Source organism: Magallana gigas, chromosome 7 (assembly GCF_963853765.1).
Source record: "Magallana gigas chromosome 7, xbMagGiga1.1, whole genome shotgun sequence".
NCBI classification, from domain to species: domain Eukaryota; kingdom Metazoa; phylum Mollusca; class Bivalvia; order Ostreida; family Ostreidae; genus Magallana; species Magallana gigas.
In genome coordinates this window covers 49,644,325-49,754,011 of record NC_088859.1, presented here as the reverse complement: position 1 = coordinate 49,754,011, position 109,687 = coordinate 49,644,325, and the positions used below count along the sequence as shown (strand labels likewise).

The 109,687-nt window shown below is 35.2% G+C and overlaps 7 protein-coding genes across 14 annotated transcripts; 4 read left to right on the top strand and 3 right to left on the bottom strand.

Moving 5' to 3' along the window:
• The first annotated feature begins 11,983 nt into the window (after positions 1–11,983).
• On the top strand, positions 11,984–14,337 carry LOC105346176 (peptidase inhibitor 15). The gene is made up of 6 exons (XM_011454662.4): positions 11,984–12,278; positions 12,536–12,760; positions 13,603–13,721; positions 13,827–13,927; positions 14,023–14,095; positions 14,223–14,337. Coding segments are annotated over exons 1-6 (672 nt in total). The 5' UTR covers positions 11,984–12,125; the 3' UTR covers positions 14,224–14,337.
• Positions 14,338–14,614: 277 nt separating this feature from the next.
• On the bottom strand, positions 14,615–30,292 carry LOC105346195 (uncharacterized). Of its 6 annotated transcripts, none has more exons than XM_020074490.3 (31): positions 30,068–30,292; positions 24,086–24,783; positions 23,766–23,860; positions 23,438–23,554; positions 23,118–23,233; positions 22,533–22,597; positions 22,124–22,275; positions 21,322–21,597; positions 20,874–21,224; positions 20,683–20,790; positions 20,551–20,580; positions 19,845–19,960; positions 19,449–19,646; positions 19,290–19,355; positions 19,039–19,147; positions 18,738–18,821; positions 18,558–18,621; positions 18,218–18,329; positions 17,825–17,880; positions 17,597–17,720; positions 17,386–17,492; positions 17,154–17,256; positions 16,922–17,063; positions 16,738–16,813; positions 16,540–16,606; positions 16,321–16,406; positions 15,994–16,120; positions 15,864–15,905; positions 15,699–15,755; positions 15,557–15,581; positions 14,615–15,463 (listed from the first exon to the last, which is right to left on the bottom strand). In XM_020074490.3, the coding sequence occupies exons 2-31, from the start codon at positions 24,736–24,738 to the stop codon at positions 14,967–14,969; spliced, it is 4,221 nt and encodes a 1,406-aa protein (XP_019930049.3). In that variant the 5' UTR covers positions 24,739–24,783; positions 30,068–30,292; the 3' UTR covers positions 14,615–14,966. The 6 variants fall into 6 exon arrangements, 5 of the variants coding, with proteins under 5 accessions (XP_019930049.3, XP_011452993.4, XP_019930048.3 ...); XM_011454691.4 differs by lacking the exon at positions 30,068–30,292 and adding an exon at positions 29,782–30,019; XM_020074489.3 differs by lacking the exon at positions 30,068–30,292 and adding an exon at positions 29,354–29,500.
• A 15,946-nt stretch (positions 30,293–46,238) lies between these two features.
• Positions 46,239–56,558, top strand: LOC105346174 (dexamethasone-induced Ras-related protein 1). Of its 2 annotated transcripts, XM_034455368.2 has the most exons (3): positions 46,239–46,422; positions 55,034–55,392; positions 55,855–56,558. In XM_034455368.2, the coding sequence occupies exons 2-3, from the start codon at positions 55,134–55,136 to the stop codon at positions 56,403–56,405; spliced, it is 810 nt and encodes a 269-aa protein (XP_034311259.2). In that variant the 5' UTR covers positions 46,239–46,422; positions 55,034–55,133; the 3' UTR covers positions 56,406–56,558. The 2 variants fall into 2 exon arrangements, with proteins under 2 accessions (XP_034311259.2, XP_011452961.4); XM_011454659.4 differs by lacking the exon at positions 46,239–46,422 and having other exon boundaries at positions 54,737–55,392.
• Positions 56,559–58,604: 2,046 nt separating this feature from the next.
• On the bottom strand, positions 58,605–79,644 carry LOC105346173 (cGMP-dependent protein kinase). 2 transcript variants are annotated; one of them, XM_066065988.1, is made up of 20 exons: positions 79,466–79,644; positions 79,167–79,282; positions 78,611–78,729; positions 77,417–77,537; positions 75,387–75,461; positions 73,282–73,370; positions 72,362–72,435; positions 68,274–68,350; positions 66,198–66,281; positions 65,928–65,998; positions 65,569–65,646; positions 65,234–65,294; positions 64,174–64,240; positions 63,888–64,015; positions 63,575–63,805; positions 63,068–63,109; positions 62,455–62,539; positions 62,166–62,317; positions 61,568–61,702; positions 58,605–59,452 (listed from the first exon to the last, which is right to left on the bottom strand). In XM_066065988.1, the coding sequence occupies exons 2-20, from the start codon at positions 79,221–79,223 to the stop codon at positions 59,270–59,272; spliced, it is 1,929 nt and encodes a 642-aa protein (XP_065922060.1). In that variant the 5' UTR covers positions 79,224–79,282; positions 79,466–79,644; the 3' UTR covers positions 58,605–59,269. The 2 variants fall into 2 exon arrangements, with proteins under 2 accessions (XP_065922060.1, XP_065922061.1); XM_066065989.1 differs by lacking the exon at positions 63,068–63,109 and having other exon boundaries at positions 79,167–79,642.
• Positions 79,645–84,293: 4,649 nt separating this feature from the next.
• On the top strand, positions 84,294–91,816 carry LOC105346193 (transcription factor E4F1). Its single transcript, XM_034455363.2, has 15 exons — positions 84,294–84,375; positions 84,660–84,887; positions 85,041–85,134; positions 85,844–86,135; positions 86,392–86,518; positions 87,464–87,542; positions 87,842–87,974; positions 88,429–88,596; positions 88,689–88,847; positions 88,948–89,015; positions 89,367–89,533; positions 89,816–90,033; positions 90,159–90,357; positions 90,502–90,638; positions 91,021–91,816. The coding sequence occupies exons 1-15, from the start codon at positions 84,330–84,332 to the stop codon at positions 91,624–91,626; spliced, it is 2,721 nt and encodes a 906-aa protein (XP_034311254.2). The 5' UTR covers positions 84,294–84,329; the 3' UTR covers positions 91,627–91,816.
• A 674-nt stretch (positions 91,817–92,490) lies between these two features.
• On the bottom strand, positions 92,491–96,105 carry LOC117684193 (SUMO-conjugating enzyme UBC9-B). The gene is made up of 7 exons (XM_034455365.2): positions 95,982–96,105; positions 94,620–94,691; positions 94,343–94,426; positions 93,776–93,848; positions 93,469–93,578; positions 93,256–93,335; positions 92,491–93,160 (listed from the first exon to the last, which is right to left on the bottom strand). The coding sequence occupies exons 2-7, from the start codon at positions 94,683–94,685 to the stop codon at positions 93,091–93,093; spliced, it is 483 nt and encodes a 160-aa protein (XP_034311256.1). The 5' UTR covers positions 94,686–94,691; positions 95,982–96,105; the 3' UTR covers positions 92,491–93,090.
• A 221-nt stretch (positions 96,106–96,326) lies between these two features.
• LOC105347771 (RAD50-interacting protein 1) lies at positions 96,327–109,298 on the top strand. The gene is made up of 14 exons (XM_034455364.2): positions 96,327–96,496; positions 98,322–98,563; positions 98,671–98,844; positions 99,756–99,887; positions 100,338–100,500; positions 100,613–100,726; positions 101,082–101,307; positions 103,952–104,089; positions 104,407–104,606; positions 104,710–104,787; positions 105,057–105,217; positions 106,926–107,097; positions 107,663–107,781; positions 108,258–109,298. Exons 1-14 carry the CDS (start codon positions 96,350–96,352, stop codon positions 108,442–108,444), a joined length of 2,253 nt encoding a protein of 750 aa, XP_034311255.2. The 5' UTR covers positions 96,327–96,349; the 3' UTR covers positions 108,445–109,298.
• Positions 109,299–109,687: the final 389 nt, after the last annotated feature.

Here is a 109,687-nt window from a genome sequence, read left to right as displayed (position 1 = left end):
TATCGAATCCCCCGCGCCCGTGGCTCCAAGCTTATCTCAGTAATGTCTGCGTCCGTCAGTGAGATATACAGGTCCAATGTTGAATTTTTTAATCCCCGAATATATAATAAAACTTTCCAAATCTCATCATATTACAAAAAGGATTTTGAATATACATGCATATGTGTCCCTCCATGGTCTCTTAGTCAAAGTTTGAAAAACAGAACAAAAGAAAACTTAGTTTATCCAGAACAGTTCTAAAAAATGTATCTCTTTTGTGATATAATGCAAAAATCCCTCTTATTGGTACAGTACAATGGTGTCTCCTAAGCCACTGATCTAACTTAGAAGTACTTTGATAGATGGTGGAAATGAAATCGTCGCTCGTGTGACAGGAGACCGTCTGCTCTCGACACCGACCAGTCTGGGGGCACGGTCCGCAAGATTCATTTCTTTGAAAAGCTTCTATCCGGATAAATCTGGTTGAAACCATGCCCACATCAGACCTTTTCTTCCAGTTTTAATTTTAGGAGAAATTTTTGAAACAATATTTTTGTCATGTTAGAGTTGACTATATCATATACGTGTAAATCATACATACATATAAAGATGTATATACATATTCAATGTATAAACATTATGCGAAAACTTTTGCTTTAAAATACCTGGTATTATTTATCATATTTGTAAACAAATGAAACATAACTCAATGCTTTTTGTTTTAATTTGAATATTATTCTTTCTTTAGAATGTAGCAGCCTTGCAAACCATTTCATATAGTTACATGTACATGAATGTACATGTACAGATGTGTAATTCTTCCAGTTGCATTGTGTAATTTTACCCTGCCCCGGTCACAGCTCACAGCTCTCCCGTCCTATCCTTACATATGAACACATTCCATATAGTTACACTTAACATTTACGACACATCCAACGTGTCATGGTAATGGCATTAGCATTCTCTTAGACACAGAAGAAACCGAAATGAATTTATTAAAAAGTGAAAATACGTCATCAAACTTTTCAATATATGGTCAATCGAGTAACCGAAAACAATCTACTTAGTACTTAATACTGGACAATTTGCGATAGGTAACTAATTACACAGGTGCTTGAGGACATGATCGACCCCCCCCCCTTCCACCCCCTGCCCCAAGTATACAGACCCCCGGAACTTTATTTATTCGTTTTTATTAAATTGTCCTTTTGTGACATATATCTAATCTAATTTATACATTTGTCTTTTACTAATTAACAATTTTTAATTGTCAATGAGTCCATGACTAATTAATTAGTCATGGACTCATTGACAATTAAAAATTGTTAATTAGTAAAAGACACATTCATTGCACAAAATTACCTAAAACAAACATTTTAAAAAATCAAACCCTCTACATATGTTTAGAGGGTCTGATTTTTTAAAAAATGTTTGTTTTAGGTAATTTTGGACAATGAATGAATTAATTAGATTAGAAATATGTCATAAAAGGATAATTTCTTTAAAAAAATAATAATAATAAAGTCCCGGGGGTCTATATACTTGCCAGTTGGGGGTGGAGGTGGAAGTGGAAGGGGGGGGGAGTGGTCGATCCTGTCCTCAAGCACCTGTGACTGATTACTGTTCTGTAGATCGGTAATCCGACACAACTTCTTCTGTTCCACGGATCGGTGCCAGGTCCGGCGCTGTTCCAATTAGATATGACCAGTCCGGCAGAAAATCACTACAAAACAATCGGAAATACTTAAAGTACATGTAATTGTACTTTGAGTAATTTCAAAACTTTCCAACTTGCAATTGGTTTTGATGTTAATAGGTGGGTTCTTCCCGGGTACGATTGTTTGGATAAGGGTCTGGTTGCTTTGGATACGGGTCAAGGAATTCAGTTCTGGAAACTATATCTGTAATTAAAACGGTCGCTCTTATTTTGTCTATATTTGCATTTTTGTGATAACTGCCATTAACACGATGATTTCCTTGTATTTGACATAATTAGTGCACTTTTTGAAAGACAATTACACTCCATCATAACTTCGAGCTCACAAGGGGCTCTGAACTTTTAATGTCTTATTTGGATGAAGCATTTATAGAAAGACGGATTACTTGTTTGAAACCGATTAAAGTTTGCAAACTCTTTCTTGTATTGATATTATTGTTATTTCTTAAATGTGTTAAAATGGCCTAACCAATGATTATGAATGAATGAAGAGATCGTTTTAATGATGCTGTAGCTTGTGTTATATCTATCAAACTGACTTTTATGGCTATTTTTCCTGCCGCACAAACTATTTATTTTCCGCGTCTTGTAAGTTAGATTGCACTTGAAGATTCTATCACATGTGGGGTAATCTCGTTAGGACTGTGATCTATAGGAGAACATGGCCATCGCGTCAGATCTAGGCCACAGAACCACGGGGTTTGACTTGTGTGAGGGGACGTGTGCGGTAGACCACACAGTGTCGGTGGTGTCGGGTTGTCAAGCAGTACAAGTGACCGCTAAACACCAATTATAAAACAAAAAAATGACTAAAAAATAAAAAATTGTGGAAATAAGAATGGTTTATCGCGTGTATACCCTTTGTTCACGTGCAAAATGCATGGACATAAATATTCAAATAGTTATGCAACTCTTTATGTAAAGAGTATACAAGCATTGAATTTTGAAAGCCGTTTTTCAATAACGATAAAATCACTCGTCCGTTGATTTGTCACTATCAACCGTAAAGTATGACATCCAATCTGTCTACACTCAACATCACACACATCGGAGAGTTCAAGTAGTTCCGGAGAATTATGACATTCATAAATAGAACCAAGTCGTATATCCTTATTGCTGTAGAAGCTCAATTTCTTTTTGCTTTAGTACTTAACTTTAACACTTTTTTACATAACTTCAGTTGTTCTTATTGTGTAATTGAACAAAATACATGTACATATATCTAGATTAAAAAAAGAACCAAGTGATCAAAATGAAAAATGCTCAAAATATTCCAATGAAACAAATGTTCTGAGAAAATGTGTCGAATCTTTTAGATGTAATCATGAATAATGATAACATGGGGAGTTTTGTCCTTTATTTGTTACATTAAATAAAAAATGGAAAGAAGATGGGGGAATAAGATAGCGCAAATGCCCATTTGGTTTAGTTTTAAAATACAATTTCAAATTAAATTTTTCCCAATCAAATCTGTTTTATTATTTATAATACATGTTTGCAAAAGCACTATTTCTAACTATATTCAGTTTTGAATATTTTAACAACCGAAAAAAAAATTACTGCTCAAGTTTTGGTGGTATCGAATCCACAACCCCAAATAGCCTCGTCATCTAATTAATCAATGTCTGTTGCTCTAACCACTGAGCCATTTCATACGTTCTTTAAATGTTATATGCGACTTTGGCCACGAATTTAGGGACATGTATCATTTTTGTAGAACGTTAAATTGTTCGGATACAAAATGATATAATTAGAGAGGTTTAGCAAACCAACGTGTACGCGTACGTGTACGTGTAGAACGGAAAATATGTGCATTACGTCATCAGTTTGTGTAATGACGAATTTCTACACGTATGTACCCGAATGAACATACGTGTAAATTGAAATGTACCCGTAAGGTCGAACTTGTAGCCTCTGTTTCCCTGTTGTCTATTAATTTTTAAAAATATGTTAACTTTTCTTAAGCCTGAATATTCAATGCGAATACTGATATCTACCAACATAAATTTTCATTAGCGTTTAATATGTTATTGGAGTTTTATTTCACGCATCTCTTCCTCCAAAACATGCAATGGCTCCGTTATCTTATTAATTTGCGATAAATAAAAATGTGCATATATAATAAATGATGTTTAATAAAATTAACACATGCAGAATTCCTACTTCTCGTTTATAACCAACATTCTCAGCTTAGTAGGAGAGGATATCCATAATTACATTAAAACATTTAAACGTACAAGTACACGTTACAACGGCTAAACAAGAAAAGTAATTGAGCTGGTACGGGTAGTTCTAACTTGTAACCTACACGTACAAGTACACGTACACGTTGGTCTGCTAAACCTCTCTATTATATCTAATGTAAAGGGTGGTCATCTCTCTATGAACTCAATTTGTTTTCTATTACCCCTTATTATGAGTATGCCAAAATATTGAGCACAAGCCCACTCTTTAAAAGAAAAGGCACCGATGTTCTGAAAAAGGACACTATATGGAGGTTTTGATACGCATACGCCAGTTTGAATCAACATATTCCCAGTATTGAATATATCTAAGGGTTACAAAACAATTTTTTGTTAAATATACATTGTTTTGAATGATTAGTTCAAAAAAAAATATTATATTTGTTGAAATTTGAATTTTTCAATATCTTATCCGTCCTTAAATAGTCATTTTACACGACTGATTTTTTAAGCGCTAAGCGCATGCGCTAGCACTTATTAGGGATGCACCAAATCTCATGATCTTTTTATAAGCGCCACCTAGTGATCATGCTGAGCGACGCTCGAATTCTAAAAATAGCAAGATTATGATATCCTTAAGTTTCTATCAAGATCCCAGGTTTTGCAAAAGAACGTCGAGTTGTGGGTTTACTTAATCGAGATCCGAACAAATGGCAAACTTTTACAATATCAGTGAAGTCTAGGGTGCATTGGCGATTACACATGCCACGCGACATTCCATGCTGCTATTATTAGATGCATGTTGGGTGACCGCTGTGCGATGTAAACAAAGGATGGCCAGTGGTGCGGATCTCGGAGTGTCAAAGCATGAGATATTCCCTTGTCTTGTTGCTATTCCAAAAGTTACATAGAAAAAAATTTAAGACCCTCAAAGGACGACAAATTTATCAACGTGATATTCTTAAAAACATTTGTTGTGTAACTTTGATCTTTTGATTCATGTCGTGATTTTTTCGTGCAATTTGTCGATTTTAAATTCAATGACAATTAGTCATATTTTACGGTCTCAATTGGTGAAAAGGTACGGTTAGTCTTGTTTTCATTCACTGAGCAAGTGTATTCAAAACTTGTCGTACACTGTATATATCAACAAGGTTAGCATTTAAAAAAGGAAATAAAGTCAGCCAGCGGAATATTAATTTTAGATCAAAATTGAATATACAACCTATAAAAATACAAGATATATAACGACCAGAACAATAATATTCTGCAGTTGTACATTGAGTTTGTACGCTTTACTTTTATAACTGTAGGGTAGAAGACAGGCGTGCAGCGGTACAATGTATGACTTCACACCTACTTTAGTTATTTATAATTATATAGACTTTTAAAATTCCAAAGATCGCTCTCTGAATTTTACACCACATATCCTCTCAAATTCGAGAAATTTATGTATGCAGACTCCGGAACCCAGGGACAGTCAGTTTCATAACTTCGAATTTCTTAAACAAGGACTGTCTAATTCATTCCCAGAATTCCAATGTACAAAAGCGGAATCGAATTTTCATCCCAACTTAGTTGTAAGTGGGCTGACTAATCAGTTGATATACATTACAAACTCCTCTCTTCAAATTGATTGAAATGGTATGGTCAGGATCTCATACATATGATGTATTTTCATGAAACTGTTTTTTCTTTTACTTTCTGTATAGTTATGATTTTAAAATATTAACAATGGTTTGAAAAAGTAGCATTGAGGCTGGCTTAGCGCTTTTCAGTACTTTGAGTACTTTGATTAAATAAATGTCTCTAAACCCTTAACATACTTTTCTGAATAAGACTTTTTACCAATAACGAAATCATTTAGTTTAGATCATCGGCGGCAGTTTTACAGCATACAATTAACGTATGCCATTGAGGGAGTCAGTAAGTTTCCAGTTCCCCAAGAGCAAGTCTATTTCCACCAGCTTTGCCTCGGGAAATAGACTTACTCTCGGGGAACTGGAAACTTGCTGACTCCCTCAATGGTATAAGGGAATCTGCGAAATATATCGAGTTTTTCTTATATAGTGAAAAATAAGTAGAGGTATAATGATTTTATATACCGGTAGAGTTTAAATATAAGAGCTACATTTGTTAGTAAGATGTTTATATACTTTATATATAGTGTTCATGATCCATTCTTTAGAAGAAGTCAGTTTCCTTTCCTTTCACATATCAAATAGGCATTTGTGAATGTTCAACCCATATTGTGACTGTTGTATCAACAGAAAAATCTTCATTCTAGCTGCTTGTTTCAATATAAATTGAAAACAAAATATTTGTTAGTTTTTATAAATATTAATAGTTGATTTCAAAATCAATTTTAAATATAATTTCCTCGACTATATATAAACCCCTAAGCCATGGTTGGTCCCTTTTTTGACTCAAAAGGTTCATCGAATAAAGCATTTTGAAACTTTTTTACACTAGCTTATTTCCATTTATGAAATAAATTTACCAAACATGTATATACACTGTAAACAGCGTGTTGTCTTGATAATTTCTTACCCCTTTGCCGTGGGTTGCTATAATGAACTTAAAACCAATATGTGGACCTAAATTTGACCCCTGGGGTCATGGTTTGACCAAAATTACCGTCAACATTATATAAATAAGGGAGTTTAAAAAATTGAATATGTAAGGATGGCTGTTTTGTTTTAGAAGAAAATATTTATAAGATAATGCACCCAATTGTATTCCTTCTTAAATATCCTACATATGTACCTTGGAAGGAGGCATGGCACTTCATTCATTTGAACAAACCTGGAAGGATTTTTTGTGTCAGGTTTGGTGGCCTAGTGGTCCATGAAAAGTGTACGACAACAACAGTGACAGAAAATGGACAAAATTTTCAATTGACCAAAAACTACGCACTTAAACAATGTAACACAAACATGCATTCTGAGAGTATTGCATAAGCAATACACGTCCCCTACCAGTTTGTTGAAATTGTGAAACAATGCACTGTTATGCAGAATATCGAACCCAAACATTAAAAAATTGGAATATAAAAAATTCATTTTCTCGAAAATATGTCAACCAGACGCTACAAAAGTGTAAACTTGATCTGTTGTTTGACATTTTGAAGCTGTTCAGCAAATTTCATATTATTCCTCAAACGCATAAAGAAAAAAAGTGTGGAAAACTGAAGTGGGACAGACAGACGGACGGACGGACGGACGGACTGACGGACGCAGAGGAAAGCTATAGTCCCCTCCGGTGAAAACCGGTAGGGGACTAATAATAGCATGTAGCTATGGTCATAATGAGAGGTTATACATTTTGTTTATTTGAAGGACTGAGATATGAACAGCCTTAAAATCTTGATTTGTGATTCACATCGGATAGAAACCAACATAAATTAGATTAAGATCTATCATTTTAATTCACTTATGACACTTCCATAAATGGCGGAAAGGACAATATTATCGGGGAAAAGAAAGCAAGTACATCAATCTTGTGAGCTGAAAACAATCTACAAATACTCTTGGATTTCCTGAACAGTATAAACAACTTTAACTACCAACTGGATTCATTTGTTTATAAACGCATTGACCTATATGATAATGAAAATGCTTTAATGTTATTTAAAGGGAGATTGTGAATGTGTTTCAAAATATCTCGAATAGATTATAACATATTTATTCAGTTTGATTTGCATGAGTTTAAATTTTTAACAGATATAAAAACGGCTGCCATTTATTAAATAACATTGTACAGTTTATACATGTACATATATTAAACTCTTTATATTGACATGTGAACATAAACACCATCATTATTTTTTATTTAGTTGATTACTTGAGAAACAAAAAGGCAAAATCCAGCGTTTATTTCACAGCACTTGTGTACATTGTATCGGCAAACCGGAATAGATTGTGTGACGTCAAAATAATTGATTTGTTTGGGTTTTCAATACAAAAGAGTTCTATATCACGCCAGCCTCCAGTAAATTGCGATTTTTCTAACATCAAACGAGCATAAAAGCTTAATTATGTATTTTGTCTTCAAAACAATATGACCAACTGTTATCAATTAAACCACTTTATTAATTCCCATATAAACGTTTTATGATTTTCCTCTCTTTGAATAAAAACGGTTGTAAGAGATAAAAAGAGGCTTAGGGGCCACATCATTCACCCGAGCAACAAAAGCTGTAACTCTAATTTAATCATCATTACCGCATCAAATGAAAAAAATCTTGACAATTAGGTACAGTAGATCTAGCACAAAAAGTTTAAAAATCTGCCGATTTTTATCCTTATAATTGTATGGTAAATACCAAGCTCCTTTGTTGTATTAGTATTTGTGAGAAGAATTTAATCTTGCTATTTAAAAAATACCCCGTTGTAGTCACACATTTCTCCAGGGAACCTGTGCTTTCACACAAGTTTCAGCATTTTGGCTGAACGCTTATCCAAAAGATTTTTAAAGATTTTTCTCTATATCTTCCTATGTGTAAATTTGACATCACCCATTGTGGCCCCACCCCACCCCGGGGATCATGATTTGAATAAACCTGAATCTACACTACCTGAGGATGCTTTCACATAAGTAAGAGCTTTCTGGCCAAATGGTGTTTGAGATAGAGATTTTTTTAAAAAAAATTTCTAAATATTCTTATGTTAAACTACATCCCCTGTCCCCAGTTGTGGTCCCACCCTCATCCGGAGATCACGATTTGAACAAATTTGATTTAACACTAGCTAAGAATACTTCCCCACAAGTTTGAGCTTTTCTGACCAAATGGTTTTTGAGAAGATTTTTGAAAAATACTAACAATTTTTCGATATTTCTAAATTAACCCCCCTCCCCCATTTAAAGAGAGCGTTGCCCTTCATTTGAACAAATCTGAATTCCCTTTACCCAGTGATGCTTTGTGCCAAGTTTTGGTTGAAATCGGCCCAGTGGTTTTGGGGAAGAAGATGATAATGTGAAAAGTTTACAACGACGACATATCGACTACGACGACAGACAATGGATAAATCTTGATCAGAAAAGCTCATTGAGCCTTCGGCTCAGGTGAGCTAAATCTGAATCATTATTCCGACATGGCTAACACACTTCATATGTCAGCAGATAACATTCAGTCATTTGTCCGGGAAATGTTGTTACAGTTATATGAATGGTAATAATAGTTTTTAAAACCGAGGGAGAACTACATTTAGAAATGTATCTATATGTAAGCAAATGTTTATAACTTCACATAAATTTTCTGCACTTACAGCACATTGGGGTATTTCCTGGATGTATTTTTACAATAATTGTTACCATGATTTGTACCATACGTCCACCATTCAATTAGCGACAACACTTTCTACTAATTGTAATGTAGAAAACGAACTTAACCTAAACCAACAATGCCTGCACTCTCCAAAAAAGCGACGGCTGACGTCAGTGAACTTTTAGGGTGACAAGTGCTGCCCCCTAGATGGTGTCAAGGAGCGCGTGGACGGTCTCTCCTTGCTTCCAGTAGTCAAAGAAGAATGGGAGTCACACTGCTGACCATGCCGATTCTTACTGCTTTAATTTTATATTAACTCTGAAGAATTAAATACGTCTTTTGATAAAGGTAAAAGAGATGATTGCAGCAAACAAAAAAAATCTTCAACGTTATACGAATATCACAATGTTAAAATGAATAGTTTATAATTTATAATAAAACATTTAAAGTTGTGTATTTTAATTGATATTTTCGTTTGTTTGCTTGCTTGATTTTTGTTTCTTAAGACATGGAATAAGCATAAATGATTCCAGATTCTTTCCCATTTGTAGTAATAGAATTTATAGAGATACATATTTAAATTAATAAAACAAAATGGCTTAGATCATTTGTGTAATTCTTTGGGTCAATTTCAACTGCCAACATTACGGTAGTACGTTACTAGCGCATCACTATATGGTTGGTTTTTTTTTCATCATTTTTTGAATTGAACTTTCACTTTCAAATTTACATATCAGAGTAATCATACCGCATTACATATAAGTATATAATTTCAGTGTAAACATACACATTTGTGGTATTTCTTATTATTCATTCGATATCTAAATAAAATATACATACATGTAGATGTACATATAAATTTCTTGAAAATTTATGGTGTATTTTTAAAAAGTAGTGTTTTATGTAAAAATGCTTTAGATATAGGCGGAAAAGATACAAAAACGACAGGGACATTAGGAAAGAGCACAAACACTGAAATATATATATATAACTCTCCAATAGGTATCTAACTCTAACTCTAACAATTGCAATTTTTTAGATGCAAATTTTATAAACAGTCTTTTGGATATGGTTATAGATTTCTTATTGATGTTTATCAATTGATAGTTTTTGACTCAGTAAAACTTTCTTTGCTTTATAAAATAACTTAATTTTGGTCATGTATTTCAATAATGCTATTTAACTACAACTATCATCATCGCGTCATCATTTCTGTTTTGTTTTTTTTGTGTTTGTTTTTTTTTTCTTATTCAAAAACAACTTTTTGTCTTGGAGAATACAATGCCAATGATTCCGGGGCATTCCTGGCATTTTCTACTGAATGACTGACACATTTACATCAGCCGATCGAACTCTAACAGAATGGTCGGGTTCCAGGGCTCCTCTCTCGGTGGCTGACCGGGATGTTTCTCAAAGCCTGTCTCTCTAATTAACACGGGATCCAGATCCAGCGGGCATGTCGAGGCCTCCCTTAGTCATGTCTATAGAACCACGGACCCTCGTAGCCCGACATGCTCTTCCTGGCATTGCGGTGTTACAGGGTTCTGGCATATGTCCCCAACAGTTGTTGACAACTCAAACCTATCGGAACATACATCGAGGTGTGCGATGGTCCTCTGTAGGTACAAACATCTATTCTTCCTAAAACTTTTTGAAATGATTTCTCGGTTAATCAATTAATTAGTCCGGGAAACATCTGACAACCAATCACTACATTTATTGAGACAATCGGTCTATGATTGATAGAGTCCCGCCTCGTACATCTTCTCTCCCTATAAAAAGACCTCTGCCTCCATACAAAAAAACCAAACGACATCCGTCACACAAACCAACTGTAAGTATCCAAAATTGTTCTTCAAGTAAAAAATAACAAAAACTTTTTATTTTGCAATCGATTCTCTGAAATCATAAATCCAATCAAAATCAAATAGTTAAATGTTGCCACTTTCACACATTGAAGTCGACAATAAATTAAGGCTGCAAAACTAAAAAGGAAATAATTCCGAAATTAAAACAGACATAAGAAAAATTAACTTTATTCTTTAATTAAGGAATAAGAATTCATTCTTTGAGTAATCTGAGATGATATTCTAAAAATGATTCTTTATTACTTATATCTATATAATTTTCAGCAATTATACGATTACATATCAGAATATTAATTATGCAAACTCTGTTTGCGCCCCGACAATATGTTATTTGAATTTATTGGACAGTACAATACCAAATTGATTCGTAGTACGTGTTATCACAGACAAAGACACTGGGTTATGTAAATATTTCATAATATGGAAAATGGTCCTTTTTGTATTAAAATGTACAAAGAATTGGAATAAGCATTGAATGAAAAAAAGGATAATTTTGCCTACAACAACCACCATAGATATTTTGCTATAATGTATGGGCTTAGAAATGGTTGATTCTATTCTTCGGTTTAAGTGATAGTACTGTTGTGATGTTATGACTGCGGCGAAGATTGCCGATGCAATGTCAAGTGAATTTACCAGTGTCTGGAGATGTTAACACTGCCGTCTGACAGAGGACCCCTCGGTCCAAGTCTTGGAGTCTTCAAAGTAAGGTGACATATCGCCCTATGTAAACACAGCTCAGAACACAGCTTCCAGGAGTAAAATTTCGAAACTCATTTTGCAAACTTGGTAGGCATGGCGTTGGACATTGGCGCGCGACAGACGTTGTCGCCTGGCGACATGAGGGTCTGACGGGGGTCTAAGCTCAACCCCGGGGGCTTCATATGATTCCGGAAGCCATTGTGTGTCATAACAGTGTGTGTACAAGAAAACAAATGATATACACAAACCATAACTTGTTACTTGACACGAAGTATCGCTTACAGACACGTGGGCCTTACTACTCCAAACGCCAGTTACTTAATAACGGCCAGGACTGTCCGTAGAACCATTGTTCGCTCAGTCTTCGATAGGTCTACACGCTGTCTCTTTTATTGCAGGATCTGGACAAAATGAACTCCTCTCTGTTAGTGCTGCTGTGTGCCTTGATTCAGTTTCTGGGACTGGACGCCGTGTACGTCAACATTCAGCGTTACCGTGGCTACATCCAGCGAACACACAACAACCTCAGGGCTCTAGAGGGGGCCGCCGACATGAAGTACATGGTAAGAATCCCCAAAAAATTAAAAATCGCCATCAAATCCGGAGGTCTTTCAAATAATAGGCGACCATTGATAACATTAACTCTTAGAGATGCCAAAAAGAGTAAAAAAAAAATTGCTAAATTCATTCAATAACATGTTTTAAACAGTCAATTAAATATTGTGACAAATGTTCATACAGAGGGTATATGTTTCCAGTGCTAAATTTCAATGATGCGCACTGAACCAATGTAACTCTGATGTAATTTATACCTTACCAGACCACGGACTATGGTTTGGAGAATCTCTCCCAGAGATGGGCAGACAGATGCGTCTTTGAACATCAGATGAGGGGTTACGGAGAAAACCTGGCTTTTATCTCCAGCACGGGCCCCACCCCAGATCCTGGTTACGTCATCAGGGAATCCATCCGTCAATGGTACAATGAGCGCCCCCTGTATCGGTTCGGTACCGGTTCCTGTGGCGCAGCATGTCACTACACTCAGGTAAAATCTCTAAGACTTAGGTATTTCAATTAATTTTGCAAGAAGAGCCCCTCATAATATGAAAAAATGAATCGCACAATAGATTAATAAGCAACCTTAGATATTATGCTCTGTGAGGTAATTTAATTCGCAAAAGTGGTAAGAATAATTATAAAACTCGGACTTGTAAAATTCGTTGGTAAACAGGTGATGGAAATGGTTTCCCTCACACATAGTCGGGGGTAATATTTAAGTGTGTAGATATTTTGGCGGTAGTTCCTTGTTTCCCGGTGTCCCGTGTCTTTACACGGCTGTTAATGTGTTCCGTTGTCTTTCGGTGCTGTTTCCCTGTATTTATAACCTGGTAACATAATTTATGACAAGGAAATACACCGAGGGTCCGCTTAGCATGTAACCTACACGGACCATTACTGCCCGGGCTCCGATAAGGTGACTTAAGGGCGACAGAGTCACCTGTTTTTATTTTTTTGTTTACTTATCAATCCAGCGAATAATTTTTCTATGTAATTTTTGACAGATTCGGTGAACCATCGATCTCTTTGTTTTTCTCTCGAGGAAAACATTCTTCAAACGAAAAAAAGTTATCGATAGTAAAAAATGTTAAAAACGACGCTTCATGAATTATTTGATTTTATCTGATAAAACATTATTGGTGTGTCCCGCTCACACTCATACGTCACATTAATTTTTCGCCGTCATGTTGTTATTATAAACATGATAAGCCGGTCTAGGTTTCGATACTCAAGGAATCCTCAAACACCGTTATGATTTTACATCATTTGACTATTTAACCATTTGTATATTGTTTCACATTTTCAGAGACGTTTTATGTTTATTTGTAGATGATTTGGGCGCGAACATCCCGGGTAGGTTGTGCCATGAGTTATTGCGCTGCTCTCTCTGACGGTAGAGGGCGCGTCTACAGAAACGCGCAGTACTTCGTCTGCTTCTACTCACCCCAGTAAGTATAAAGGCATTTACTAAGACCATGTCGAATTTTGAAATCAATAATAAATCATGATCTTCAAACAAACAATTTTAATGACTGAATACAATTGTTTTGCAGGGGTAACTTTATTGGTCAGACTCCTTACACCCCCGGCCCAGCTTGCTCCCGCTGTCCAATGGGAAACACATGCACGCGAGAGGGACTCTGCTTCGGACCTGGTCAGTGATTACATTTCATTGTTATGATAATAATAATAATAATAATAATACTGATTTGTGACAGACTGATCATGATTTTGTCTCGTATATTTCAGATGTTATGGGCAGGCGTAGACGAAGAAGCGTTGCAGCCACGTATAAATCCACCATGACGAAGTCCGAGGCTTGGTAAGTAAACAGCCTCCAAAACTAAATATTAAAATTAGTTTATAAAAAATCAGTTCTACCAATAACACAGTGACTTTTGATATGAGCCAAGTGGAAATATAATAGCTTACTTTTCTGTTTTTCACAGATGACAATCACGTATGCTGTCGTGTTTCTTGAAGCTGTGTCAATATAACGATATAATTAATGGTGCTGTTTAATGTATACCTATCCATTCAATAATAAACAAACCTGTACCTCTGTATTGTCTTCTGAGCTATCAATTCACGATTATAACCGAAATAAAATCAGAATTTACTGTTTACAATTATTAAAACCAGTTTTTTTAGCGATGGGATATGTGGCCATAGTTATGTGTCCTCTATATTTTCTGAAATCATCGTCTTCTAAATAAATGAATCATGCATACCTTGATATTAAATAAATGGAACATTCAATGTTATAATCAAAAGTCGTAACCCTTCGCTTAGGAGTGTCAGACATAGGAGTGTCAGACATAAGATCACTAAAACTACGAAATTCTAGGTTCTATAGTACAGATTGCACATATTTATTTGGATTTCTGTAACATATCACATTTGTTTAAAAAATAAATATAAAGATGTAAAGACTACGGCGAGGAGACATAACAAAATAGAGCACAAGGAAAATACAAGTAAACGTCTCCAAACGATAAACCAGTGTATAGCAAAACAGTCAAAACCTCATACAATTCATAAAGCACTTCACATTGGTAACGATTTTTGCATAACTATGTTGTTTTTTTTTCTCTCGCGTTGAAAGACCCAGAAGAGAGAGTGAGACACGGGGACTTCTTAGTGAGACTACTAGAGTATATATTACATATGTATACAAAATGGATGGAATGGAATTATAACAACTGTTTGTGCTGCTGCACTTCTCTATCAGCAGTGGAATGAATTAAAGCAGTCAGTTCTTCTTGAGGTTCACTCCGGGAATTCTGTCCGGATAGGTTCACTCTGTTATATCCGTTCTTCCGGACCGAATGGTTTGGCGCACTAACACCAAGTCTTTCCACTTCCCTTCCGATAATCCTTGTATCGTTTTGATTAAGGATTGGCACCCTTTCTGAGACAAAGGCGACCTCTTTGCTGCCGTTTGCCCGTATAAATAGTAGCGGGCCAGTAGTTTGACTAGGTTTATCAACAATTTTCGTCTCTGCGCACGAGACTGTCGCACTATTTGCTTCTGTATTGTTTAACGGAAGCTCGTGAGCAGCAGAACTTCCAAGAAGTGACGACAGATGGCGCTTTCTCTCAGCAGTATATTTGGCTCTATTGACTTCTGCATAATACTTGTTTGCTTTCTCTTGTTCTCGCGTTGGGTGATTAAAATAACTACAACAACCTGTGTAATTGAAAGAACATTGTTAGAAGGAATCTGCAAGTGCAGTTAATCTAATTCAAACAAGCACAGGGAGCAACAACCAGTATTCGTTACCTTTACAGCTCTGTTCCGCTTCATCCTGAAAAGAATCCAAATCATTACACTTTGACAGAAACAAACAAGATAAGCACCTTTTGTGATGTCTTTTTTTTCTTTAGCCAAAAAGTGATATGCTACGTATGTGAATAAAATTTACCGAGTTCTCTGTAGAGTTGTCGGACTTGGGGGAGGAACACCGGAATAATTTGACGACCTGTAAAACAAAATGTAAGACTCGTAACACACTACACGTGCATACCCTGCACTGATTAACGCTGACTGGTTACACGGTCTGTTCTTTACACAGTAATTTACTAGTTACCTGAGTGTCCATTATTATTCTGCTTACAAACAATGATATCACCTGCAATGCAAATGACAAAATGATCAAATTAACCCTTACAAATTATTACGCATTATTTAAGAATTTCAGTGCAGTTTGACAAACGTACTATTGCAATCCTACAGGTAATCAAGAGAATGAGTTGTATGGAGGCAGGGTCGGGCGTTAGATCCATGGATAAGAAAGCATCCATTGCCACCAACATGAGTAGAACGCCCGTCTTAATACAGCGACATCTGAAAGGGTTCAAACATGTACAAACAATACTAGTACGTTATGAAAACTCAATATATGGTAAAGCAAAAAAAAAATCGACGTTTATTTTTTACACCTTTCGTATTAAGCATTTTGTTTAACACTTCGAACAAATATTTCACAGATGTAAATTGTTACATCTACATGTGGCAACAGATATTTGGATACGGTAACTGCTTACAAGAGTTGTCTCCTGTTGGCCGCGGTCGTGATGTCTGCTTTGATTGTTTTGGACTTGACAGACAACACACTGAACACAAACATCACCTGCAACGAGTCAATGCCCCGACTAATTATACAGTTCTAGCACTGGATCATATTCTCTCCAAACCAGCGGAAAGAAAAATCACATTGATTTTAAGTAACTTTAAGAAGAATTTCAAATTCCGATAATACCTACAAAAGTTATGATGGCGACTTCAATGGCAAAGAAGTAAAACGTCCATTGGCTTCTCCTAAGCCAACACCTAAGGTTCACAAAAATAGGTCATGTTTCAAGTAAAGGTATTTAGTGAATGCATGTCTTGAGCATTAATTAGTATTTCTAAATTTAACAAGATAAAGACCATGTGAGGTTGACAGTAAGCTGTGTACATACATGAAGGAATGGCTGTCGGACTTGTCAAACATCTGAGACGCTACCACGAAAAACGATGTCAAAATCAGCGGGCATCCTGTGAAGATTGCAAAAATTGGAGTGTGAAATGTGTCAGCATCAATGGGCCTTCATGGAGAGCCGGTCAGTGATCACGTGACAGAGATAAATCATGATCAAAACTTACCCCAACCAAACATCAGGTACTTGCTGACCAGTCCCCCCGCTTTACTGGGAGAAATGAACTGATGAACGCTGACCAGCAGTAAAAATGATAAAGCTGCCGAGTACAGGAAGAACAAGGCGTACCTCCCTATTGTACAGATAATCTGAAACAGACAGCACAACTTTTTATTACGAAGATAATGTTATTATTTTCAGACTTTGACTTTAATATTTGATGCAATATGTTAATGTACCTCAGTTTTCCAATGATAAAGACACACGATAACGACACAATTCAAGGCGATTAACACACAGATGAAATTCACATAGATAACCGACTCCTCTCCCGGTAATCTCCTATACAGAAAAAATATTCCATCAGTATCAGGGAATTCAAACGGCAAATTGCTGACAGTGTATACGATAATTATTATGACTGTTGTAAACCATTAAAATAGTAAATGCTATTCCTAATTACGTGACTACCTGCAGGCGACCACAAGAATGATGAGAATGAGAGCAAGACCGGATATAGCGACGGCAGCGCCCACTAGGAGCAGTTCAAAGTTGTTTTGGACGGCGGGGAAGACAATCTGTCAAAAAGCATGGAAATATATTAAAAACATATTATGGAATAAGTAAAAGAATGACCATGAAATACATCACCATTATATGCATATCATGTTGTTTAGTTTACCGTTTCATTTTGCTGGATGCCAACCACTTGTAGCATGACAGGAAGTGAACACTGACACGTGATGTAGGAGTTGTCATGTGACACAAAATGACAACTGTCGTTTTTCCATGCATGTTTTATGAATCTGTTATTACAAATGAAGCATTTGTTAAAATAAAACTTCACAGTCTTCTTCATATTCATTACAAAATCTTCACCTTTTTGAATAATAATTAGACAATTGTGTACCTGGAATCCTTTTCAAGGGATAAACAATGGAATGTTGAATAATCTCTCACATTAACCTGTTAATGAAATGAAAAATTAATGTCATTCGTTCCAGAGCAAAGATCGACAACTCTAATATCGATCAATGCTTTAAGAATATTTTTATGTAGATATCCTTATTTATGGTTGGATAGATTGAAAATGTTTAAAAGTTGATAATCAATACATAATAAATTGCCTTATAATATATAAGGAAATAAAATAAAATTGTATGATATATATAATATTATATAATATGTAATACATTGCCATTCCTCAAACATACATGTAGCATTCTTTCTTTCCGATATCACATTATTTTAACTTTAAAAGAATATGGAATTTGCTGTTACTGCGGACAATAATGTTACATACTGATGACAGCAGTGGAATGCTTATTCGTCCAATCAAATTATCCGTTACAAAGGAATCGCTGGGGAACATGCTGACATCCAGCATTTCGGACACAGACCGCAGGTTGTGATCCCTGTGTACACAAGAAATCAGGTGTGTTTGTGCTTTTATAACAGAATCCTGAGTGTTATGCTTTCTCAGCTTCATATATTTAATATCATACAGTATTAAAAAATTACCAAGATATCATTTGATCTGACAATTCTATCACAATGGAAGTAATAAATTTATATTGATATGGTAGTTATTAATACAAGTCGCACGTCAGCACTATTGGATATACAATAATCGTGACTTTTACCTTTGTATTTTCATGGGAAACAAGTCGATTAAATTCCGCAGAGAAAATAAAACCACCGGGTAAGCTGAAATAAAATCACCGATAGACGTCATTAGCCAAAAATTCACACTCTCGTCAAAAGTTGTATCTACACTCAGCACGTCTCATTTTATCAAAGGCAGAAGAAAAACTAAAACCTACCGTTGGTGTCTGGAACAAGAGCCCTTTCGTCATTCTGTCTCAACAGCGTTACACGATGGCTGGAGCTGCTCCCAAACTCCACATCTGTTAATAGAGATCAATTGGTCATCTAAATAAGCTACGGGTGAAACCTACCTTCATTTTGCAACTTAAACGGGAAGTTTTCTCTCTCAATGTTTTCATGTGAATGTAACATTTACAAACTCTTGAATAAATTTGGTGCGGATTACGTAGATGTTTTGTTCTAGAGCCCCTGCATGAATACTAAAAAGCCTGCGAGTAAACGTTAGTAAATGGTTACCTATATTGTCCGACAGAATTTCCGTATCAGGTGAAAAGTCCAGGTAACTGGTCAGGTTACTACTCAGGGCGTCCAGTATACCTATCATGTTGTCCCCAAAGCTCACCGCCTGAAAAAAAATAGCCCACAATAACCTCTCACACAAACGTCCTCCGGATATTTTGACTTATTTACGCATATCGAACTAATTTAACTAATTTCTTTCATGAACTTATAGGTGTATTAAAAAAATCAACCGTATTTTTACGGACCTTTTTTTCCTCCACAGTGGCGTTAGAGATGGCTGTGAGAAGTTGGTCCAACAAATAAACGACATTCTGCAGGAAATATCACAGATATAAACCAAAATGACTTTAAAATCCAAACAAAAATACATGTATACCGATATAACAAATTTTTATCGGACGCACCACGAATGAGATCTTGGAGCCACCATAGTAGAGGGAGGGGGACTTGACCAGATGTTGGAGGATTTTCAGGAGAACATTAGCGGCAATCTCTACGTCACCCGAGTACATCCGGTTGTCTGGACTGGCGGCGTACTGGAAGAGCTGGTCGAACACGTGCTGGAGGGAAGATGATCTATATCCGTTACGGAGGATCTCCATCTACAACAGACATCACAAGGATCCTCCAATGACACGCTTTACATGCTTACTTTCTTTTACTCCAGTTTTGGCATGCGCTGCATATCATATTATAAAATATGACTTGTGCAGCTTCACATTAGTTCATATACTTTTATCTTCTCTTTGTACAAAGCACTTGATGGAATAAAGAGCATAGGATGAGTCGAAAGGGCTTACCTCGTCATATATCTGGACCAAACTGACAGACTGACACATTGAAAAATTGGGCTCCTCCCAGGAACAAAATCTTCCCTGTCCGCCATTTCTACACCGGCACTTCCTAGTGACAAAACCTGCCAAAATTCACCGGACACAACCGGTTTATACATCGTTTGCAGGTATATTACAGGTTACAAGGATTATATCGGTATCATCGCTGTATAAACCTTTTTCCTAGATCTATATACGAGTACATGTAAATTATCATGCTGGATATATGGTTAGTATTGTAACTTTTACTATGAAAGAATCTAGGGGAAATCGATCAACGCTATATTATTATTACAATTTTCATAAGAGTGCAGGAAAGTTTTAACAATAGTTATGTACAATGATTCGGGCTGTAAGACAGATGTACGAATGGTAAATGCCTCACAAAGAAGAAAATACAAATTCAAAGTAACGCATACAGATAGTACAGATATGGTTCAGTCTATGTTGTTTGCAATGGTGCTAGTTATACACAGAACACGGCATATTGCACCATTAACGTCAACATTCGACATCTTATTGTTGTTAGATGGAATGGTGTGAAGAAACGGTGATTACACACGGTGATTATACCCGCCAAACCGAAATACTGAAATACCAGATGAGAAGTACACACAACAACTCTCTAGCTACAGAGAGTAGTGTTCTCAAGAAATCTCACAGAGACACTCACCAGTATCTATAGGGATGTAGTTTTGAAAATCTGTACAAATAGGGACAATCGTCAGATAAACCTTGTATATTTTGTTGTAAATTCTGATGAATGGGAAAACATAAAGCGCTGTAAATAATTTTGATTTCTTACCCCCTGCTTCTGCTGGACATCGTTCCTTCCGGTAATGGCCGCCTGCCATTTCCGCCCACAAAATACTCTTATACCACTGCTGATGGCAGGTATCGTTAACATGGTTAGCTGTAATAAATTATCATGAAAGCAGCGAGGGCGAAATTGAAATGCATTAAACGAGAACTTTCTGGTTCGGATAGTTTCAGTACCTGGCTGTACATATATATCCGCTGTGACATTCTGGGCGCCTGCAGCGTTGGTCACTTTACAAGTAAATATCGCCCTTTTCAGCAGGCGACGGACGTAGAGCTGTGATCCAGCAGGCTGTAGTGTTTCCGGTATCATATCGGAGCGCCCTCTTTTGATGAGCAAGTTGTTCACGTACCATTCATACTGCAAGGCATCTTGATCAAAAGACAGGCATCGGATTCTAATCGATCCACCGTAAGGGACATAGTCCGCCATCGGATCTATATCAACCATCGGTGTTGTAATGACGTCAACCAAGTCAGACTTATTCTGAGCAATTCCAAAATCTCTGGCTTCACAGGTGTATTCACCTGGAATTAGATATATTAAAATCATGTACATGTCTACAAGTACCGATGGCATGTTTATTCCAGGGGATCGTTCAGTTGTCTGATTCAGTTTTCATACCTCTATCCGACGCCTTGACGTTCCCGTAATACAGCACTGAGCGAAGAGTCCCGTCCAGTTTGGAGTTGATGATGGTCTGGAAACCTTTCCTGACAGCCACGCCCATGTCGATCAGCATTCCGTCCTTGAACCACCGGAAGCTGGTGTTCTCAGAGCCTCGCACAATACAGGAAATGGTCAGGAATTTGCCCTCGATGGTGTAGCTGATGTAGTCGTCGCCCCAGAAGGAGTCGTGCTGTCCTTCCTCTGTGGTGACCACCTCCATCAGGTACAGAACTAAACGCGCCCAATATAAACTATTATAGAACTAAATGCATAATACATGTATATAAACATACTATGACATATCTAAATGCACCCAAAATATACTATTACAGAATTAAATGCATCAAATATATAATTTTACAAAACAAATCACGCTCAGTACATACTGTGTACTATTAAATAACTAAACCCAATCAAAAGTAATTAAAACTAAACGCATCTCATCAGAATAATCACAGAACTAAACGCACCCAGTCGAAATCGTTACTAAACGTTCCTAATCATCACTATAACAAACGCACCCAATATCAACTATAACCGATCAAAACTCTCACAAAACGAAACGTTTACGCGTCCAATCAATTTCATTTCCAAAACGTACACAATCTAACAGTAAGAAAATTAAACGCACGCAATCAAACAATTACATAATAACTAAAAGCATCAAATCATAACAAAACTTAACGAATGCAATGAAACAATTATAACAAAACCAAAAAAAAACAATAAATGGAATGATTTGTAAGTTAATGTTCACCTGGAATGCTTTTGATTGATAATGACGTATTGTAAAATGGAATGTCGCCGACCAAGCCACGGCTGAAGAGGGTTTTCTCAAAGGTCGCCATCTTGGATTGTTCACTTGTCTCGATGATAAAATGAAATTCCATTGTTCTTGGGTTTGATGAACTACATACATACATAGGAGATATCAATAACATTATGGGCTGATAAACCAGTTCACTAATGTCATGTTAGAACCGGTAAAAGTAATTTATCACATAATAAAATATTAATAATTCAATCAGTATATTATAACAAAAATAACGTTTCACTTCACAATACATGTAGATAGAATACATACTCTAACTTGCACTTATTGGTAGCTTTAATAACATAGAATATGATTTTTGTCTGTTTAAATTATGTTCCGGACATTGTCTTACCTTGACCCAATAAAGGTAAAATTTGTCATAGTGTGTACATTATATTCCTTGAGGCTCAGCTCAATCTAGAAAAAAGAATATTGGACAATTTATGTTTTGAAGTCGACACTTTTACCAAAAAAAAAATATAATAATCAATATTAACAATTTATATTTAAATCAAAATTCATAGCTATTAGCGCCAGCTTTGAATAGTTCTGTTTACTAAAAACATTTTATTCTTCTTCTTTTTTAAGACCATTCTCTGTAGAAATTACAGCGTTCTGAATGCTTAATGTTTTGAGACATCGTGAGAATAACCAAGAAAACCAATGTTTTCCCAAAATAAATTACAGCTATTTAAAATTTTCAAAATTAAGGTTAAAAAGGTTAAATGATTTCTTATCTACAAAATTTGATTTGTACAATGAAGAAATGACAAGTGAAAACTTTCATTCTCAATTCTATATTTCTCATCTGATTTTCTTTTTAAAAAATAATTATTCTTTAAACAGAAATTATTTATTAATGGAAACACTGATTGACCCATCATATACGAATATTCAAATTTGACGTTTTCCTCATCTTATCAATGAAAATTCTTACATCTTGGCGAACTGACTCAATTTGAGATTCAGTAAATAGAACATCATTTCCGCTTCCGGAAATAGACTGGAGGTAGCTGTCCGTTGGTTGCATTGTTACAATGATTCGATTTCGATCTGTAATGAGTAAACATTCTGTCTTTGATATCAATGAAGTGTCTAAAGCGACAGCTGACCGATGTTTTATTCATAACGTTTGCTTTCTCCAATGGATAAATATTTTGATAACGCTCCGTTCGACGGCTATTTTCTTTGACTGTTGATTATTGTTCAACATTTTGTACAACACCGAGTGACCTCGGTTACAGGTAAATGACTTACCTATATGGGAGCAGGTTCTATTGTCAGGGTTCAGTCGGAAGTCTTTGTAACATGCGCACTGTTTGTAGCCAAACATGCCGTCAATGCATGTCTGACCGCATCCAAGGTAGGCACATGCTGAAAGCAAAGACATTTGTCGATATCATATAAACTTATTACTTATCAAAGATTAAAAAACATCGATGTTTAAAAATATAAATACAAGATTACATTTTACAATGAATACAGAGAGAAAATCAATATAAATTCCTTCCTTAACACATTATCTTGACGCCGTTTTGGTTTTAGACTCTTTAGTAGGCTTTGCTTTCACACGTCTGTCACTTACCGTCTGGTAGATAGTCGGAGAGGGGCACCTCACACATGTGTCCTGTGAACCCTTTGGTACAGTTACAGATGTTAACATTTGTTCCATAAAAATACCTAGAATTACAATGGGAAAGCGTTTACTATTTTTCTTTTAATATGGTAAACAAGTAAATGAAGTTGACCCTACGTACAAAATGATACTTGTAGGCATTAGTCTTATCATTGATATTACAGAAATTATTAACGCCTTCTTTGGTAAATGTTGTACATTTTTTTAATACAAAATCACATTTAATTCAATGAGTGTAAATGGGCATGTTCTTTAACAATTAGTCTTACCGACATTCCCCTCCATTCTTGCATTGGTTAATTCCCTTGGCTGGGTCACAGTGTTCCCCATATTGACAAATATCCCCCTGGTAGCCCTCAAAACAGTGGCACCGGTAGGCCGAGAAGTCGGCGTTGGCGTAGCAGTCGCCCAGGTAGGAGCACAGGTTGATGGAACAGGTGCGCTTTAGGTTTGTGGAGGAACGGTCCAAGAACTCGTATGTGATGTTGAAGCCATAGACGTCCACGATGTGATCCAGCACACGCACGTTAATGTCGTTGATTTCAGAGACGGCCAGACGAATCACGGTGTACGGCTTGTTGGACACGATGTGCTGGATCTCACTGTTTGCATTCAGAGTGGCTAGTTGCCGGGGATTGATGTACTCCCTCTGGTTGGAATAATGCTCAAACTGCCACACGCTGACGAACCCCTTCAGGTAGAACTGTGTCAGGTAGATGGCGGTGTTCCGTGTCTGGGGGTTATAGATCACCCACTCACATTGTATGGGGGTGGGGAATTCCTTGGGGAAGTTCGGGGACTGGATCACGCCCTTAGCGTCTGTCAGTCGTCCCCCGCAGTCTCTGAACACTGGGACGCTGTGTACATAGATTGTGTAGCAGGCGGTCAGCAGCAGCAGGTGTCCGGTGTTAATGTTCGCCATCCTCCCTCACCGGAAGTCCTCATCTCGCCTCATTCACAGTATCACCTAAATGAGAAAGGAGATGACGTTAGGTAAAATGAAACTTATACACTCAACTAATCGATGCAATTTTTGCATGCATTTTTTTTTTACTTTTAAACTTACGTCGATTTATCAAGTCATTTCACTTAAATCTTATCTCAAAATTATCGGTAATTCTACGATAAGACATTAAGGTAATGTTGCAAGTAATTACAGTTAGCCTTTTACCATGTCCAAATACTATCAGTAATATATATTATAATCTAAAACAATTAATATAATCGGGAATTAGTTGCTACAGGGAAAGTCTCCAAAATTATTTTTAAACTTTAAGAAGCATATAGAGCTGCATGATTGTTAAAAAAACACTTCATGTCCTCTTGCAAAGCTTATTATAAGTCACCACTACCTGTAGAGAAGTCGATGACGTTTCATACACGTCATATTCATTTAAAGCGTTTATATTATACTAGTATAAGGATATGCATTTACTTCATTCAAATACATATATAACATTGTGTCAGTTCACTTGAACGAGCGTGCTATACAGTATAAATCATCGATAGGCTGTTAAGAATACTCTACACATCACGTACAGACCCCAACAATACACTTATGGTACTGAGCACTGACCAATCGCAATCAAATGGTCACACAAATAGCAGTAAGTGTTCTGTCTAGTTCACACAAATAGCAGTAAGTGTTCTGTCTAGTTCACACAAATAGCAGTAAGAGTTCTGTCTAGTTCTGCAGCCAGTGCATTGTCAACACGATGCAATTAATCTGTTCAGTCCATAGTCTGATGTCGTACCTTGTATGGTAAACTGATGGGTCGTCATTTGGGGAGAAATCTTTCATTAATGGTTTAATTTTTTTTAATTACATACTATGTTTATTACATTTCCCACAACTCTGTCATTTTTTAAATATAGTATTAATGGTAATAGGTGTTACTAATTATCACAAATTACGAATGTAATCACCAGGCCTTACCGATCAGTAATCTTGGCAGTAGTTTTTGGATTCTGTGATGCCAACATTGTTCAATCTAATGATCTAAACAACCGATTGATGAGTAATATATTGTGATATATGATCTGACAGATCAGATCGAGTAAATCGACATGCTATTGCTATGGTTGTTGCTGAATCATTTAATTCTCGGTGACTCAATCGTATTGTGTTTGTCATAATTCCTACCTCGGGATAAATAGAACGAAAATGAGAGAATAAATAATAATAAGGCATATCCTTGACAAAAGCAGTTTTTCAGAGTGGGAGTAAATGAATTTACTTGGCTTATCCTAAGATTTTTACCGATCAAAGAAGTTGTAGTATTACACAGAAACAAGGCTGTTGAGTGGATCGGTGATAGTCACACACATACATTGTGACACGTACTGGTGTGTAGCATACATTGTGACACGTGCTGGTGTGTAGCTGACCTGCTCACGTCCTTGTTTTGCTATACTTGTACACGGTGGTCATTGTAAACGCCGAAACTTCACTTTGATCCGCTTACTGTAATGGAGACCTATCGTTTACTGGTGACAAAGCGGACACAGTTGGGACACAGTGGGGGCCTCAGGATCAGAAGCGAGTATCTGGGACAAGACTTGAAAAATCTCGTAATATTGGGGAAACCCCTCTAGGAATAAAGTGGTCAGAAAGGATATCCCTTTCTGTATTGTTTACAAATACATACTATCTACGATTGATAGATACTTATTGTAGTTTGGAGAAAGACCTTTTGTACCCGAGAGAGACCAGATGCCTGGAGTGACTGTTGCACGTGACCACCGACTGAGCAGCATCTGTCCGTGTTTACTTCTTATCTAGGGTATCTGGACATGTTTACAAATCGGTAACACGGAGGAACAAGGAAATAGCCCATTCAGATAGGATTTCATCAATATCCATAAAATCAATTCCCTGTTAATGCAGAAACTGGCCGCTTACCAAGGCCAAGCTCATAATGCATCCGTTATTGCAACCTTTAGTCATAAGGGTCAGCAACAAAACAAAAACCAAACTCCTTTATCTTCTTATCATTTGTAAACTGTCCTGAGTACTTAAAGAAGCCTTGAAAACATAAGACCTTTGTTATTTTTACATGTGTTTATAAACGTGGGGTTTTTTTTCAGGGAAGATCTTATCAAAGCACAACTGTTTCTGAAAAAGAACTAAATGCACTACGCAATACAAAATGAAATTTGTTAGCCTTTGATAGCTCTGACCAGATCCGTACTCCCAATTGGGGAAATGCCATGTTTTCTAAATCTACGTGACAGACAGATCGACGGAGAGACGAAGCTGTTGATCCCAGGGATTAGATCCCGATAGAAGCGCCTTGGCAGTCCTATTTTATATTCACCATATTTGTCTAGGTTTTATTAGTCCGGTGGCTTGGTGACGTCGTAGTCAATGCCGCCCCTTCCCTGCGCTTTCTCGCGCGGTCAGATACCCTCTTATCACTAGCTTCAGACATGTTGTCAACCAAAATACCCAAACTCGAACACCGGCCATAAAATAAGATTACTTATTAAATATACAGCCTAGCAGTAACGGCGAGATATGGAATGGTCAGCAGCGTGCGATTACTCTCACCCGACCTTCAACTCCCCGCTGTGTTCTCCGTATAAACAACAGATAAAGGACAAGGTTACCCGGATATACCTTTCACGGGTTTCGGAACATCATTTCCAGTACCCATATTGTTATTTTTATACAATGCTCTCATAATATTCGCATGGAATATTATTTTGGTCATCAAACTCAAGGCAAAACTTTTGAATACTTTTTTAATCCCACAGTAAAATATTTACTTTAAACATGTTCATTTGAGAAGCGATTAAGTATGAGCCACACATTTACCCGGATGAAACAACAACAAAATTCCATTTTGATATCTTAGAGCGACTAAAAGTAAATCATCTTTGCCTGCTGTAAATATTTGTTTATCAGTGGAGGTTCACACTGAGGGTTGGGAAAACTCTGACCAGAATATTAAAGAGGACTTATAAACGTAATAAAGCTTTTCTTGGATCAATTAAGTTACATCCCCACCACTTCCTTTTTCCCAGGAGTAAAACGTAATGAAGACAGCACGCAGTCCTGTTAAGTGGTAAATAATCCAACTAAACACTGCAGGACTGCACTTCTAAATGGACGAGATCATATTTGAATAATGCGATAATCTTGGACCGATGTTGATTCTTCAAGGCATGAAAGAGCTGTGTGACTAGTGGAAGCAAAGTACTATAGAGAATTAGTTAACATGGTCACGGGATAAAAAAAAACATCATCCTCTTGGACAAAGCCAGGAACCGAACAGATTGCTACACGATATTGCCGAGAGCTTGTAAGTTCACAAGTGTTAACAAATCATTGTCGACATCTGTTTGTGGAGGAGGCTTGAGGAATTCCCCGGTCAAGGAAATCCCCGACATGGCACGGTTATAAACCCCAAAAATAATGGTCACCGTGTCAACTGACCAACAACCGGAAGTTATATGTCTTGTAGTCCAATTAGATATCCTCCACACACTGATGATGGTGTGTGTGTTTGTGTGTGTCTGTAAGGGCTTCTCTCTATATATTGCCCTTTCATTTTGCTCGATTGTATAAGTCCTATTCTGGTTCTCACATTTATCTTCTTGTTTCGTAATCAGCTACTCATCCTGTTATCATCAGTTCATTTCGCAGAAATATGATATGCAGCGGTGTATCGTAGTATGACGGTTTACGGATTAAGCAATGTCACTGAATAGTCATGAAACTAAAGTTGTTTTTTATCTGCTTTGAAGTACTTATACCTTTTGCCATATTCTACTTTCCCCCACGGTTCTTCAGTGTTTTTCGTATCATATTTATAATATTCCATGAAAAGAAATCAATCGCTGTATCAATATTTTAACCATGATTCAAACTAATCAAAGGTAACCGTTAAATAGGCCAATAAATGTGTTTTGTGGAGGGTTCCTGGGCCTACAGACCGTATTCCTGGTACTGTAGGGGACCGTGGGTCCTGGGAGAGCATTGCCCTGCTTGTTGTTTATCCTGGCAGGTCGTGACAGGACAACGAGTAACCTTATCAAAAACGACTCAAACGCTCAGAGGACGCAGTCGATTCAAGCGCACTACAAGTCAAGTACCTTCCCACATTATATGACTGTTTGAAGCAAATAAATGTAGTGTAAATCAAAAACATAATTGCCCCCTGTGTTTTATTTTTCAGATGCTTTTTAGTTTTCGATAACGAAATATGAAGAAAATTTATATATATGTTATAAAGAAATAACAAAATTCTGAGATAAGATATATAACATAAGGCAAAGTTATTAGGTGTAATCTGAAACTATTAAATGAACAAATTTTCGAAACGACAGTCAATTGTGAATTTAAAGTAAATAGAAGTATAAAGAAATAAAATAAAACTCACTTAAGATTAACGGAATCATCATTAAGCCATGTTCTTCTCAGTAAACATTAGTAAAGTAATGGCTGTTACTTGAAATTATACATAGTTGCTAGTATAAAGTGCCATTATATTATTCTATCAAAGACATAATTTGTGCGTCTGCCCTGGACATACCTGGGGTTAACAAATATCCAATCGTGTTATTCATCCCATCAACACCGTACAATTGTTAAATGAACACTCAAAGGGGAGAATTTTATATAATCCAGATTAAGCTAAGTCTCTCTCAGGGTTGATAAACAAAATCGTATTAAACCATTTAATTTCCAATTTGAAAAGAAATTGACTATTTTCGGCTCTCGTTCTTTAGAATGTACCCTTTACATGTAAGGATAATCACATGTCGAAAAAAAACTTTAGTAGTCAAGATGTTTTTCTCTGAGAGAGTTGAAGGGCTGGAATCAAACAGCAACGAGTGCTGCTATTCACGAATAGTTCCCACTGTACACAAGATAGCGAGATATTTTTAACTACACAGGGTATACTTTGGGACAGGTGAGAAGCGTTGGAGTAACTGGGAGGGGGTGAGGCGGTCCCCTTACCTGATTAAGAAACCTGTCAGGAGACATCGGTAAACACAGTAAAATATATAATCCTGGTACACACAAATGCTGGTCTTTCAGTTCTTGTCTGTGGATGTATATAGGTGGAAGCTGTACTTCACCTAGAGATAGGTTATATGTTAACGCATGCGTTCAGCGAGTGTTTACATGTACTGACCATCCCTTATCGCTATTCGCCGGTCGATACTGACCGCTCGCTTAGGCCCTGTTTTTGATTACTCAAGGCTCTTGCGCAACATTCTTTTAAAGATTAAATTCTACTTACAAGCTCTGCCATGGTTGTGGCTATTTAATAGCGTGTAAGAATTTACACTATATCAAATAGACGGTAAGTGTTCAGTATGAGTTCTGCCTACGCGGATTGTAAACACCTCCTCCCTACATGTACACTATTGATCACCACTATCAGACACTAGATACTGAAGGACACACTCGCCAGATTTAAATTCACCCACTCTCCGCATCCCACAGATGTGATTAACGCTGAATGACCGGGACACTTTATGGTATGAGCCGACTTCCGCCTGCCCTTGGCTTTGTGACGACCCATTCCTTTATTTACTCTGGTCACTCAAAGACCTTGATCCAGTAAATTTTTGGAATTTTTAAAGAAGTACGTGATACTGTGTAAATACTTAGTTTGGGGTCATTGTGGCGGTTCTGTAGAGGTGCCGTTTCGTGATTTCGCGTTATTAAAAGAGTAAAATACATTGGTAGAAAGACCCTTCTCTAGTAGCAATTATCGAAAATACCTTCCTAATCGAAACAAAACTGGCCTACTATTTTTACATTTCAATTAACCGTTGGCATTCAATCTTAAATCTTTACGAAAAATAGATTTTCTCCCATTTTTATGGTTTAAAGAGAGTTTTAAAAATAATATCCAGACGACGCTATTGTCTTGATGTAATTTAAAAGTCTTAAACAAAATGTTTGATGTGTTCTCAACAAAGAACTCATTAATGATTTTATAACGATTTTTGAAAATGCAATTAATTTTCTCAAGTATGAATACGATTGTATCTTACATGTGGTCGTATTTGTTTTTACATAGAAACATCATCAGGTCCCGCAAAATAATTGATAATTCTGGGTGTAGCTTGAAAACTAATTATTAGATAAGATTAAAACCAAGTTTTGTTTTATCAAAAGAAGAAAAAACCATGTACCTTGCAGGGTTACACTTATGTAACGCTTTAATGCCTTTACATGGTTTAATACGTGCAAGAATAAGATCAGTTTATAAATACATGATTGTATCTTTATCATTTTTCATTTAATGACACAAGAATAAGACCAGTTTATAAATACATGTATCTTTATTATTTTTTTTATTTAATGACGCAAGAATAAGATCAGTTTATAAATACATGTATCTTTATTATTTTCATTAAATAGTAAATTACATTTGATCTCTCTGAGGTACAGGATGTTCACCATGTTTTGTTTTGTATTATCAAGATTTTTACTATATCTATTCTATTCAAACTGATATTTTAAAAAATTGGAAAGCTAGCAAATACTAGAATAGCGCGTTCATCTAATTTTTAAGATAAATTTTTCCTTGATTAGTATTATTTCTGGAATCCATTGCTTACTAAACAATATAGCATCATGACAGTGCATAACAAGGAAAACTCTACAAAAAATTAAATTATGAAAAAGTTTTTTTTATTATTATTTTCTAATCTTAGAGTATACAATGTAAATAATTAAATTTTTCTGCATATTTTTTCCCAGTGTTCCTTCTTTAAGTTATTTTTAGCGAAAAAAAAAATATATCGAAGAGAATCTTAGCAATAAACACTCCCATAAAACAGAAAATTAACATTATGTCATAATCATATATCTATTTACCTAGTTTTAAAGACAACTTGTGTTTTATGAACTACGACGCTTTGAAAGCCTTTCCACCAAGCACCCCTTGCAAATTCAAAAAAAAATTAAAAAAAAAAGAAGAGCCGAACAGGTAGAAACTACGGAAGCGTATTAGTGCCACATATACACTTCACATCTTTTTATTTTCTACACTTTAAAGAGTAAATTTTACACTTTAATCTGTAAAATTTACACTTTAATCTGTAAAACTCACACTTTAATGTGTAAAATTTACACTTAAATCTGTAAATTTTACACATTAATCTGTAAAATTCACATTTTAATCTGTAAAATTCACACTTTAAAGTGTAAAATTTACATTTTAAAGTGTAAAATTCACACTTTAATCTGTAAAATTTCCACTTTAATTTGTAAATTTCACACTTTAATCTGTAAATTTTACACTGTAATCTGTAAAATTCACACTTTAATCTGTATAATTCACACATTAATCTGTGAAATTCACACTTTAAAGTGTAAAATTCATACTTTAATCTGTACATTTTACACTTTAATCTGTAAAATTCACACATTAATCTGTAAAATTTACACTTTAAAGTGTAAAATTCACACTTTAATCTGTAAAATTCAGACTTTAAAGTGTAAAATTCACACTTTAATCTGTAAATTTTACACTTTAATCTGTAAAATTCACACATTAATCTGTAAAATTTACACTTTAAAGTGTAAAATTCACACTTTAATCTGTAAAATTCACACTTTAAAGCGTAAAATTCACACTTTAATCTGTAAATTTTACACTTCAATCAGTAAAATTCACACTTTAATCTGTAAATTTTACAATTTAATCTGTAAACTTTATATTTTAATGTGTAAAATTCACACTTTAAAGTGTAAAATTCACACTTTAATCTGTAAATACACTTTAATCTGTAAATTTTACACTTTAATCTGTAAAATTCACACTTTGAAGTGTAAAATTCACACTTCAATCTGTAAAATTCACACTTTAATCTGTAAATTTTACACTTTAATCTGTAAATTTTACACTTTAATGTGTAAAATTCACACTTTAAAGTGTAAAATTCACACTTTAATCTGTAAATACACTTTAATCTGTAAATTTTACACTTTATCTGTAAAATTCACTCTTTGAAGTGTAAAATTCACACTTTAATCTGTAAACTTTATACTTTAAAGTATAAAATTCACACTATAAAGTGTAAAATTCACACCTTAATCTGTAAAATTCACACTTTAATCTGTACATTTTACACTTTAGTCTGTAAAATTCACACATTTATCTGTAAAATTCACACATTAATCTGTAAAATTTACAGTTTAAAGTGTAAAATTCACAATTTAATCTGTAAAATTCACACTTTAAAGTGTAAAATTCACACTTTAATCTGTAAATTTTACACTTTAATCTGTAAAATTCACACATTTATCTGTAAAATTTACACTTTAAAGTGTAAAATTCACACTTTAATCTGTAAAATTCACACTTTAAAGCGTAAAATTCACACTTTAATCTGTAAATTTTACACTTCAATCTGTAAAATTCACACTTTAATCTGTAAATTATACACTATAATCTGTAAATTTTACACTTTAATGTGTAAAATTCACACTTTAATCTGTAAATTTTACACTTCAATCTGTAAAATTCACACTTTAATCTGTAAATTATACACTTCAATCTGTAAATTTTACACTTTAATGTGTAAAATTCACACTTAAAAGTGTAAAATTCACACTTAAATCTGTAAATACACTTTAATCTGTAAATTTTACACTTTAATCTGTAAAATTCACACTTTGAAGTGTAAAATTCACACTTCAATCTGTAAAATTCACACTTAAATCTGTAAATTTTACACTTTAATCTGTAAATTTTACACTTTAATGTGTAAAATTCACACTTTAATCTGTAAATACACTTTAATCTGTAAATTTCACACTTTAATCTGTAAAATTCCCACTTTGAAGTGTAAAATTCACACTTTAATCTGTTAATTTTACACTTTAATATGTAAAAACACTTTAATCTGTAAACTTTACACTTTAAAGTGTCAAATTCACACTTTAAAGTGTAAAATTCACACTTTAATCTGTAAATTTGACACTTTAAAGTGTAAAATTTACAGATTAAAGTGTAAAATTTACACTTTAAAGTGTAAAATTCACACTTTAATCTGTAAATTTTACACTTTAATCTGTAAATTGTACGCTTTAATCTGTAAAATTCACACTTTAAAGTGTAAAATATACACTTTAAACTGTAAATTTTACACTTAAAAGTGTTAAATTTACACACTATCCTGTAAAATTGACTCGTTTATACACATACATTGGAGAATATTTATCATTTTCGATGGTTTGATCGAAGCATTATGGACTGAAATATTTTAATTAGTAAATTTTTCAAACTTTGTCTTAAATACAGTGACATCATTACATAGTGATATTTAAAAAAAAAACCGTGGATTTTTCAATTAGATATAAGTGGTTTAATGCCTCGGCTTTTTTCCACATTTTTTAAGATGATTTTACAATAAAAATAACAAATAGCGTTGAATTACTGATCATTCAAAGAATATACATTATGTATCATTCTGTCTAAACCTCGATTTACCATAAGTACGTTCAGTACTTTGAGCTGTGTACGTACTACAGAAACTTGATTGAATAAAATTGTACTGTATACAAATGAATAAAATTGATGCTTTAAACTAGTAAAAGTCTTGTTTACATTTAGCAGGCTGTGTATTTGCATAAAAGTGAACAAAAAGTCAAAACCCCAAAACATTGTTACAGATAACTCTACATTTTATGTTGCGGCCACCATGTAATTATGTGGTGGCCGGCTGGCCGTCAGATAAATTAGAGGTGATCACTAGTTTTTAGTCCATTAAATTATCACTTTTTTCAGTTTTTGTGAAAATTTTAATCTGATTGAAAGAGACGAGGGAAATGGCTTGCATTATAAACAGCCCTTAGCGTTGAACATTTATTGGCCATGTGACACTGATACATTTTGTCTAAGAGAATTTAATTATAACTGTTTCAGTTTTTGAAAAATTGAATACTGTTAATGAGAACTCATTTCTCGATTGCAATGTTTATTATTAAAGCATGATCAAAGAAATGTCGGACATTTAATTAAAACGGCCATGTGGTGTTGACATAGTATATTACAGATTAATGTGTGATTTTTACAGACACATGTGTAAAACATACAGATTAAAGTGTGAAATTTACAGATTAAAGTGTAAAATTTACAGATTAAAGTGTGAATTTTACAGATTAAAGTGTGAATTTTACACTTTAAAGTGTGAATATTACAGATTAAAGTGTAAAATTTACAGATTAAAGTGTGAAATTTACAGATTAAAGTGTAAAATTTACAGATTAAAGTGTGAATTTTACAGATTAAAGTGTAAAATTTACAGATTAAAGTGTAAAATTTACAGATTAAAGTGTGAATTTTACACTTTAAAGTGTGAATTTTACAGATTAAAGTGTGAATTTTACAGATTAAAGTGTGAATTTTACAGATTAAAGTGTAAATTTTACAGATTAAAGAATGAATTTTACACTTTAAAGTGTGAATTTTACAGATTAATGTGTGAATTTTACATATTAATGTGTGAATTTTACAGATTAAAGTGTGAATTTTACAGATAAAAGTGTAAATTTTACAGATAAAGTGTGAATTTTACACTTTAAAGTGTGAATTTTACAGATTAATGTGTGAATTTTACAGATTAATGTGTGAATTTTACAGATTAAAGTGTGAATTTTACAGATTAAAGTGTAAATTTTACAGATTAAAGTGTGAATTTTACAGTTTAAAGTGTAAATTTTACGTATTAAAGTGTAAAATTTACAGATTAAAGTGTAAAATTTACAGATTAAAGTGTGAAATTTACAGATTAAAGTGTAAAATTTACATTTTAAAATGTAGAAAATAAAAAAATGTGAAGTGTATATGTGGCACTAATACGCTTCCGTAAGAAACGAAATTTTCAAAAAGTATTAATTAGAAATATCACACTTAGATTGTTGTTTCTGTATTTAGCATAGAGCTAGTTTTGGTTAAAAAAAATTCATCCATATAAGTACTTGTTAACCTCACTCATGTTTTGCGGAAGAATAATACAATATGATTCCGATTGGTAGTTTATTGCACCATATCATAAGTAATTATAAAATGACGTGTAATAATAGTTTATCAAATGATATTGTATCACATTCTACTATTTATCATCATCGGAAATTCACGGCCAATCTCGGCATACGCTTACTAACCGTTGGTAACTTGCTAACTTTTTCTCGTTCTCATGAATAATTTATGCCCTCTTCATATGGCCCCCACTGTCATGAAGGAAATCTGTCCAATGTTAATTATGCAACCAAAATTGTGTAGAAGATGAATGTTACTTTCTTACTGACTGTCCATTATATAAAGAACAACAAAATTCATTTTTCCATTATGTCTCAATACTTAACAAACATTTTATAATATTAACAAAAAAAGACAAATTTATCTGGTTAAGAAACGAAACGAAATCGAACGAAACGAAACGAAACCAATCGAAACGAAACGAAACCAATCGAAACCAAACGAAACCAAACGAAACGAAACCAAAAATCGAAACGAAACCAAACGGAATTTAAACAAAACTAATATCAATTTTGACTACATAAAAGTGAAAATAAATTCATTGAAATAAATTTTTGAACCATAAAATATAACTACATGTATGTTTCAGATTGCCGCTGTAAATTTTTGAGCCGATTACCCGAAATTTGCAAAAATTATATAATTATGTAAATAACTGATGTACATTCCTATACCTTTTAATGTTTCTAATTTGTTTTATTAAGTGATATTCAGACGTTTAGAGAGAGAGAGAGAGAGAGAGAGAGAGAGAGAGAGAGAGAGAGAGAGAGAGAGAGAGAGAGAGAGAGGCCTTAAACCTATCAACGACATCACATAAATATATACGCAAGTTTGGGAGAGAGAGAGAGAGAGAGAGAGAGAGAGAGAGAGAGAGAGAGAGAGAGAGAGAGAGAGAGAGAGAGATGATTATGATGATGATGATGATGATACTGATACTGAAGGGGACATTCTTTATATAGGGTGTCCAATATTTGGCGGAATATAATTTTTCAACAGGTAAGCATGGATTTGATTTAGTGCATTTCTGAATTTACCTTTTTATCTACTTATATATTTAACATTTGGGAATGTTCTTGATTTTGCGGACGCCGTTTTCCGCCAAAGACGCAAAATAGAATACACAGCCAAAGGACTAAAGACAGTTTTTTAATACGTTTACAGTATAATCATCATTATATTGCAAGTTAGTTTTGTCAAATTACGACGTCCAAATTCATGCTATACATATTTAACCAATTCTTATTATATGTTAGAAACTGGTAACCAACCAGTATACTCATACTCTAAATCACATTGTATTCGATCGTTTTATTTTTACAATATTTCAAATCGATAGAAAGAAAATTGTTGTTAGAATGTCCCCTTCATCATCATCATCATCATCATCATCATCATCATCATCATATCTATATCTCTCTCTCTCTTTCTTTCTCTCTCTCCCAAACCTGCGTATATACTTTGCAATGTGATGTCGTTGATAAGTTTTAAGGCATCTCTCTCTCTCTCTCTCTCTCTCTCTCTCTCTCTCTCTCTCTCTCTCTCTCTCTCAACGTCTGAATATCACTTAATGAAACAAATTAGAAATATTAAAAGGTATAGGAATGTACATCAGTTATTTACATAATTATATAATTTTTGCAAATTTCGGATAATCGGCTCAAAAATTTACAGCGGCAATCTGAAACATACATGTAGTTATATTTTATGGTTCAAACATTTATTTTCCTTTTATGTAGTTAAAATTGATATTAGTTTTGTTTAAATGTTGTTTGGTTTCGTTTCGATTTTTGGTTTGGTTTCGTTTCGTTTCGATTGGTTTCGTTTCGTTTCAGTTTGTTTCGTTTCGTTTCGTTCGATTTCGTTTCGTTTCGTTTCGATTTCGTTTCGCACTTTACAGGCGCCCGATGAGATACACATAAACGATATAGAACTCAATTGTATTTTATGAGACAATGTCAAATTGATATGATATCGCGTTATAAGATATGACATTATTTATATAATATGATCTTAAGTCATGAATTTGATACAATATTATCGACAAACATTTTCATCTTTTTATATTATACGTTGTTTTAAATATGATTGTATATCATGTGCTGATTTTTCAGTATACCGGTATTATATAGTTATCATATACTAGCAAATATTTTATAACTTTTTCATAATTATGATCAAGATTTATGTAGACGATAATTCAGTTATCCTTGGTTATCCATGTTATCATACTCCCCTTCTTTCTTTCCCTTTTTTGTCTCTGTTTTCAATAGCTAAAATATCTCAGTATCTGATCTATGCGAACACGGGCCTGTTATTATATGTGGAGATTTTAATACAGACATTAGAAACAAACGCAGTAGCTTGAAATCTAAACTACTAGTCGATTGCGTCATTGAACGAAACTTGCGTAATACGTTTTAATCCGATGAAGTGTTTTCGTATCAATCAAAAGATAGAATATCCCAAACTTTATTGGAATACACTTTGGTACCGGAATGGCTGAACTCGAAAATTATGTATAAAGAAATTTACTCAGAATTCAGTTATAACATTTCGGATCATTTTCCAGTATTTGCAAAAATTGACTTTGAATAAGCCTTTACACAAACTTCTTTTGATTTATCGAGAATTATGCCCAAATGGAATGTTGCAAATTCCGATAATCTGAATTCCTACAAAAACAAGTGTTACCACTATCTGTGCTTATTACAGGAAGATACATACCGCAAAAATGACATCGATCAACATCTGATGAAAATTACAGCTTCTCTGCTAACAGCATCCGACTAATATATCCCACACGAAAAGTTTAGACATTACTTCAAACCATATTGGAAAGACAGCGGTCTGGACCAAGCTCACTATGATATGAGAGACGCCCGCCGATAGTGGAAAGCTGACGGGTCACCGAGATCAAGGGAGGCACACTCGTTTGTAAACTATTAGAAGGCAAAGCGAAATTTTCGAAGATTACACCGACAGACGGCAAAACAATGGCAGTAGTCCGTATTTGATGATATCGACAAGGCAACAGATATGGACCTAGAAACGTTCTACAAGATGGCATGGAAAAACATGAAACGATCCTCGTCCAAACTCCCTAGTTCATTATTATATCAAGGCAAAATTGTGGAAAGACTATTACTCAAAACTAGCAGAGGAAAATCAGAACCCGACTAAATTCGACAAGATATTTAAACAGCATATTGACCAGCTTGTGCACGACATTGACAATAATCTCAACTCAACATTAGATTCACAAATTTCAATATCACGCAAGGAAATTCAACATCATATTAAATCATTATCCAAGGGAAAAGCACCTGGTCCAGATTTTCTCACGAACGAACATATCATTTTTTGTGGCGATAAAATTGTTGATGAACTATGTATTTTGTTTAACTCGATACTTAGACATGCACATGTTCCCGAAATGTTTAAAGTTGGAAAGGTTATTAAGTTATCAGTTTTCAAAGGTAAAAACAATAATAAAAGTAATCCTACAAATTATAGAGGTATAACTCTAACATCAGCACTTAGTAAACTGTTTGAGAAGGTTATTCTGTCTCATATTGAAAATGATTGATTAGATAGACAAATCTGTTTTCCACATCCATTACAATTTGGTTTTAGAACTGATCATGGTGCTGTCCCTGCCTGTTATAAAAGAAATCATTCGTTATTATAACAGTAGAGGATCACCGGTTTTCTGTACATTTCTTGATAACGAAAAGGCTTTTGATAGACTATGGCACAATGGTCTCTTGTATAAGTTATATGAACTTGGAATTGACAATACCTTGTAGAAAATTTTGAATAATTGGTACTATGATAGCAAATGTTTTGTATCTTTTGCTGGAGTCAATCCTGAAATCTTTAAAATATCTCACGGTGTTGGCCAAGGTAGAGTGCTCAGTGCCTTTAGGTTTCTTGTTTATATTGATGACTAATTGTCAATGGAGATTATTTTACAATCCAAATAAAAGTGTTTCTGTTGTTTTCAACAAACGATCACATTTTTCATTGAAACTTGATGTTTAACTCTTTGACAATGTGATACCCAATTGCAATGATGTTATTTATGCTTGCTTTTCTTGCAGGCTAATCTAAAAATTGATTGACTTGTAGAACGAGCTTGCAAAAACGCAAGAAGTAAAATTCATTCACTCTATCCTGTTGGCGTTAATAATTCCCAAATCAACCCAGTTGTATCTACCAAAGTATGGAAAAGAATCGTTCTTCCTTCTTCTCTTTATTCACGTGAACTTTGGACTGATCTTACAAAAAAGGACCAGTCCAAACTGGAATATACCCAACGACAATTTTCAAGAATTGTGCAAGGACTCTCGAAATACTCACCTTCTCTATCCTTTACATCGAACCTCGGCCTGTGGTCAGTAAAAGGATATATAGACAAATGCCGCCTTCTATTTCTCGGTAGACTAACGAGAGCGGACAAAACCACTGTTCATAAGAAAGTTTTCATGTTTTTATCTTCCGAGGATGTTTCAGATAAATATATTGTTTCTAAGACTATTCAAAAGACAGCAATTGAGTATGATTTGTCCCTTAATATATATACAGATTGTGTTTATAACAAAGCTTTATTTTCAAAACAAGTTGTCATGAATGTTTTTTTGAAGAGCAAACAAAATGGAAACAATTGTTGTACAGCACTCATAAAATGTCAGTATATAGAAATATTCATTGTAAATTAAAGCCAATTCATTTATGGGCAATTGTTAAAGAAAACCGTGGCCTGAGAAAATATTTTAATCGTTTTATTGCATTATTGACTATGAAAACGGTTCTTGTGTACTCACTGTAAAAGAATGGAAAACAATTTTAACATGCATATTATGCTCAATTGTTCATTATTTATGAATGAGAAAGACAAACTTTTGGAAGATTTATTAGATATTTTAGATGTATTTGAATATGTTTCTTTTGATTTGCAAGATACCGAAATCCAATATTTGGCTCTATTTTGGTGCATTACAAATACCAGTTCTGCCCTAATTACATTTGAAAAGTGGAAAAAATTATGATTTGTGTATCGAAATTCGTATTTTTATTGTGGGATCATTTTGTAATTGATTGTAGAAAAATCTAAAATTGAATTTTGTTTTCTCCTGAATTGATTGTAAATATGTTTGTATTTATGTTTATTTATCTCCTTTTGTTTTTTGTTATTTAGTTTCATGTTAAACATCATAATACTCTCCAATAATGTGGAGGAAATAAAGAATATCTTATCTTATCTTATTTGTATTATATAAATATCCATTTGTATTCTATAAATTTCATTTTTACTATAGTATTTTTAAAAAATTTCATTTGTATTATATAACTTTCGATTTGTATTCTGTAATTTTCCATTTGTATAGCATAATTTTCATTTGTGTTCTATAATTTTCCATTAGTATTGTATAGTTTTAAATTTGTATTCTATAATTTTTAAATTGTATTGTATAATTTTATATTTGTATTGTATAATTTTTAATTTGTATTGTATAATTTTATATTGACCAATCCACACTTTACAAAAGTTATGTCCCTTGGCCGCCATCTCTGGGTAAAAACCCATATATTTCTCACAGTAGCCTTTGTAGTTTAGAGGGTTGTAACTTCGTCATTTGACATTAGAAATCCGTTTCCGCTGTGAATTTTATCAAATATTTGGTTGCATAAAGAAGGGAAAAGTTGTCTTTTCCATTTTGACCTTTGGGTTGACCCCGCAAAGGGGAACAACTTTAGCAAAGTGTTGATTGGTATAATTTTGTATTTGTATTCTATAATTATAAATTACAAATAAAAAATCATACAATACAGATTGAAAATTATACAATACTAATGGAATTTTCCTATTGTATTCTATAATTTTCAATTTGTATTCTATAATTTTCGTTTGTAGTCTATAATTTTCGTTTGTATTCAATAATTTTCCATTTGCATTGTATAAATGGAAAATTATACAATACAAATTATAAATTATACAATACAATCGGAAAATTATACAACACAAATTGATATTTATACAATACAAATGGAAAAGATCGAATATTGCAACGTCTGACATGCCATACAATACAAATGAAATTTATACAATGCAAATGGAAAATTTATACAATACAAACGGAAAGTTATACAATACAAATAGAAAATTACACAATACAAATGAAATTTATTTATACAATACAAATGGAAAAGATCGAAGGTTGCAACGTTTGGCATGCCATAAGATAGAAGTAAGAAAGATAATTATTTGAAAGGCTCTGTCCTACCAATTCTTTACTTTTCTTTAATGTTATGCATTTTGTCACTTTTTCAGTTTCATTCTTTTTTTCTTAGTCTTTACGCCAGATTAATATGAAATCCCTTTTTTATACATATTTTTTTTGGGGGGGGGGGGGTCATAAAACAAGTAAACGCGTTTCATTAAATTAATTTTCATTTTTTGTTTCCTTTTTAGATATTTATTTATTTATTTTTTGGGAGCTTAATTAAAGTAACATTGCGATATCAAGGGTTTTTAAAAATAAAGAATGCCATGTTTTTACGTTGCATTACATGTGAATATTAAAGCTTGTTAAAAAAGTGTCGAGTAATACTTTTATTTCATTGAATATTGGGATTCTACCCGGTATTACCAAAACAATTAATGTATCAACAAAAATAATTTTTACTTCATTTGTGTTGAGACCTACCTTAATGGTTTATTCAGTGAACTTTATCCATACTTCAAAGAATCGAGTACATCTTTCACTGTATAACACAAGTAAAGTCTTGAACCACTGGATTTGATGTGATGGTACGATGAGCATAGAAATCTTAAAGAGGTTAATATCGCATGCTACAATTGGAATGGTGAAGTAGAGATCAAAGCTGGGATATTTTATTTTCTGTGCGATGCACAATTTAAGGTTATTAAAAGTTTCTTTTGTTTCAATGCTATATTATTACATACAGTGATGAGGTGTATAACTTTTAAATATTTTAATAACCTATTTTATTATAGTAAGTAAGTAAGTAGGTAAGTAATTGTTTATTTGAGTGTCACATGCCAATATTACAAGTAAAATTTCATATAGATACAATGCATAAATATTGGCACCCTGCCTTTAAAAGAGAATATGAGGTTATGCCCCTTTGCATAAAAAGTACATATATTAAAGCAGAATTATTAAATATCTGCACGTTTCCTTCTTTTATAAATTAAAACAAGTGTTTTAGCTGAAATATCTTGAACATTTGAGTTATTTAATAAAAAGTGTAACTTATTATTTTCATTAAAATCTTCAAAGTTTATCCAGTGTTTTTGGACTGTGAAAATAGATCAAAGCGCAAATCGCTATAAAATCCACATGTATAACTTATAAACTTATAAAAAAAATATATGATTAAAACTATGGTATATGAACCAAATAACTTTAAATTATAGTTATCTTAAATACGACCAATTAACTTTATATAAGACTAGACTTTGACCCGTGCGTGTGTCACCGTGTGCAAAATACATATTTCGAGTGACATAATGTTTCTTGATTTAGTGCTAATTATTTCTAATTAGACCTTCACCGCCGGACATTAAGATGTCACCTGTTATTGAACTAATTATATATCTTGAGTAATCCTTTAAATTAATTATCTTTTGTGTCAAGAGTAACTCTATTTATTCACTCATGTATGTTTTACCTATAAATTGGTCGTTATCCACAATGATCGTCAGTTGGAGACTGGATCTTGTATTGTCCATGCCGACTGCATAGATCGTGTAGAAACGACAAGTTTGGATCGTTAATAAATTGTTATTCGACAAACCGACTTGTGAATTTCTACCGGTCATATTTGGTGGAGAATTCCTAAGGGTAAAGATTCCCGGGGCTGCTACATATACTTTGTAGTAGTCGGATCCCAGTACATACTCACAGCAGCGAGCAATCCCCAGTCCATGGATTTCTTCTTCCCCCTAAGCCCTGCGTGGATGCATCCAGTCCGGCCGCGCTTCCCTCTACAACCGTGTGGACGTTGCGGATTAAGGCATGGATGGAACATCTGCAGCGCCGTTTCATCTCAATGTTTCAAGTGCGGTAGAAAAGGACATTATGCGCGGATGTGCAGAACTAGGAACTCCGGAGCTGCCATCAACGCCGTCTCTTCTATTCCAAATCGCACAATTGGAACGCAAACAGAAGAAGTTGGGAAAAGAAAATCGGACAGAAAACGAGCTAGGGATAAAGAACGTATTAAAAGATTCAACAAAGATCGAAGTGAAAGAAATAATTTACGCGAAATGCCATTTGCAACCGTAAATGTAAATGAAATTCACTGTGAAATGATCGAAACAGAAATCGAAAAATATAGAGAGCAGGCGTCATCCAGGAAAGCAGAAGCGGACTTTTTCAGAAACAAATGGAAACGTGACCGAAAAACCCTCGAACGTCAAATGTTGGAAAAAGACAATACCATCAAGAAACAGAGTGAAGAACTCGGTGCCCAAAAAGAAGATCTGGCGGGAGCGAGGATAAAACAAGCAGAGCTCCAAGTCGCATTGCAGGCCTTACAAGACAAACTTGAATCAATGCAATCGAAAGGAGACCAAAAAGCGTTACTCGAGAGCCCAAAAGCTTCATACCGCCCTCGTACCGCACCAAAACATCACCAAGGACAACAAAATCCCCGCTATGCTTATTCGACCCAACCATGTACCGGAAGTGCTACCGGGAATGCAAGGAGCTATCGGAAACACGAGGACGTGTTTCGGGGGGCAAGAGGGTATTGTCACCGTGTGCAAAATACATATTTCGAGTGACATAATGTTTCTTGATTTAGTGCTAATTATTTCTAATTAGACCTTCACCGCCGGACATTAAGATGTCACCTGTTATTGAACTAATTATATATCTTGAGTAATCCTTTAAATTAATTATCTTTTGTGTCAAGAGTAACTCTATTTATTCACTCATGTATGTTTTACCTATAAATTGGTCGTTATCCACAATGATCGTCAGTTGGAGACTGGACCTTGTATTGTCCATGCCGACTGCATAGATCGTGTAGAAACGACAAGTTTGGATCGTTAATAAATTGTTATTCGACATACCGACTTGTGTATTTCTACCGGTCATATTAAAAAGGTAAAGTGTTATTTAAAGACGACCCAAACATGGAGCAGGTGTTAACGTTTGGAATTTTAGATGATATATTATTAAAATGTTCCCGAATCAATGAAAAGTAAAAGCTAGTTGTACGAGTTATACCTCGTTTGTTCGTTCCTAGAAAACCGGTGTTTGCGAGGAAAAACTAAATGAAGCATAGATTTATTGCTTGAATTTTTAGAATTAACTTTTGTGATTCTGATTTTAATATAAAAAGCCTTAGGTAATCTAGGACCCACCCTAATCAGAACCAGATAAATCCTAATAAAGTTTAAAAGTACCATTAAAACTATAAACTATAGAAATGTTATTTGAGTACCTAGTAACGGTACTTATTGTCAGTAATAATTATATTACATATGGTCCAAATATAACTTTTCATTATAGTTATATAGTAAATGGGACAAAATAACTTCACTATGAAGTCATAGAAGAAAATCCATATAAAGTTTAGTCAAAGTATATTAGAGACAAAATTAAAAATTTTTAGTGAAGAATTTCATCGTTTAAAGAAATGAAGTACTGCAAGCACAGAACCGTAAACAAAGACACTATTAACTCTTTTCAACGTACAACATTGGCCAAATATAATTGGACCAGATAACTTATTGTATTCTTTTTTTTCTTAAAGAAATAAATAATTACTTCATGGTCGTGAATATTAAAGGACCAAAGAAGTATAAACTTATTGTATATGTAAAGCAAAAAATTTCAAACCACATAGTTATAATATATGAGAAAAAATAGCTTCTAATAATAGTTCTGATATATCAGGGAATAATACAATCATTGCCATTGGTTATTCTCATATATATATATATCAGGACCAAATAACTATGATCAATTATAATAGTATGTAAAAAAAAAAAACTTTTGAATTAATATCAGGTGATTTTTTTTTTGTTTTAGTACACAAGGATCAGATATTCTTAGTTGCAGTTCATTATCATCAGGCAACTCTACAGTCCAACTAACTATAACTTACTCGAAAAAACGTTTCAGATAAAAATATTTTTAAGCATATTCATTGGTTATTTTCCCAACGACCAACATCTACAATGTAGAAGAAAACTTCTGATTCATCTAATTTTTCCATATAAGGCCATTGATTGCATATGTCGTCTTTTCGATCTCTTGCATATAGTTCCGAGTTTGCTCTGTCACATTTACTGTAATGAGATATTTAATTATACATACTAGCGATGTTCACTTCCTGCGATGCATGTATCAGCCTCCACGAGCTACAACGGGATGTTGCAGTCCCACTCATTTTTGACATCTTTGGTTTCGCCGGAGGACCGCTATATTGCTATTTGATATGGATTTTCCCCCCACGAGTCTCTATTCGTTTCCTGAGACTTTGTATAAATCGTTATTTCTTTGAACCAGAATCCCCTCAGATCTTTATCAGTCCTCGGAGTTTCAGAGTAAAGCGTAAGTAATCTTTCTAACAAACTGACCAAATCCGTTATCTTTTTTACTTTGTAGAATACAAGTAATCTTTTTTTAATGAACGTTTATATTTTGAATTTGATATCTGTACAAGTGTCTAGTTGACTTGTAGGTTATTTTTTGTTGGCATGTCAAATTAATATTTGAGCTTCCTATGGAAGAGGGGGTCACATTTCATAGAAAATGTTGCCATCTGTATTGTATGAATTCGGCATACTGTAGATAATGACGATTTATGCAAACCCAATTTCGTCAAATGCGTCTCTGTGACATTACACCTCGATACATCGTCCAGATCGTTGGATTTTTGCAAGAAGTGGCATTCAATACATTTGTCACTACGTTTTTCCAAAAAGCTAGTATTTATCGTATCCGTTTAAAATAAAACATATGGGGAACAGTTATGCAGAAGTTTTAACTAAGTAATTCCAATTCATGTTTTCACTACATTGAGTACGTGATAAAGATCTAAACCTATCTTGCAAATTAAAGAGATCAAGAGCAAAATGTTTAAACAACGATATTTCCATTATTTTGATTCTTTAATACTCTTGATGTTTAACAGTTCTATGTTTTAATCTACGCGGATTTGCAAGATTAGAAGCTGTGCGTAATAAAAAAAGGTTGAGTCGTTGACTTGCTGTGACCTTGAGAGAAATCGAACATTGCCGTGTTTATTGTCACAGCCGAGGACATTTTATACGGCGCTATATCAAAACATTTTGAAATTGTTTGAGGTCCACGAGACAATGATTGCAGGCATACTCTAAAACCTGGCCTGGCCTGGCTTGGCCCCATTGGCCTGGCCTGGCCTCAAAGTTGGCCTGGCCTCATTTTTGGCCTCAAAATTGGCCTGGCCCTAAATTTTGGCCTGGCCTCAAAAATTGGCCTGGCCTCTAACTTGGCCTCTTAAAAAAATTTTGGCCTCAAAATTTTAAAATTTCTTTTTTTCTCCTTTTCTTAGATTTAGATTGAATTTTTATTGATTTCTTTTAGAAATTGAATATTTTTAAGGAATAATCATATGAAAAAATATATAAGACAAGATGACCGATTTTTCAAGTTGAATAACTTTAATCCATGTCTAAACACACAAAAAATACCTATGACATGCATATACAGCACTGCTCTTATTATAAGGAATAGATTTTGCAAATACTAAAGCGATTAAGTTGCCACTCCCATCTCCCATTTTAAATTTAAACATCATTTTAAGAGACTGACCTGGTTGATATCCAAAACATTTGTAAACTCGTACATAGCATTTAATTGTTATCACTGTGTAATGCACTTTAAAATTTGCTGTTTGTTTACATTACCTGTCAACACCAATCGAGCCCAAATCCCCCCCCCCCCCCCCCCCAGCAGCAATTCTGTCCCTAATCTGCTACATTAAGGTCAGATTCATTGCCTATCCTGTCGTTTAACATTTCACATGTCTAATTTAATTAATGGCATTTGTGAACGACTGCAACATTGCATCCTTCGATAGCTTGACTCGGTGATGTTCATTAATCATCACCTCCTGATTATAGAATAGAGTTTCTTGTATGTGTTGCTTGTATATTTAGGAAATAATTGTTCTCCTATGGGGAATTTTCATTATCAGAATTTTAACAAAGCAGAACATTTTGTGATTTTTGATGTTGGTTAGAATAAACAAATATTGGCCTCCTTCCATTACTTTTTTCTCAAACAAGTCATTGGTAAAAGAAGAGTTACATAGATATTGTCCAATCCTGAGAGCAGTTTATCTAAATACATTGCAAAAACATGCCATGGTTATACATTGACAGGGCAAAATCATATTCTTAAGTTCTTAAGAATTTAAATCAGACTGAATAAAACTCTGTTAGAATTGATTACTCAACATACTTGTAGTCATAGATATATATTGTTAGTACTATATTTTCAATTGTATCTATTATTATTAATACACTATCACTTTAAGACACTATAGCCACCAAACAGGATGTTTAATGTGCATTGAAAATAAATCAATAAAAAATTCATAAAAGCATCAAATATGTAAAGAAAATATAAAAATAAATTTGAGGCCAAAAATTTTTGTAGAAGCCAAATTTGAGGCCAGGCCAATTTTTGAGGCCAGGCCAAAATTTGGGGCCAGGCCAATTTTGAGGCCAAAAGTGAGGCCTGGCCAACTTTGAGGCCAGGCCAGGCCAATGGGGCCAAGCCAGGCCAGGCCAGGTTTTAGAGTATGCCATGATTGCACCCTCATTCCGACAAAACACTGATCAGTAATTGTCTGACTTCTACACTACTTCCGGTAAAAGAAGACACATGTCAATCAAGCAAGCAGACAAGATATGGCTATTTTCATAAGCTAATTAAAGAAAAAAAAGAACTCTTTCTGGTTTTACTACAACATATATTTTCAATTTCAGCAGAGAAAAAAACTCAAAATAAATTGTTTGAACGATATCTTAAACTAATGCAACCCTGTTCCTACGCAAAGTTACAGCCTATATCTTCACAAAGACCTAATCTTAAACAGGTGTATAATCACACCTAGTTGATCACAAAACGTTGATTGAGACTGTATCTGGACAGGTATTGAAATATTTGCCGTCTGGCAATCTTTTATTCAACACTGAAGGACAATCAATTCCCCATCTTGATCAATAGCCGCCCGAGTGTGGTACGTCTTTTTTGTAACCACCTTATACTCTTTATAAGAATATTTTTATGCAATACTACTTTAAAATGTCTATTGGCCCAACGTCTCAAAAGTATAGTACATAGTTTATGAAAACAATCAGCTGATTCGATTACTAGAGCTGTACTTGATTCTTCCCAACTCGTTCCCAACGCCTCTCTGCTCTTCCTATAGGCACTTTAAGTTCGATTTTATAGCACATTAACACATCCGTTCTTTTCTTTTGAACGACAGAAGGCAATTACTTGACCGCATCATTCCTGGCAAATATGTTGGTCCTGATTGGCTAACTAAAATATTAGTATGAAGAACTAAAAACAGATTATCCAACTTTTTTTACATTGTAACTCCATGATCTGAAATTTCCTGATATAGAAACTACATTTAACAAGTGAAATTTCTGTGAGCAAATTGATGCTTATTTCTGGGATATTAAGTAATATGGTCTCGTTTGGATGACAAATACAAAAATATATATGTACAATCCTCTGTCAAAAAGTGACAGTCTAAAAACGTTTGAGCTTGTACGAAAAACAAAAATCAAGGTTTGTCAGCGAAAAGACATCACTTTTTCGTTCCTTTTACTTTCAAAGTCTTTAGTTACAAACTGATTACTGCTTCCTTTCGTGAAAAGTACTCATTATCTTCCGATGTGTCATCTGAAGGAAGGGGAGATCTGGAGAACGCAGTGTTGTGACAGGAACGGGGAAGGGTAGACGGATAAGGCACGGATTTGTAGAACTGTTGTGGAACCGAACAGACATTGAACGATTGTCTTGGAGCTGGAATTGATGAAAATACATGGTTTCTTTGTCTATGTAAAGTCATCAAGGTCGTCCATACTGTGAGCAGTAGATCTTGGTGTCAGGTGTAGGCCGTTATTGGTTATGTTTCCAACCTTTTCTAGAGGTCAAAGCCTGGAAGCATCCCAATATATAGTTTAAGTATCTTTAAATGTTTCTACGTGATTTTCTTTTATATTAAACTTCATGAAATACGCTTGCTATTCTGGCTTCTGTCAAATTTTATAATGTTTTGTTTTTGATCTGATAGCAACATGTATTAAACTGGGATGTGTTTTGTTTGGGTTTTGTTTTTGGGGGTTTTTTTTTTTTTGGGGGGGGGGGTGTTTTTTATTGTTTTGTTTTTTTGGGTTGTTTTTTGGGGTTTTTTTTTTGTTGGGGGGGGGGGGTTGTTTCTTGTGTTGTTTGTTGGTGTTTTTTTTTAAAACAAGAGCCATGAATACAAAATCGATGTTAATTTCTTAAAGTACATGAATATAAATCTGCTCTCCTCATTTCCCTCAACATTACTCGCACAATCATAATACGATGTCAAAGATAATTATTCACGAAACATACGGAGAGAAAAGTTAAAAAAGACTGTGTAATCGATATTCAAATGACATTCGATATTCAATCATATATATGAAGAAACAAATTACTTGATTGTTTTATTCATTATCATAAGCCTGTTATTTCCCGTTTCGTATCAATTTGATGCCGAGTGGAACCAAAGGTATTCATAAAAATTGTTATTTGATACAATATGTAAAAGCATTTCTTCAATTACAAGTTGTTTTGGTGTCCCATGGCTACCAGAAAGGTTGAGCTGGCGCACCATCAAACACGCGAATTGTGTTTATGATTAGTCTGTACAAAAATTCTGATTTTAAATATCAATGATAAATGTAGAAGAATCCGCTGAAGGCGAGACAGAGATTAAGTCATAACAACAATGAGCGGAGCAGCTCTCCAGTCCCAGATTCTAGGTCTGAAATGTTTGTGTAAAACACAAACTTGGCTGATTAGATTGTCGATCAGTCGGTGTTAATTTTATCAAAAACTAGTATTTGCACTAATTCCGTAAAACAAGATTATGTTGTCAAATCAGGAAGGAAGCTAGCTCCAAAGTACACGAGCTCTCTTGATGTGTCCCAGGAGGGGCTTCGTCGTTTGTTTGACGATATGCATTTTTAATCTGTGCAGTAATGTCAACTGAGATTCAATTATAGGTTGTCAACGGGCCATGAAATATAAACTTGTTGTCTTTTACACCGACGTTTTAAAGACGTCTCTGTTGGGTTAAAGCATGTTTTACATATTTAAATTGTTGCCGATGTTAAACATTCTTCTTGATGTGCAATTTCATTATTTTTGCTGTTCTTGTAGAACAAAAATCATGCATTTCTTAAAGTTTACGATGAATTGTACTTCAGCTTAAAGAGAGTGGCTGGTCAATAAGTCATATAACCAACATTAGTTTTTCAGAAGTTTCTTTAGCATCAATTTAGCAAATGATTTTATTTACATATTTTCACAAACCTTCATATTTTAAAGCTGATGGTATTCTTTTTTTTCCATAATTCCTAATTTTCATCGTAGGCACTTCATCTGGAATGCAACGAGATGTTTTTCATTTTATGTTTTCTTCCCATAATAGTGTGTCCTTTTGTTGATTCCTTTTGTTTCTTCTTTACTATTCTTTTTCTGCTCTATAGTCTTCATATTCTTTGGAATACCCTTCTTGGTTTTTTAAATATATTTTCAATACTACCTTTTATGTCTACCATAGTAACTTATTATTTTAATAATTGGAATCCTTAGGTTGCTCAATTTTTACTGTTATGGAATAATTATTTCTGTTTTAATCAGTCCTCAGCTATTTACATTCTTTGCATCTATCTTTGACTTTATTCTTGCTGGTGTAAATTACCTGGTCTTTTCACTCACATATTGAAACTTTGATATAAACAAAACAATTAAATCTGTGGATTGAAAGTCTTCTTAGGATGATCAAAGTCCAATCTTCCATATATTTCACTTTGACATCGTCCCTTGTTTTCATCACCCAGTCTACCTTAAGGAGGAAAGGAAACACAGACATTATCCCGGTCGTTACCAACAACTACTCTGATATTTCATTTTCATTAATAAATTCGATGACTCCACGCTTAGATTTTCTTAATACGGTTCATAATCGTTCTGCATAACAGCTGATCACTGAGTAGATAGCAGTCATTCCACGCCAGTCCTTACATCTCTTTTATCACTGTTCTATTTTACCACGAGGCTCTGTTTCCTTGTTTTTCAATAGGTCTCTGCCTCCCAACTCTGTTACATATTTTCACTTCTCTAGTTGTGTTAGTTTCTATGTCTACTTTCAATGGTTCATTTTTTTTTTACTCCTGCTATCACTCTTATTGTTCATTTAGTTCTCCATCATATCACCTCACTGTTGATCTTCACCCATAGATGTCTTTAACTTCTTCTGTCTTCTCGGTTTCATTTTGTGAGTCGATTTTGTCTTTCCCGTCCAAAACCTAATAGAAAGGCCTGTTTATTTTCTAATCCTATCATCTTTAACTGTTTTCAGTCCCCGTTCTTATCTAACACTCTACCAGATTGATTTCTTTTCAACACCTACCATCGTTATGATATGCAATTCCTTAATTTCATTTTCAGTAGCCTTTTCTGCATCTGCAACTCTTTTTTCCATCCATTTTTTTTTTCGTTCTCAGTAGCCCTTTTTTGCTTTTCTGTGTTTTATTCTTTACTCCCCTCTTAACTTCTATTTAAATTAATCTGATGTTGCATTCTCTACCTTTTCTCTTTAAATTGATCTGATTTTGCATTCTCTAGCTTTTCTATTATTATTATTTATTTATTTTTTTGGCCCTTGCCAAATTTCTTGGGTTTTTGTTTTGTACAATGTAGGTAAGAAAGTCATTACCCATTATCATTTTTCTCCCTTTTCGTGCTTTGTTAGAACTTCTTCTTAGCTGGTGTTTTTCTCTTTCTCACGAATATATAACACCATATAATTACAGTTGCATTTTGTTTTTGAAGTCCTTTTTCCCGTCATAATCTGTCACATCTCTTGGTGCCTTTGTGCTTAGATCTCTTGGTACTTAAAGACATTACTCTCTTGTGTTTGGATTTCTAAGTGCTTCAAATAGTATATACTACAATAGTGCCTTTTGAGTTAATTAAAAAATTATTTAAAATTGCCAGCTCCTCTTATTACAACTTACCATTATTTACATGTACAGCTCACTCGCCACTTTCTACCTGATTACTATTATGTAAGCTTCCATCACTTTTCACACCCTTTATTTATACCTCTGTCAGTGAGCATACATTCCATCAGCCGACAGTTGGATATTCTTTTGGCGTTTTGGTCTTTTTTCCCGAACCTGAAAAACAAAGAATAAAACGGCAAAATATCAAAACACGCTGAAGTTTTTAAAGGACAAAACCATCCATTGACTAGCGCTGTCAAATTGTGTGACAGCAAAACTATACAGATTAGAAATTCGAAACTTTGTAATTTTACAAAGGTCGTGTTAAAATATGTTCAGTTCTTTTAATTTGCTTTTATATTCATATTTATTATTGTGCATGATTTCAAACACTATTAAATGTAATGAATTTACTATGTCTAGAGTTCAATTGACAAATGCTCCGGGCTTGGACAAAGTGTTAGAATGCGCAGCGACACTTCTCCAACCTTATACCGATTTCTGCATGTGTAGTTTTAATTATGCTTCAAGACAAGCTTCTCAAGAAAACCTGGTGGATACAAGCACACTGGATCTAATTATTGTTTAGATCAAGTCATGACAGCAAAATATTGGACCCTGATCGTGATTTTCATTAATGCGCTACGCACATTGATGAAAATTTCCGTCTAATTTTCCCCCTTTGATGTCTTGATCAAAAAAGTGTATTTGAAAAAAGTTTTTTGATTTAATCCTTACAGTTTTATTTGTTTTCTTTTTTTTACTTTAACACAAAAATTTACGTTTCTCTTGTCCAAATGTTGATTTTATCATGTTTAGGGGTGTGTATGAATACACATTAGGCTTACATAATAGTCTTGTGAGAAAGATGATATTTCTTTAGACATACATGTACACAAAGGTAGGCATTTGCTTCATGGAAACCAACGTAACTATACTTGTTGTGGTATCAGTGAGGTGCGTCTCTACAGTACTGTATTTACACCGATAATATTGTTGGGGTTTATTTTTATTTTTACTTTTTTTTGGGGGGGGGGGTTGGGGTTGGGGGGATGATGTTTATAGTGGAAAAGATTTAGAAACATTTTGCCCTCCGGCAATGCAGATTTTTTTAAAATCACCATAGCACTAATTTCTGCTCGTATCGAATTAATTCCCGTAACCTTGCACCTGATTTTTTTTTGGGGGGGGGGGGGGGGGGATCAATTAAGGTTTAGTAATAAACTTTTGGATGGGATAAGAAGACCATAATGCATAATAATGTGATAAACTAGGTACCTCTACTTACACTAGTGTGATAATTGGATACAGTTTATACTCGACATATTTTTTCAGCTTTGTGACCGGGAAAGATCCACGTATTTTATATTAATAACATAAGGAGGACTGATCTGTCGCACATTGTTTACACTCGCGCAAATTTTTGCAGTGAATTGCTATTGATGAAACAATTTAGGTAAAAAAAATTGTTCCCGACACGTGAAATTATTGGTCAAGTTATATGTCTATCATAAAATCTTACGATACGCACATTGATAATAATCAACCTAAACGCTCGATGTAGTCCGTGGATTTATGAGAGCAAAAAGCCGATATGACAATTGTCAATCAAGGCAATGGCGGCTTCTGTTCGGAGACCCTCGGACTCAGTCCACGCCCAGTCGCTACCGCCAGGCAATTGACTTGATAAAACCAAGATTTGTATTCGCTCAGCGCGTATTGATCACTCTACTTAATACGGCATGCAAATTAACTGATTCTTTTTCTCCTTGATCTTCATTCTACCACTCGTTATGTTTGCTTTGATCCCGGTCTAACACAGAGAGGCGATGTAATGGCCAGTTTAAGTACTTCTGCTCGGTGTTTGCTGTAATGGGATCTTTTATATTTTGCAGAAGATTATGGAGGTGGAATCCAGAGCGCGCGGAACCTTTTGAGAACGAGGAGCAAAGGCCTTGCTCGTGCTGGTCCCCAGAGGTGACACCCTCCACTAAAATGGCCTTGATAGAGCAAGGGGACACGGCGGCGCCCGAGAACTGCCAGAGACTTGTCATACTGGGCTCCAGTAAAGTGGGCAAGACCTCGCTGGTGTCGCGATTTCTGAACAATAAGTTTGATGACGGATACACGCCAACCATTGAGGACTTTCACAGGAAGATTTACCGTATCAAAGGAGAGGCATACCGTCTGGACATTCTTGATACTTCCGGCAACCATCCGTTTCCCGCCATGAGGAGATTGTCTATTATTACAGGTAGGGTTTTTCAATATATTTTTTTAATTTCAAATGTTTACCGTCAGCCTGTTGTTACCCGTACTTTCCATCAAATCATGACAACGATTTTAAATGCGACAAAGAAATTCTTGAAAAGAAGTTGAACAGCAGATTGTCAAATAATATGATATTTATTTGAGCGCTACAATTTAAATTACACTTTAGTACTAGCGAGTCGTTTTCTGTATCTTGTAGAAGCCTTAAATATAGCAATTATGTTAATGAAGCAGATTTTGCGCTTTGATTTGCGAAACTTGTATGTATAGCAGAGGAAAATACAGAAGATATTATAGTAAACGAAGAATGGGAGGGCTTTCCAATTGTGATATCTGTCATTTACAGATATTAAGATACGTGTTCGTGTTTTATCCAAAGACATTCGCTGTATTTCTCCGTAAGATTATTCCACTTCTTGTAACGGTGGCACTTTTTTGTCTTTAGGTGACTTGTTTCTTCTGGTGTACAGCATCGATAACAGAGAATCTTTTGAAGAAGTTGAACGTCTCTGTCAGCAAATACAAGAATGCAAGACGCAGTGTAGAACTCAAACAGGGGAACGTCGCCGGAAGTTCGGAATCCCCATCGTTGTCGTTGGCAACAAGTGTGACCGGGAGAAATCGCGCGTGATAGACCCTTCCGAAGCACTACATCTAACCGAAGTGTACGAGAACTGCCAGTTTATAGAAGCGTCTGCGAAGAAAAACATTAACATCGAAGAATCTTTTACTAGAATTTTTGACCTGGGCAACCTTCCGCTTGAAATGAGTCCATCCCTACATCGGAAGGTGCATCCTTTTTACGTTAGCGGAAGTTCGTCACCGACCGGAAGAAGGGGTATGTCCATCAGGAGAAAAATGTCCGATGCATGTGGGACGATTGCCCCAAACGTCAGGCGACCAAGCATCCGAACAGATCTCATGGTTGCCCAGATGAGAACCAAAACGTCCGCCATTTCCAAAGCCGATGTAAAGGATAAATGTGTTATTCAGTGATTGCTTTATCAATCTGACAAGATTGTCTCTAACGTTTTGCCAACAGTTCATCTATACGCATTCTTGTGTAAAATGGTTTTGATACCTCTGATATTTTTATGAATAATTAGAAAATATATCAATTTGAGATTGATTAAATTCCTTCCAACAAAAGCAAGAACAAATGTATTTTAACATATAGTATCCATTTTGGAATAGTAAGGACTTTGGTTTTTTTTTTTATCTCAACGTCGTCACTCTTACTGCAACCAATGAAATGCAAACGTATCCTCTCATGTTGACTGCAAATTAATGATGTTGGATTCAAATGCAAATAATTGGTAATTGCGCAGACAGTTGTCATTATTTCTGAAATCGAAGAAATTGCTTTTAAGACAAGTCCTAATTTGATTAATAGAACAAAATTCAAGCGTCACTCTCAACTTTTATAAACCAGGCTTTGATTGTTTGGTCTGGACCAAATTGCCTAAATCAATCAGCGCTCTACGACATTTAATTGAAAGAATAGCTGTTTGCCGAAGAACACACGTTAAACAAGGCAAATTAATTCATCTCTTTGTCACAAGACAAGCAATAAGCATGGCGTCGGGGATTTCCGAGGTAACGACTTCTTCAGGTTTACCGCTCGCTTGACATCAATAAATAAATTATCATTCGAACACGAAGAAAGACATTGCGAGGGGTTTAAGGAAAAAAACATGTTCATTGTATGAGTTCATCGCCTGATGAGCTGCGGTCATGTGACACGGAGGCTTTATTAATACGTTATTGCAGGAAAAGTAACAGGTTCCTCCTGAGATAATTTAATATTTACGTACAAACTACTCGCCATAGGCTACACAGTGAGCACCTTTCAACAGGCTCTATACGTTTTGTGCACGAAATAAAATCAATATATTCCAACTAGACGTTTTTTTTCAAGGAATATTGCAGATTAAAGAATAATTAATTATCTATTTAGAGTTTTTGTGTATTTTGGTGAAAATCCGAGAAGCAATTACGAAAATTGACTGCAATGTGATATGGATACAAATGTAATATTATTACACGTTTCTACTTCAGGACTTGTGAACGTTTTCACTTCAATGCAGAAAGTTTTTTACTGCATTAATTTCTTGTCTTTGGTTTTGAGATATAAAGTTTCAACTTTTTAATTCAGAATAGTTTATCTATTAATGCAATTCAAAATCCTTTTCCTTGCATGTTATATACAATATTCGGTAAGAAATTCATAAAAATCCCCGTTTCATTCATTACTTTGTAGTTTATATATGGATAATCAAGGTCAAAAGTATTGGATCATGGTAACCAATACAGAGACCGAGTTCTTGGTTACACGTGTCCATCACAATCGTGTCGAGTAGCGCACTCACGGAACGCACGTACCGTGATTCATCATTTGATACTTATATAAACAACAACAATGAGTAATGAAGGATACCTTTAGCGAGATACGAACCTGTCCGTACCCTTTGGTTAATGATATTAGATATTTACGGACTCTGAGGCTGTGTGGTCAACCAATTAACTATCAGATTGTCCTTAAATCTCAGACTCGATTTGTTCAGCGAGAAATTAACATTTAGAAAAGAAGAAATTCATTTTATAATTTAGCTTGAAGTTTGAATATTTTGCCATATCTTTATCTATACTCTGTCCCGAGTTTTTGCTTCCACCACTTTTAGCTTGATATTTTGATAATAATAAATACCTTTATGTTCAAACTAAGTTCATCCACTAATATGAAAAATGTCCAGATTATCTGTCTTGAAACGCCCCCTCTAGCGCTTCAGGTTTCAATACACATCCCAAAATTGAAAGTCTACGGTGATTTTGCATTGCATCAGCCATGAATAAGCCCGGATGATAACGTTGAAAAATTGCGCGAGGTATCACGAGTACTTCCGAATAGAAAAAAGATGTAAACATTTCCCGTTATAAATCTCTGTAAGAAAAATGGTTTTCGTTCCTGTGAAATTTTGTGAGTGAAATGGGATAATTGTTCAATGAAGATATCTTGGATATATTCCCTTTCATCGACTTCAATTGAATTTCTTTCACAGGTATGTGTATTTTTATTAAAAATCATCAAAAATTGATGGAAGCAATAACTTGGGACAGACTATAGAGCTTTTCTTCTTAAGAAGACTTATATCCTAAAATTTGCCACGACTATCAATTAAGGTATGAAATCAATGCTGGCATACAAAAACCTGTTTACTGTCAAGTAGTACAGCTTGGGAGAAAATCGAGTCATAGAAATAATTGTACATCGACATTATAGAAGTACATTGTTTGTTAAAGGTGCAACATTGTAACAGGTGTCAAACAGAAGGTAAGTGTATATTAGTAATAACCAGATAAATTATTTTCTGAGTACAGGTGGACTCTCTACCCGGTCACCCCGGCAACTACCAACGAGAACACATAACCATGACTTATAACAGAATAATTGTACACATCCCCGGTATCTGAGGATGTGATAATGATACACCATTTCGTTGTTTTAGTCGCTAAAGAGATTTGATGGTTCACAGGTGTTTGGTCAAAGAACATGTCGTGCAATCATTTCAGCAAACATTTGTCAACAAAATAATAAGGAATGTACAATGGTATTGTTCAATTTTGTTGTTTTTTTAGGTTCACGAACGTTTATCAATAGATTGCATCAAGATATCGATAGAACCACCGGAATCACATAAACAAGGTACAATGGTCCGTGACACGGAACTATGTTTGCCGTGGTTGCCATAGAAACTGTCTGGTCTTCAGGTTATTTTGACATCTTCACGGCCATTTTCCACAAAGCTGTGGTCGTTTCATGTCCGTTTTTTGCATTAATTTGCCTACCTCTGACATTATTTTCAGGTTGGTCCTGTTCTAAAACTATATTGTCCTTGGAACTGAGGGGCAAATTGCTTTCGTTTGATCTGCCTATCCGACAGTCTTCCCACAATCCTGTCGTATATCCGCTTCCGTTGAGATTGCCAGTTGACATACTCCTGAAGCTGTCGCTGAAGGGTTTCGTCGTTTGGAAATGGAGATTCCTGGAAAAGATGGAAGAGTGTTTTCAGCGTTAATTCGAAGTAATTTTCACTACACATTTCAATCATCGTGTATGAATTTTAGCTAGTGCGAGTTTTGTTTAGGTGTTGCTTTTACATTATTTCTCGGGGGAAAACAATCCTGTTCATTCTAATTATATCGTGTTACACGTTGCAGTTATTTCTTGTGTTTAAGATTGGCTTCAACAATTCCTGTGATATGCTTTAGAGACTATATATATATATATATATATATATATATATATATATATATATATATATATATATATATATATATATATATATATATATATATATATATATATATATATATATTTATTATATTAGACCTAGAATTATTAACATCATGTTAGATATTTTTTTAATAACAAACTAGACTTTGACCCGTACATTGCATATCGGACATTTACAATATATATACATCGACACAATTATATTGTAATGCACTTTTGAAATATACAATGAATTAATTCCGGTATTTAAGTTTTTATTTTATTTTTATTTTTTCATTTGAAAATTTTTTGCGTAACGGCGTAGCACTGCGGAAGCCTCAGTGAGCTCCCGTATAGCACAGAATGGAATAAATTAATCATAACAAACCTTTTTGAAACTGTAAATACCTTTCATTAAAATTTTAATCCATAAAATCAACACTTTTCACCAACTTTTCATTTACACGCCATGTTAACATTCGGAGCACTCGGAATTTTTCATGGTAAATACACTATGTTAGAGCTATCTCCCGTATTTTCTTTGCTACAGAGACAATACACGGAACGCATTCTATTGTTAAACCGGGTCCGTAGGACATTTATCATTTTAACTATTAAACATTCTATCTACACTCTCCTTTAAATTATGGTGTGAATTTTTTTGCATGGTATCAAATATTTCTCTACCTATAGTCTGCATGTTTCCACAATATCACATTTGCATGAATAAACTCAGAAACGATAATGCAAATACGTGTAATTTTTTTGTTGTTGAAAATTTGCAATACATTCTTTTTACTTATATTAATGATTTCTTATGAGAGAAATTATAGAATAATAAATATATATCATTTTTGTCTTCTCTGATTTGAACACCGTGATACGCCTCCCGTGATTTAGCATGTATGTAATGCGCACGCGCAAGATTATAAAATCCCAAAAATCCAGATGATTTCCGGAATTTTTTGAGGAATTTCGTTGATCATTAATCAGCGAAGCTTAGTTGAGAAAAAAATAAAAACAAATTGGTAATCTTCAAGTACCAATGATGTTTAAAAATAAAACAAAAGACAGTACTCTTCCGATTTAAATATCGCCCCCCCCCATTCCTGGCAACTGCTTCATTTTTTTCTTTAATTCTGTGCTATAGACTAAGAATCTGGTATATACAATATGGAAAAAGAAAAAAAAACTTTCATCCCAATATCAATAAATAGTACTGCCTACTGATTGGCGGTTTAAGTATCAAACACTTCTCTAATTTCCCGTGCTTTATTAGTAATAACTCGACTGTGGATTTATAAAAAAACAAGAGGATCGGCGCATGTCAGCTGTTTTTGTTATGTAATGAAGAAAATAAAATCCTGACAGAAAATGTTATCCTGTTGCGTATGTCATAAATGAAATTCTCCCGATGCCTCAGAGAAATAGTGTTCAGACAATATGCACACGAGAACCCCTGTATGATCAAATAAAAAAATAAAAAATGTCGTAATCCGCCAAAAATAATTTCAATCTAGAAATAAACCAGCAAGTATTGTAACATTGGAGCTGTAGTGAATATTTGATACATGTTGTATACCGAGTGTGAAAGGGATCGTTTTGCGAATTTTTCCTCAATAAGCATGGGTGAATAGAATTACAAGCTATCAAAGCCCAGATATTCTATGCGTTTTGCATACAGACTAGTATTACTAGTCTAAACCACCAGGGGTTTCTGAAATGAGAACTTCTCCGACTTGTGACAACAAATCTGAGGATTCAATACCCAAGCTAATTTATCTATTTATCAAAATCGCGCAGACCTTCGTAAATATTTATAGACATTTCAGTCTTGGTCAGTGAAAGTGATGCGACTGAGATTGAGACTTGATGTGAGACAAACCGATTGGTAGATGCTCCGCATCGTAGCGTCCGTCTTCTTCTCCATAAAGAATTTCTTGGAGATCATGATACACTCGGCGCCATTGCTGATCACCGACATACTAGGCTGGTCTTGGTAAATCAAATTAGAAATTCCCTTCGAAAAAAAATAAGCAAATACTTAATGTACTTGACTAATATTCCTACAGTATTATGCACTCATTGGAAAATCTTCTGCCTTATTTTTATGGAGAAAAGTTTTGGAAAATATTACTAATAGATAGACAGAAAAGAAATATCAATCTCATATATTGCACGGTTGCTCAATTGTTTACCATCAAATGTCTTGCATTTTGCGATGTGTTAAATTGGTAATTGATTTTATTCGTCAAGTGACATTTATAATATAATGATTGCTACCTGATAAAAAATGTTCTATTATTATAAAATTAATGAGTATTAAGAGTGCTGTATTATAAGGGATAACGTACAAGATACTATCTTTTTTTTCAGGAGAGCTAACCTTTGATAAGTCCCCCTAAAGTACTAAGGATTGTATGGTTTTCATAGTTAATGTTGTTGTTGTGTTGTTGTTTTTTGTTTTAGGATGGCTAACTTACAAAGTACTGCCCCTTCTCCAGGACCTGGACTACGATGAACACAGGGTGTAGGTCCGCCTCTGTGAGCACAAGCCGTGACGGCGGGCGGTTGTCGTACTCATTCACAATCGTCTTCCGGCCTTCGGCCTGCGTTGACATCTTATGTTGTAGTTCTGCAGAGTCAGGAAAGATTCTCCGTAAAGCCACAATCGAAACTTTTCAGACGTTTCCGGCAGATCTCGAAATCTGCCGAAAAGGTTCGAAAATTTGAGGTTTTGTTAAGCTAAACATACAGACTATCTTTACAGACCTTTTTCCTTTTGGGCGATCTTGTCTGCTAATGATGTCTTCGTCTCCTTACGTTTTTTGGAAAAGCCCGAGGACAAGTAGGCTCCCTGATAAATGATTCAAAAGAAACTGTTGTCGTTAGGCAAACAAATTTTGTGATAAGTGGCCGTAACAATTTCTTTTAATCGAAGACAAAAAAGGAAATATAATTGTTTCTATATTAGAGTCAAATTCCCTCTCCCCCGAGGAAGTGGGACTGAACAAGTTCATACTCAACTACATATACTTCTAGTAATTAATTAAATAAAATAATACACAGGTAAAAGAGGAACTAGATCTGAACACGAGGCGTCTTTAGAGAAAAATTCATAACAGAACTCTACTCTCTGGTAAAGAAAAATTAATTAGTGTTAATTAAATAGGAACTACTCTCTTTTCTCAATCCATAGTGAAACCAAATACATTTCATTCATATTAAAAGATCAAAACCCGGGCTTCAGTAATCTACGCATGCGGTTATATCCAAACTCAGACACGACGAAGTGATGGAGAAAGCTGATGAAACGCCAACAAGTTTTAATAAAGCAGCGTTAGCTTCGTAATGTACAATATATTGCATGCTTGTTTCCCCCTACCGTATCCACGGCGCTATTCTGGAACACTTTATTGACCAACATCTTCGTTAAGGAAAAGAAAATGGTCTATAAAATCTGATATGAATTTGTCGCGCAGTAATACGTTTTATGGGTTCTCAATCAAATGTGAATTCGCCATTACGGCAACATAATTGGCGAAATCTGGTTTAAATTCATCGTATAAGGCGTGAAAAAAAAAAAAAAAAACATCCGCAATGCGTCCATACATGTTGACAAATACTGAATATTAGAAAGCTTGCGTGTCTAATGATAAAAAAAAACAAACTATCTGAAACATTGATATTAAAGCTACTCATTTTTTTATAATAAAGAAACGCACATGATTTCCATTGAACTAAAATGTATTCAAGTAGCTCTCGTGATTTGGGGGTAAGCGCACAGGCACTTGTTTCATCCATTACGCGTATTTACTGTTTGTAGTTAATAAGCCTACTGTATGAAACAAGCGCCAGGGGGAAGCGACATTGAGGTTGACGGTTTGATTACCTTGGTGGTTTTGTGGATTTGAGGCAGTCTGATGGAGTTTTCCTCGGGGTTCTCAGCCCCCTCCTCTCCTGTATCTTCTGTCTGCTGGCTGTCACCCTCATTCTCACCCTCTTTTGACGCCCCTTGATCCTGGGGTTTAAGTAAGCGCTCCCGGTGTTTGTTGATTACGTCATCATAATCAATCACTCCTAGTCTGTCACGTGGGTTGTAATAACCCGGAAGTGTTTGATCCTTTAATCATAGACAATATTAAATACGTACCAAATATTTTTGTGAGAAATTGTAATACTTATGTTATTTTTCTAATAGTTACCAAGCGTCTTTCCATCTCATAGTTGCTTTTGTATGTTTCTGGCTCTCTCTCCGTTAGAGGGCGCTTGTGGCGATTACGTAATCTGTTCAATTTGGATGCATTTTCTTTTTCTCGATCTATTGGTAAATCTGTATAAGGAAATTGGTGGTTGCTGTATTTGGATGTTACAATGTGTTGCATTGGTAAATTATCTTTAGATATCTCTAGATATTATTTATTAAGATTTAGTTTAAAAAATGACTTTTACCAATAAGGCATTACATATTACACTGACAATATATCTTACTTTCAGTTCTTGGTCGCAGCTTTTCAGGTTCAACTTTTTTTAACTTCTTTATAACTGATAAACTTCCCTACAAAAATTGCATATTTAATAAACGTTAAAAATCATTCAAAAAATTTATCAAGAGCCGAAATATTGATTATCACATGTTTTCTTTTAAAGGTTATTTTGTATGTAGCAAATACATTTGAGTGAAGCGCCCTGCAGGGGTCACAAAACATTTCTCAATATCGAGCTTTGAATTTGTCTTTCTTGCGATACAAGAAATGAATCAAGGTCGCAAGTTTCCCGGCACTTGTCGTGTCGTCCGCCATTAATATCACTAAAACATCACCGAACAGAGACTAGAATTTACAGTTCATATGAATGTCGTACTGATTTTCATTATCAGATTTGAATGTCAATTTTTTTACTGTTTTTGTCTTCATAAAGTAGCTTCAAAATCGATTCGCGCGCGCGTGTATTAATAAGGCCTCTTCCAGACGCAGACGATCAAATACAAGAGCCCGCGAAAAACACAATGGCCAACATTTTTCATAGAGGATTATTAATGGAAACAATTGACAGTGAGCAACAAAAGGACTGCCTGACAAATTCCGAGCAGTCCGGAATCTTTCGAGAGCCTTGTTTGGCCTTTTGAAAACTTCAAATGCTCTGAAAGAAGGACCTTGGTGACAAATTACACGGACATCTACGTAATTGCCGAGTTATGTTTGACAAACACTTCAACAGGTTTCTAGTACCCTAAATAATGATTTCTTAATGAAAAATTTTAGCTTCCAATTTAGTCCAAAATGGTATACTTTATGTTTTCGTAAACCATCATTAATTGTCATTGCGTGGTTAGGTTTATCAACTATCAATACAAATCAAGTTTCTGTAGAGATAAAGGAATGATACCATGTTTAGCATAAAGAATTATAGATGTAGGTCGATTCAAAGATTTAAATCAACTAATGAATCAATTATGAATAGCAATACACAAAGCCATATCTGTGGTGGTATTTGATATCTGTAGCTGATTATGCTGGGCTCACTGATTTGACTGTGTCTGTGTACTTACTGACTTGACAATGTAGATCCAGTCCGACCTGTTACTGTCACGGACCAGAATCTCCCCACGGCTGTAAAAGACATTACAGTTATCATCAGATCAATATAGAATAACACAATAAATAAAATCAGGCGATTCCCGAAGAAGCTGTTGAAAGATTTCCGTTTGAACAGCGGGCGACCTCTCGTGTCGCTTGGTGTGGTGTCTCCATAGTCATTGGCTCTGTATACAATAAGGTTAGCAATTCTCGAAGCATTCAATGCAAGTTTAATACACATTTGATACACATTTACTGAGTATTATCGTTGAAAGCTATAGATAGTATTACTTTATTTATAACTTACTTGAAGTAATGGAACATACAGGCCTGGGGGTTCTGGGATAAGGACTCTATTGGCCAATCCCGGAGACAGCGGACTTTTCTGGAACAAAATTCAAACACAGGGTCCATAAGGTACACTTTTGGGAGGTGGTAGACATTTATCAGTAGCCAGAGTTCATGACAAGGAACTCGATCCCGGCTCTTATCGATTGTTTAAAAATATTTATCGATATAAATACAAAAACCTTTAAAGACCCCACCTGCCTTCATAATAAGAAAGTAGCAATCAATGAGTATTTCATTAAGTTTATCGGGGTAAATTTCGCCTTGGACACAGTTTTACACAGTCGATGCTAAGTCCCCAGGGATCGCCTGGCTTACCCGAGAAATGCGTTGTGCTGTGGATCTGTCACACTCTTCACACCTCCCGCCATGAAGATTGTCTCGAAATCCTTGTCAAAAAATGAAAATAAAAAACATCAAAACGGTCACTTATAAAACAAACCTAATGTTTTGTCATTAAACGTGCTTTAAATTGTAATTTATGATTGACTTTTTTGAGACTTGCAAAATCGGCTTAGGATTTGGTCCGAGTTTTAGTAACTGGACATTTGTCAGGAGTATTTAGATCGAGGCTGAGGAACTACTTACTGTGGCGGATATACACAGGAGTTCGGTGTAGGTCTGGGTACTGACTGTAGCCTGCCGCGGCTTCTTTGTAATCACAGCTAATTCCTACAAGTTGGAAACCTCACACCGTTAACAGCATTCTCTCTGCAACCCCCTCTATCACAGAACTACACAGTCCGTTTATCACTTCAAAGTTTTAATCTACAATGGTCCCTTTAAATGGAATTAAACGACGGGTTATCTTTTATTTAATAGTAGATATATATATACGAACCCGTGTAACAGATTGGTAAGTGGGGGTGGCTTTGAAACATAACGACTATTGAAATAATAACAAATTCCAAAACAGATTCAAATTAACTAAATGGCCGTCCATAATAAAAAATAAAACACATTGCTGTTTGAAAGAGCTTTTGATCTGAATAAGTCTAAGCCTAGTCTGAGTACCTGTCATACACATAAATCTCACGTATTGTCCAGGAATAATATTGACAGATTTGACTTGAAGATTTAACTTTTAGAATTCAATAAAAAATTCTATTACACAAGAAGAACAAGGAGTGAGTGTAGGTGCATTTTGTTCGTGTGAACTTTTATCTGCTCGTCAGTTTGCAAATATTACTAAAGACATATTTTGTTTCCAAATTAGGGTCCGTTAGTACAAAATCATTAAAACTTTATTCGTTTTAAGAGATTACTGTAGTTTTTAGCGAGATATTTTTTCCGTTATAACGAGATACTTTTCTCGGTATAATAAGATAACTTATTCGTCCTAATGATATTTGATCTCGTTTAACTCGTTATCTCGCGAAAGCGAATCGTTATCTCATTGTAACTAAATAGCTAACTCGTTGTAAAGAAATAATTAACTCGCTCAAACGAGATACTAAGTCGTTATAACGAGATTTTCAGCTCATAATGACGAGTACTACATGTTAATGGTTTTACCTTCTTAAAAACTAGCCTTTCTGGTATTAATACGCCCGTTAATGGGCTAAATCGCGATTAAACTTATGTAAGCAAACAAAAATCATTAATATTCTACAAAAGATTACAATGTAATAGATTAATAATACTTCAGATTTCAGGTTAAATGGAGATGACTGAGAAAGTAATATCGTCTTTGAAAGGGACGTCTTGATAAGCAAAAATAAGAGGATGGGTGTTCCATGTCAAAACTCATTTTTCAAATCTCATTATGGGAGTGAGAGGCAATATATCTTTTAAATACTCAATATGAGGGCTTAGTTGCAAAGTTTCTTTCCGCATATTGAAACATAAATAATGTCTCTTTCTGAAAAGTTTAGGCAGCAGCGACCCCCCCCCCCCCCATACTACCTGCATGTTAAACAGTATAGTTCTCAAACTTTACAACATTGAAAAGCGGCTTCCAGTGTAGCCTGACTAATGTTAATTAATAAAAATAAATGAATATAATAAAAGTCTATTGTAAGATTTTAACGCGATTAACCACATTTATATCGATGGACCATATACTGCTACCATATAAATGTAGGTGAATTTTTCTTTGAATTTTCTACTTATAAATTGATTTTCCATACTGCTTCAAGAGAACCGATGTCAAATAGTGCAGTCCTCAATATACGTACGGATATCAATCAAGTCTGTTTAATATCAAGCGAGAACAATCCGTAACTAAAGACGATTATTTATTACACGGCAATAACGTTTTTGACTTGTGATTACCTTCGACCAGGTGTGTTAATAAAGTCTCTCCAAACTAATTCTCACTTATCCTTGCAATTCAATGTCGATTACGTCAGCTAATCCTCCTCAAAAATCAATCAATTTTTGGCTAGTGTATCAGAAGTATGTAGACTATGTAACTGTTTGAATGTCAGCTTAGGTAACTCTTGTTGCTCGCGGAAAAATCTCGTGAACGTGTATATATTACACTTATCAAATCATTAAAATTCGATGATAGAGTTAAACTATTACAATGCCGGTGTTCTCGGCCGGAAGCCGAGATATAGGTCGCTTCATGAACAATTCAATTCTCAAGATTTATTTACTCATTGAGTAACGACATTATAATATCTGAACAGTTATTAATTACAAACTTGGTGAGATAGTTACCCCGAACGACATCCCCTTGTGGAGGCTGACCAGAAGCTTGGTTCCTCCCTGGTCTTTGTTAAAGGCCGTCACCAACACTTAAAAAGCAAGGAAGTAAAAAAATTCAAAAGTAACCATAGGAACAGACCATAAAGTATGAAAAGAGAACAAAACCCCTTTTGGTGGTAAATGTACACAGCCCTAGAACGGTGAGCAACCGTATTGTATCCGGGACATGGACCCAGACATAGCCTGGATCTATACAGACATGTTAGTATACAGTGTACTTGTATCATACTGGGTACTACAGGGGGATAACAACTGCAATAGATAGTGCTCTGCAGCTCATATTTCATACTTGATACTACGATACAGCTAAAGCAATGAACTCTGTCTTTGTATCAAACTGGATACTACAGGGGATAGCAGCAGCAATGTACAGTGTACTTATATCATACTGGATACTACAGGGGATAGCAGCAGCAATGTACAGTATACTTGTATTATACTGGATACTACAGGGGGATAGCATCAGCAATGTACAGTATACATGTATCATACTGGATACTACACAAGGATAGTAGCAGTAATGTACAGTATACATGTACAATACTAGATACTACAGGAGGATAGCAGAAGCAATGTACAGTGTACTTGTATCATACTAGATACTACAGGAGGATAGTAGCAGTAATGTACAGTGTACATGTATCATACTGGATACTACAGGTGGATAGCAGCAGCAATGTACAGTGTACATGTATCATACTGGATACTACATGGGGATAGCAGCAGCAATGTACAGTGTACAAGTACTTCTGGATACTGCAGGGGATAGCAGCAGCAATGTACAGTGTACTTGTATCATACTGGATACTACATGGGGATAGCAGCAGCAATGTACAGTGTGCATGTATCATACTGGATACTACAGAAGGATAGCAGCAGCAATGTACAGTGTACATGTATCATACTGGATACTACAGGAGGATAGTAGCAGTAATGTACAGTGTACATGTATCGTACTGGATACTACAGGTGGATAGCAGCAGCAATGTACAGTGTACGTGTATCATACTGGATACTACTGGGGATAGCAGCAGCAATGTACAGTGTACATGTAACTTCTGGATACTACAGGGGATAGCAGCAGCAATGTACAGTGTACTTGTATCATACTGGATACTACAGGGGATAGCAGCAGCAATGTACAGTGTACATGTATCATACTGGATACTACAGGACGATGGCAGCAGTAATGTACAGTATACATGTACAATACTAGATACTACAGGAGGATAGCAGCAGCAATGTACAGTGTACTTGTATCATACTGAATACTACAGGGGATAGCAGCAGCAATGTACAGTGTACATGTATCATACTGGATACTACAGGACGATGGCAGCAGTAATGTACAGTATACATGTACAATACTAGATACTACAGGAGGATAGCAGCAGCAATGTACAGTGTACTTGTATCATACTGAATACTACAGGGGATAGTAGCAGCAATGTACAGTGTACTTGTATCATACTGGATACTACAGGAGGATAGCAGTAGCAATGTACAGTGTACATGTATCATACTGGATACTACAGAAGGATAGCAGCAGCAATGTACAGTGTACATGTATCATACTGGATACTACATGGGGATAGCAGCAGCAATGTACAGTGTACATGTATCATACTGGATACTACAGGGGATAGCAGCAGCAATGTACAATGTACATGTATCATACTGGATACTACAGGTGGATAGCAGCAGCAATGTACAGTGTGCATGTATCATACTGGATACTACATGGGGATAGCAGCAGCAATGTACAGTGTGCATGTATCATACTGGATACTACATGGGGATAGCAGCAGCAATGTACAGTGTGCATGTATCATACTGGATACTACAGGTGGATAGCAACAGCAATGTACAGTGTGCATGTATCATACTGGATACTACAGGTGGATAGCAGCAGCAATGTACAGTGTACATGTATCATACTGGATACTACAGGAGGATAGCAGCAGCAATGTACAGTGTACATGTATCATACTGGATACTACAAAGGGATAGCAGCAGCAATGTACAGTGTACTTGTATCATACTGGATACTACAGGGGATAGCAGCAGCAATGTACAGTGTACATGTATCATACTGGATACTACAGAAGGATAGCAGCAGCAATGTACAGTGTACATGTATCATACTGGATACTACAGGAGGATAGTAGCAGTAATGTACAGTGTACATGTATCATACTGGATACTACAAAGGGATAGCAGCAGCAATGTACAGTGTACTTGTATCATACTGGATACTACAGGGGATAGCAGCAGCAATGTACAGTGTACATGTATCATACTGGATACTACAGAAGGATAGCAGCAGCAATGTACAGTGTACATGTATCATACTGGATACTACAGGAGGATAGTAGCAGTAATGTACAGTGTACATGTATCGTACTGGATACTACAGGTGGATAGCAGCAGCAATGTACAGTGTACGTGTATCATACTGGATACTACATGGGGATAGCAGCAGCAATGTACAGTGTACATGTAACTTCTGGATACTACAGGGGATAGCAGCAGCAATGTACAGTGTACTTGTATCATACTGGATACTACAGGGGATAGCAGCAGCAATGTACAGTGTACATGTATCATACTGGATACTACAGGACGATGGCAGCAGTAATGTACAGTATACATGTACAATACTAGATACTACAGGAGGATAGCAGCAGCAATGTACAGTGTACTTGTATCATACTGAATACTACAGGGGATAGCAGCAGCAATGTACAGTGTACATGTATCATACTGGATACTACAGGACGATGGCAGCAGTAATGTACAGTATACATGTACAATACTAGATACTACAGGAGGATAGCAGCAGCAATGTACAGTGTACTTGTATCATACTGAATACTACAGGGGATAGTAGCAGCAATGTACAGTGTACTTGTATCATACTGGATACTACAGGAGGATAGCAGTAGCAATGTACAGTGTACATGTATCATACTGGATACTACAGAAGGATAGCAGCAGCAATGTACAGTGTACATGTATCATACTGGATACTACATGGGGATAGCAGCAGCAATGTACAGTGTACATGTATCATACTGGATACTACAGGGGATAGCAGCAGCAATGTACAATGTACATGTATCATACTGGATACTACAGGTGGATAGCAGCAGCAATGTACAGTGTGCATGTATCATACTGGATACTACATGGGGATAGCAGCAGCAATGTACAGTGTGCATGTATCATACTGGATACTACATGGGGATAGCAGCAGCAATGTACAGTGTGCATGTATCATACTGGATACTACAGGTGGATAGCAACAGCAATGTACAGTGTGCATGTATCATACTGGATACTACAGGTGGATAGCAGCAGCAATGTACAGTGTACATGTATCATACTGGATACTACAGGAGGATAGCAGCAGCAATGTACAGTGTACATGTATCATACTGGATACTACAAAGGGATAGCAGCAGCAATGTACAGTGTACTTGTATCATACTGGATACTACAGGAGTGTACATGTATCATTCTGGATACTACAGGGATAGCAGCAGCAATGTACAGTGTACATGTATCATTCTGGATACTACAGGGATAGTAGCAGCCATGTACAGTGTGCATGTATCATACTGGATACTACAAGAGGATAGTAGCAGCAATGTACAGTATACATGTATCATGCTGGATTCTACAGGGGATATCAGCAGCAATGTACAGTGTACTTGTATCATACTGGATACTCAAGGGGATAGTAGCAGTAATGTACAGTATACATGTATCATACTGGATACTACAGGGGATAGCAGCAGCAATGTACAGTATACTTGTATCAAACTGAATACTACAGGGGATAGTAGCAGTAATGTACAGTGTACTTGTATCATACTGGATAGTACAGAATGATAGCCGTAGCAATGTACAGTTTACTGGGATCAAACTGGATACTACAGGGGATAGCAGCAGCAATCTACATTGTACTTGTATTATACTACTGGGGAATGGCAGCAGCGATGTATATTGTACTTGTATCATACAAGCTTCGCCCTTACCTGTCCCGCAAAGGATAAAGTAGAAGGACTGAGGGGGCTGGTTCTGTCGGACGATCGCCCGGCGTGGGTTGTATCTGAAGATATAACAAAAGAACGTTATATAAGATCTTTAATAACATCACTTGTATGTTCAGACGAAGTATGATCTTCAGATGACACATGTATGATAGTATTCTGCTGAAGTATTTTTTACGCACAATTTTCTATAAAAGAAAGACGGTTAAAAGGGATTCTAACCGTTTTATGCATAATAAATGGGTTTTTTTATTTTTCCCCATAGGTATTTTGACTTCTTTTTGGTATTTAAAGGAATTGTCTGCATACAACAGAAAATCCCATTCATATCTTGTTACAGTGGACTATGGGGAAACGTTTGATCTGTTCGGAGATTCGGATCTGCCTTTGAAAAAACATTCAGTAATGATTAAAAAAAACAAAGCATCTGGAACTTCCTCGTTGAGGACGGGAGATGGTGGAGACTCCGGGCGGAACTTCCAGTACATTAATTCTACAATCTTTTCTAATGAGAATTTTATACAGCTATCAATAAATGTCGGGTTCATTGTCCATAAACTGGGGACATGACAGACCAGCATCGAGGCTAAGAAAACGCCATTTTCCCGACGAGTGGTCTGAATCAACAAATGTCCGGGAAATGCAGAGACTCAAGCGACAGGCTATATAAGACAGAGGTCGGCAGATTGAAGCGGAGATCTTTAAGTTCTGCTAAATAATTGCATTCGGAAGTCGACCAAAAATCAGAATAATATTGTGGCTGATCTATAAAACCAACCCTATAGCACATATAAATATTTTATCTTTAGAATTCGTAGATGAAATTTAAACTTGATGAATTATTACCTAACCCCCACCCAACCCCATCCCTTTTCTCTACCCTGACTTAGTCACGTGATACATACGCCTCAAACCAGCCGACCCGGCAGAGTTTGAGCTGCATGTCGTTGGGGTACTCCGAGAACGCTCTGATCCTCCGTAGAACGATCTGAAGCTGAAAAAGAAGAAGAACCAGAGGTGTTCATTCCAGTGATAGAATAAGAAATACAAATGGGTGTTATAGAAAATATTTTGATCATAAGATAATTCTTCACAATTTCTATTGTCACTTACACAAGTAATATATAATGGCTGATCATTTTCAATCGAAATGAGTACGATTTATTTCCCAAACAACGTGTTCAAAGTTACGTTATTTACAAGCATTATATCAATAGAAATAAGAAATCTGTTTTTATCAGGCGTTTGCTACATCCCTATTTTGATATTAAAACACAGTAGCGTCTAAATAATCATACACATTTATTTCCAACAAAATCGTCCGGATTAATGATAAATCCGGGTAAAAGAATCGTCAGTGTTCCATTCTATTACATCATAATTCTGTAGGTTATTAATCGGATTATTGTCGTATGGATTGGCGAGGCTGCACTGTAATTTTTATTGGGCATATATCACGCTATTGTACAGGTAGAACATAGTAAGAAACAAGTTCCTTGCACATAAAATTCACCTACTGAATTAGTACAGAACAATGGACTATCAAAATGTTTTTGATTTAAAAAATCCAAAAAAGGGGGAAATTTTATGCTCCAATTTTAATCGAATAATCACGTCAAAGTCGTAAATACAATAAACTTTCAGTAGTGGGAGAAGGGGGTGGAATTAAATATTTTCTCTTTTATACTAGTATAAGGTTTCACTTTTCCTTATTGCTTGTTATTATTAATATCGACGTTTAAAATTAAAAAACAAAAAACAAAAAAACAAGACAAAATAAGTCATCAAAGCGCAATTCGTAGAATTTTTATCAATTACCATTGTACAAACTGTGGTTTTATGTGGATTAATGAACTGGCAGGATCATGTGATACGTGAAACTGATGGAGAACCAAACTGACGTCCCTCAAACAAGAGCGTTTAGCATTGCATGTTGCAATACAATGTCAACAATTGACGATATCGTAACCGATCTACACCGGTAGATCTAATCAGGCTCCCCGCGACCGACGTACGGCGATTGTGACCGAGATCTCTGGGTCTGGTGTGAAATCAATGCACACACCGGGAGATGGTGGCCGGTATTAATTGTTTCCCACATTTTAATTAGTCATAAAACTGGCAAACGTTTGATGGTCTCCCATAAAATCAATGTCACGCGCTTAATGTATAAAACAAAATGCGCATACATATGTAAATACATGGCTTCAACTTGTTTGTCAAAAAAACTTCTCCACATACTCTTGAGCATTGCTGAATTTTTCATAATCCTTTTATTTTGAATTTTCAATCGGAACGGACTCGAAGTAAAGGATTGTAATCAATGATGAACAATATCTCAGTTCCCTTTGAATGAGCAGCTGACTGCCACCGGTCACGTTCAAGGCAGCACGAGGAATCCATGATATGTATTGTACAGTGGATAAATGATTGATCGATTGATCGATTTTTTGGTTGATTGGTTTTTCACTGTGTGAGATAGAATACAATGAATCTCTCACTGTAAGAATCAAAAACATTTATGCATGTATTTCCTGTGCATTCTTATGCCGCGTGGCGGATGTAAAAACTGAAAAGCCAGGTTTTAACAATTGGAAAATTTAAAGTAAATTATTTTTCAATGGACATCGATGATTAAATTCCATTTTATTGATTTCGTTTTGGCTAAACCATAGGGTGTATCCTACCCCCCCCCCCCCCCCCACACACACACACACAAATTATGGGATACTAGTAACCTACTATACAGTTAAATATTCTCAATTTATTTCAGTATGCGTTGTGCATTCTTTTTCAATCCAGCACTAAGCACTAATAGGTTTTTAACATTTTGTTTTGTTACTGTGTAAAAAAAAAATGCAGCAGTTTATTGTTTGAGGCCATTCATGAATGGTGGCCAATCGCCTCATCAAAAATTGTGTGACTTCATTTAATATATATATCAAAATTGGTGGTCATTTATTCATACGACATTAGAGCTTTACCATAAGTGTGTTGTTCAGTGACTTACATAGTGTATCTCTTTCCGAGTCCGGAGATTCTGAGGTTTCTGTAGAATTCTCTTAGCCTCAACGGGCAGTCGTTCCTGTAAGTATAACAAAAATTCTCACATCAAGCGCGATAACTCTTGTGTATTCGTGAAGAGTCATACTTCGTGTATTGGTTCTTGGTAAATGCCCATTTCACGACTAAAAACAAGACTGTAGGTTTGGGTTTTTTTTTATCAAGGTCCATACAATAGACAATTTGAAGCCTTGTTATATACAACAAACATTTTGATCTTTAATGAGAAATTTGAAATTTTGATTAAATAATAAACCGGTGTATTATGTAGTTTCTGTCATCATATGATCAAATAATGATGTAAATATTTTTTTTGATAAGATTATCCCCTGTATTGTGATAGTGTGATGATGTACAAAGGAATTCATACTTTCTATATATAAGTTTGATGAAATTTTGGTAAAATTAATTTCGACACTCATGGTATTTTATATATAAATAAAGAATATATAAATACATGTATAAAAGTAATTTAATGTAAACCATTGTTTATTTTTTATAAATGCAATGAACATTATCAATATACAATAATACATAATTAAGCAAGGATTCGGACACAAGTAAACACTTTTATTCCGTTTCCTTACATATATATTTTACTAATCTTAAATTATCGATGTGCCTAGGTTGGATTGTCTTTTTCAGCCCGTTTATGAAAATTAAAGCCTGAACTAAAAGTAATCTGACATCAATGATCATTTGATTGTCATACATATGACATTGTCTTTATTAATTCCCACTGTAATTCATTTTAAAAATAACTTTGTTGTTCTTGCTTCGAAAAGGGATCAAACCTAACTCTACCTGTACAAATTTTTAAAGAAAACTATTTCATTTCAAACATTTCTCCTTAATGATAAGTAACACTTTCAAAGGCAATTTATAAAACGAATAAAAAATTTAAGGGGAAAAATTTCAGTGAGTCCTATGTATACAAGTGTAAATGGAAAAATACCAAACTGAAGAATTTTTTTTTTAAGTCTACTGATTATTATTCCACGAACCCCGGTTTCATGTTAACCAGTGGCTTCTATTACATGCAGCTCATGGAATCTTTAATTTATGGTTGCATTTAAACAATTTTCTTTTATATACGTTTAAATTTAAATGAAATAGGTTTAATCTTGGCTAGTTTAATCTCAACACGAAATGCTTACATTTAAACGACGTCTTTAAACATTGTCATATATTTGATAAATATTCACACCAGCGGCGATGCTCTCTTAATTTCGTTTAAAAAAGGAATGGAAAAACCGGGTGTAACTCTGAACTCATTAAAAGTCAATGACGATTTGTTTCGGTCATCAAAAAACTACAAATAAACAAGGTCATAAAATTCGTTATAATTCCGGCGCAAAGCCGTTCTTCCTTTTTTCTTTATATCTATTTGTACCCAATTTAAACAATGGGCCTTTGAAGTGACTGGCGATTGGGTGATTATGAAGACGTCTGTGTTTTGACGGTACAAGTATCATGCATAATTTCTCTCTGGTGTTGTGATTTATTGAGTAATAGTTGAGGGCTCCAACAGAAGAATGTTAGTATCTAATACAAAGGTCTCCTCCGCTTCAGGACAACCCAAGAGCGTTTATATGTCGACTACTTTTGAAGTCGTGTTTTTAGGACAACCATAAAGCATTCATTTGGCGGACTATTTTTGAAGTCATATTTCTTTGGAATCCAAGATTCTGACTACTTTATCTCATCTTTTATTTTACAATTTTTGTGACTAAGCGAACACCAGATGTACTGCGCATGAAATAGAAAATTTAAATACTTTAGTACAAAAAATACCACACTACAAACAGATAATGACACAGATAAATTGGAAAACTACACTACGCATTATCGACTTTGACTTTCTTCATAAAATAATTATAGAGATTAAAAAGATATTTATCGTCGTATCTATTGATTTTTTCGCACATTTTAGTTTTGACGGACCAGGAGGGTGCTAGAGTTCCCTCCCCTACTGACCTCCTTATCGGTCCGGCGGTAGTCTGAGGGGTCGAAGTACAGCCCCCCGCGGTCCACGTTCTGTAGGTCCAGGTTCATGTACTGCAGCACGGACAGGAATTCTGACTCGTGGGCCTCCACGCTGGAACAGAAACATGTGAGGTTTAATCCGGTGTCGCCGAGAGAACGCTTCAGGGCGTCGGCCTGTTTGTTAAGTCATTATGCAGTAGGTCTTTGTCAAAATATATGATGAAAAGATCAATATGAAATTAACAAAAGCATTCTTAACATCGTGCCTTCTTCTAAAAAAGGAATGACATAAATCAACAGAAATGAAAATTTCAAATACACAATCATTTAAAATATACATGTACTAATTTTAACGTGCATTTAAATTAAAACACATGTAAGGATTGCACCCCTCCCTTTAAAGATTGCAGCTGTACAGCAGATGTTGTTTGGACTATTTTTTAAGTATGCACACTAGCTGTTGGATGAAATATTAAGTAAAAAGTAATCAAGTAAAAATATAGAAATAAAGAAATGCATTATGTCCTCCAGACGTACCTTTTCTGGCTCTGTTGACTATGTATGGTTTATGACTTGTCCCCCAGACGTACCTTTTCTGGCTCTGTTGACTATGTATGGTTTATGACTTGTCTCCCAGACGTACCTTTTCTGGCTCTGTTGACTATGTATGGTTTATGACTTGTCTCCCAGACGTACCTTTTCTGGCTCTGTTGACTATATGTATGGTTTATGACTTGTCTCCCAGACGTACCTTTTCTGGCTCTCTGTTGACTATGTATGGTTTATGACTTGTCTCCCAGACGTACCTTTTCTGGCTCTGTTGACTATATGTATTGTTTATGACTTGTCTTTCAGGCGTACCTTTTCTGGCTCTGTTGACTATGTATGGTTTATGACTTGTCTCCCAGACGTACCTTTTCTGGCTCTGTTGACTATATGTATTGTTTATGACTTGTCTTTCAGGCGTACCTTTTCTGGCTCTGTTGACTATGTATGGTTTATGACTTGTCTCCCAGACGTACCTTTTCTGGCTCTGTTGACTATATGGATTGTTTATGACTTGTCTTTCAGACCTACCTTTTCTGGCTCTGTTGGCTATGTATTGTTTATGACTTGTCCCCCAGACGTACCTTTTCTGGCTCTCTGTTGACTATGTATTGTGTATGACTTGATTCTCAGACCTACCTTTTCTGGCTCTGTTGACACAGACGGACGCAGACGACGGCCAGTCGGGCGTAGCGCCGGAACCTGTCCCTTGGGTGAATTCTTTCTCCCGGAAGCACGACATCGGGGCTCTGATGGTGCTGAAACGCCATGAGAAGACTAAATGGTCTCCGATTTTATTCAGATTCAAAGTGTTTACATTTCATTTCAGTTTATTGACATTGCACTGTTTCATTTTCACTCAATCCCACTTATTTAGAAATGCCATATGTATAAAACTTGAACGCCAAACATTCGTTTTTCTATTTCCTAATACCGCCTTTTCTCCTTTGTCTGTTTGTTCGTTTAATGTAGTATTTTACCTAATTGATATTTGAGCCTGACTGAGTAGAAATGGGACCGTGTGATACATTTTTCACGCTGCTCGGCCGGGCTGGGGGACTCTGTTGTTCAGTCCCCTTACACTACTCACTCCCGCTGAGCAGATATTCAGGCTCACTTGTACACTTTAATTTTCTGTATCAAAAGACGTTTGATTCAAGGGTAAATAAACTCTGATTTTATGTTAATTACTCACCTTTCTGAGTCTGTACAAAATTCCAGGGAGTTTGGAAGCTGTCGCTAGATAATCCATGTGTTCACAGTGCAGTAGTCCGAACACCGAAATCAACGCCAAAAACAGGTTTAAAATTCCTACATATTTTAAAAATCAAGTTTCTCCTCTTTAATAAAAACAACTAAGATTTTTTCTGTAATTTTAATATGGGAAGAAATTTAAAATAAGGCAATTTAATCAATGCGGAACTGCTGAAGAACTGAAACTACAGGTGAATCATCACGGTGTCCTAACATCGATCAGGTAAGCGGTTCTAATACCTGGGCCTTCTGTCAGGTGTTTGTTCCTTCTAATTATCTTCTATATACATGTACAGTAGTACGCCTGTAGAGGGGGCACTGATTCAACGCATCTATTTGCTAAATAAGTGCCCGCTATTCAAACTCAAACAGAATAAAAGGCAGCGCGCAAACAAACGGTCAACCCTCACACAAATGACCACGTATTTAAAGCACTCACCCGAACACCCTCGGGTAATTAACAAAACTATTTATTTGCTTAGCAGAGTTGAATAATCGTTTCAGTTTTGGCCTATCCTTGGTTTGCTTTCTTCTAATTAAATGAACCTCTTTCAGTATATACGTTCTTATGTTTGGTATTGAACAAAACGTTGACTTGTTAATTTTAACGCTGCCTTTAGGTACCCTTCCATTAATCCAAATTTCAAACACTTCATGTCTACATTACGTCAATAAAGATAAGCTCGAATTGATCCGTGTCCACTCTCAGAACATTTGTCCGAAATATCTGGAGAATTCAAATGGTACCTGTATATGATTATCTTACGGACTGCCGAGCCATACAGAGTTTTTCTAAAATCTATGCTGAAATTATGTCAATAGATGGTGATATATTTATGTGCAAAGCATGACTGGGTAAACTTAAAGTCCTATTAGAAAATTATATATTCCAATTTATTATAAGTAATAATAATGTTGGAAGTAATAAACATGAAATGTTAAATGAAGAATAAAAGACTGCAAGTCATAATATCGTTAATTATGGGGGGGGGGGGGGGGGGTTATTTATGTATAATAGACTGGGAGGGGGCAGTTGTTTACGTGGAATATGACATTGTTTGATGAATTATGATGGATATTGAACGATTATTATCAGATTACACATGCAGTTATAATTCATTGGGATAAGCTGATGATGGTTCTGTCTTTAGCTAGGAGTTTACCTGACTGCCCTGTCCGACAACTCAGGAGCCCCTGTCAGCTAGAACCATCTATAAGAATGAACTAGATCCGCCTGTGTATATCTTTTTAGATCTTGAGTCATTGAACAGCCCAAAAGCCACATTGATTTGTTTCTACATATATTGAAAGTGCAATCCCTGTGGTGGATGTAGAAAGGAGTGACAGTAGTTGCAATGTCCACCCCACCCCCTTTGATGAGGAGGTGAGGTATGGACAAGGGGGAGAAGTATTTTGTAATATTTGTCCAAATATAAGTGATATAACAAGGTATTCTGTCAATCAGATATGTGACAAACTAACTAAATTAAGCAATCAGCGAGAAACCATAGCTAACTACGCTCTATTTTACATCTGTAAACCATAGCTAACTACGCTCTATTTTACATCTGTAAACCATAGCTAACTACGCTCTATTTTACATCTGTAAACCATAGCTAACTACGCTCTATTTTACATCTGTAAACCATAGCTAACTACGCCCTATTTTACATCTGTAAACCATAGCTAACTACGCTCTATTTTACATCTGTAAACCATAGCTAACTACGCCCTATTTTACATCTGTAAACCATAGCTAACTACGCTCTATTTTACATCTGTAAACCATAGCTAACTACGCTCTATTTTACATCTGTAAACCATAGCTAACTACGCCCTATTTTACATCTGTAAACCATAGCTAACTACGCTCTATTTTACATCTGTAAACCATAGCTAACTACGCTCTATTTTACATCTGTAAACTATAGCTAACTACGCTCTATTTTACATCTGTAAACTATAGCTAACTACGCTCTATTTTACATCTGTAAACCATAGCTAACGCGATCATATATTATGTTTCAGAAGTGTAAATTATAATTATCGAGAACTCTAAAAACAACTATTTGTGATTGCAAAAAATAGTTTACCTGATAAATATGACATATAGTTTCCTAGTTGTGAAACTACTTACTATGATTAACAACTCTTATCTATAGTTAACTTTTAATGTAAATATACTACACTTATTGATATACCATGAACATTATCAATAAGTTATCAAATCAGAAATATCTATATTTTTTTTTTTTTGCTTGTCAAGATTTTGGGGATGAGTTTGCCCCCCCCCCCCCCCACTTTCAAAAACGATGCTAGAGTAAACATAGCTGCAGACCTGCAGGTCGTCCATCCGAATTTTTTCAGACCTGCAGCTACAGTAAACACTTTTCGAACCGTGTCAATTTCACACCAAAATTTCCAGTCAAAACGATGTGAATTGTCTCAGTTGCAACATTCACGAAAACTCGTACTTTATTTAATCTTTATCATAGTTTACAGATGTGAATCAACAAACTTAGATCAGCATTCGTAAACTATGGTTCACAAATATGAACATGATTAGTTATGATTAAATATGTACAGATGAAAACTAACGAATTGTTAACTACAGTTTACGGTTCATAAAGTACACTAGTTAACATTTAACTACATGTATACTACGCCAAAAAAGAAACGCAACATGTAGTATCATTTTTGCAAAAGAAATGCTTTTATATAAAATAACTGAAAACAAGTTTTTTAATGATATGCCTAGGTTTCCATATTACCAGGGATGAATTCAAATGGCAAAATCTGATGTGCGATCAACCGTAACTGTTGCGAAATTAAAAATAGGAACATTGTTCGATTGGTGTTTCAAGAAAGTGGAAAGCGCTTTGCACGCCTAAATTTTTCTTAATTTTTATGTGTGATGTGTGTTAACAAAATAAGACTATCGCCTGAATTAAAAGTGTTTGCCCTTGTTAGCTGTAGGACGGTTTTTACGTATGCCTAGATTAGACATTGTTTCGCGCAATATCGCAATAAGGCGTCTCGAAGCTAGGGAGTCACAATATGTTGTTGCTCAACATTATAATGTTCACAAGAGTACAATCTCTCGTCTCTGGCAGCGGTATTTACAGACTGGGACGTCAAATGATTGGCCGCGAACTGGTCGTCCGCGGATTACAACTGCGCAACAGGATCGCTATATACGTATTCTCCATCTACGCAACAGGACAGTTACAGCAACACAGACTGCTTCAAGCATACCTGGCCTTCGCAGAATATACGCACAAACAGTGCGCAATCGCCTGCGAGAAGTTGGACTGCGAGCCAGACGACCTTATTTTGGTCCTATCTTGGGGAGACAACATCGGCGTGCACGGGTCGGATGGTGCACCACAGTTAAGAACTGGACTTTAAGGAATTGGAGAAGAATCTGGTTTAGTGATGAAAGCAGATTTATTCTACAGCACTGAGATGGCAGAGTGCGTGTTTACAGGCGAAAAAATGAACGTTTTGCAAACAACTGTGTGGTAGAAGTTGACAGATTCGGTGGGGGCAGTGTTATGATGTGAGGCGCCATTTCTTACAATCAACGGACGCCACTGGTTCTTGTACTTGGCAGTTTAACGGCGCAAAGGTATCGCGACGAGATCCTTAAGCCTCACCTTCTTCCAGTCATCAACACGCAGAGAGAGGTTTTTCAGCATGACAACGCCAGACCGCACACATCACGTGCTACAGTCGACTTTCTTGCTGACCACAACGTCACTGTGTTACCCTGGCCATCAAGATCCCCGGATTTGAATCCCATTGAGCACCTCTGGGATCAGTTGGATAAACGTGTGCGCATGCGTCAACCAGCCCCGCAAACTCTTCTGCAATTACAGCAGGCACTACACGAGGAATGGCAAAGAATACCCCAGGTCCAAATTCAACGTTTGATTCAATCAATGCGGAGACGAGTTACAACAGTTTTGCAAGCAAACGGTGGCCACACAAGATACTGCTGCAATTGTGGAAATAAACATTCGTTAAACCTTTTGTTTTGAATTTTGTCTTTTTAATGATTACAACTAACACAACGACTATCATTATGAAAAAAATTGAACTGTTCACGCAATGTATTAAGTATTTAAAATTTATTTTTCTATCTGACAAAAACGTAAAATAATACATGTTGCGTTTCTTTTTTGGGAGAGTATATATAGTTAATGGTTCGTAAACTAAAGTCTACGACGTTAAATCATCTATGTGTCACACTGAGGCACGTAGCATCGTTTTTGAAAGTATGAGGGGCAGACTCATCCAAAAAGAAGAAGAGAGAAACTCCTATACCTCGATTTCAATGTTAATTTCCCGTTTTTCACTTCAATTCTTTTTTTATCATCTTTGTTAGCCAAGGGTTTACAATCCAAGCTAGCCAAGGGTTTACGATCCACGCTAGCCAAGGGTTTGCGATCCACTCCGGGTCGTAAACCTTTGGCTAGCGAAGACGATTACTTTATCTGCTCCCAAAAAAGTTGCGGGCCAACTCCATGGTAATTCAATTTTTAATAAGTAAATTTGAAGAAAAAAAACTCTGCGAGAAAAAGGTGCCCCCCCCCCCCCAATTGGTACGAGCCTGGCTTCAGAAGTTAAAACCATAATTTAAAACACTCAAAATAAGTATTTGCTATTGCAAAGCATAGTTGATCTGATAAATATTATATATAGTTTCACGATTAACAACTTTTAACTATTAAAGTTAACGAATGTAAATAAATGATAGCTTACAGATATGAATTTATATTTATCAACAAAATCTATTGTTAACTTTTTTACAGACAGAAAAACATCAGACCTTCTTTATATTTAATGCGTCGTTTATCAGTAGAGAGTGTTGAGTTTGTTTTTGGTAATTTTGTGCATTGGATTTATAATATGTCATAAAAGGATATTTTAATAAAAAATGAGTAAAGTCCCAGGGTCTCTACTTGGGTGTGAGGGATGGAAGGGGGGGGGGGGGGGGTCGGCCCTGTCCACTTTACTCTCTAACACGTGGTGTTTTACGGTTTAAAATTTCCCGCTTATCAAAAGCGGAAGTTGAGATTACGACAGTCGCAAGGAAGACGCCATGACTGAGAACGACAACCAGACAACAGAAACTATCGTTTTTGACGGTAAAGCAGACGAAAAATAGTGGAAAATGCATTACTGCTAAAAGTTCACAATACCCTGTCAACATTGTCGATTACTGTTGTTTTTAAAACAATGTTAGCAGTAGTATAATGACTTTATTTGCTTGTTTTCCGCCCTTTGTGATCTCGGACACGAGCTCTTCAACTGGGCTCAAGCATTGAAGTGACACAGTATATATATACAGTGCATTCTGTGGCATCCCATGTTGTTAGAAACGTTGACGCCAGGTAAAAATCATCTTTTACATATTTCTTTTTTTTTGTAGGTTTTGACACAGATACTGAAGGTGACGAGGATATTCACCTATGTAAAAAGTGTAAACTTGTGTTCACAAATCTAAGTGACTACCTCCAGCACAAAGTAAAACATGACAACTACAAAGTCAAGCTCTCCCGCACTAGCGACAGACGCATGCTGTTTCCTCAACTCATCCAGAAACCGGAGAAGAGTGAAAAAGGGAGTGAGAAAGAAAACATACAACGAAGGAGAAGAGGTTTTAATTTTGCAGTACTTATATCAATGATTAGTCAGATGAATTTATTGTATTATCTTCCTTTAAAGATGAATAATTGTATTAAAGTACTTGGTTAAGATATAATTACTCCCTGCATTGGTTGAATGGCTATAAACTTTTTTTTATTTTCAGGAAAGAAGAAAACAAAAGAACTTGTTAATCCTGACTTAGTTATTACTGAGAGGCAATCTTATTGGTGCCCTAAGTGCAACATAAAATTCAACAGGTAAAATAAGTCTTTTAAAAAGGACTATGTGCGGTATGGTGAAATATCTGCCCCCAATTTCAACCAATTTTTAAATTGTATCGTATAAAAATAAAATCTTCACAAATCATTGTATAGAGGATTCCTATAACTTTGATGTTGATTTTAGTCATCATTGCTCATTCGCTGTTTATCTATGACGTCACCTAAATGACCCAATTCCCGCAAATTTGCAAACAAATGAAAATATTCTCATTTTTGCTCTATATTTTGCATTTGAAAGTATAGAGCGCAGGTCTGCTCAAGTGCGATTTTAACATATGTTTTTTTTCAGATGGTATACACATTTTACTAAAAAATGGTACTTGAGCAAGCCTGCGCTCGATGTTTCCTAGTCGAAAAACAATCGGAAAACACCCATATTTTGCCACAAATCATCAATTTATCAAAATAATGCAATCTTCATGACGTCATTTCTACATTATGACGTCACTGTGGTGATAACCTTTTACACATTTATTTCCAACATGATTTTAACTATCTTTCACCTTATTTTTAAAGCTCTTTCTTAAACTTTGATTTTGGGGGCAAAAAATGCATAAAACCGCACTTAGTCCTTTAGAAAAGATAGAATGAAATTGATAAGGTTCAGATTTCTGCCAATAATTTAAACATTAATACTTATCCCAAGAGAAATTACATAAGTTCTGTTTGTAAAATACCCTTATAGGGAAGCAACATTAAAGAGACATGTGGAGTATGTCCATGATCAGTCGGGGGAGTACACTACAGCTATGGGAGACGGGTCTGACAATGAGGTCGGTAAGGCGGAGGAGGAGGAGGAGGACCACACCCCTGAGGAATCTGACCCCACCGACATAGACTTCAACATTCAGGAGGAGCTCCGGGTAACAACCAAAAGCAGCACGAAGGAGGTCCAGGTGGAGCATATTCCTGTTCCGCTGGAGGACAAGGGAGATAGGCCTTATTCCTGCAACCTGTGTGGAAATAGGTTCAAGGAGGTATAGTTTTTTTTTTATACTGTAAGTCTCCTGTATTGCACACACTTATGAATAATACGCACCCCCAAAGTTGGTTGTAAATGCTGATAAAATCACTGTTCCTTAGTATGATAAGTACCCAAAAAACGAAGAAATTTCAATTCGAGAATAGCAAACTGCTTTCAAATTTTACAGAACTAGAGAAAGACTTGATTTTTGTGCGTTGATTAATTGATTTGAGAATTTTTAGATGAATGTTATTTTCTTCTGTCTTCAGGCACCTGTTCTAAGAGCTCACTTACTAACTCATTCATCAAGCAGAGATTTTCCATGCTCCATTGAGGGATGCACTTATGCTTTCAAAACCAAAGGTTCCCTTAAAAGACATATGAGGAGGCACACAGGTTTGTTTTACTTGAAAATTAAATCATTTACCATATAATATACTTAATAACAGTAATTAAGAGTATGATGTAAGCATGCATGTTAACTCTACAGATTTATGCAAAAGTCCCGCCTACTGCTTTTATTAAAAAATCTACCGCTTTTCTTTAAAATATGTTCCTTACTTTGATAGATAGCCATTTTGGAAGCCATGGTGGTAAAAAAAAATCTCGGTGGGTTTAAAATAAGCCCATGACTTTGAATCAAAGACACACAAACGCTTTATTAAATCGTGTTAATGACAGTTTTCAAGGATGTGTTTTACATTAAAGATGAAAGCAGCCACCTCCTGTGATTACATTAGTTACAAGACATGTCAATATTATTCTCGCAATGAAAAAGAATCTTTGCAATTCCATATCTGGCTTTATTAAAAGATAGAATATATCTTTTAACTTGGCCATAACAGTAAACTTAACTAAGCTGCTTGAATTGTGATAAGCATGTACCGGTAAACATATTGAAAAAGATTATACAATTTCCTACTTGTTCTTAATTCTCTTATATGTTAAATTATGGCAACTTAGCCTATTTTTCTGAACAAAGGCAATTGATAAAGTCTCTACTCAAATATTTTTTTCTCCAAGAAAAAACAGCTTACTGGTTTTCAAGATGATGGTAAATGCATGCAAACATTTTTATTTCATTTGTAGATATTATTACATTTCAAAACTGAAAGTGTTTTATATTTTAGTTGATATATATATATATATATAGTTGATAACCCTTACTACATAATTATAAAAATCTGTACTCTGAAATATACGCAAAAATGGCTGTGTACTACCACTTTTCATTTCAAAATCTACCTCTTTTTCATCACTGGAGGTTAACTTGTATGATGTAAGGAAAGGCGTGAATATGTTTAAAAAAAAATTTGAAAAGTCAATATCTATTTGTGCTAGGTGAGCGCCCATTCAAGTGTGAAGAATGTGGAAGGACTTTTACAGAATCTGGGGCTTTAACACGTCATCTTAAATCAAGGTTAGATACTCGTGTACAGGAAAGTTTGTCATGTTGTTGTTGTTATAAATATATCCTATAATTTACAGACATTCAAAGTAATTGTTTTATGTAATACTAGCAAAACTTAAAAATACTAGATTATATCCACTTCGATAAGTCATAGCACACACTTCTTTGTTATTTTATACAGGCTTAATAAGGTGGAAAAATTTTAATTTCTGTGATAACCAGTTAACAAGGTTGTTAAAAATATTTCCAAACATCATGTTTTCAATTCACATTTGAAAAGAGTATACAGAAGAGATTGTTTTAAACAGAGTATCCTGTAAGAACAAATCAGATCTTGATTTGCCAAGATATGGAAAAAGATGGTCGGCAAATGCTATGTACGAACCTCAGGCCAAAGTGGAGACCAAACTTCTTTCTGAAGGCGAGGACCACACCCAGGAGGTGAACACTGTTAATCTATTCTGTCTACTGGTTAATTTTATGGATTTAAAGGTTATTTTGTGATGATTTTGAAGGTTGAATAATTGTTGCAGTAGGTCCATGCTGTTATGTATATTGGTAGTTGGCCATTAATAAAACAACAATGCATTACTGTATACAGGGTTATTATCGCCCCTTGTAATTTTCGCCGTTTTACAATTGCATAAGGTTTCACCCCATCTTGAATTCACCCAGAAGCAGTTTTGTTAACAGAGATATTATTTGTAATGTAGAGTTCGCTCAGTCTTCAATTCGCCCTCTGACAACAAGGGCGAAAGGGTCGAAAATAAAACGGGGTCAAATATTTCTCTGTATACAGTATTACAAGGGAGGAAAAAGCAAGAAGGAATCAATTGATACGCTTAGTTTATTTATTTTGAAATTTGTCAGGTAGTTTTTTCCATCAATTTTATAGGAGGCAGTTAAAGACATGGAGACAGAGTGTGCAATCGCTGAGGTTATAGCCTCCAATGAGGATGAGGATGTAGGGGGTGCTACAGTAGAGGAAATCAACATGGATGTTGTAACCTTGTCAACAGACAACATTCTGGAAGAGGAGATGATTAACCCCACTCAGTGCAAAGTAGGCATGAATTATGGTTATTTTGTTGTTACTTCACAAACTTGTAGAGATTCAGCGGTCAGTTTGAGCTCTGATTCTTGTTTTACCTCCAGGTTTGTAAAGAAGACTTCCTGTCCTGCGACATCCTCAAGATACACCTGAGGGCACACTTGGCGGACATCCCTTTCAGGTGTGGCATGTGTCATTTTGTGGCTGAGAGTCGCAGTCAGCTCAGCAATCACATGACGTCCCTGCACCAGAATCAACTCAAGGTCTGTTTCTGTAGCCTCATCCTACATTCTCTATATATACCATGCACTGTAATGACGCACTTCAGATTAACATAGGAGTATTTTTCTCTTTTTTTCTAAGGGCTCTGAACTCATCAATCAAATTCCAGAAGGCAAATCTATCTCAGACAGCAATCAAGATCAAAACAGGTAAAGAGTACTTTGAGTATTGAGTATTGCTAGTATCAATGTTCCCTCATATCATAGATATACCGTCACCATATTTCATTATAGAACTGTTTCGATATCTGAATCAATTGTTGAATGTACATTTGATGAGTTATAGATATATTGGAATGGACTGTTAAATCATTCAGTTATATTGTGAGTAAGTACTTGGTAGTTTAAGCTTCCATTACTAGGCACATGTAATTATTTGATATTTTACGGAATTGCATAAGAAACATTTACCGGTAACCGTTTTTCTCTAGTTCTATGATATTTAACAAGATTGCATAGTTTCTGTGAACCAGTTATCTCTTACTCTATGATATTTTACAGGATTGCCCGAATTGCTGTTAATCAGCTATTGGAGCTTCCCTCAAGCCTGGAGATGGAGGAACCAGAGCCATCAATACACCGGGCCAGAAATATCTACAAGTGTCCTGTGTGTGCCAAAACTGTCAAAAGTCAGAACTACCTCAGACTGCACATGAAATCCCACACAGGTAAACAATTCACCCAAAATAACTCTATCAAGGAAATTCCACACAGGTTAACGATTCACCCAAAATACCTGTATCAAGGATAGAAATACTTGCAAATTAGTATTACAGGTATAGCTTTAAGATGCATTATGAACAGCTTTGGTTCCTTTTGTTCAAATCAAACTGCTTCAACAGTACAATAGCATTAGTCTTAAATACTAAATCAGATGAAACTCCATGCACCTATGAATTGTTATTGCTGATTTACTGGATAGTAATGCAGTGTGTTATCTGTACCACTAGGTGACAGACCTCACAAGTGTATGCACTGTCACAAAAGCTTCATCACCAAGGATACTCTTACAAAACATCTCAGTGTTCACAATGAGACCAGGAACTTTAAGTGTGGTCAATGTGGGAAACTGTTCAAAAGAATCTCTCATGTCAGGGAACATCTCAAAATCCACACCATGGACCGACCATTCAACTGCACAGTGTGTCGCAAAACTTTCAAAACAAATGTAAGTACTGGTACACGGTACATAATTTCAGAACTAGGAACAACTGTGTTCATTGTCTATGTGTACGTCTCTCTTTTTAAGTTAAATAGATTATGATGATAGTCATGTTGAGATTTTATTTTCAGAATGCCATGAAGGTTCACTTGCGAACTCACACCAGCATCTTGCCTTATGTTTGTCCATTTTGTCGCAGAAGATTCCGAGAGAAAGGGTCACTGCTCCGTCATCAGAGAATGCACACAGGGGAGCGGCCATTCAAATGTCATCACTGTAATCGGGCGTTTGCTGAACATGGAACTCTGAATCGGCATCTAAAGGCTAAAGGCATGTTTACTATGAAAATTTTATCCATATACATTCATGTACTTTGACATGAGATCTGTCTTACGGTTTGTTCATAAATCTTTTAGTATCTGCATTCTATGTTTATTCTGAGTAGGCATTGATATACAAAGTGTCATTTTTCAGTGCCTTGTACTCGTCAGCTGCAGGAAGAGCGAGAGAAAGAGAAGAAAGAGTTCACTGTGCTGGCTGAATTCTCCTCTGTAGTGGCTGACACTCAGCAATACATAGTGGACGAAGAGCACACTCAGGGACAGTCACAGGTATATATGCATTGACTTTTCATTTCAAATTCAGTGGCAATTTGAAGGGTTTTTTTCTTGGAAAATGGTGTACACTTTACAACTCCGACATTTTCAAAGCTTTAAATAATGCTAGTACTATATTTCTTCATATTTGTTGTACATGTACTGTACATGAATCACTGTAAATCCTTGTTGTCTTTCTGTGTGATACAGCTTTGGTGGGGGGGGGGGGGGGGGGTTTGTGTGATAAAGCTTTTTTTCATATATATCAATTATATCTTGGTTAATACAGCTTTTTTATAGACATACCATGTACCAAATATGTGTATCTTGTGAGATTGAGCTTTGTCTCTTTGTGTGGTACAGCTCTTCTGTACAAACTGCACTGATTACATTTTAGGAAGAGGAAGCCACCGAGTATGTGGTGGTACAGACCGGGCTTAGTGCGGAGGATCTACAGAATGTGGAGATCATCACTGAGGGAGAGGTGGATCAAAACTTTCTGGAGGGTGTACAGGTTACGGACGACTACGTGGTGATCACTGACTCTGGCGACAACATGAAGATCCTTAACTCAAAGACGGGAGAAACGCTGGCTATGATGCCTTTATCCACCATCAATGACGGGGGCCAGATTGTCACCTTACCTATCGCAGACAATCAGATAGAGGCCGTTGCCATGGCACCTTCCTCTGTAGGTGAAATAGAGACAGTCACTATAGAGCCTTCAGAGTTAAACAAGATTGAAGCTGTTGCTATGAATCCCTCTGCTGTGTCTGATAGTCCACAGGAAATAGAAACAATCACTCTGCTTGCTTCATCTGCGAAGGACATCATAGGAGAGGGGGGCACCGAGGAGGAATCCGATACTTCTGACATCCCAGGAAAACTGGACTTGGCCTCCACCAATGAAATCGAGGCTGTGGCCATGGCACCTGATGCTAACATTGGCGATGCTTTACAACAAGCCATGATGGCAGCGAGTGTGGCGGAGGAGCATGTGTAGGCAGGAGGAAGCTGTTCATTTACACTTATAGTCATATTGTAAACCAATATTTGGTTATCTATTTATATTTACACTTGTAAATGCTTTTCCTAAATTAAATATTTTGAGGAAATAGTTATTTTTGTATATCAGTAAGATAATGTAAAGAGGTTACATGCAAAATACTTTATTAATAAATTTACCCTTTTGATTACTGGGTTAATAATTTTACTACTTTAACTTATTGAACAAGATTCTTGGTCCAAGAAAACTTTAGTTCCATCAATATTTGTGAGCATCATTTTTTGCTAAATTTGTGGAGTTCACAGTTACCAGAATGAGTATTGGTCAATTTAATGACAATGGTCCTATCTGTATCAGTCATCTTTTGCCATAGATCTTATTGTTTTATCACATTTGATTTGTGGATCAACTCGCCACCAATATCCATGAAAGTAGATTTCAAACATACTGATATTCTGATGAAACCATTAATTTGATTTTAAAAAAAGGTCATACAATTTTCTAACATCATGTTACTATCGCATATTATAGTTCTTTTTTCTTTATAAAATTGTTGACAGAAAATTTGAAAGATCCGAAACCCCTTGAAAACCTATGTCAACCTCCTTTTTGCGACAGTTGACAAGAGTTTTCTCCTCTGCTTTTAAGTCTCCATTTTTGCTCTTTCCTGAACACTAGGGTCATTGTTAAAAATATCTATCCTTTACATCAAAGATCATGTAAATGGTTTTGATAATACAAGTACTTATCCATATGATTCTGGAGACAATATCTTAAAAATACCCACCCCATTTTCATTTCCTTATTACCGGTACATGTGTCTCCCTTTAAGAGAGACCAATAACAACTTTCAAAGGTTAATTCTTTTTATTTCTTTATTAATAACTTTATAAATTTGATTTAAAATTTGTTGGGTGGATTTGAAATCAATTACAAAATTTACCTTTATTTTTCATACATAATAAACATAATCCTTGTACATGTATATACCAGAAAATCTAAACACCAGAGTTTAACCGAATCACGACTAGTAAACAGATTAATATTCACCAAACATTACACAGTTAGAACACACAACAAGAAAGAATCAAAATGAACAGAGATTTCTTGTCCAGGATGAAAATAAGAGAACATACTTATACATGTATCATAAGAGCACAATGCATTGGTAAGAGTTCCAAATTCAACCATGTAAATTCTTACAGTTGTTGTAAAGCTTCACCATGAGAGCTGTACGATAAGATACATCAATACACATAAACAATTTCAGATCGGACTGTTGCGAAAGCACTAAAGAGCAATGTTGATAATTTCTTGTAGTTTCTTGCAGATTATAATAAACACAAGAGCACTGAAGTTCAAGCGTTTGATGAAGACTTGATTATCACTTTGTCTGTGCTTGAAGTTTATAGACCGATGAAACACAGTATCTTCCCTGAAATATTCGACACATGATTCTAGCTATAATGATGGATCACGGAATCTGACAGCCTGATCCCGAACACGCCTCTCATACTCCACCCGATTTTGACTGAAACAAAGAACAGTACAAAGTAAAACAAATGGACAACATTGTATCAGTACAAGAGTAATTTACATAATCATGTTCAATGGTGGACCACTTACCAATATATCGTGTAAGCCTCGGCTTGAGCCGGATCTTTGACATTGGGCTCATTCAGAAGTTCCTGAATACCCAGCAATATCTGGAAAAGTCAATATGAAATCGAATCAATATATACCATCATCAGTTGATTTTAAAAAACACTGTAATTTCCTAATGCTAATTGTGTCTGCTGAATACTAGTGTTGTTAATTGGGCTTGAGCTGTCCACCCACCTGTTTGATGGTGACCGCCGGTCGCCAGTCTTTTTCCTCGTCCAGCAGAGACAAACAGACTGTACCCGAGGGGTACACATTGGGGTGAAACAATGGGGGCTCGAACTTGCCTGCAAACATCACCAAAGTGTTATCTCTCAAGCAGCATTTTGTTAATACATGTAACTGTCTTTATAGCATACTGTATTTCTTGTACCAATACCCACATTATCCTTAAACAAATACTACAAGCTTGGCAAAGAAATATACAGTGGATATGTCCAGTGACTATGTTGGGATTATTCATAACAGAGTACATGTGTCTTACACTTTGGAGGAGAGCTGGGGTAATCCTCTTTGAACAACATCCTTAGTTTGTAAAGTCCTCCTTCCCAGGGGGTCTACAAAATAGCAAGCTTAAATTGATTCCTGCAGCTTAGGCTTCACAAATTTAAACAAATTTTTTCACTATTTTTTTTTTTTATGTAGAATCTCTCTTTTAGGCATTTCTATCTGATATCTGTAATCTTGTATGCCCTCTTGGCCCAAAATTGGAAATAAACTATTGCTATTATTATATATAAACAGAGACAGATATTTTAATGTTAAAATATCTGCATACTTTATACTGTGATAATTTCCAAAAGAGAATAATCTTTGTCATTTGTTTGTGGTATGCTGTAAACATATTTAATTCTACATATCTGAATTTTCCCAATTTGCTGTGCTGTCACCATTTACTGTGGTTTTAGTTTCATGGAGTACATGTATTGGTGAATTGTTTTTTTTTAAAAAAGAATTTGAGATACAAAATAACTGTAAAAGAAACTGTAACACCCATAGTGTTGTAAATACAAGTACATGACTACATGTAGTTAATTCCTACTTTACTTACCCCCTTTTTGCCTGGTATTGCACACTCCCAGTTCAGTAGATTCAAAGTGCCATCTGGATTTTTTGCTGGCCTTGCAACAAATCCCTAAAATGAAATATACACATAAAACACAAGTGTAGATTTGAATTCTTCCTGTTGTGAGCCAAATAATTCAAAAATTCATTAATGTTCTTGATTTAATATAATCTTATAAATCCACTTGCTGGTATTGGATAGAATAATATACACATGTACTAGAATATTTCTTAAATTTATATGGAATAAAAGAGAATCTTACAAATGGATGGTCCTTCCTCCAGGCTTTTCGCTCTTCACTAAGTCTTCCAATGGCTATTCCGGACATATCTATCTGTAAAAGTTTTCGTAAAAAAAGTAGCATATAAGTTTCTGAAATTTGAGATAAGTATGGATTCCTTTAACGTTGCTAAATTACCATAATATTGCTTGGTTACAAAGAGTATAGGGGAAAATTACTAGGTTAAACTTTTGCAAAAAAATGTTTTAAACTGGGTTGTTATCAATAAAATATGAGGAAAATTAACTACAATTAAGGGTTAATTTCTTCTCTATATCTGACCAATTATATGTATCCAGATTGTTGACAGTATCTTAGAAAACAGTTACTATCAATGTTTAAAATATTACAAGTGAATGTAGCTATTGGGATTACCAGTACTTTTCACAGCACTGACAATTTTCAAGAAGATTCATTCATAATACATGTAGTATTAATACACATGCCAGAGTACTTGCCACATAAATTGACAGGCTGCAAACCTTCCTTAGAAAGCATTAACCACAATGAACAAAATTTTACTCTGGTTGGTACAATTATCTGTCCCTAGTTACCATTTCTGCCACTTTTTGACATTTTAAACGAAAATACACTATGCTTGTCAAAGAAATACAATTGAACACTGTGTACAGGAAAAGATATTTATATTGATATGTCATTTCTTTTTTTGCAGGAAAAATAGGATAAAATAGCTGCAGATCTGTAGCTCTCTGATCGAAATAATTTGGTTTGTCTATCCAAATGTTTTCAACCAGAAAGCTACAGATCTGCAGCTAAGGACAAAAATGAATTTCTTTTAAAAAATTATAATGGAAGACTCTGAGGTCTTTTTCTCCATTTAGAAGTCTGTCAGAACACCCGCAGAATATTTCAACAACATCATCTATAGGCTTTCATGTCAAAGTTTGCCACACAAAATCCCCAAAAACTTTTCAAATTTAAGTCAGTTTTTGCAACTTGAAGAATTAAGGGGGCACATCAAAGGGAAATTCCTGGACTTTTTCCCATCTAGTGAATTATAGCACTTTGGACACAAAGGTATATATGGATATTAAAATACTAAGAAAAAAGTGAATATATTACTTGGGACGGACTATGGATAAAATGGGGTTACCATACATGCAATTGCCAACCAAATGGACACCAATCAATAGGCTGTGCTCAGCCTGTTGAATGGTCAACGTTCCCCTAACCAGGATCTTAACAAAGTTCTGGACATGTAAAATAATTAAAAGTACTAAAAACAACTCATTGACAGAATCGATGGATTCTTTTCTTAACAAGTAACAACATATATTTACAATCAACACAACCAACATTGTGAAACTCAAAGGTTTAGTTTACCTTTCATAAAAATTGGATAACTAACAAATAGCAAAGTTGAGGATTTTCGCTCTAAATTGTCACGTGATTATTCATCTGAGGCCTTCGAGTGCTTGAATGTTAAATTTATATTAGCTAATTTGTACGAAAAATTATATTATTGACATACATTACAATTTGTTTCTTGCTATCAATATAATAATTGTAAAATATTTCAATCATTGTATTTTCGTTAAAATTCTAGGGTGATAAAACTAAGACTAATAAGAATTTCAAAAACTGAAAGCTATATACATATCACTTTATCTTGCGGGTAACAAGAGTAAGAAAATACCAAGATCAAGTTACTTCGGAGAAAAAACACAGAGCTGACTAAGATAATTGCCAACATGGATGCGCCCATGTCAGTTGACAGATGTAAAGAAAACGCTGTGAAAATTGTAAATAGCAAGTTTGGAGATAATATAAAGTCATTATCGGACTTAAAATCTTTCTATTTAGAAACTAAACAAACAGCAGAAACCATAGAAAATCGTGTAAGTATCATTAATTATGGACTAAGAACAAGTTGTAGCCCTTCAAGTAATTTTATAAAAAAAAAAAATAGGTTGTTATTTCATAGACCTACAGTTCCTCACCTTCAAAAACCTTTTGATTTGCGGTGCAATTAATACTGAGCTAAGTTTGGACAGGTTAAACTTATTTTTATAGCACATTCTTTGGAAATACTTCACTTATACATGTATATCTTATTACTTGTTAATCAATACCAGACAGAGACATAATAACATAAAATGAAATCTTGCGGTTCCTGTTGTAAAGTATTACAAATTTAAATCAGTATTTCTTCCTAAAAACAGTTATTTAAGCATTGAATCCTTATTTTTTGAAAGATGTGGTCTCATAACTGCAACGGTGTGTGCATACAAATTGAATAACGCGCTAATTTGTTTGCACACACCGTTGCAGTTATGAGACCACATCTTTCAAAAAATAAGGATTCAATGCTTATGTTTACGTTTTTTAACATTTGTTCTCTATCCGCAAATATGATTTATTTTAAAAAATCTCGGCCTGATTCTACGAGTAATGCGCAATTAACGGAAGAGCCATTGGAACAGCCGAATTATGCTGACAAATATAGTGCACAGCGTATAAATTCTAAAAACACAATTTTATTTTTCATTCTGTAATTTGATGAATTTTTTTTTTTGGTATACTAAGAAATTAATCAATTGAATTCATTCAAATCTTTAAAAAATATTTACATCCATGAAATATTAATCAGCCCACGTATAATATCAGGTCGTGATCCGGTTCGAAGTCGGGAGGAGATTCAGTCATGTTCTGAAGGAAGACTGAATGTATACATACGCACCAGATTTAGTGATTGGGTCTTCTGTGTTATGCGTAAATATCACTCAAATCTATCAATGCAATTTAATAGGAGGAAAGAAAGTAAATGTAAATATATCGAAATAAAATCAGTCAAAAGTTAAAACCTATTACCAAAACATTCAAAATAATATATTTTTATGAGTTTATGTCTTATAAACAATATTAAAAGAGGAGTTTTAGGAGGCAGTTGGCTACCCATCGTCCGAGATTTCGTGGATGGTTCATAGCTGGCCAATATATACTTTTGGTTTAAGATCAAATATCTCGGTTTACTAATATGTAGTTCTCAAAGTAAGGTTGGTCCAGTAACATTTTTCAATAACAAAACACGCTAATGGCAGAGTTGCCAATCTCTGTTATTTATGTCTCTGTTACCAGACTATATCTTCACTTTGCTTGCTTCAGACTTTCTCTTTCACAGTTTATACACTCACAGACTTCGAAAACTATAATTATTAAATTTTTCTTCAGTACAGATTTAGGGTAAGAATTTTTACACATGTAACAGCGTCAGAGAAATAATGACAGGCCAGTGTGGGAGTCAAACCAGCCTCTGAATCTCTAGTCTAAGTCAGATGCTCCACTAACTAAGCTATCTAGGGCCAACATTTGAACAGGTTTGAATGGCACCCCTCACCACCACCACCATGAACAATCTTTGTTCTCTTAGATCACCATCTCAGGCCCTTTCCCCTGGCAGGAGATATGCTCTCAATTCCAGAGGTTGGTCATGACACCAAATGTGATGGGCTGGGAGAAATGATGAAGGGAAAGACTGGGATTTGAACCTGGGCCCCCTGAGTTTCTTGTCAGGTGCTCAACTAACTGAGCTCTCTGGCAGTCAATTCATTATTTATTTTTTATGAATAATTACAGGCAAGAAACAATCTCCGATTTTCTACTTTAATGTCTTTGATGAATTTCTTATTAAATTGATTCAGTGTTTTAATGAATATATTTTAGCTGTCACTTTCTGAATGGGATATTCCTCCTGAGGTGGATGAGGCCTTAAAAAATGCAGAGGAGGCACAGACCTCTATAAATAACCTGCAAAAAAAAAGTGATGCTATTCGAAATGAAGCTGTGGACCACTGCAAAATACTGAAACCCATCGTGAACGATTTGACTCCACTTGTTAGTCAGATAGAGGAACTCCAAAAGTATAGACAGTATTTATCATGTGTGGCTCATATAGAAAACATAAGGCAGGTTTATATGATTTTATTAACATTTACAACAAACACTGATATTTGATTTTGAAATACTTTGAAGACAACATCATAATTGTACATTTTGTATTTCTCATTTTTAGTAACCAGATTCATACCGCACTGATGTCCAACAGAACTTCTAATGCAGTGGAGGAATTCTCTTCACTGTCGGAATACTACATACAAAAACAACACTCAAAATGCCAGAACCTTTTGCAGTTCCTAAAGGAAACCATCTTATTCTGGTACAACATACTCAAGGATAAACTCTCAAGGTACTTGTACATAGTGATACATTGGATTTCTTTAAGTAAATATTGAATGATTGTTACCAAAACAAAGTACCAGTATATCATTTTTACTGTAAACATAGTGGCGTTGGAAGCAAATTGAAAGGGGGGGGGGGGGGGGGCTAGACTAATCATCGGAAATCTTGACAACCAAAAAAACAAACAAACAAACAAACAAAAAAGTAATTCATAAAATCATGAAAATCCTAATCCGTGTGGGGGGGGGGGGGTCTAGTATACCTATGAGTCCAATTTTCAATATCACTATTAATATTTCAATCTTTTTAATGTAAATTTTGGAACATTTAGGTTTGCTGCGAGAAAAAGTAGGGGAGGGCTGGCCCCTCCCTAATGCTATGTGCAGGGTTGTCTCTAAGACCCGGGAGGCGGGGAATTTCCCTGCCTAAAGTGACGTAATTACCCGGCTATTATTGCATTTCAAACACAATCTAGCTAAAAGCTAGACCTCCAGATCCCCTTCTACTTTTTTTTTTCTCCCTTCTACTTCAATTTTTAGAGACAACCCTGTATGTGCCTAATATTTAGGTCTACCTTTGCAAACAAAAGTGGGGTGGGGGGGGGGGGGCTATGCCACCCCTCCTAGCCCCCACGGTTCCAACACCTATGAAATATGAAAAGATTATTTTTTTAAACTTTGATGTGCAAAGTGACTAACTTGGATACCATACCTGAAGAAATTTTTTTATACCTAATTGGTTAAATGTATTCTTTTCACCATATTAAAGGCTTGGATCAATTAACAATGTTTGGGAACATCTGTGTTAACAGTATGTAGATTCTACACGTCCCAAAAAAATTTTTTACAAGTAGTACATGTACCAGGTAAGTGATCATTCCGCAAATATAAAATCTATCAAAGTTGTTTTTTGATTCAGTTTATTAGAAGAGAGTTTAAAGGTGGTTGGGTGGCCACTAATTGCTACAGCCACAAAGACTCCCCAAACTTCATCACATCCCTCACAGAAGATGGACGCCATCTTTTTACAGCTTCTTCTACTACAGTTACCGTATCCTTTACCTAGAAATATTACAACATAGACAGGCCCTCCACTGTATCTTAAATTGGCCATGAGAAAAAGTCATTATAGTCATTAAGTCATTATAACAAATGTTTTATTGCCATTGACTGACAAAGATGAAAATGTCAATAATTGAATAATAATGTATAATAATATTTCTTTAAAAAAATATTTTTTTTCTAAATCTTTTGAAATTTTTTGTTTTTGATAAACAGTCAGAGTCCTTCAACTTTTGTATTGTATACAATTTCCAAACACACACAAAAAATTCCAAGTTGAGCACTTGACATATTTTTGTTTGCTTGTCTGTACATACATTTATATTTGCTTACTATCTACAAATGTATGTGTGTGTTTGTCTGTGTGTGTGCAAGTATAAATTGTACAGCATGTTTTTTTACTGCATTCTATGTTCACAATTTCTTAACAATACAAAAGAGATTCTCTCAGTGTTGAGGTGCAGAAGAAAACAATGACCTTTCTATCTCGAGAATTTACCTTCAACCCGTTATTACTGCCCATTCAACATCTAGTCACCCCACTACGCAAACGATTCAAGTTCCATTTTTATGGTAACAAGCAGACAAATAACAAAGAGAAGGTAATTTAAGAATTACAATTTGAAGTTGAACTGAAGTTCGATGTGAATTTTGCTTCTGTACACAATATTCATTGTATATGTATCGGTTTTGAAACCAGACTTTTCCTTTCAGCCTGAATGGTACTTTGGGCAAGTGTTAAACTGGATAAGGGACCATTCATCGTTCCTGGATAACAGAATACAAAATTTGTTGGAAATTGCAGGATTTTATTCAGTGGATGCAAAGGTAGACTTATTTGGATTAGAAAGTGTAATTTTTTCTTCATAAGGAATTTTCACCACTACAATGTTTTATTGCTACAGTAAATTACCTATTATCTGCAGCAACTTTATTTCATGATATGCCAGTGATAAAATGATTTGTTGGAACTACAGTAATCTTGTGACCAAGTCTAAGCACCCAGTGTGCATATAGTCTAATACAAATGTGACACCTGTACCAGTACATGTACATTAAAAGACTGGGTTGCAGCAAGAAAAATTCAGGATAATGTTGTTCTTGAAAAGCTCAAAAAAATTTCTCCCAAGTGAATAAGAGTTTGTGCACAGTATTTACATCGGTGCTTTATATTCTGTGACAGGTGGAGTTTATGAGGGGGCTGGTGGTGCTTGTGATGGAGAAGATGGCCGCCGACCTTCCCGCGGTGATGGAGGACGAGCACCTGTTCTGTCACCTGGTGGACGAAGCCATCTTCTTTGATCACGAACTTCATCAAATCTACGACTACCCAGCCGGACTCAACAGCAGCATGGATATCCTGACGGTACCTATAGTGTTCGAGCGATGGATTGAAATAGAAAAGAAGTGTAAGACAAATTGATCAATTTAATATACATGTAATAATTCTTAATTCTGGTACTTTATACCGGTACCTCATGTAGAGTATGTGATTGTTAGATTTAAGGAACATTGGGCAAATGTATATGTTTACACCTTGTGCATGTATTCCACAGACGTATATATGTACAAGCTTGTACAACGACTTCATTCATTCTTTATTTCTTTAAGCTTTGCAGCTCATCAGATTTTACAAATTAAACATATTAAAGTACAGAAGTGGGTATTTTACAGGAGCCCCTATTACATTGTACATACATAAATATGAAAAGTTGACATAAGTAAAGGCGAAAAAAATCAAAAAAGAACAACATCTACACTTAATTACATATATCGTTTCTTAATTTCATACTATAATAAATGTATTTGCCGAGGTTACACATATCTTTAAAATTTTCGTTATTAAACAATTGCAACAGCTTGAACATCGATGGTTTCTCATAAAAATACTTTTTAATGTATTTTTGACGGTATTTAATATATACTGGACACACTAAAATAAAATGGAATTCATCTTCAACATAATTTTTACATGAAAAGCAGTTCCTTTGGGCTCTTTGTGTATTATTGTACCTTCCAGTTTCGATAGCTAAACGATGTGAGGACAATCTTAATTTTGATATACACTGTTGAAATTTTACAGGAACTGACTTTCTAAGGTAATATTGAAGATAAAATCCATCCACTAAATATTTATAAAAATGACATTTCTGCGAATTTTCTATTTTACCAAAAATATCTTGTTTAGCCAAGTCTACGATTCGTTGATTTATGACTTTTAGAGTTAGTGAATCGATTGTTTGTTTATTCCAAACTTCATTGAACCCAATTTCATTTAAAATTTTCTTTACATCAGAAGCCCAATTTTTGTGTCCATGTAATTCGCAGTTAATGTACATTTCTTCGTAACACTTTTGTATAATACAATTATTACTACACAACACATCGTTCCAAAATTTTAAAATTGAACAAAACCTTTTTGTAATAAGAGGTATTCTACCTAACTCTGCATACACAGCAGCATTAAGTGAAGACCTTTTCACACCCAGGGTTTGCTTACAAAAATCAAGGTGCAGTTTTTCAACATTGTTACCTTTATGACAGCCCCAAATTTCTGAAGCATAATTAATAATGCCACCAACATAACAATCAAAAAGCGATAATAATGTTTCATGATTAAGTATCATGCCTCTAATATTTTTCCTAAACGCAAACATTGCCTTTCTACCCTGGTCAGATAATTGCTTTTCAGCTTTTGTAAATTTAGTATTGTACTGGAATATTATTCCCAAATAAGTAAATTGTTCCACGATTTCTAATACGTCATTACCAATACACCATTTTTCATTACACTTGATTTTGCCCTTATTTCTAAAAACTACAATTTTTGATTTTTCAACATTTATACACAAGTTCCAAGTTTTGCAATAGTGTGACAGTTCATTTAAAAGTAGTTGTAGACCTTCAACAGATTCAGAGAAAAGTACCATGTCATCTGCATACATTAGTAGAAACAGATTTAATGATAATAATTCGTGCGGTATGCATCCAGATTTTAAAATTCATTTCAAAATCATTTACATATAGATTAAACAAAATTGGAGATAACACTTCACCTTGCATAAGACCAACATTGTTACAAAAATAATCGCTTAAGTGCCCATTCACGACAACACAAGATTTAACATCATTATATAAAGCTTTAATAACATTTAACAATTTACCCTGGATGCCCACTTTAGATAACTTTAACCATAATTTAGATCTATCAATTGAGTCAAAAGCTTTCTTGAAGTCGATAAATGCACAGTACAATCGTTTCCGTTTGCACAAAGTATTTGTTATAATAGAATGGAGAGCAAATATTGCATCTCGTGTACCACAATTAGGTTTGAATCCAAACTGGGCATCCGTAATCACATCGTTTGTTTTTGACCAGTCTAACAGTCTGTTGTTCAATATAGATGTAAACAATTTAGCCATATTGCTAACCAGACTTATACCTCTATAATTGTCAGGATTAGTACAATCACCCTTTTTATAAACAGGTACAATGATGGAAGAAGACCAACTTTTAGGAAAAAATCCAGTATCTAGTATACAATTGAATAGACTGTATAACAAAGGCAACAGATGCTGCTGAAAATTAATAAAATATTCGTTCAGAATACCATCTTCCCCATGGGATTTTCCCCGCTTCAAATTACTAATAGCTTTTCTAATTTCATCTACATCGATTTCCTTATCTAATTCATAAAAAACACACTCATCAGTTGCTTGTTCACAATTGGTATCAAAACTTCCATCTACATTGGTAATTTTTTTAAAATGATCAAAAAAAATTTCGATAGGAACATTTCCCACTGATTTTGGCTTTTTTCTGAATTTGGCAAAAAATTGTCTAGGGTTGTTTTTTTTCAAAATGTTTAACCTGTTACCTTCAATTTGTTTATACGACCTCTTTAGCTTTGCTTCTAGTTTCTTGTATGTACGTTTCTTACTAACCAAATTCAAGTGATTTTGGGCATTTTTGCAAACATTGAATGTACGTAACGCTGTAATATAATCTCTATATAAAGACTTTAGGTTTTCATTAAACGGTATGTATTGTAGTTGCCATAGAGAAGATGGATGCCCTGTTATCCTCCCCCACGGCCTGGGAGTCCCAGTATAAGAACATTGCAGATATTGACACACTGAAAGTCCCGGAGTGTGGAGAGAGCTTTATCACCCTCATGTCCACCATTACAGGTCAGTGACCATCAGCTACAAAGGTGTGGAGATGTACACTATGTCATATGATGCTAACATGCCTTATTAATTATATGTTTATGAGAAAAATGGTATTACTTTTGATAAAGACCATGTTTAATCTACTTAATATGGTTAAAAACTTACTATACAAAGCTATAAAATGATATAATAATCCATTAAAAAAGACACTCATGTGAATCCAATCTAAGAAATTATCCGTAATGATGAGATGCAACCTCCTTTCACCCCTCTTTTTGTGTTCATTGGAGATGACTCTTGTTTTGAAATGTATTTGAATTTTTATTTTATGACAGACCGTTACAAGTACCTCCCTTCCCCAGAGCACAGGTTGAAATTCCTCGACATGCAGCTTGAATTGTTGGAAGACTTCAGAATTCGTCTTGTACAAGTTATGAAAGAGGTTACCCATGATTCTCTGGGCGACACTTTCTGTGCAATATTAAATGGAGTGCATTACATTACTGATGTCCTCAGAGAATGGTGCAACACCACTGTAAGTGATTCTACAGTTGTTACCAAAAGTAAAGCATGTCTCTTGATGATGAAGAATGTTTACTCATGGCATTAAGTTTCTGCATCTGATCTTTTTTTTCCAGTTTTTTGTGGAGCTTCAATACCACAATGCCACGCGACCAGTGGAACCTTCCACAGGAGCTGATGAAGAGGATACGAAGGTAAAAACAAACCAGCCTCACTCTCAGTAGTGCTCCGTTTAATTACATTTGTATGTCTCATAAAATATACAAAGGGGTTTCAAAATAATAGATGCTATTGCATATATGTAACCACATTTATGTACATGTTATCATGGCATCACAAACTGTAATTGCCATTGTGGTATATTATTTACCTTAAATGATATGTTGTTTATTGCTTGAATATCAATGAATATTTCACAGATAGATTATGTGTCCTTGTATGTGATTGGTCGTTTCTATTCTAGAGGCCGACCAAGAGAGCTGGAGCTGGTTTTATGGCTGATGAGAGTGTGTTTGATGAGGGCATTGATCTGTTTGACAAATTGAAAGTAGAAATGGAGAAAAACATCCTCAAACATGCGACCTTAGATGTTCAGGCCCGATCCCAGCCCTACAGAAAGTATAGGTAAGACTAGTGCAGAGTAGCTTCCCACCTCTACACAAGAAATCAAAGTACTGAAGTACTGAAAGCCGGGCTCTTTTGGTGTGTCTTTATGCATATTGTGTAGTAAAAACTGAAAATCTCTCTCTCTCTCTCTCTCTCTCTCTCTCTCTCTCTCTCTCTCACACACACACACACACACATATGCTTTTAAGGAAGGAGTCTTCTCATTATCAAACATACTTCTTATAACAGAAAATTCATGAAATTTTGACACATTTAAATTGATCATATTAACAAATGATTCTATCAGTTTAATCAAATTTGACCTTTTTGTTTTCGCATAAAGGTCAGGTCAAGGTCACTACCTTTTTCCTAAACATAAAGGATGATAAAAATAAATGTAGCTGTTAGTAGTTCTGTAGACATTTGTTTAAGATTTGAAGATTCTATTCTTCAATGAAATGATAGGGTATCAAAATGTCTATCAGCTTATACTACTAAATTGGAATAAATATTTATACTAAAATTGATGTTGCTTAGCCCGCATTTCCTCTAATTTTCTTAAATTTTGAAGAAATTTCGATTATTTTTTTATGCTTCCAATAATAAAATATGTCTGATTTTTATGTATTATGAAGACTTTATACCGGTACAAAGCTAATATATTGACCATTTAATAAAAGAGAAAAACTGATTTTAGTGATTTTTTCGCAAAAATCAATGTATAGAATGGGCATTTTAAAAAGCTTATAAAATGTAATTTGATTGGCAAATCATATTTTAAAAACATATTCTGAAACCTATGTATCATATCATTAGTTCACATTAGTAAAAAAATCCAACATTAATATTACTGTTTTAAAAATGCTAAAACAGACTCATTAATCTGCAGCAATTCTAAATTGCAAAACATGTGATATTTTCCTACGCCAATATTATGCCAAAAATATAGTCCTTGTTAGATTCTAAACATTGATTACTTTTTCTATGCCAAGTTGTATGATAGTAAAAAAGAAAGAAAAATATACTATTTTCATTTCCTTTCATCTTGATTTAATGAAGAATTAATCAAATTTACGTTTGACAAGTCTAAAACCAGAAAAGACTCCTTCCTTAATGTCGGCAAAGCATCAGAGAGTGACCAAATTTTGTAAGCGACTATAAACGAAAATATGTCTGTCTAGTAGAAAAAAGTGAAACAGTTGCTGCCTTGAATTTTGCAACAAGCGATATATATTCAATCCCAATTTCTTCAATGCGCAGCAAAGTTGTTCATGGAAATTCATGCGCATTGTATGTGTCCAAAATGCATAGTCTTGTTTTTAAAACATGCTATTAATAAGAAAACTGAAAAAGATAGACAATTCACTCGAAATTAAAAAAAGAAACAAAATGCCAACACTTTTGGCAAAACGTGACTCTTTGTGTAACTATTTGGTATAGCGGAAGCTTTTACTTTGATGCTGTTTGGTTTTTTGTTTACTTTGAAGTTGTGCTATTTATAGTAACATTGGCAATTTGCTTGCCTACAGCCAGGACTCTGCTTTCAGCAGAGCCTGGCTAAGAATGCACACAATTCAATTTGAACTGTCATTAAAAGAAAAATGCTACCCGGGTAGCTACACAAAACCTGTATCATGAAGTAAGAAAATAATTTTCATATGTAATTCCATCTCTGGTAGCTTTTTATGATTGTTGTACATTTATTTTGCTTCCTCTTTCCATCCAGATGGAGGAATTTGGAGGACTCTGGGGACCTCTCCCTGTCTACACCTGCCTGTGACATGTTGATGGTTCTGAGAGACCACCTCATGACCATGAATAGGAAACTCAGCAAACCACTGTTTGTAAAAATGTGGAGGAAGTTGGCGGAGGAAATGAGCAAGTTTATGTTAGAAGAGGTAGATATGATATGTGTAGTTATATTGGACAAGGATAGCATATTGTTTTTGTGATGGGTATGCCTTGTTGTACAAAAATCCTTAGATCATTAACATTATGTTATGGAAAGTCAATTTCTGAGCAAGTACCTTTAATTAATATGAATGTACAACCTGGTAATTAATCTATTGATGTTTATATATCGGTAATCTGCATACTCCATATGGGAACCAGTTAGAAAGTACATGTATTGAACTCCTTCTTTACTTCATATTTTACACCATTTGTGTGTACACTATGTGATGCAAAGCATGTCCTATTTTAATACAGTCTGTTTAAATAATTTCACTCAAAATCTTTGAAGTGAAACATAATTTGGAATAGCATTTTCTTGTGTGTAATCAGATTTACTGTATGTAGAATACTAAATGATACATGTATATTAACATGTATATGAGATATCTTAAAATGTTTAAGTACCCAGTTCACAATAATTATGTGTGCATTTCTTACCCTTTTATTTACTCTAACAGTGAATTATTTTGACATGTCGCTGTATACTATACCCAAATATTGTTACTACAGGTGGTGCTTCAGAACAGGTTCAGTGAAGGTGGTGCCAAACAGCTGGAGTTTGATATGACCAGGAACCTCTTCCCTCTCTTTGGAGAATACACCACAAAGCCACAGAATTACTTCAGATTGTAGGTTTTATTTAATGTCTGTACCATTCTTGTTCTTATGTATTACTAATTCATTTCATTGATACTCTAAAAAATTATTACATGTATATTCATTTACATTTTTGGTATAACTACAACTGTATATTTAATATAATATATATATAACTGTAGTATTTGAAGTGTACTGTATGTAACATCGGTTATTATAACATACAGTACACTTCAAATACTACAGTACATGTGCATTAGCTGTTATAATGTACTCCTCTCTATAATCTAATGTTCTAACCCCCCCCCCCCCCCCCCCAAAAAAAAAAAAAAAAATTATAATACCAGTAATTGGGAAGGGAAAATTGATCAGATGTTCTCCCCTTGATAGATCTTTTTTAGTTAGGGAAGGCTACATGCATGTAATTGTAGTTTTAGTGTACATGGATTGGTATAAATTGCTTCATTTAAATGAAGTCCTGATTTCAGTGACTGTGACTATGTTGTAGAATCAATGAAGCATGCACACTGCTGTGCTTGAGGGTGGGGTCAGCCCTGCTGCTGAGGGAGGTGTTGATGTCAGAGGAGAGTAGACTGGAGAAAGAGCAGGCCCTCCAGGACCTGGGGGTGTACAAACTGACCCCCCAACGGGCGCTCAACGTCCTCAACTCACGGACCAACCTGTCAGTGACCTGATAAGTCAACAATACTCCATTGACATCTTTTGTTTGTATCGGTGAAGTAACTCTAATGTCTTTCATTATGCACTTGAACGAGTGCTGTGTACAGTTCTGTGTTTGTTTTTTTATTTCATAGGTATAGTGAATCCTACATTTACTTATTGTACCTGTATGTTCATTATTTGAATCATGATTTGTATTTGAGAAATAATCTTTGAGGTGAGGGATCTATGAGATAGTTTGACTAATCAGCACGTACTGAAGCAACGTCGTATGTCCTTGCTATGTCCAGTCTAAATCTATCTCACTGACAACTAAAGCACATTGCTGAGAAAGACTTCTGGTGGAATATTTCCCCCTATGAATTCTTTGTATGGACCTAATAATTTATGATACTATAGCATACATGTATATCTTACTTTTTAATGAAACACTGGTAAAGCGTATGTGATCATTTACATAAAAAAAGAAGATAAGATGATAGAATACCAGAAGTTCTTATGTTCACATTTCCATTTACTAAGGGATCAGAAAAGATTAAGTACCAGTACACAAAGCTATTGCTGCTAATGACCATAAAGTATTCTCTTGATCTTAACCAAGGTCATGATGAGACAAAGTATGTTATTCTATGTTTCGGATCATTAATTTTGTTGGTGTTACAAGCAGGTACTTTATCTGTGGAAGGAACCCGTACCTTACTATAGTTTGTTTTTTGTTTGTTGTTGAAGTACCTAAGGCATACAATGAGAGAGATCGTGTAGAAAGGTACAGCTGTATTTGTGTACATCATACAGTATGTATGACTATTTTATCAACCAGTGTTAATCTATGAGGGCATTGTATGAATAATAAAATGTGGAAACCTAATTTGGGTGTAGCGTTGTCTTGTTATTCCGTTACTTTTTTGATAATGAAGAATCTCAACATATTCAACATGTCAGAATCTGATTTCCGTGTAGACACACTAAAAGAAGAAAAAACGTTGCTTATAACAAAGAATTTAATTCTAGAACAAATAATATGGACGATTTACACAGATACTGTAACCCAAATTTTATTTGTGAGAAAATTTCATGAGTTTTCAACAACTAATTTTTATGAGTAAATTTGGTGTTGTAATTGCAACCATGTGTAAAAGGCTAGTTTGCAGCGAGAAATTTTCGTGACAAACAGGCTCTTGAGAAGTCTATCACCAGTAAATTGCGAAATAATGTCGTCGCAAATAAAGTTTAGTTTACAGTACTTAGTATATATGT

Excerpts from the sequence above, each read along its gene's own strand:
- LOC105346176 (XM_011454662.4), top strand. The coding sequence starts at position 12,126 with ATGAACTCCTCTCTGTTAGTGCTGCTGTGTGCCTTGATTCAGTTTCTG. Across the intron at positions 12,279-12,535 it reads CCGCCGACATGAAGTACATG|ACCACGGACTATGGTTTGGA; the intron begins GTAAGAATCCCC and ends ATACCTTACCAG. Across the intron at positions 13,722-13,826 it reads GTCTGCTTCTACTCACCCCA|GGGTAACTTTATTGGTCAGA; the intron begins GTAAGTATAAAG and ends ATTGTTTTGCAG.
- LOC105346195 (XM_020074490.3), bottom strand. The coding sequence starts at position 24,738 with ATGGCGAACATTAACACCGGACACCTGCTGCTGCTGACCGCCTGCTAC. Across the intron at positions 22,598-23,117 it reads TTGAGTCAGTTCGCCAAGAT|ATTGAGCTGAGCCTCAAGGA; the intron begins GTAAGAATTTTC and ends TCTTTTTTCTAG. Across the intron at positions 22,276-22,532 it reads TTTACCTTTATTGGGTCAAG|TTCATCAAACCCAAGAACAA; the intron begins GTAAGACAATGT and ends GTATGTATGTAG.
- LOC105346174 (XM_011454659.4), top strand. The coding sequence starts at position 55,011 with ATGGGATCTTTTATATTTTGCAGAAGATTATGGAGGTGGAATCCAGAG. Across the intron at positions 55,393-55,854 it reads GAGATTGTCTATTATTACAG|GTGACTTGTTTCTTCTGGTG; the intron begins GTAGGGTTTTTC and ends TTTTGTCTTTAG.
- LOC105346173 (XM_066065988.1), bottom strand. The coding sequence starts at position 79,223 with ATGGATTATCTAGCGACAGCTTCCAAACTCCCTGGAATTTTGTACAGA. Across the intron at positions 65,295-65,568 it reads TGTATGTTCCATTACTTCAA|CCGTGGGGAGATTCTGGTCC; the intron begins GTAAGTTATAAA and ends TGTCTTTTACAG. Across the intron at positions 62,318-62,454 it reads GATCGCCCAAAAGGAAAAAG|AACTACAACATAAGATGTCA; the intron begins GTCTGTAAAGAT and ends CTGACTCTGCAG.
- LOC105346193 (XM_034455363.2), top strand. The coding sequence starts at position 84,330 with ATGACTGAGAACGACAACCAGACAACAGAAACTATCGTTTTTGACG. Across the intron at positions 84,888-85,040 it reads CATACAACGAAGGAGAAGAG|GAAAGAAGAAAACAAAAGAA; the intron begins GTTTTAATTTTG and ends TTTTATTTTCAG. Across the intron at positions 90,034-90,158 it reads GCAAAACTTTCAAAACAAAT|AATGCCATGAAGGTTCACTT; the intron begins GTAAGTACTGGT and ends TTTTATTTTCAG.
- LOC117684193 (XM_034455365.2), bottom strand. The coding sequence starts at position 94,685 with ATGTCCGGAATAGCCATTGGAAGACTTAGTGAAGAGCGAAAAGCCTGG. Across the intron at positions 94,427-94,619 it reads GGAGGAAGGACCATCCATTT|GGATTTGTTGCAAGGCCAGC; the intron begins GTAAGATTCTCT and ends ATTTCATTTTAG. Across the intron at positions 93,849-94,342 it reads CAATACCAGGCAAAAAGGGG|ACCCCCTGGGAAGGAGGACT; the intron begins GTAAGTAAAGTA and ends GCTATTTTGTAG.
- LOC105347771 (XM_034455364.2), top strand. The coding sequence starts at position 96,350 with ATGGATGCGCCCATGTCAGTTGACAGATGTAAAGAAAACGCTGTGAAA. Across the intron at positions 99,888-100,337 it reads CTTCTTCTACTACAGTTACC|AGATTCTCTCAGTGTTGAGG; the intron begins GTATCCTTTACC and ends ACAATACAAAAG. Across the intron at positions 100,727-101,081 it reads TTTATTCAGTGGATGCAAAG|GTGGAGTTTATGAGGGGGCT; the intron begins GTAGACTTATTT and ends ATTCTGTGACAG.